The sequence below is a fragment of the Phyllobates terribilis genome, unplaced genomic scaffold (genome assembly GCF_046119375.1).
Source record: "Phyllobates terribilis strain yellow unplaced genomic scaffold, ASM4611937v1 Scaffold_5__5_contigs__length_657084704, whole genome shotgun sequence".
In the NCBI taxonomy this organism is placed as follows: Eukaryota; Metazoa; Chordata; class Amphibia; order Anura; family Dendrobatidae; genus Phyllobates; species Phyllobates terribilis.
Genome location: NW_027362765.1, coordinates 592,805,046 through 592,949,224, shown reverse-complemented (window position 1 = coordinate 592,949,224; position 144,179 = coordinate 592,805,046). Strand labels below are relative to the sequence as shown.

The following is a 144,179-nucleotide window of genomic DNA, read 5'->3' as shown; positions in this document are numbered from 1 at the left end:
CATAGTTGTTGATCAATAATAAAAATAATCCTCTAAAATACAACTTGCCTAATAATTCTGCACACAGTGTATATACTCTACACACAGCTCCTCTGTATAATACCAATGGTGATCACTGTATTATCTCTATACGTACACTATATACAGAGCTCCTATGTACAATGACACAGGTGATCATTATATATTACATGTACACTATACACTACATGCTATTTACAAAGCTTTTATGTATAATGTCACTGGTGATCACTGTGCTGTGGTCATGGTATAGTTGCATTTTGCCCTTATATTGTGATATTATTGATTTAGTCCTAGTATACTGAACTTTGCGCAGTAACAATATTGTAATGATATTTATTGTTTGATAACTATATGATTACTATTTTGAAGTATCCATGATTGCCAAGCATCCAGAAATATCAGGACAGTCCGTAAAAATTGGTCACTTTTTTGCCCTGTCCGTAAAAAAAAATGTAAAATGTCTGTGATTTTTTTGAAGCTGGATAAACTTATACAGATTATTATGACTGTAATTCTCATTATTTTATACTTTACAGTGAATGCAGCAGATGTCTTCATACTCATGACACAGATCACTGATAATGATAATGATTTATTATAGTTTTCAAATGTAACATAGTAGCGTAGGTTGAATAAAGACCTAGGTCCATCAAGTTCAACTTTTCTCCCCCAAGTGTACTCCCTACACTAACACTACACTAACTTACTGGAACTAGGCCTCACAAATGTATTATTATTACCATTTTTATTATTGCTGCACTATTACAATTACAAATGAACCAGTTTATAATTGTTTAATTAGTTTTATTTTTTTGTATTACTCTTATAGTATTTCCAAAATCCCTGTACCTAAATCTGTTGATCCAGAAGAAGGCAAAAACCCCAGGACACATTCAGCTAATTTGCATCACGGGGAAAAATTCCTTCTTGACCCTAAGAAAAGGCGATTAGTACAAGAACCCTGGTTCAAATCATTTTGTCTAATTTAACTGTAACCCACAATGTTACCTGTATCGAGGAAATTAAATCATCCAGCCCTTTTTTGAAAGCTGTTATAGTGTCTGCCATTACTACCTCTTGTGGTAGGACATTTCACAGCCCGACTGCTCTTACTGTAAAGAACCCTTTCCTGTTTAGGTGCCGGAATCGCCTCTCTTCCACTGGCAATGAGTGCCCCCTGGTTCTTAGTATGGTCTTTGGAAGGAATAAGTCATGTGCTAATCCTTTGTACTGAACACACATGTATTTATACATGTAAATGAGATCCCCTATAAGGCGTTGTTTTTCTAAGCTAAACACACTCAACTTTTTCAACCTCTCATCATAGGAGAGGTCTTCCATCCCTTGTAATAATCTAGTTGCCTGCCTTTGAACTGACTCTAACTTCTAAATATCCTTTTTAAAATGTGGAACCCAAAATTGGATCCCATATTCCAGATGTGGCCTCACCAGTGATTTATAAAGGAGTAACAATACGTTGGGATCACAGGATTTTATTTTTCTTTTTATACACCCTAAAATCTTGTTTGCTTTTGCGGCTGCTGCTTGACATTGAGTACTGCTGCTCAGCTTACTTGTAACCAGAATACCCAAGTCCTTCTCCTGTTCTGTAGTCCTGAGTATACTCCCATTTAATGTATATGTAGCAATAGGATTACTCCGTCCTAGGTGCATTACTCTACATTTATTTACAGTAAGCCTCATCTGCCAAGTGTTTGCCCATTCAGTCATCTTATCCAGATCGTTCTGCAATATCGTAATGTCAAGATTAGATTTTAATATCCTACTTAGTTTGGTATCGTCAGCAAAAACTGCCACTTTACTCACAATCCCTTCCACTAGGTCATTAATAAAGAGGTTAAAAAGAATCGGTCCTAGCACAGATCCCTGCGGCATCCCACTGCTGACTATACCCCATTTACAGAATGTACTATTTATGACGACTCTTTGTTTCCTATCATTTAGCCAATTCCTTATCCATTTGCATATAGTTCCCCCAAGTCCTTGCTTCTGTAGCTTCAGTATAAGGCTGCTATGTGGTACAGTATCAAATGCCTTTGCAATGTCCAGATAAATCACATCCGCCGCATTACCAACATCCAGATTTGCACTTACCTCCTCATAGAACCCCAACATGTTGCTTAGACACGACCTGTCTTTCATGAATCCGTGCTGGTTATCAATTATTATATTATTCTCTGTGATATAACTCTGCAGGTCTTCTCTTATGATGCCCTCAAAAACTTTCCCCACCACTGATGTAGAACTTACCGGACGGTAGTTACCTGGATCCACCTTCTCACCTTTCTTAAATATCGGTACCACATTAGCTATCCTCCAATCCTGTGGCACTACCCCTGTTACCAGAGAGTCTAAGAATACGAGATACAGCAGTTTGTCAATTATTGCGCTCAATTCCCTCAGTATCCGTGGATGAATGCCATTTGGTCCAGGGAATTTGTCAATGTTTAATTTGCTCAGACGCAGGCGTACTTCTTTTTGTGTTAAACTAGTTATATCAGGTGGTGAACTTTGATTTTTGCCGTGTTGAAAGATTCCTGAAACTGACTGTTTACTGGTGAACACGGATGAAAAGTGTATGTTTAATATCTTAGCCTTTTCTTTGTCCTCTATAATTATCTTGGTCTTTTAAAGGGGCGATAACATCTGATTTACTCTTTTGGGCATTGATGTATGTATAAAAATTTTTGGGATTTAATTTGCTGTCCCTGGCGATTTGTATCTCTGTAGATAACTTTGCTAGCTTGATTTGTTTTTCACACTTCTTATTTAGGTCTTTATACTCCTGAAATGCTATTTCTGTATTCTCGGCCTTCAAGATTTTGAATGCCCTTTATTTTTGTCTCATTAAACTTTGTACTGTCTTATTTATCCAGAATGGTTTCTTTTTATTCCTGGACATTTTATTACCAGAGGATATAAATTTTCTGCAGGATTTTAGTTGCAGGATTCTAGTAATGTTCAATTAAACATGACCCATTTATGTTCGGTATCCCCAGTTATCATGATATGGCCCCAGTCTACACGATTAAGCTCTTCCCTTAATTTGTTGAAATCAGCTTTCCTAAAGTTCCAGGTTTTTGCATTTCCTTTTTTTCATGTGTCCATAAAAAATATTGTCTGTCTGTGATTTTTAGATAAGCTGTCCAGAAAAAAAATCAAGTTTGCAACCATGGAAGTATCATTTAGAAAATGATATTATTTCTGCATTTTCTGAAAGATTTATATATTTTATATGTAATTTTAACCAAGATTTTGCCCCTTGCCTATCAGACTCGGTATGAAACCTTCTATAAACCTAGGTTTATAGAAATATAGAGCGAACACTCCGTGGCAGTAGGTTCTCTCGGGCACACCAGCTACAACTTTTATTTCTTATTGTTAGGCTGCTCACTTCAGAATTTACTGATTGAACTGAACCAGGATCAAAACAAGAATAAAATGCAAGCCTCAACATTTATGACTCCATCTTTAGAAGACCGTAAAATACCAGAACTACAGTGTAGCAACTGCTAACAAACGTAAACCTAAAGGTTTATCTCATATCTGGCTTGATGACCCAAGACATTGACTGACAGGTGTCTCCCTATGTGTTAGTTAAATGGATCAGAAAGTGGAAAAGCCACCGGGGACCGGCCTCTTGACTAGTCATCTGAGATACATAGGCCCCCACTAGCTTTTCAAAGTATGTTTTTTCAGAAGCACTCCATCTGGTGACAGAAAATAGTCTGTCATTAAAATGAATATAAAACACATTTGTGCGAAGTCTAAGCCAAAAAAGCATTTTTGTATCTGGTCACCAATTTTGTAATACACACTAGTAAAAACGTCCAATGACAGCTGATGCGATCAGATGATGCACAAGAAACCTGTCCTTAATGCCACAGATACAGTATATGACCAGGCCAAAGAATTATTCTTGCACATTTACTTGAGCAAAGACCATTTTGGTGGATATATTACCTAGTAATATTTTCCAATAACTAAATCAATTTAATGGGTGTTGTCTCCCTCTGGTGGACATATCACATAATTACTCATAGAATTGAAGCAAGTCCAATTTTCTTGAGGATTTAAGAACTAATGCTTACTAGTAAAGAATTTCCTAAAAAAAAAATAACCCACACTAAATTAATATTAACACAGAAATACCAATGCTGATGTGAACGGTATAAACTTTTGGACTGTGTTTATAAACATTTTACTGACAATGCGCTTTGAAAATGGATGAACGAAAGCAATTGAAAGACTAGAGATTACTAATATTAGTAACTAAACTTTTTTCATTGATTTAATAAATCAATAGAAGAAGTTAAACTTTGAAATATGTCTTATCAGAGAAATCTGCTTCTTTCTCCACTCGTCAATTGTTTTTTGTACTACGCACTGGTCATTTATTGATAAAAATTGCTAAAGGTCATACTAATACTTGGTCATGCTAAAGCTTGGGCCAGTCATGTCCAAAAGTTGTGTATATACTGACTTCGTGTGCTCATCCGAGCAAGTGCAGGAGCGGCATGCTATTGACAAGCAGTAATATAGTTGTAAATCAGACCACCATAGTGCATACTGCAGGTTTTTTTTTTCCAAGCAAAGCATTGGTCTGGGTGGAAATTGTACAGTATGTACAATATGCTAGTGTGAATGATCCCTAAATCTGTCAACAAATTTGTCTTTATATATAAATATATAAGTGTATGTATAGGGGAGGAGGCAGAACCTGGAAGAAGAAAAAGGCAGAGCACAAAAAGGGGAGAAAAACTGCTAAAAATGCAGGATACTAGTCATATAATGATAAATAGTTATTACTGATGTTCACCCATGACATCTTATTCTGAAAACTCACCTGAAAATGCAGATACACTTTTAGTTTAAAAGGAATCTGTCACCAGATTTTTGCCATCTAACTTGGGAGCTGCATAATGTAGGTGCAGAGACCCTGATTCCAGGCATGTGTCACTTACTGGGATGCTTGCTGTAGTTTTTTTTAAATCCTTGTTTTATCAGTAGGAGATTATCACTAGAGGACTAGTAAACCTGCTGCCATGTGGTCCTCCATATTCTTGAGCACTAGTATTGTATAACCCCACCCCCACCACTGATTGGCAGCTTTCTGTGTACACTGTGCATAGACAGAAAACTGATACTCAATGATGGGGGAGAAGTTACACAGAGCTCAGTATTCAGAGAGCTTGTAGATCTGCAGCACAGAAAGCAGGTATTTTATCAAAATTGAAGCAAGCAGCCTGGAAAATGATATATCACTGGAATCAAGATCTCTGCCTCTACATCATGCTGGCACATGACCACTGTAGGCAACCAATGGTCTCAAGTCAACAGTTACGTGTTGTACTTCGGGTCTATGACTCTCACGCAGAGGTGGTTACTCTTATCTATAAGGCAGAGCAGATGGTTCTTCAAAGTAGCTTGTCCGGGTAAAACCTGCCAACTCTCTGGAGTTTTAGCAAGGAGACTCTTGATGATCAGCTGGCCGCCAGTAGATCCCCAGTAGGTAAGAATAACAGCCAGGGTCGCCATCAGAAATTTCTAGGGACAATACTGCCAAATTGCCCCTCACCGCTGATTCCTATCTGGCGGGTTCTCTCACACTGTTTCTTGCATCTTGGAGTAATTGGCAGATGCTTTGCTGGGTTTCATTTTTACATTATTTACTGTGTGCTATAAATTAGGTAAAATTTTGTGCAGGTTCATACAATGAAATTTAAAGTTAAAGCCATAACTAATTAAGTGCCCCCCTATCCCCAATCTCCGTCAATTAGGGCTCTTTTAAAAATCACATTTTTTGGTAAGGCTATGTGCACACGTTGCGGTTTTGTTGCATTTTTTTTCACAGGCAAAACCTGCTCTCTTGGCAGTAACGAAGCTCCTTACAAAAAAAAGGTTTTGCTGCATTTTTTGCTGTGTTTTTCAGGATCCCAAAGTTCAGCTTTCCAACACAGAAGCATGAGCACAGGTCTCCAATGCAAGACATATGTTCATGAAAAAATGCACATTACAAATGTAACAGTGGGGATGTGAATTAGTCAGGAATAATTCACCTAAGACATTGGCCGTAGGCCTCAGACATCCCAGGAAGGACCACTGAAGTTTCTCATGGCCGTTCTCATGATGCCCACACCGTCCATAATCTCTTGTAATTTCCAGCCCTCTGGCCTTGAACTTCTGCTATCTACACTTTCATCTAATCTCCTCATCTAACACTAATCAGGAAGTGTCCCCCTTTTTATCTATCCCTGCCCCTCCCATAATGGGGCTGTCTCCACTTCACTCTTCCCAATCCTATCTATATCTACCGCTTTATCCTATTTCTATATCTATGTCCTAATTTCTTATTCTTTTACTTTCCCTATACTTAATAGATTAACACACTATGAGATCCACATCTCTTAAGTGTTTATAACATTTTATAAAATTGTTCACATTATCATTCATGAACTGTTCACATTAGTGCCCGTAATATTCTATGCACTTAACATACAAACTTAACAGAGTTTGAGCCAAGTGTTAGCATAATCGGCCCGATTCTCTCGCACGAGAGAGTATATGCCAGTGTGAGTGAACATTTAAAGTCAACATGCTTTTTCACCTGTCTTATTTTTTTTTGGGTGGAAAAAAAAAACCTGAGACATAATCTACTTTGATCCGTGTTGCCAATAACCACACTTATTACATGCAGATTTTGATGCGCATTTTATCTATGCAATGCAAAGAGTTAAATCCACAGTAAAAATCATCACAAGGAATTGACGCAAAGTGGAATTTCCACATTGCACTGGTTGGAAACGCTGTATGCGATGGAAATCTAGCGCTTGTGATTGTGAGTCCATGCGCAGTTCACTATAAGACTAACCTATACTTGGTGAGAATCACAGTGGGCTATTATCTACTTGATGTAAAAATTGTGTCAATTATTTCGTCCATATTCATTAATTAAGGCCTAACCTTCAGTAGGCAAGACCCCTGAGAAAACAGGGAGGGGTTTCTTTCGTCCCAGACCTAAGGCCTCATTCAAACATAACATTTTCACATGTGCATCCTATCCATGTTTTTCACAGGTAGAACACATATCCATTATATTCTACGGGTTTGTTCACATCTCTGTGGTTTTCTTGCGCGCGGACCGTGCGTCTGCATAGAAAAATACTTACAAAAATATTTCAATTTTTTTATCTGAGTCCCAAATCAAAATCCTCCATACAAGTCTATTGCCATTGTAAGTCTCTATATACTGACCTAGTATTTTATTATTATTATACTGGTCGCTCTGCTGCATTATTTGGTCAGTAGGGGATTATGGGCCCATTCTATTACATGGCACCTTTGTGCAGTACATATATGTTATATTTGTGTGTTATTCTGTTTCTGATATGTGTTAATACATTTTGGAAAGATATTTTGGAGAAAGCATTTGTTACTGATCCCCTATTTTTCTTGTTCAGTGCATGTCGTTCTGTTTTGAGGAGTGGAGTTAACTTTCAGCACTTACATTGATGACTGCGCTCTTTGCGGCAATATAAGAGATTTCTGTCATTCTTCTTATTGTCCCCTTTTTATAGTGATTTTACTTTTTGCAGGGTTACAGTTTGGTCTACATCGGATTTGGACTGCGTTGGACCAGCATGGGATCCATGTCTTTAAGAAAATGGTCAAAGATGTATGGTGCCAGGAATGTTTTTTTTAAAATAAAGTATTTTTATTTTTTAACACTTTATTACAGCATTGGTAATGTATCTGACAGACGACGTTCCGCTACTGTCACTGGGACTTGGAATCAAGTTTTTTGTCGCCCAAGGGCTGTTCCTCTCCTGTTGACGGGGCGTTGCTGTTAGCCAGTTGTCATTCAGCATGATGTCGGAAATCACGCCATTCAGACAGTGAATTAATAGTGATGGCGATGTCATTTTTTAAGCCAAAAAAAAACACCGCTGATTGTCACTATGCCTCAGAGAGAATAATTTAACCCCGTATATACTGCATATATATACAACGCTGCGATCGCGCGGGTTCGTGATGAGCGCCACTGCGATTGAGTGCGGGTGTCAGCTCTATGTGAGAGCCGAAACCTCGCAGCAACACCCACGATCAGTGCTAGCACTGATCGCGGGCGTTTAACCCCTGTGATGCTACTGTCAATAGTGAGAGCGACATCACAGGGCATCTCAGAGGGAGTGAACTCCCTCTGTGCTTCCATCAGCACAATGTGATGCGATCGCGTTGTGCTGATGTCTCCATGATGACCCCTGATCCCAAGATGGCCACGGGGTCCTTCAGGGTCCTGCAGGAAGGTGGCCTCTCAGCGCCTGCTCAGAGAGCTGAGATGCCTCCTTCCTGCCTGTCAGATGCTGATCATCAGATGCATTGCAGAATATTAGATCAGCGATCAGGGCAGGAAAAGTTGATGTTCCATAGTGGGACAATGTGAAACGGTAAATACAAATTATAAAAATATAAAAAAAAAATAAAAAATCACTAAATAAAGAACAAAAAAAGAAAAAATATTAATCCAATAAATACTGTGTAAAAAAAAAATAATAATAAAAAAAAGTACACATATTTGGTATCATTGCGTCCGGAATGACCCGACCTATAAAACTGTCCAACTAGTTAACCCCTTCAGTGAACAGCAAAGGGCAAAAACAATGTTTTATCATAATAACGCCCAGGGGTGGATTAAGAGTAGCAAGGGCCCCGGGCAGTTTAGAAGGCGCGGGTCCCCCGCCCACACAGACACATACCTGATGTATCACATGTCACATGATCCCCTGTGATAGATCATGTGATAGTTCACGTGAAATTAATTTGGCACAATATTAATTATATTTTTTTTTAGGCTGTGTGCTCACTATGCGTTTTTTAAGCGTTTCCGCAGCGGCAATTCTGCTGCAGAAACGCTTAAAAAACGCTTGGTAGAAGGTCTGCAATGTTCCTCAATGATAATCCGCATGTGCTGTGCACATGCTGTGGAAATTTCCGCTGCGGATTATCATTGCGGAAAAATCCGCAGCATTACCAATTATTTTGCGGAAGCGCGGCGTTTTCGCCGCCATTGACTTGCATTAGAACGCATGGAATCCGCATCCCTGCATCTGTAGATGTGGAATCCATGCGTTTCAATGTGCGGATGGTACCCGGGTGTGGAGCACAGGAGACTCTCCTCCGGACCCGGGTACCATAGATCCTGTAAAAAAAGAATAAAATAAAAAATAAATATATACTTACCTTCTGATGGCCCCCGGTGTCTTTATTCGATGCGTCCTGGCTTGCCGGCAGCTCGCGATGGTCTGAAAAGGACCTGCCGTGACGTCATTTAGTCATGTGACGGGTCACGCGACCGCTGACGTCGGCAGGCCATCAGAAGGTAAGTATATATTTTTTATTTTTTACCATTCTTTTACGGTCACACTAAATAAATCCATGCTGGTAGCATGGATTTATATAGTGTAACCAAGTTGGCAAGCACTTTCCAAGTGATGCTAAAATCGCTTGTCAACCCACATGTGGAAATGCAAGTGAAGAACGCTTCACATCCGCATGTCCCTGGCAGGAAAACGCATGTACAATCTGCATGTAAAATCCGCATGCGTTTTTTCTGCCAGGGAGATGCAGAAACACTCAAAAAAAATCCAGAACATTTCTGTATCGTGGGCACATAGCCTTACATTAATTGTATGACTCAATATTGAGCACACGTAGCCATCTATACACAGCGGGAGGCCACACGTAGTCATCTATACACAACGGGAGGCCGCACGTAGCCATCTATACACAGCGGGAGGCCGCATGGCGCCATCTATACACAGCAGGAGGCCGCACGGCGCCATCTATACACAGCGGGAGGCTGCACGGTGCCCCCCCCAGAGACAGCAGGAGGCCGCATGGCGCCATCTATACTCAGTAGGAGGCCGCACGTAGCCATCTATACACAGCAGGAGGCCGCACGGCGCCATCTATACACAGCGGGAGGCCGCACAGTGCCCCACCTCGAGACAGCAGGAGGCCGCACGGCGCCATCTATACTCAGCAGGAGGCCGCACGTAGCCATCTATACACAGCAGGAGGCCGCACGGCACCATCTATACACAGCGGGAGGCCGCACGGCACCATCTATACACAGCAGGAGGCCGCACGTAGCCATCTATACACAGCAGGAGGCTGCACGGCACCATCTATACACATCAGGAGGCCGCACGTAGCCATCTATACACAGCAGGAGGCCGCACGGCGCCATCTATACACATCAGGAGGCCGCACGTAGCCATCTATACACAGCAGGAGGCCGCATGGCGCCATCTATACACAGCAGGAGGCCACACGGCGCCATCTATACACAGCAGGAGGCCGCACGTAGCCATCTATACACAGCAGGGGGCCACACGGCACCATCTATACACAGCAGGAGGCCGCACGGCGCCATCTATACACAGCAGGGGCCGCACGGCGCCATCTATACACAGCAGGAGGCCACACAGCGCCATCTATACACAGCAGGAGGCCACACAGCGCCATCTATACACAGCAGGGGGCCGCACGGCACCATCTATACACAGCAGGGGGCCGCACGGCACCATCTATACACAGCAGGAGGCCGCATGGCGCCATCTATGCACAGCAGGGGGCCGCATGGCGCCATTTATACACAGCAGAGGGCCGCACAGCGCCATCTATACACAGCAGGGGGCCGCACGCAGTCACGCATGCAGTCACGCACACACACAAACATATACAGACATATACATACACACATAAACACATTTGAAACACAAAAATACATATAAACAGACATCACACGATGATATCTGCCTGCACACACACACACACACACACACACACACAGACTCACCATCCCCCGGCTCCATTCCTCCTGCCTGCTCTGACTTCTCCGTTGCAGCAGTGCAGGCCGGGCACGCACTGCGTGACATCACAGCTAGGAGACACGGCCGCGCACAGGGCCGTGTCTCCTAGCAGTGACGTGGCCGGGCCAGCACAGGGAAGTTAACTGCTGCAGTGCTGGCCCGGCCGATGAAGAAGTAGCGGCCGTGTGCCGCTGCTGGGGGAGCGGTCCCGGGCCTCCCCTCCCGCCACTGCTACCGGTATTTGCCGCGGCGGCCCGCACATATAATGAGGGCAATCCGGCATGAGACACCCCGCCCGGAGCCGCGGGACCCCGGCAAGCTCGGGGCCCCGGGCAGTAGCCCGGATTGCCCTCATTATAATCCGCCTATGATAATGCCAAACAAAAAGTGGATTAAAACACGATCAAAAAAATGAATGTAAATAAAAATGGTACCACTGAAAACATCATCTTGTCCCGCAAAAAACAAGCCGCCATACAGCTCCGTGAGCGGAAAAATAAAAAGTTACAGCTCTCATAATAAAGCAATGCAAAAATAATTATTTTTTCTATAATATAGTTTTTATTGTGTAAAAGCGCCAAAGCATAAAAAAACTATATAAATGTGGTATCGCTGTAATCGTACTGACCCGAAGAATAGGATAAAGCTGCCTTATCAATTTTACCACACGCGGAACAGCATAAAAAAATACTAAAAAAACAATTCCTCAATTGCTGGTTTTTGTTCATTCTGCCTCCCATAAAACAAAACAGAAAGCGATCAAAAAATGTCACATGACCGAAAATGGTACTAATAAAAACATCAACTTGTCTCAGAAAAATCAAGCCATCACATGTCTCTGTCAGCAGAAATATGGAAAAGTTATAGCTCTCAAAATATGGCAATGCAAAAACTTGTTTTTGCAATAAAAATCGGCTTTTAGTGTGTGACAGCTGCAAATCATAAAAACCTGACATAAATCTGGTAACGCTGTAGTTGCACTGACCCAAAGAAGAAAGTAGGCTAATCACTTATACCGCACGAGGAATGGTGTAAAAAATAAATAAAACTAATTCTTCACCTTCTGTTGATTTGTTCATTCTGCCTTCCAAAGATAGCAGTAAGGATCAGCTCACATTTATCCTGCGCTCTGCGCAGAGAGCTTATACTGGGGTTTCCATGTAAATCTCTGAGATACGTTATTCAGAAGGAAACCCCGGTGGAAGATTCCCTATAATGAGGCAGATGGAGGTACTGTGGACGCCATCTGGTCTATGATCGGCCGGTGTCCGTCTTTTTATTAGGTGTGCATAAAAGTGCCATCGGCCACAGTTTTGTGCTCTTCTGAAAAGAAGGATGACATCGAACAGAGTAATTCTGCTGCCTCGTTATAGTGAATGGATCCCTCAGGGGTTTCATCTGAATCACGTCACTTTGGAGATTTAGATGGAAACCCTGATATAAGTGCTCAGCGTAGAGCACAGGATAAATGTAATAAATACTATGATATACTGTATGTATATATAAATAGTAAATAAATGATAAATGTAATTCCAAATGTTATGTAAAATGTTCCCAATAAAAGCTTCAATTCAATTCACAAAAAAAGCAAGTCCCCACTCAGGTCCGTCATCTCTTAATGAAAATATAGTGGGCTTCCATGTTACTGGTAGCCCAAAGACTCTGGAAAAAAATTAAAAGGCTCCTCGCCCTCCAAATGTCCCCCTCCCTTCTGAGCTCCACAGTGTGCCTAAACTGCAGTTAGCATTCACATGTTTAGCATTCCTATAGTGATTAGAGCTCGCCTAATTTATGGGTGCATGTCTCTAGAAGCACGAGCTGGGCATAAAGTACTGGTCACTACAATGTACTGGTCACTACAACGTTTTTGTCACTACAACGGCAGTTTGCAATATTCACTTTGCAACATCCACTGCTGCTTGTTTATGGAAAACACCCATGGAGTCAAAATTGTCACTACACCTATAGATAAATTCATAAAGGGGTATAATTTCCAAAATGGGGTCACTTGGGGGGATTTTGCTCTTCTACAACGTAGGGGCTCTGTATATGGAGTCCACAAACTATTCTAGGAAAATCTGTGCTCCAGGAAGCAAAAAGCGCTACATCCCTCCCAAGTCTTGCCATATGGCTAAGTAGTACTGCACAGGCACATATGGGGTATTTCTACATTCAGCAGAAATTGTTGGACAAATTTTGGTGCCATTTTTACCCATTTCCCAGTGTGAAAATGTGAAAATGTAAAATCTGGGGCTAAAACAAAATTTTGGTGGTAAAAATTAAATTATTTTTTCTTTACTGCCCAATGGTATAAAATGTTTTGACACACCTGTGGTGTCAATATGATCCCCTAGATGAATTCACTGAGAGATGTAGTCTGTAAAATGGGGTCATTTATGGGGGTTTTGGCTGATCTGGCACCTCAAGGGCTCTTCCAATGTGGCATGGCACCCTCAAACCAGTACAGCAAAATCTGAACTCCAATATGGCACTTCTTCTCTTCTGAGCTTTGCACTATGCCTCAAAAGTAGTTTTCGACCACATATGGGATATCTGCCTACTCAAGAGAAATTGTGCACCAAGTTTTGGGGTCCATTTTCTCCTTTACCCTTGTGAAAATGCAAAATGTGGGGCTAAAAAATATTCCTGAGGGAAAAATGTGATTTTTTTATTTACACGGCTCAAGGTTATAAATAGTGTTGAGCCACCCCCGTAGTGTTCGGGTTCGGTTCGGTTCGTCGAACACCGGGATGTTCGAGGAACTGTTCGTCGAACTGTTCGTCGAACACCTTAGAACACCGTCGAACACCGTTAAAACCAATGGCAGGCAAACAAAAACACATAGGAACACATAGAAAACACCTTCAAAGGTGTCCAAAAGCTGACAAACTGCTCAGAAGACGCTTTCTTTAAAAAAGCCGGCCGGCAATTCAGCAGCGGCATACACCGGTACCCGACAATTTAGACATGAAGGAATAGAGCATCACACATAGATTAGATAGATAGAAACATGTCAGTCACATATATATGAAGTACAGTGACAGTGTTGCTTACTGTACTTGTCATTTAGTGTAAAGGATTTATTAAAAAATATAATAGTGTTTTCGTGCACCGTCTCTTTAAAAAAGCCGGCCGGCAATTCAGCAGCGGTACCCGACAATTTATAACAGAAAGAATAGAGCTTCACACATAGATTAGATAGATAGAAACATGTCAGTCACATATATATGAAGTACAGTGACAGTGTTGCTTACTGTACTTGTCATTTACTGCAAAGGATTTATTAAAAAAAATAATAGTGTTTTCATGCACCGTCTCTTTAAGAAAGCCGGCCGGCAATTCAGCAGCGGTACCCGACAATTTATAACAGACAGAATAGAGCTCCACACATAGATTAGATAGATAGAAACATGTCAGTCACATATATATGAAGTACAGTGACAGTGTTGCTTACTGTACTTGTCATTTACTGCAAAGGATTTATTAAAAAAAATAATAGTGTTTTCATGCACCGTCTCTTTAAGAAAGCCGGCCGGCAATTCAGCATCTGTACCCGACAATTTATAACAGACAGAATAGAGCTTCACACATAGATTAGATAGATAGAAACATGTCAGTCACATATACATGAAGTACAGTGACAGTGTTGCTTACTGTAATTGTCATTTAGTGTAAAGGATTTATCAAAAAAAATAATAGTGTTTTCATGCACCGTCTCTTTAAGAAAGCCGGCCGGCAATTCAGCATCTGTACCCGACAATTTATAACAGACAGAATAGAGCTTCACACATAGATTAGATAGATAGAAACATGTCAGTCACATATATAATAAGTACAGTGATAGTGTTGGTTACTGTACTTGTCATTTAGTATTAAAATAAAGGATTTATTATTAAAAAAAATTGGCGTGGGATTCCCCGTAATTTTAGTCTCTAGCGGAGGTTAAGCAGACGGCTGGGGCAGATGTTTGAAGCCTGGGAAGGGGGTAATACCCACGGAGCTTCCCAGGCTACTAATATCAGCCCCCAGCTGAATACCTAGCCTTTACTAGCTATTAAAATGGAGGACCCCCCCCAAAAAAATGACGTGGGGTCCCCCCTAATTTAATAGCTAGCAAAGGCTAGGCAGACAGCTGGGGGCTGATATTAATAGCCCAGGAAGGGAGCCATGAATATTGGCCCCCTCCCAGGCTAGAAACACCAGCCGTCAGCCGCCCCAGAAATGGCGCATCCATAGGATGCGCCAATTCTGGCACTTAGCCTCGCTCTTCCACGCTGCCCTGGTGCGGTGGCAGGGGATAATAGGGTTGGGGTTGATGTCAGCTTATAATGCCAGCTGACATCAAGCCCAGGTTAGTAATAGAGAGGTGTCTATAAGACACCCCCATTACTAACCCCATAGTCAAAGTTAAAAAAAAAACACAAACACCCAGAATAAAGTCCTTTAATTGAAATAAAGACACAATTCTTTATTGTTCTAAATTAAACCATACTTACCATCACGCCCATTCCAGCTGAAGCCAACGATCTCCTGCAATAAAAGAAAAATAATAAAGCAACCTCATCCTTACCTTTCCATGGTTCCCAGGACAGCTCCAGCTCTGCTACATCGAGATGACAGGCTGGACCGCAGCAGAACGCTGCCATCCAGCCTGTCATCCCGCGGACACTGAGAAGCGCAGGCATGCTTGCGCTCCTCAGTGTCTGACTGTGACGGCATCCAGATGAGCCGACAATGAACTCGGCTCACCTCATGTACGTCACTGACAGCGTGGGAAAATTCTCCTGCACTCAGCGCTTCAGCGTGAGAATTTTCCCACGCTGTCAGTGACGTGCATGAGGTGCGCCGAGTTCATTGGACATGACCTCGGCTCATCTGGATGCCGTCACAGCCAGACACTGAGTAGCGCAAGCAAGCCTGCGCTTCTCAGTGTCTGCGGGATGACAGGCTGGATGGCAGCGTTCTGCTGCGGTCCAGCCTGTCATCTCGATGTAGCAGAGCTGAAGCTGTCGTGGGAGCCATGGAAAGGTAAGGATGAGGTTGCTTTATTATTTTTCTTTTATTGCAGGAGATCGTTGGCTTCAGCTGGAATGGGCGTGATGGTAAGTATGGTTTAATTTAGAACAATAAAGAATTGTGTGTTTATTTCAATTAAAGGACTTTTTTCTGGGTGTTGTGTTTTTTTTAAATACTTTACTAGAAATTCATGGTGGTCATGTCTAATATTGGCGTGACCCCATGAATTTCGGGCTTAGGGCCAGCTGATAATGCCAAGCTGGCCTTAACCCCTTTATTACCCAGTGAGCCACCGCACCAGGGCCCTGGATGAGTTGGGTACAGCGCCAGAAGATGGCGCTTCTATGAACGCGCCATTTTCCGGGGCGGCTGCGGACTGCAATTTGCAGCGGGTGGGGACCAGAAAGCTTGGGCCTCCCTGCGCTGCAGATTCCAGCCCCCAGCTGCCTAGTTGTACCTGGCTGGACACAAAAATAGGGAGTAGCTCCACGCATTTTTTTTTTAGATTCATGAAATTCATGGAATAATTAAGAAAAAAAGGGCTTCCCTATATTGTTGTGTCCGGCTAGGTACAAATAGGCAGCTGGTGGTTGGGAGCAGCCCGTTCCTGCCTGCTGTACCTGACTGGACACAAATATAGGGCGAAGCCCCACATCAATTTTTTTTTCATTATTTCATGAATTTCCTGAAATAATTTAAAAAAAATTGACGTGGGGCTTCGCCCTATATTTGTGTCCAGTCAGGTACAGCAGGCAGGAACAGACTGCCCCCAACCACCAGCTGCCTATTTGTACCTGGCCAGACACAACAATATAGGGAAGCCCTTTTTTAAAAAAATTATTTCATGAAATAATTAAAAAAAAATTGACGTGGGGCTTCGCACTATATTTGTGTCCACACTAGCAAAAAAGAAGCAAGACAAAAATATATCTCATACCCTACCATAATTATATATAAATGTAAAGCAAAATTGCATAATAAATATAGGGTACTTAGTGAACTATTTTTGATCAAAAAAAGTATACAAGCCGTCCCACCAGCGGCAAGGTGACCCTAAATTGGGACGGTACCTATACTGCCTATATTAAAAACCTTACTGTATATCAAAGTTGAAGTAATGCATATAAAAGGGTAGACAAATAGGACCGGGTCCCAACTCCAGACCACCTAGGCCCGTGGTAAGCTACATATATACCAATCAGCTCAACAAAGGGCATGCCACACCCTTAAATTGCACAGAATGCAAACAAGTCAAAAAACCAGACAATGTGAACTGAGGTCTAAGATGGCAGACATACAAGAAACAGAGGCATGTTCACACTAGCAAAAAAGAAGCAAGACAAAAATATATCTCATACCCTACCATAATTATATATAAATGTAAAGCAAAATTGCATAATAAATATAGGGTACTTAGTGAACTATTTTTGATCAAAAAAAGTATACAAGCCGTCCCACCAGCGGCAAGGTGACCCTAAATTGGGACGGTACCTATACTGCCTATATTAAAAACCTTCCTGTATATCAAAGTTGAAGTAATGCATATAAAAGGGTAGACAAATAGGACCGGGTCCCAACTCCAGACCACCTAGGCCCGTGGTAAGCTACATATATACCAATCAGCTCAACAAAGGGCATGCCACACCCTTAAATTGCACAGAATGCAAACAAGTCAAAAAACCAGACAATGTGAACTGAGGTCTAAGATGGCAGACATACAAGAAACAGAGGCATGTTCACACTAGCAAAAAAGAAGCAAGACAAAAATATATCTCATACCCTACCATAATTATATATAAATGTAAAGCCAAATTGCATAATAAATATAGGGTACTTAGTGAACTATTTTTGATCAAAAAAAGTATACAAGCCGTCCCACCAGCGGCAAGGTGACCCTAAATTGGGACGGTACCTATACTGCCTATATTAAAAACCTTACTGTATATCAAAGTTGAAGTAATGCATATAAAAGGGTAGACAAATAAGACCGGGTCCCAACTCCAGACCACCTAGGCCCGTGGTAAGCTACATATATACCAATCAGCTCAACAAAGGGCATGCCACACCCTTAAATTGCACAGAATGCAAACAAGTCAAAAAACCAGACAATGTGAACTGAGGTCTAAGATGGCAGACATACAAGAAACAGAGGCATGTTCACACTAGCAAAAAAGAAGCAAGACAAAAATATATCTCATACCCTACCATAATTATATATAAATGTAAAGCAAAATTGCATAATAAATATAGGGTACTTAGTGAACTATTTTTGATCAAAAAAAGTATACAAGCCGTCCCACCAGCGGCAAGGTGACCCTAAATTGGGACGGTACCTATACTGCCTATATTAAAAACCTTCCTGTATATCAAAGTTGAAGTAATGCATATAAAAGGGTAGACAAATAGGACCGGGTCCCAACTCCAGACCACCTAGGCCCGTGGTAAGCTACATATATACCAATCAGCTCAACAAAGGGCATGCCACACCCTTAAATTGCACAGAATGCAAACAAGTCAAAAAACCAGACAATGTGAACTGAGGTCTAAGATGGCAGACATACAAGAAACAGAGGCATGTTCACACTAGCAAAAAAGAAGCAAGACAAAAATATATCTCATACCCTACCATAATTATATATAAATGTAAAGCAAAATTGCATAATAAATATAGGGTACTTAGTGAACTATTTTTGATCAAAAAAAGTATACAAGCCGTCCCACCAGCGGCAAGGTGACCCTAAATTGGGACGGTACCTATACTGCCTATATTAAAAACCTTACTGTATATCAAAGTTGAAGTAATGCATATAAAAGGGTAGACAAATAGGACCGGGTCCCAACTCCAGACCACCTAGGCCCGTGGTAAGCTACATATATACCAATCAGCTCAACAAAGGGCATGCCACACCCTTAAATTGCACAGAATGCAAACAAGTCAAAAAACCAGACAATGTGAACTGAGGTCTAAGATGGCAGACATACAAGAAACAGAGGCATGTTCACACTAGCAAAAAAGAAGCAAGACAAAAATATATCTCATACCCTACCATAATTATATATAAATGTAAAGCCAAATTGCATAATAAATATAGGGTACTTAGTGAACTATTTTTGATCAAAAAAAGTATACAAGCCGTCCCACCAGCGGCAAGGTGACCCTAAATTGGGACGGTACTTCAACTTTGATATACAGTAAGGTTTTTAATATAGGCAGTATAGGTACCGTCCCAATTTAGGGTCACCTTGCCGCTGGTGGGACGGCTTGTATACTTTTTTTGATCAAAAATAGTTCACTAAGTACCCTATATTTATTATGCAATTTTGCTTTACATTTATATATAATTATGGTAGGGTATGAGATATATTTTTGTCTTGCTTCTTTTTTGCTAGTGTGAACATGCCTCTGTTTCTTGTATGTCTGCCATCTTAGACCTCAGTTCACATCGTCTGGTTTTTTGACTTGTTTGCATTCTGTGCAATTTAAGGGTGTGGCATGCCCTTTGTTGAGCTGATTGGTATATATGTAGCTTACCACGGGCCTAGGTGGTCTGGAGTTGGGACCCGGTCCTATTTGTCTACCCTTTTATATGCATTACTTCAACTTTGATATACAGTAAGGTTTTTAATATAGGCAGTATAGGTACCGTCCCAATTTAGGGTCACCTTGCCGCTGGTGGGACGGCTTGTATACTTTTTTTGATCAAAAATAGTTCACTAAGTACCCTATATTTATTATGCAATTTGGCTTTACATTTATATATAATTATGGTAGGGTATGAGATATATTTTTGTCTTGCTTCTTTTTTGCTAGTGTGAACATGCCTCTGTTTCTTGTATGTCTGCCATCTTAGACCTCAGTTCACATTGTCTGGTTTTTTGACTTGTTTGCATTCTGTGCAATTTAAGGGTGTGGCATGCCCTTTGTTGAGCTGATTGGTATATATGTAGCTTACCACGGGCCTAGGTGGTCTGGAGTTGGGACCCGGTCCTATTTGTCTACCCTTTTATATGCATTACTTCAACTTTGATATACAGTAAGGTTTTTAATATAGGCAGTATAGGTACCGTCCCAATTTAGGGTCACCTTGCCGCTGGTGGGACGGCTTGTATACTTTTTTTGATCAAAAATAGTTCACTAAGTACCCTATATTTATTATGCCATTTTGCTTTACATTTATATATAATTATGGTAGGGTATGAGATATATTTTTGTCTTGCTTCTTTTTTGCTAGTGTGAACATGCCTCTGTTTCTTGTATGTCTGCCATCTTAGACCTCAGTTCACATTGTCTGGTTTTTTGACTTGTTTGCATTCTGTGCAATTTAAGGGTGTGGCATGCCCTTTGTTGAGCTGATTGGTATATATGTAGCTTACCACGGGCCTAGGTGGTCTGGAGTTGGGACCCGGTCCTATTTGTCTACCCTTTTATATGCATTACTTCAACTTTGATATACAGTAAGGTTTTTAATATAGGCAGTATAGGTACCGTCCCAATTTAGGGTCACCTTGCCGCTGGTGGGACGGCTTGTATACTTTTTTTGATCAAAAATAGTTCACTAAGTACCCTATATTTATTATGCAATTTTGCTTTACATTTATATATAATTATGGTAGGGTATGAGATATATTTTTGTCTTGCTTCTTTTTTGCTAGTGTGAACATGCTTCTGTTTCTTGTATGTCTGCCATCTTAGACCTCAGTTCACATCGTCTGGTTTTTTGACTTGTTTGCATTCTGTGCAATTTAAGGGTGTGGCATGCCCTTTGTTGAGCTGATTGGTATATATGTAGCTTACCACGGGCCTAGGTGGTCTGGAGTTGGGACCCGGTCCTATTTGTCTACCCTTTTATATGCATTACTTCAACTTTGATATACAGTAAGGTTTTTAATATAGGCAGTATAGGTACCGTCCCAATTTAGGGTCACCTTGCCGCTGGTGGGACGGCTTGTATACTTTTTTTGATCAAAAATAGTTCACTAAGTACCCTATATTTATTATGCAATTTTGCTTTACATTTATATATAATTATGGTAGGGTATGAGATATATTTTTGTCTTGCTTCTTTTTTGCTAGTGTGAACATGCCTCTGTTTCTTGTATGTCTGCCATCTTAGACCTCAGTTCACATTGTCTGGTTTTTTGACTTGTTTGCATTCTGTGCAATTTAAGGGTGTGGCATGCCCTTTGTTGAGCTGATTGGTATATATGTAGCTTACCACGGGCCTAGGTGGTCTGGAGTTGGGACCCGGTCCTATTTGTCTACCCTTTTATATGCATTACTTCAACTTTGATATACAGTAAGGTTTTTAATATAGGCAGTATAGGTACCGTCCCAATTTAGGGTCACCTTGCCGCTGGTGGGACGGCTTGTATACTTTTTTTGATCAAAAATAGTTCACTAAGTACCCTATATTTATTATGCAATTTTGCTTTACATTTATATATAATTATGGTAGGGTATGAGATATATTTTTGTCTTGCTTCTTTTTTGCTAGTGTGAACATGCCTCTGTTTCTTGTATGTCTGCCATCTTAGACCTCAGTTCACATTGTCTGGTTTTTTGACTTGTTTGCATTCTGTGCAATTTAAGGGTGTGGCATGCCCTTTGTTGAGCTGATTGGTATATATGTAGCTTACCACGGGCCTAGGTGGTCTGGAGTTGGGACCCGGTCCTATTTGTCTACCCTTTTATATGCATTACTTCAACTTTGATATACAGTAAGGTTTTTAATATAGGCAGTATAGGTACCGTCCCAATTTAGGGTCACCTTGCCGCTGGTGGGACGGCTTGTATACTTTTTTTGATCAAAAATAGTTCACTAAGTACCCTATATTTATTATGCAATTTTGCTTTACATTTATATATAATTATGGTAGGGTATGAGATATATTTTTGTCTTGCTTCTTTTTTGCTAGTGTGAACATGCCTCTGTTTCTTGTATGTCTGCCATCTTAGACCTCAGTTCACATTGTCTGGTTTTTTGACTTGTTTGCATTCTGTGCAATTTAAGGGTGTGGCATGCCCTTTGTTGAGCTGATTGGTATATATGTAGCTTACCACGGGCCTAGGTGGTCTGGAGTTGGGACCCGGTCCTATTTGTCTACCCTTTTATATGCATTACTTCAACTTTGATATACAGTAAGGTTTTTAATATAGGCAGTATAGGTACCGTCCCAATTTAGGGTCACCTTGCCGCTGGTGGGACGGCTTGTATACTTTTTTTGATCAAAAATAGTTCACTAAGTACCCTATATTTATTATGCAATTTTGCTTTACATTTATATATAATTATGGTAGGGTATGAGATATATTTTTGTCTTGCTTCTTTTTTGCTAGTGTGAACATGCCTCTGTTTCTTGTATGTCTGCCATCTTAGACCTCAGTTCACATTGTCTGGTTTTTTGACTTGTTTGCATTCTGTGCAATTTAAGGGTGTGGCATGCCCTTTGTTGAGCTGATTGGTATATATGTAGCTTACCACGGGCCTAGGTGGTCTGGAGTTGGGACCCGGTCCTATTTGTCTACCCTTTTATATGCATTACTTCAACTTTGATATACAGTAAGGTTTTTAATATAGGCAGTATAGGTACCGTCCCAATTTAGGGTCACCTTGCCGCTGGTGGGACGGCTTGTATACTTTTTTTGATCAAAAATAGTTCACTAAGTACCCTATATTTATTATGCAATTTTGCTTTACATTTATATATAATTATGGTAGGGTATGAGATATATTTTTGTCTTGCTTCTTTTTTGCTAGTGTGAACATGCCTCTGTTTCTTGTATGTCTGCCATCTTAGACCTCAGTTCACATTGTCTGGTTTTTTGACTTGTTTGCATTCTGTGCAATTTAAGGGTGTGGCATGCCCTTTGTTGAGCTGATTGGTATATATGTAGCTTACCACGGGCCTAGGTGGTCTGGAGTTGGGACCCGGTCCTATTTGTCTACCCTTTTATATGCATTACTTCAACTTTGATATACAGGAAGGTTTTTAATATAGGCAGTATAGGTACCGTCCCAATTTAGGGTCACCTTGCCGCTGGTGGGACGGCTTGTATACTTTTTTTGATCAAAAATAGTTCACTAAGTACCCTATATTTATTATGCAATTTTGCTTTACATTTATATATAATTATGGTAGGGTATGAGATATATTTTTGTCTTGCTTCTTTTTTGCTAGTGTGAACATGCCTCTGTTTCTTGTATGTCTGCCATCTTAGACCTCAGTTCACATTGTCTGGTTTTTTGACTTGTTTGCATTCTGTGCAATTTAAGGGTGTGGCATGCCCTTTGTTGAGCTGATTGGTATATATGTAGCTTACCATGGGCCTAGGTGGTCTGGAGTTGGGACCCGGTCCTATTTGTCTACCCTTTTATATGCATTACTTCAACTTTGATATACAGTAAGGTTTTTAATATAGGCAGTATAGGTACCGTCCCAATTTAGGGTCACCTTGCCGCTGGTGGGACGGCTTGTATACTTTTTTTGATCAAAAATAGCTCACTAAGTACCCTATATTTATTATGCAATTTTGCTTTACATTTATATATAATTATGGTAGGGTATGAGATATATTTTTGTCTTGCTTCTTTTTTGCTAGTGTGAACATGCCTCTGTTTCTTGTATGTCTGCCATCTTAGACCTCAGTTCACATTGTCTGGTTTTTTGACTTGTTTGCATTCTGTGCAATTTAAGGGTGTGGCATGCCCTTTGTTGAGCTGATTGGTATATATGTAGCTTACCACGGGCCTAGGTGGTCTGGAGTTGGGACCCGGTCCTATTTGTCTACCCTTTTATATGCATTACTTCAACTTTGATATACAGTAAGGTTTTTAATATAGGCAGTATAGGTACCGTCCCAATTTAGGGTCACCTTGCCGCTGGTGGGACGGCTTGTATACTTTTTTTGATCAAAAATAGTTCACTAAGTACCCTATATTTATTATGCAATTTTGCTTTACATTTATATATAATTATGGTAGGGTATGAGATATATTTTTGTCTTGCTTCTTTTTTGCTAGTGTGAACATGCCTCTGTTTCTTGTATGTCTGCCATCTTAGACCTCAGTTCACATTGTCTGGTTTTTTGACTTGTTTGCATTCTGTGCAATTTAAGGGTGTGGCATGCCCTTTGTTGAGCTGATTGGTATATATGTAGCTTACCACGGGCCTAGGTGGTCTGGAGTTGGGACCCGGTCCTATTTGTCTACCCTTTTATATGCATTACTTCAACTTTGATATACAGTAAGGTTTTTAATATAGGCAGTATAGGTACCGTCCCAATTTAGGGTCACCTTGCCGCTGGTGGGACGGCTTGTATACTTTTTTTGATCAAAAATAGTTCACTAAGTACCCTATATTTATTATGCAATTTTGCTTTACATTTATATATAATTATGGTAGGGTATGAGATATATTTTTGTCTTGCTTCTTTTTTGCTAGTGTGAACATGCCTCTGTTTCTTGTATGTCTGCCATCTTAGACCTCAGTTCACATTGTCTGGTTTTTTGACTTGTTTGCATTCTGTGCAATTTAAGGGTGTGGCATGCCCTTTGTTGAGCTGATTGGTATATATGTAGCTTACCACGGGCCTAGGTGGTCTGGAGTTGGGACCCGGTCCTATTTGTCTACCCTTTTATATGCATTACTTCAACTTTGATATACAGTAAGGTTTTTAATATAGGCAGTATAGGTACCGTCCCAATTTAGGGTCACCTTGCCGCTGGTGGGACGGCTTGTATACTTTTTTTGATCAAAAATAGTTCACTAAGTACCCTATATTTATTATGCAATTTTGCTTTACATTTATATATAATTATGGTAGGGTATGAGATATATTTTTGTCTTGCTTCTTTTTTGCTAGTGTGAACATGCCTCTGTTTCTTGTATGTCTGCCATCTTAGACCTCAGTTCACATTGTCTGGTTTTTTGACTTGTTTGCATTCTGTGCAATTTAAGGGTGTGGCATGCCCTTTGTTGAGCTGATTGGTATATATGTAGCTTACCACGGGCCTAGGTGGTCTGGAGTTGGGACCCGGTCCTATTTGTCTACCCTTTTATATGCATTACTTCAACTTTGATATACAGGAAGGTTTTTAATATAGGCAGTATAGGTACCGTCCCAATTTAGGGTCACCTTGCCGCTGGTGGGACGGCTTGTATACTTTTTTTGATCAAAAATAGTTCACTAAGTACCCTATATTTATTATGCAATTTTGCTTTACATTTATATATAATTATGGTAGGGTATGAGATATATTTTTGTCTTGCTTCTTTTTTGCTAGTGTGAACATGCCTCTGTTTCTTGTATGTCTGCCATCTTAGACCTCAGTTCACATTGTCTGTTTTTTTCCTATATTTGTGTCCAGCCAGGTACAGCAGGCAGGGACGGGCTGCCCCCAACCACCAGCTGCCTATTTGTACCTGGTTGGACACAACAATATAGGGAAGCCCTTTTTTTCTTTATTATTCCATGAATTTCATGAAATAATTTTAAAAAAAAATGCGTGGGGCTTCGCCCTATTTTTGTACCCAGCCAGGTACAACTAGGCAGCTGGGAGCTGGAATCCGCAGCGCAGGGAGGCCCAAGCTTTCTGGGCCCCACCCGCTGCAAATTGCAGTCCGCAGCCGCCCCAGAAAATGGCGCGTTCATAGAAGCGCCATCTTCTGGCGCTGTACCCAACTCATCCAGGACCCTGGTGCGGTGGCTCACTGGGTAATAAAGGGGTTAAGGCCAGCTTGGCATTATCAGCTGGCCCTAAGCCCGAAATTCATGGGGTCACGCCAATATTAGACATGACCACCATGAATTTCTAGTAAAGTATTTAAAAAAACACAAACACCCAGAATAAAGTCCTTTAATTGAAATAAACACACAATTCTTTATTGTTCTAAATTAAACCATACTTACCATCACGCCCATTCCAGCTGAAGCCAATGTCTTCTGCAATAAAAGTAAAATAATAAACCAACATCATCCTTACCTTTCCATGGTTCCCAGGACAGCTTCAGCTCTGCTACATCGAGATGACAGGCTGGACCGCAGCAGAAAGCTGCCATCCAGCCTGTCATCCCGCGGACACTGAGAAGCGCAGGCTTGCTTGCGCTCTGCAGTGTCTGGCTGTGACGGCATAAAGATGAGACAAGTTCATGTCCAATGAACTCGGCTCACCTCATGCACGTCACTGACAGCGTGGGAGAATTCTCCTGCACTCAGCACTTCAGCGTGAGAATTCTCCCACGCTGTCAGTGACGTACATGAGGTCAGCTGAGTTCATTGGACATGAATGAGCTCACCTCATGCACGTCACTGACAGCGTGGGAAAATTCTCACGCTGAAGCGCTGAGTGCAGGAGAATTTTCCCACGCTGTCAGTGACGTGCATGAGGTGAGCTCATTCATGTCCAATGAACTCAGCTGACCTCATGTACGTCACTGACAGCGTTGGAGAATTCTCACGCTGAAGTGCTGAGTGCAGGAGAATTCTCCCACGCTGTCAGTGACGTGCATGAGGTGCGCCGAGTTCATTGGACATGACCTCGGCTCATCTGGATGCCGTCACAGCCAGACACTGCAGAGCGCAAGAATGCCTGCGCTTCTCAGTGTCTGCGGGATGACAGGCTGGATGGCGGCGTTCTGCTGCGGTCCAGCCTGTTATCTCGATGTAGCAGAGCTGAAGCTGTCGTGGGAACCATGGAAAGGTAAGGATGAGGTTGCTTTATTATTTTTCTTTTATTGCAGGAGATCGTTGGCTTCAGCTGGAATGGGCGTGATGGTAAGTATGGTTTAATTTAGAACAATAAAGGAATGTGTCTTTATTTCAATTAAAGGACTTTATTCTGGGTGTTTGTGTTTTCTTTTAACTTTGACTATGGGGTTAGTAATGGGGGTGTCTTATAGACGCCTCTCCATTACTAACCTGGGCTTGATGTCAGCTGGCATTATAAGCTGACATCAACCCCAACCCTATTACCCCACTGCCACCGCTACAGGGCAGTGGGAAGAGCGAGGCTAAGTGCCAGAATTGGCGCATTCTAAGGATGCGCCATTTCTGGGGCGGCTGACGGCTGGTGTTTCTAGCCTGGGAGGGGGCCAATATTCATGGCACCCTTCCTGGGCTATTAATATCAGCCCCCAGCTGTCTGCCTAGCCTTTGCTAGCTATTAAAATAGGGGGGACCCCACGTCATTTTTTTGGGGGGTCCCCCATTTTAGTAGCTAGTAAAGGCTAGGTATTCAGCTGGGGGCTGATATTAGTAGCCTGGGAAGCTCCGTGGGTATTACCCCCTTCCCAAGCTTCAAACATCTGCCCCAGCAGTCTGCTTAACCTCCGCTAGAGACTAAAATTAAGGGGAACCCCACGCCAATTTTTTTTTAAATAAATCCTTTATTTTAACACTAAATGACAAGTACAGTAATCAACACTGTCACTGTACTTCATATATATGTGACTGACATGTTTCTATCTATCTAATCTATGTGTGATTCTCTATTCCTTCTATTCTAAATTGTCGGGTACAGTTGCTGAATTGCCGGCCGGCTTTTTTAAAGAGACGGTGCATGAAAACACTATTATTTTTTTTTAATAAATCCTTTACACTAAATGACAAGTACAGTAAGCAACACTGTCACTGTACTTTATATATATGTGACTGACCTGTTTCTATCTATCTAATCTATGTGTGATTCTCTATTCCTTCTATTCTAAATTGTCGGGTACAGATGCTGAATTGCCGGCCGGCTTTTTTAAAGAGACAGTGCATGAAAACACTATTATTTTTTTTAATAAATCCTTTATACTAAATGACAAGTACAGTAAGCAACACTGTCACTGTACTTCATATATATGTGACTGACATGTTTCTATCTATCTAATCTATGTGTGAAGCTCTATTCTGTCTGTTATAAATTGTCGGGTACCGCTGCTGAATTGCCGGCCGGCTTTTTTAAAGAGACGGTGCATGAAAACACTATTATTTTTTTTGATAAATCCTTTACACTAAATGACAAGTACAGTAAGCAACACTGTCACTGTACTTCATATATATGTGACTGACATGTTTATATCTATCTAATCTATGTGTGAAGCTCTATTCTTTCTGTTCTAAATTGTCGGGTACCGGTGTATGCCGCTGATGAATTGCCGGCTTTTCATGTTTCACTGTGAGCACTGTTCCCATCGATTTGGGCAATCACTGTAATGCCACAACCACCATGGCTGTGGCATTACAGTGAGTGGCAGACAATCCCTGCATGATTGGTGCTCTAAATAGCGCCAGACATGCAGGACACGCTTTTGGTGCACGAACAGTTATCGAACATAACCTCGAACAGCCGAATTTTTTGGAAATCATTCGGGTTCGTCGAACAACTCGAACACCGCCCAAAACAGCTCGAATTTGAGATTGGCGAACAGTTCTAGTCGAACACCGCTCATCTCTAGTTATAAACTTCTGTGAAACACTTGGGGATTCAAGGTGCTCACCACATATCTATATAAGTTCCCTGAGGGGTCTAATTTCCAAAATGGTGTCACTTGTGGACGGTTTCCACTGTTTAGGCACATCAGAGGCTCTCCAAATGCGACATGGCGTCTGCTAATTATTCCAGCAAATTTTGTATTCAAAAAGTTACATGGCACTACTTCATTTCCATTCCCTGCCATGTGCCAAAACAGTAGTTTTCCTCCACATATTTGGCATCTGCGTACTCGGAAGAAACTGCACAACAAATTCCATAGTGAAATTTGTCCTGTTACCCTTGTGAAAATGCAAAATATAGCCCTAAAAAACATTTGTGTGGGAAAAATTTGATTTTTTTTATTTTCATGGCTCAAAGTTATAAACTTCTGTGAAGCATCTGGGAGTTCAAGGTGCTCACTACACATCTATACAAGTTCCCTGAGTGGTCTAATTTCCAGAATGGTGTCACTTGAGTAGGGTTTCCACTGATTAGGGACATCAGCGACTCTACAAACGCGACATGGTGTCTGCTAATTATGCCAGCAAATTTTACATTCAAAAAGTCAAATGGCGCTCGTTTCCTTCCGAGCCCTGCCATGCGCCCAAACAGTGGTTTTCCCCCCATATTGGGTATCCGTGTACTCAGGAGAAATTGACAAAAAAATTTGGGGTCCACTTTCTCCTGTCACCCTTGTGAAAGTAAAAAAATTGGGTCTAAAGTAAAATTTTTGTGAAAAAAACTTAAATGTTTATTGTTTCCTTCCACATTCCATTAATTCCTGTGAAGCACCTAAAGGGTTAATAAACTTCTTGAATGTGGTTTTGAGCACCTTGAGGGGTGCAGCTTTTAGAATGGCGTCACTTTTGGGTATTTTCTGTCATATAGACTCCTCAAATTCAATGTAGCCCAAATAGTGATAAGAAAAATGAAAGAAATCTCTGATATTTAGTTTCACATGCTTTATCTTAATGTAGCGAGTGCTGTCCTCCTTTTTGTTGCGGATATTAACCTTTCTTATTCTATAGTGAATAGATAGTGGGCCCCAATAATGATGTTCTCTTGTGGGCCCTGTGTTCTCCAGTCCCAAACTGGCCTTAACACTCAACTCATCCTATCCATGCTTTCACTGGCAGACACAGAAAGAAGATGGCCCTGTGCAAGAACAATAAGTGAGCTCTTTACAGTCCAAATCTTGGCTCCAGGAGGCAAAAATCGCTTCGTCCCTCCCAAGTCTCGCTGTATGGCTAAGTAGTACTGCACAGCCACATATGGGATATTTCTACATTCAGCAGAAATTGTCAGACTAAAGCAAAATTTTGGTGGTAAAAATTGAGCCCTTTCCAGTCCAATAGCTCATCATAATGCACAATTCCACCTGCTTTAGAGGTTGTAGTGACCCCCTTACCTCTTGGACCCCTGTGCAGCTACACAGGTTGCACCAATGATATGTCCACCAAGGATATGTCCACTGCATCCCTTCATAGTCATCTTTCAAATATTGTTGTCCGTGGGCACCTGCTTACTGTGCTTGTTACTCCAACCTTATAAGAAGCATCAGGAGAGCCATTGTATAGGCTTTCAACTCTTCCCTTTACACAGACAAGTTATGCAAGAAACATCAGAAAAAAACAAAGTCTATTTTATTGTATATCACAGATTTCCAACATGAATTACAAAAATCACATTTGCTTCTATAAGCCATGTTAGCTAATATCTCCTAACATTAGCAGCATTTGTCTTCCATTTAGGAACTATTATGTTACAGTCCAGGGATGTGATCTTGAGTTGTTCTGCGATTGATTTTAGAAGAAGCATTTTTTGAGCTACCACGATTGTCTGGCTGCCATTTCCACAATTATTCATAGTGCTTCTCATTACTGTTGCTGCGATATTTAGGGTGTTAATGGACCAAAAAAGTCTCCTAGAGTTTGATCCCAAAGACCAGAGCTAGATTATAGCAAGGGCTAAAAAGTTAATTTTTCAGGATCCGCCATACCCTGATCCATGAACATGCAAATTCAACACACTAAACCTTGTTTTCCGCCACAGGAGGGCTGCCCTGATACACATGTTCCTGTCATTGAGTGTTTTTTGCATCAGCAGAATCCGCTAAGGAACACAACTAATATCTGCGTCATGTATAATTTACTTAATGAGAGAATTCAGATTACAAAATATTGCTTTCTTGTGTAAAACAAATAGCGTATGCTGTCTATGTGACGACTCACTATTAGGGTCTTTGAACTCTGGTACCTGTCCTTTCATTTGTATTTGCAAATTAATCATTATAAGATTTTGCAAAACAGGTTACACAATGTTCTGGGAGTCTTCAGCTGTCTCCTTTGACCTTGGAGCAAATGTTCATTAACAAACATTTGATAACTAAGTTTTAAAAACAATTTCAGTGTTGTACCTTACAGTACACATCTATGGAGCCTCACATTACCACTGTAGATTTATGATGTTTTTTTCTATCGGCCTCTATACGAATCAGGCAGCAAAAAAAGGATCAATTTCCATCAGAATAATTGCGAAATCTTTTAAGACCTGGCACTATTTCATTTTATTCACTTTGATTTTTTCCTGCTGTTCTTTCAAGAGCCATAACTTTATTTTACTTTTCCACCCATATAGCCGTATGTGACTTGTTTTTTTTGCAGGACGAGTTGTAGTTTTAAATGACACTATTCATTTTACAATGTAAGGTACAAAAAAAACAGTAAAAAAATTCCAAGTGGGGTTTCCTTTTTGACAGCTTTCATTGATCTATAAGGTGAACAGGCAAAACGATTCTCCAGGTCAGTAAGATAACGGCAATACTAAACTTATCAGGTTCCTTAAAATGTTAGTGGCCAAAAAGAAAAATGTTGAACTTTGTTAAAAAAAAATTGGGTCACCATATACTGAAACCTGTAACTTATTGATTTTACTGTAGATGGAGCTGCATGCAGGCTTGTATTTTGCGCACTGAGCTTTTTTTGACTTATACCGTTTTGGGATTCATTTAATGTCTTCAACGCTTTTTATTGCATTTTTAATGAAAATGCAATGACCAACAAATGGCAATCCTGCATTTATGGTATGGTGTAAAGAATTTGAAATTTTCATAGATTGGACTTTTACGGACACAACATTGATAACAAATATGTATGGGTGTTTTTTTACTTTTATTCGTATTCTTATTCTTTTAATACTTTTTACAATATTTTTTTTTCAATTTTTCCTTTATTTTTTGAAGCTGGGATAATTTTTTGCTCATACTATATGCTGCAGTATTATTGTGATACATATGTTTTCCTATGTAGCCACAGAGGGACTAAAGTGACAGCCATGGGGGCCTTCAGCAGGCCCCATGGTCCCTGCAACAGCATCATGAGGGGCCTATTTGAGACAGTGTGTGAGTTCAGTAGTGAGCAGAATATCTAAGTACCAGTGATTTAAATGGTTAAACAGCTTTGACCTGAGGTAGCTCTGTTTGCTGCTGTTAGAAGCAGATGCTGGCTGTGAAACACTGCCGGCCTGCCTCTGCTCAGTATGAAGTAGGCACAGCTCCTGAGCCCGCTCTAACTATCCAACAGAGGACTCAGGTTGTTAAGATGTCAAAGAGTTATTTTCACCTGAAAGCATTTAGAATATCTCTGCTAGTATGCTACTGTATATAGCTGTTGGTAGTCCACAAGTCTTTAAAATGTAATATGCTTCTATCTGGTCTCCCTGCCACTGTCTTCCGTGGGCTGCTACCACATTAGAGATTGGCTCCTCACACAATGTAAGACATAATGGCCATTGAAAAATCATTTTTTAAAGTTAAGTATCCTACAAGCATTATTATTATCAAATTTAAAGGAGTTAAATGCGTTTTCTAATTGCTGCTAATGTTCTACAAAAATTGGGTTGGATTGACATAAGTCAGTTTTAAAGAAGACCCGGTGGCTCACTTGACATGTCTGTTTTGGTAAATAAATAGATTTCTAGTAAAATATCAATCCAGGAAAATCTGGAGTATATTTTATTATAATAAATAATAATAATATTTCTATTTATATAGCACCAGCATATTCCGTAGCACTTTACAATTATGACTTTAATTTGCGGCAATACTCTGTTGTTCCTTCTAAAAAAATAATGAATAAATTGACAACTGTGTGTTATCGATGTGAGGGGTGCCTCAACACACTGTCCAATCAGTTCTTACAGTCCATGACAATGTAAGGACATACTCCATTGACGAGGGGAATGGTAACAACCAGCACTCTTTTGTGGAAAAAAAAATAGATGTATAAGTAAAAACACTTTTATTAGTAGAACGACTAAGAATACTTATTACTTATTGTGTTCAAAAGGCGTCAGCTTTGTTCTCTTCTACATGTGCTAAATTTTTTTAATTTATTTTTTCTAAAGGTATTTTTACTTATACATCTATTATTTTCCACTAAAGAGTGTTGGATGTTCTCTTCTTTTTCCTGCAAATCCCCAGATGCCGCACAGTATCAGGGCACCTATGCCTTGATGAGCTGGCTTTTCTCCTACTTTTTCAATGGTAACAACCAGTTATGAATTTATTCAACTATTTCTAGGATGAATAACAGAGGAACAGCACAACATAGTGTTCTAAGAAATAATGCTGCAAATTTTTATCTTATGGACAGTACAAGTATTTACTAAAATGAAATGTCAGTATAGTTGGAAATAACTCTTTAAAGGGAATTTGTCAATAGGATCAAGCCTCCTAAACCATCTATATGGACACAAAGGTGATAGGAAGATGAATAAAACTATTCATTGATATCTGCAATCTAATGTTTTATTCCAGAGAAATCAACATGTTTCTTATATATAAATGAGCTGTTCAGGACTATGGGTTGGACTGATATCTGATATTAAAGGTTTTGCCTCTTGAGAAAAACCATGATAAAAAAAAGTGCGGCACCTGATAGTGAGTGCCTGACACAGAGGTTCAAAGAGCAGCAAAAGAGGGACTCCTTGATATTTTATGGGCTGGGATTTTAGAAGTAAAGGGCTAAAATTTCAGTTTATGACTTAGTTACCTTAGAGAATATTTCAGAAGCAGTAAAGTGGTCTTTTAAGACAGAAGTTTACATTGATTAACCAACTATAATGTCTAATGGTCATAGGAATTCCAAGACATAGAGGTTTGTATAAGCATAACTACAATCAAAATTCACTATAATGATGTGCATTGGAACCAATAGAGGAAAGAGAAAATTAGTCAAAGTCAAGAGATGCGTGAATGTATATAAAATATATTCAACCTTGGTAACACAGTCTCACCACGCCAAAGGACCACCCCAGAGTGTACATTATAATATTTAAAGGTCAGTGTGTTTTGTCATGTCCAGTGCTGCTCTGGTCCTTTTTTGCATCATGTTACTGCAGTTCTAAATGGCTGTCTCACACAGCGAACAACCATTGTCTTAAAGACTTATATTGATAAAGTGACCTTCGGTTCATATAGAAGACGTTGTGAGAGTTGGGTGGGCATAACTGTGGTCACATGATGCAGGAGAGGACTGGAGCAGCGCTGGAAACGGCAGAAGACAGCAAAGTATAAGTATTTTAAAGCACACACTGTACACGAATTACTGATAGCTAAAGGATGGGGAAATAATAGAAAAAACATTAGAATTGTCATTTAAAAGTAGTTTCCTACTATATTAGATTGTATATGGACTAAGCTCATTAATTCTATATTTTACAGTTTGTTACAGATTGTTAAAGAAATATAAGAGGGTGCCCTTTTTATGAGCTTCTAGTTAGTAAGGGACCCATAAATTGCTCTTTTACAGGTGTCCATTGCTATCGGTGTCATCCTTTATGTACATTATTCTTTACAATACACTTCCTATAACAGTAGTAAAGCGAGCAGTGCACCTGTGGATTCATTATATTACCAGGATAGATTTTCATCCCCTAGAAGTAAACTACAGTATGAAGTATTGAATGAAAGCAAGCAAAGATCCTCAAAATCATATAAAAATGAATTAATACAGAATGTATACAGAATTTTTTTTGATTTTTAAAAATATTTGATTAATGTGGACAAATTGATGATAACAATACCTACAGTATGTATAAACTGAAAAAATGTCTTTAAGATGGTGCATTGAGTCTTAAGAAAGGTATGAAAGCCTCATTATTGACATCAGAAATATGAATGTTAGGTCATGTAGTGGAGTTGATAAAACAGCGTTAAGTTATCATTACCATGAAAAAATCTACAAACAGAGAGCAGAAACCCTAGTTATCCAACACAACACAGTACGAAATAACATGTAGAATATCTGCTTGAGTTTGGATAATACTTTTTACTTCCAGAAGATCCATCCATTGCTGTTGCTTCGTATGGTATTTTCCTTGATGTCATCATAAATGTTAATTAATAGTAAATTTGGAATTCCTGAAGGAGAATGTTCTATGTTGCTCTATTTTCTACTCGATATTGTCAGTTCTTCTATCTCTCATTAAAAGATCAATTCCTTTGGAACTTCCCAAGAAAATCCATCTCTACCAAAATGCCCATAGCATGCAGTGTTCTGGTATAAAGGCTTCTTCAAATCAAGGTCCCTGTAGAAAGACAAATAATCTATATTTCAAAAGATTGTTAAATCTGCATATATTATTTTCTGTCATGTTGTGTATATATGTTTACACTCCTTAACATTGACATTGCAGCACCATAAGGCTAAGTGCCCACGATGCAGAAATGCTCCGGATTTTTCCTGAGCGCTTCTGCATCTCCCTGGCAGAAAAAACGCATGCGGATTGTACATGCGGATTGTACATGCGTTTTCCTGCCAGGGACAAGCGTAATTTAAGAGTTTTGATCATGTGATTTCGCATGCGAGTTGTCAAGCGCTTTCCAAGCGATTTTAGCATCACGTGGAAAGTGCTTGACAACTTGGTCACACTATATAAATCCATGCAACCGGCATGGATTTTATATAGTGTGACCAAGTTAGTTAAAAAAAAGAATAAAAATGGTAAAACATGAAAAAAAAAACATTATACTCACCTTCTGATGGCCCCCGGTCTCCTTATCCGATGCATCCGGTCTTCCCGATGTCTCGCGGTTGTCTAAAAGGACCTGCCATGACGTCATTTAGTCAAGTGATGAGTCACGGGACTGGGGACCATCAGAAGGTAAGTATAATGTATATTTTTTATTTTACAGGTACTATGGTACCCGGGTCTGGAGGAGAGTCTCCTCTTCTACAAACCTGGGTACCATCTGCACATTGAATCGCTTAATATCCGCATGTGCACATGTAGTCATGCAGATATTAAGCGATTCAATGCAAGTCAATGGCGGCGAAAACGCCGCGATTACGCAAAATAATTGGTAGTGCTGTGGATTTTTCCGCAATGATAATCCGCAGCGGAAATTTCCGCAGCATGTGCACAGCACATGCGGATTATCATTGGGGAACATTGCAGACCTTCTACCAAGCGTTTTTTAAGCATTTCTGCAGTGGAATTGCCACTGCGGAAACGCTTAAAAAATGCATAGTGGGCACACAGCCTAAATTAAAAGTTGTGGAATTAAGAAAGTCATAGGATGGATAAATACTTTAATGATATGCAAAATATTAAGTAATGGAAACAAAATTTCAAGACATCTCGATATATTCAGTTTTCTATCTAAGCACCTCGTAGAGAAATACCCATTGGCTGCTATCACTGAGGTTATTATGGTTGTCTGAGGAATATTCAGCCACACTGAATGCAGTTGAGCAAAAGCTGCTGCTGGCAGCTCCCTTTGCAATTGCCAATCAATGATCTTCCAGATGTGCTCGCCAGGTGTCAAGTTCGGAGATGATGCAGGTCATGGTAGCACATTTAAGCCACGCTGGCTGCTCACAGTAGCACGAGCAACATGCAACCTGCTGTTGTTGTGTTGAAAAATGGCTCCTGGGACACCTTTCAGAAATGACCATTCCAATGGTTCCAAGATCAAATCAGTGAAATGCCAAGCTGTTAATATACCTGAAATGAAGACTAGCAAAGTCCAGCTACTGTATATTATATCACCCCACACCATAATCCTGGGAGTAGTTCCATCGTTAGGCCTCTTCATGATGTTACTCACATGGTCTTGTCAGTTTCGAAGATGGCACACAGTAATCTGTTCTGCACTGCAGTTGAAATTGGACATCACATATTAAGCAGAGTCTTCAGAAGACGGTTACATGACATTGGGCTACGAGTCAGAAGTCCATCTTCAGGTGTTCCATTCGCTTCAAGGCACCGATCTCAAAGGTTATCATGGTGCAGAGCAATATAGCAATAGAGGCTGGAATGGGGGTCTATCCTCTTCAGTGATGAGTCCCACTTTTGTTTTAGATGCAATGAGAGCTGGAAATTGATTAGCAAACCTTGTAGGAGCTATTTTTTATGACAAAACCAGACCATATGTTGTTTGTGCTACTGTGTGCATTGATTGTGGCCTAAACATGCTAACATAGCCTGCAGCATCTCTGGACTTGTCTTCCATCTAGCACATCTGAGACATTATTAGTTGGCAATTGCAAAGGGAGCAGCCAGCAGCTGGTTTTCCCAAGTGTATTCAGCAATTCATCAAAGGCAAAACATTCCTGAGAAAATCATTAATAACCTCATTGATAGCTGCCAAAGTGTGTAAGTGCAGGGATTTATGCATGTGGTATTTATAACCAATACTGAATAAATTGGGATGTTTTACAATTTTTATTTACTTTTTTCATCTTTTGCGCATCATTAACATGTCTATCGAATCTGTGATTTTCAAAATTCCAAAACAAATATACACATACATCTCAGCACCTGTGCATTTGACCCCATGCCATCCAACCTCATCCCAAACCTCATCACAGTCTTCATCTCATCCCTAACCCATCTCTTTAACCTATCAATAACTGGTGTCTTCCCCTCATGCTTTAAATATGCCTCAATCATACCCATCATCAAAAAGCCCTCCCTTGACACATCCTCTGCATCTAGCTATTGCCCCATATCACTTCTCCCTTATGCCTCAAAACTACTGGAATAGCATGTCCATCTTGAACTGTCCTTCAATCTCTCCTCCTGCTCCCTCTTCGACCAGTTACAATCTGGCTTCAACCAAAACTGCTTTAACTAAAGTCACCAATGACCTACTAACCGTCAAAATCAAGCAACACTGCTCTGTCCTCCTGTCCTTGGACCTGTCCTCTGCCTTCTACACAGTGGACCATTCCCTCTTACTACAGATTCTCTCACAGACTTGACCCTATCTTGGATCTCTTCATACCTAACAGACCAGACATTCAGCATCTCCCACTCACACACCACCTCCTCCTCTCCCCCTATCTCTCAGGGTCTCTCAGGGTCCCCCAAGGTTCAGTTCTAGGGCCCCTGCTCTTCTCCATCTACACCTTCGGTCTGGATCAGCTCATAGAGTCCCACAGATTTCAATACTATCTCTATGCTGATGATACACGGATCTCTCTGGACTTAATGTCACCTCCATACTAACCAGAATTCCACAATGTCTGTCAGCTATTTCATCCTTATCGGCTCAATTCCTAAAACTTAACATGGACAAAATAGAATTCATCATCTTTCCCCCATCTCACTCAACTCTCCCAACATACCTATCCATCAAAGTCAATTGCTTCTCACTCTCCTCAGTCCCGCAAGTTCGCTGTCTCGGGGTAATCATTGATTCTGCTCTCTCCTTCAAACCACATATCCAAGTCCTTGCCACTTCCTGCCAACTAAAAAATATTTCCCGGATCCATACATTCCTTAACTAAGAATCGGCAAAAACACTAGTGCATGCCCTTATCACCTTTCGCCTTGACTACTGCAACCTCCTGCTCTGTGGCCTCCCTACTAACACTCTTGCACCACTCAAATTTATCCTAAACTTTGCTGCCCGAATAATCCATCTGTCCCCACGCTATTCCCTGACCTCTCGTCTCTGCCAATCCCTTCACTTGTTCCCCATTGCCCAAAGACTCCAGTTCAAAACCCTAACAATGACATACAAAGCCATCCGCAACCTGCCTCCTCCATACATCTGTGAACTAGTCTCTCGGCACATACCTACACATAACCTCCGAACCTCATAAGATCTTTTTCTCTACTCCCCTCTTATCTCCTCTTCCCACAATCGCATACCAAATTTCTCCCATGCATCCCACATACTCTGGAACTCTCTACCCCAACATATCAGACTCTTGACTACCATGGGAACATTCAAAAGGAACCTGAAGATCTACCTCTTCCAAAAAGTCAAAAATTTTCAGGAATACTCACTCCACTATCCCGCTGCACAACCAGATCTACCCCCACCTGCTGGTTCTTCACCCATCCCGTGTAGACTGTGAGCCCTTGTGGGCAAGATCCTTTCTCCTCCTGTACCAGTCAGTGACTTGTACTGTTCATGATTATTGTACTTGTTTTCATTATGTATTTTCACATGTATAGAGCCATGGAATAAATGACGCTATAATAATAACATACAGCGGGTGGAATAAGTTTTGAACGTGTCACAAATTTTCCAAGTAAATAAATTTCTAAAGGTGCTATTCAGTCAGTAAAAACCCATTCAGTCCACAGAGGCAAAGAAATTAAGCCAAGGCAGCATGGTAGCTCAGTAGTTAGCATTGCAGCCTTGCAGTGTTGGAGTCCTGGGTTCAAATCCCACCAAGGACAACATCTGCAAGGAGTTTGTATGTTCACTCCATGCTTGTGTGGGCTTCCTCCATGTTCTTTGGTTTCCTCCCAAAGACATACTAATAGGGAATTTAGATTGTAAGCCCAAATGGGACAGGGATTTTCACATTTGTAAAGGGCTGTAGAATTAATGGTGCTTTAAGAGTGAATAAAATAAATAGATGTCCATAAATTAAGTTATGTGTAATAATGAGAAATGACACCGTGAAAAAAGTATTGAACACACTTACTGAAATTGAATTAATACATTGTACAAAAGCCTTTGTTGCTTATGACAGATTCAAGATGCCTCCTGTATGGAAAAACTAGTCGCATGCATTGCTTAGTTGTGATTTTGGCCCATTCTTCCACACAAACACTTTTCATATCCTGAAGGTTCTATGGGATCCTTCTATGGATGCTGAGCTTTAGTTTCTTCCATAAATTTTCTATTGGATTTAGGTCAGGTGATTGGTTGGGCCATTCTAACAGCTTTAATTTCTTTCTCTGAAACCAATTGAGAGGTTCCTTGGCTGTGTGTTTGGGATCATTGTCTTGCTGAACTGTTCACACATGTTTCATCTTCATCACCCCGATTTCATTCACATTGGTCCATTCACCCTTCCTTCAATTATATGAAGTTTGCCAGTGCCGTATGTTGAAAAACAGCCCCATACCATGATGCTCCTATCTCTATACTTTACTCTTGGTATGGTGTTTTTGGGGTGATATGCACTGCCTTTTCGCCTGGAAACATCATGTATATTATGACATCTAAAGAGTTAAATTTTGGTCTCATATGACCAGAATACATATTACCAGTATTTCACAGGCTTGCCTACATGTTGTTGAGCAAATTTTAAATGCACTTGAACATGCGTTTTGTTCAGCAATGGAGCCTTGCGTGGTGAGCGTGCATATAGGCCATGGAGGTTGAGTAAATTACTTATTGTTTTCCCAGAAACAATTGTACCTGCTGATTATAGGTCTTTCTGTAATTCTCCACAGGTGGTCCTTGACTCTCGTACAACTCTTCTGATAATTCTCTTCACTTCTCTGTCTGAAATCTTGTGTGGAGCACCTGGTCGTGGCTGGTATGTGGTGAAATGATGTTCTTTCCATTTTTCAGGATTATGGCCCCGACAGTGCTCACTGGAATCTTCAGTTTAGAAAGTGTACTGTAACCAATGCCATCAGTATGTTTTGCAACAATAGGGTTGCAAAGGTCTTGAGACAGCTCACTGGTTTTACCCATCATGAGAGGTTTCTTGTGTGGCACCTTGGTAATGAGAAATTTTTTATAGGCCATCAGTTGAACCAGCTGATATTATTTTTCACTAAGCGGCAGGATTACTTTCTAATTATTGATACATTTCAGCTGGTGTCATGACTTTCCATGGCTTTTTTCACCTCTCGTGCTTCATGTGTTCAATACTTTTTTCCTGTGTCATTTCTCATTATTGCGCATAACTTAATTTATGGACATCTAAGGTTTGATTTTGTTGCCTGTGTGGATTGCATGGGTTGTTACCAACATCTGGTGAGAATTTCATGCCAACAGCACCTTTAGAAATATATTTACTTAGAAAACTAGTGAAGTGTTCAATACATACTTGTATTTCACCTGCTGTATATGTGTGTATATATGAAGGTGAGCAGTGCATCAGGGAAATGTGAGTAGGTGAGTAGTTTTTTATTATTTTTTCAGTCAATACTTGTGGGACTTCATAATGTGTATATGGAGCTGTTGAGTCATCATACTGAGTATAGAAGAGCTGTGGGGGTCATCATATCGTATATAGCCGTGTCATAATGCCATGCATAAGGAGCTGTGGAGCCATCATATTGTGTATAAGGGAGCTTTAGGAGCCATCATACTGTGCATATTGTGGAAATCATGCTGTTTATAAGGGAGCTGTAAGGGCATCATGCTGTGTATAGGGGAGCTCTAAGAGAATTATACTGTGTATAGGGAAGCTGTGGGGACATCAGGCTATATATAGGTGTAGAGGCCTTCATACTGTATATAGGGGATCTGTGGTGGGCATTATACTGTGCATAGGGGAGCTGTGAAGGCATCGTACTCTTACTCTTATTCTTCAGAGGGGGCTGTAGGATCTTTATACTGTGTATGGGGAGATGTGGGGGCATCATACTATGTATAGGGGGCCACCATAATTTGTACAGGGGGCCTTCATACTGTGTATGGGGATCTATGGAACCATCATACAAGGTATAGATTAGCTGTGAGATCATCATACTAATATAGAGTGGCCATCATACTTTGCATATGTAGCTGAGAAGGCATCATACCATATATATATATGAGAGCTATGAGGCCATTATATTGTGTATAGGGAGCTGTTGGGGCCATCATACCGTGTATAGGGAGCTGTTGGTGCCATCGTACTCTTTATAGTGAGTTATTGGGCTATAATATTGGAGAGCTGTAAGGCATCATACTCTATATAGAGGAAATGCGGGGACATCATAATGTGCATAGAAAAGCTGTAAGGTCATCATGATGTGTATAAGAGAGCTTTGAAAGCTTCATACTGTGAATAGGGAGCTGTTGGAGCATTATAATGCACATAGCAATGCTGTGAGGGTATAATACTGTATGTGGGGGGAGGATTTTGGGGTGCATCATAGTCTATGGCAGGGGTCCTCAAACTTTTTAAACAGGGGGCCAGTTCACGGTCCCTCAGACCATTGGAGGGCCAGAATATAGTTTTTAAAAAAAACTATGAACAAATTCCTATGCACACTGCACATATCTTATTTTGAAGTAAAAAAAACAATACAGGAACAAATACAATATTTAAAATGAGGAACAAGTAAAGTTAAATCAACCGGTATTTCAATAGGTAGGTAACTGTACCCAATAGGCAGCATATGTCCTCAATAGGCAGGTAAATGTACCGAATAGGCAGCATAGGTCCCCAATAGGCAGGTAAATATCCCCAATAGGCAGGTAAATGTCCCCAATAGGCAGCATAGGTCCCCAATAGGCAGGTAAATGTTCCCAACAGGCAGGCTGTTTCCCCCTTATAATGCCATATGCAGGATGTTCCCCCCTTATAATGCCCCATGCTGGATGCCACCCCCCATATAATGCCCCATGCAGGATGTCCCTTTCTCACACCATATAGTGCCCCATGCAAGATATCACTCCCCTGTCTTTATAATGCCCCATGCAGGATGTCCCTTTCCCCCCCATATAATGCCCCATGCAGGATGTCACCCCCCATATCATGCCCCATGCAGGATGTCACCCCTCATATAATGCCCCATGCAGGATATCACTCCCCTGTCTTTATAATGCCCCATGCAGCATGTCACCCCTCCATATAATGCCCCATGCAGCATGTCACCCCCCCATATAATGCCCCATGCAGCATGTCACTCCCCCATATAATGCCCCATGCAGCATGTCACTCCCCCATATAATGCCCCATGCAGCATGTCACCCCCCCATATAATGCCCCATGCAGCATGTCACCCCCCATATCATGCCCCATGCAGGATGTCACCCCCCCATATAATGCCCCATGCAGGATGTCACCCCCCATATAATGCCCCATGCAGGATATCACTCCCCTGTCTTTATAATTCCCCATGCAGCATGTCACCCCCATATAATGCCCCATGCAGCATGTCACCCCCCATATAATGCCCCATGCAGCATGTCACCCCCCCCATATAATGCCCCATGCAGCATGTCACTCCCCCATATAATGCCCCATGCAGCATGTCACCCCACATATAATGCCCCATGCAGCATGTCACCCCCTCATATAATGCCCCATGCAGCATGTCACCCCCCCATATAATGCCCCATGCAGCATGTCACTCCCCCATATAATGCCCCATGCAGCATGTCACCCCCTCATATAATGCCCCATGCAGCATGTCACCCCCCCATATAATGCCCCATGCAGCATGTCACCCCCCCATATAATGCCCCATGCAGCATGTCACCCCCCAATATAATGCCCCATGCAGCATGTCACCCCCCCATATCATGCCCCATGCAGGATGTCACCCCCCCATATAATGACCTATGCCTCCATACATAAAAAAAAATCCAATACTCACCTCACTTCTCACTTGCTGGCGCTGCCGCTGCTCTACTCTGGTCTGGACTCCAGCGTCGCGGCGGCGTTGTCCCGCTCTGCGCTGCCTGTGACGGCACTCGGGGGGGCGCGGTGTAAAGACGTCACCACGCCCTCTGACCTGAGACGTCACAGGAAGCGCAGAGCAGGAAGACAGCGGATCTGCGGAGGCACGGGGAGAGGTAAGTATCCGCCTGCCGGGGCCCTGAGCAAGCGGGGGGAAGGACGGACGCTGACACCGCTCTCCTCTCCTCCGCCCATAGCCCGGCGGGCCAGATAAAAGTCCTCCGCGGGCCGCATGTGGCCCGCGGGCCGTAGTTTGAGGACCCCTGGTCTATGGGGACCATGAAAGGTGTATGGTAGAAGGAGAGAATGCTAAGGGGCTTCAATATGGGAACAATTGCTGTCGTCGTGCAGCAACACATTACTTTCCTTACCTATAAAAGGTGGGAAATATGCACTTCTGTGACTGCCTGTGTGCACAATGACTGCACGACTCCATTAAATTTGGTGGGTGGCAGGGCCAGTTAGAACTTTTGTTATTGGGCCCTATAGTTTCTATGTATGTTTCTGGATTGAACTCACACTAAGCTAACAGTTATCAAGTGGATTTTTGATAATTTGTTTTAACCAGAACTCCCCCTTTAGGAGTCAGAGGCCTCTACAGCTCCTAGGCTATACTAATGACGTAGATAATTATTTTTAAATGGATTACATACCAAAAATATCATGGCATACTCCATCACAAAATGTATGTATAGTTCAATAGAGGAGAATATCTTTGTATATACAAAAGAGAACCATATAGCCTTCATACTCTTGACTGGTAGCCATGACAGGTAAGTATCAAGAACCAGTTCTATACAACAGTAAGTTAATACACTGAATAAGAAACATTCATAATTTATTAGATATGCCTCATTCATTTTACCTGACTATAACTCCAGGTCTCAGGTCAAAGTTTTTATTGACAATGTCCAACAGCTCCTTTTCAGTTTTTTCCGAGGTCCCATAAGTGAACAGTGAAACTGATAATGGCTGGGCCACACCGATGGCATATGACACCTAGTAAATCCATATAAAAATGAACTTTACAGGTAGTTCTTTAAGTAAACTAACACACAAATAAAAAAAAGAAAATTAAACATACCTGGACCAAGACACGATGGCAGAGCTTAGAATGCACCAAAGATTTAGCAACCCAGCGGGCAGCATAGGCGGCAGAACGATCTACTTTTGTGTAGTCTTTTCCTGAAAAAGCTCCACCACCATGGGCACCCCATCCTCCATATGTATCTACAATAATCTTTCGGCCTGTGACGCCAGCATCACCCTGTAATATATAAAAAATATTTTGTTATAAAGATTAATAAGATAGACAAAATGTTGATAAAATAAGAAAAAAATCTAATATGTGCAATAAACAAATGTATATGTTCCAGACATATTCAGAAAGTAGGTAATGAAGTCACCTGAGGACCACCAATAACAAAACGCCCACTTGGCTGTAAATGGTAAATAGTATTCTCATCCAGATACTTGTCAGGAACGACAGCCTTTATAACTTTATTCTTTAAGGCTTCCTGCATGTCACTTAAAGAGATGGTCTCATCATGCTGCACTGATATTACAATAGTATGAACTCGGACAGGAATAACAGCACCATTCTTCTGAATGTATTTCACTGTAACCTAAATTAGATAGAAAAAAAGAGATTAGTCGGACTGAGCAAAAGTAGCACAGTTATACATAATAAATTCACATTTACAAACATTATGCAGTGGGGAAAAACAATTATACAATGTAGATAATATTTCTTAATACACTTTTTCTAATAAAAAGTATAGTTCTCTTTTATTTGTGATATTTCTTTTGTAATTATAGGCACTCTTATGTTTTGCTATAATTCTGACAGTCGTATTTAATCAACAGTAATTCTATTGTAGAGCGGGGACGGTAGCCACGGGCAAGCCACTAATCTTCTGTCACGCCCCGGCGAGCTACATGAAAGAGTGGGTCCTGGCTGGATGTTTGAGTTGGTGCTGTGAGGGCTGTGAGGGCCTTGCACCCATGCAGGTCGCCTGTAGACAGTGGTGTTGGCTGGCAAGGACCATAGGATCCACAGCTGACTAAAGGAGACAGTCATTCAAACTTAAAGTCTTTACTGAACAATAACTTGGAAAGGGATATATACAAGGGATAGCGGGTTCAAAGTCTTTTGGACGTTTCTCTTTCTTTATGGAGCATCTTGTCACACAACATCCTTCCACTATAGAGGCTAGGGAGGCACACTTGTTTCTCCCTACTTCACCGCTTAGGGCTCGGGCCAGGTACCATGTAGCCGGCCTAGCCTTCCGACATCATGAGGTCGGTGGCCAGACCCTCCATGGGGGGCAGGTGGACAGACCCGGAGAGGACAATGAATTGATGGGGCTCATGGAGTCAGGGGATAGCTCAGAATGAAAGTGTGGTCGAACAGAAGAGGAGTTGTGCTAAGGAAGAAGGAAATCTACATTGCTGTGCCCTATCCCACTTTTATCCACCTGATGAGCTTTTACTGTTTAGTAAAATTTTGACTGCTACAAAGAACCCAGTGTTCCATGCATTGTGTGCGGCGACTCCTGAGGACGGAAGCCTGTAGACAGCGGAGACCTGCGGCCTGCAAGTGAGTATGATATACCCTGCACCCTATAGCACACTAGGACTGGGACATTGTCTGTAATGTGAAAGAGCGGAGCTGGACATCGATTTGGTCACTTTACATTTGGCGTAGTTGGCAGGATCGATCAATGCATCAAGAAAACTTGACAGATGTGAGGAAAGATCCAGCAAAATCAAAGATGGCACTGAACACTGATGACAAGATGGTGGTGAGTGGTGTGGCAAGACAGGCCCACCAATTGTGGACGTCATCAAAGAGAAATCACGCGAAAACCTGTTCAGCCTAGGAAGCCTAGCAAGCCATGCCTGTTACAGCAAGTCAATGAAGAATGGGCAGACACTGACAGAAAATGGTCAGGAAAGCCAGAAGCACCAACCAAAGAAGGGCAGAGTCCTGGAGAGGTACATCATGAGGAGACCAGACTGCCACCATTGATGGTGAGAAAGAAGAGAAGAGCCAGGTGCTATGGAGAGATTCTATAATGCTTCCCTTCATGGTGGGCCCGAACCGGCAGAGTGACAGCAAAAGATGAGGGAGCAGGAGCTGGAGATGCGACTGGGAGGACTGCAGCTGCTGATGTGTCTGGAAGAGCCTGTTCAGACACTCCAGCACTCAGAAGCGGACCTTAAGGCAGAAGTTTCCTGGCCGATCCCCGAACCCGAGCCTGGTCTCCTGAAGGAAACGGTTGTGACAGCATGGCTGAAGCCATACGGCCGAGCAGCATGACTGAAGGCCATGGTGGCGGCGATGGTCATAATTACACCTCGACCCCTTACCTAGGCCATGATCCCAAAGGCAGGTCCCACTCCACTGCCATGGATGTACGTGAAGGAAACCCCAGCCCCAGACCCCAAGAAGGCCGATGGGTGTCACGGGTGATCCAAGGGAAGAGGGAGCGGGAAAATGGATATAGTCCCAATTGCTGCTCCCCTGAGGCGGCAAAGTTGGCCACAGACTAAGATAAGGGGTCATGTGGCATTATGATTCCATGAAGGGCTACAGATTCATTCAAGAGGTGGTCACAGGAAACAAAGTCTACATGAACACCAGGTTTTTGCCGCATGGAACCTTCATGCTATGGCTGGGGGACCATTTTAGCTTTACCAAGGAGGATGTGCTACGGGGGTGCTATGCGGTTGTGGTGACAGTAATTCCTCCAGAAGAGGGAGATCTCCGGGGAATACGGCTGGAGAAGGTGAGCCCCTAGACGGCCACTCAACTACAAACAGAATAGACCCAAAACCGAGCTCCAAAGCCTCATAGTCCTGCACTTTCCAGCATCAATGGATGGACCCGAAAGGCCAGTGGGGAGTCGGTATCCAGCAGCATGTCCTCCACCACCAGTACTAGTAGTCCGGCATTGACTGAGGCTGCCATTGCCCTGGCCACTGTTATCGTTTCTCAGGGCCCTCACTCGACCATCTATATTGGGCAAGCCAGAGTGAGAAATACCCTGCTGTGAGACGGCCGTGAGAAATGCGGCCTAAATGCTTAGTTAAGCCCGTTGCACTTGAAAAGCGCCACCAAAAGGAACTGTTCCGCATTCCAGAGGGCAGGAGGCCCTAAAGTGTGCCAAGACTCCCCGGATGTTGGCCAGGACGGCGGAAGAGTTTTGTGTTTTCCCCCTCCTTGTTTGTTTTACACACATTGCGTACCCTGCTGCAGGGTTGCAGAACTGTGAACCACTAAGAGTCTCATACCCTTTTTGTCTCATGGACTGAGTAACTTCAAAGGACTGTTAAACATAAAAAAACTGCTATTGAGAAACGCCTTACCGTGGCTACCAGGTGCACAAGAATTGTAATCCGGTTTCCACTCTTTACACTCCACTGAAACTGCTATCACTAAACTCTCTAATGATCTACTAACAGCTAGATCTAATGGTCACTACTCCCTGCTGATTCTCCTGGATCTCTTTGCAGCATTCGACACTGTGGATCACCAGCTCCTCCTCACCATGGATTGTTCTATCCTGGTTCTCCTCCTACCTACGATATCTGACCGCTCCTTCACTGCATCTTTTGCTGGCTCCTCTTCTTCCCCTTTTCACCTTACTGTCGGGGTTCCTCAAGGATCAGTTCTAGGCCCCCTCCTCTTCTCCTTATAAACCACCCCTATTGTACAAACAATCAGTAGATTTGGTTTTCAGTACCATCTCTATGCTGATGACACCCAATTATACACATCGTCTCCTGACCTCACCCCTGAATTATTATAAAACACCAGTTATTGTCTTTACACTGTCTCTAACATTATATCCTCCCTCTATCTGAAACAGAACCCGATAAAAACTGAATTTCTTGCGTTTCCTCCCTCCACTAACCTACCTATGCCCAATATTGCTATCACCGTGTGTGGCTCCATCATTACTCCCCAGCAACAAGCCCACTATCTTGGGCTCATATTTGATTCAGATCTTTCCATCTCTCCAAACATCCAATCACTCACACGCTCATGTCATCTACACCTCAAAAACATTTATAGAATTCGACCTTTTCTTACCTTTGACTCTGCAAAAACACTTACTGCTGCTCTGATTTATTCTCGTCTGGAATACTGGAACTCTCTTCTAATCTCCCTATTACTAAACTCTCCCCTCTCCAATCTGTCCTAACTGCAGCAGCCAGGATCATATTCCTCGCCAACCGCTACACCGATGCCTCCGCCCTGTGCCAGACGTTGCACTGGTTACTAGTGATAAGCGAGCACTAAAATGCTCAGGTACTCGTTGTTTGAGTCGAGCAAGTTGGAATGCTCGAGTGCTCGGCCCTAGTAATGAGCCCAATGTAAGTCTATGGGAAACTTGAGCATTTTTCAGGCGGCTCCCCCCGGAGGTCTGCAGAGGGCCTAAAAATTGCCCAAATCGATGGGAAGAGTGCTCAAATGACATGGGAACAGCATGGGGAAGACCCCTGGAAGCATTTCTGACTCCCACGTCACTGCTCTCAACAACGTTGTCAGAGGTATTCCGCCACTTTTGCGGACTTACAATAAAACATGCAAAAACGAAACCAAAATGGATTTTCCTGGGAAATATGTTAAAGAGCATCATTTCCAGGGTAATGACTTGTATATAAGGCAAAATAAATAGCCAAAAACAAAAATGCTCCTCCACACCTTGGGCTATGTTCACACATAGCGTTTTTGATGCATTTTTGTACTTTTGCATTGCTTTCAATCAAGACAAATGCATTCACTGGGAAATGTCATTTTAACAATTAACAACATTTATCTGGCCATGTGGTGTGTGACACATCAGACACATGCATACAGTGCTGAAAAGACATGGGAACGACATGGGGAAGACCCCTGGAAGCATCTCTGACTGCCAGGTCACTGCCTAAAAGTGTGCCCATCACAAGTGATCCTTGGTGCATGCGAAGATGCCTCCCACCATGCACCTGTCATTGCAGACTTGCAACAATCGCCGTCCACGTTCTTGTCCCAGTGCAGTGTTTAGTTATTCCTACCCCATTCCTTGGAATGCAAGCGCAAGTATGCAGACAGCCACCCACCCACCCACCGGCTGCAATACTATACTGCCAAATTTTTGACAGCTGCTTGCACTTGAAATGGGGCCTATTAGGTTCGTGGAGGCGGAAGCTGTCCACAACCTCATGCGGGCGGTGGCCGGGTGTCCATACTCAGTCCCCAGCCGCAACTATTTCGATGTCGTCTCCGCCTTCCACAAGCACGGGTCCAACAACATTACCCATGCCCTCCCCAGTGCACTTAGGTTGGAAGTACCGCCTAACCACAAACACGTGGACAGGTGAATGTTGCCATGGATGGTACGGAGCCAGTCCACATTAAAAATGCAGCCATGGAGTGTCCGGGAACATTCCCACACACTTTTCTTAGCCAGGACTGCTTCTCGGCAGGGTTGGACAGTCCCACCAAAGAATCCTAGGGTAGGCCCTGGCTTCTCCATCAGGAGAGTTCATGATAGCGCAAACTTTTCAGCAGCTATGGGGCTCTTGAGCGGGGGAGAAAGGTGAGCTCTCAGAATCAAATCCTCTGGTGGGCCCAATGTTTTTCAGTTTGAAACTGCTTCTCAGTGGGAGTTGTATTTCACCAAAGCCATATTCTTTAGCTCGGTGAAAGGACTGGCATAGAGGGAAACCGTATCTACTCCAGCTGTCATTTCTCCGTCACCACCAGGTTCCTCCCATTGTCACACACGACCATGCCTGGCTGTATGTTCAGCGGTGAGAGCCACAGATCAGGCTGCTGTGTTACAGCTTTCAAAAACTCTGCAACGGTGGGCGGTTTGTCATCTAAGCATTAAGCATGTTATCTTCAGTACAGCCTGTTGCCGCTTGGCCAAGGCAGTTCTGCAATGCTTTCAGCTTGTGACTGATGTGGTCATTTCGGAGATGGAGGCCGAACAGGAGGAGGAGGTGCAGGAGCTGAACAATATGATTACATTGAGGTTACATTGGCGAGTCTGGTTTTTATACTAAGCAAAGATCCTACTGTGTTTTTATATTTTTTTTATTTTTTTTACGTTATTTTTTAAGACTAATGCATTCACCGGGAAATGTCATTTTAACATTTTACAACCTTATTTGGCCATGTGGTGTGTGACACATCATCAGACACATTCTGTTTCATTTATAATGAAGGGACTCTGAAAGTCACAAAGCCTATTTTTATAGGGTCATCAGGCGGCCTTACTATTCTTAAAAGACCAGCAATCGGCCCTCGCTATTGTTAGAGACCCATCAGCCGGCTATGCTTTGTTGTTCCCATTATTAATGAGTGGGTTTCCTAAACTGCTATTGCGTATGCAGTGACTGCAAGGGCTGCCAAAAATTTGGACGCAACCCAATACCCCTTTGAAGAGACATAGAGGAGGGTCTCAGTAAAAAAAATGTTCCCATTATAAAGGAGCGGGTCTCCTATAGTGTTAATGCCCATGCTGTGATTGAGAGGGCTGCCAAAATTTGGGAAAAACCCCACTAACAATTTAAAGACACATAGATTTGGGCGACAGTAACGAGTACGACATGTTCCCATTAGAAAGGAGAGGGTCTGCTATACAGTAATAGGGTATGCAGTGAGTCCAACGGCTGCCAAAATTTAGGAAAAAACCCACTAACAATTTAAAGACAAATAGAGCAAGGCCACAGTAACGACATATTCCCATTAGAAAGGAGAGGGTCTCCCATACTGTTTGCCTATGCAGTGACTGCAATGGCTGTCAAAAATTTGGAGGAACTTCAATGCCCCTTGCAAGAGACGTAGAGGTCAGAGAGCCTCCTATAAACAATGTTCCCATTATTAGGAAGTGGGTCTCTCATAGTGTTTGCCTATGCAGTGAAGCAACAGCTGCCAAAAATTTGGAAGAACTCCAATGCCCCTTGTAAGAGATGTAGATATGTTGATATGGTACATATGGTGGTGATATGGTGGTGGAGGATGAGGATGTGGAGAAGGAGGAGGACAAGAGCAAATAGACAAAATCAGGAAGCATATACCCATGTCTGGGTGTGAAGACAGAGGTGCAAGGGAATAGAGTTAGACTTCTCAAATTTGAGTTTATGTTACGCTGCTATCATTCAGTGGTGTTGAGAAGTCTGGCCCAATCCAGCCCTTGTTCATTTTTATAAGAGTCAGCCTGTCAGCATTTTCAGTTGACAGGCGGATGCGCCTATCGGTTATAATTCCACCGGTGGCACTAAAAACACGCTCTGACAAAAAGCTAGCGGCAGGGCAGGCCAGGACCTCCAAGGCATAGAGAGCCAGTTGATGCCACGTGTCCAGCTTGGATACCCAATAATTATAAGGCACAGAGGAATCACGGAGGACGTTGGTACGGTCGGCAAGGTACTCCCTCACCATCTTCCGAAACTTTGCACTCCTTGTGAGAGTACCCCCCGCGTAAGGACCTGTGCAATGGAAGGGTCTGAGAAAACAGTCCCAGAACTTTGACAGTGTTCCCCTGCCTCTGCTGGATTGCATTTGTGGCTCTCTCGCCTGTACTCCCTGGTTGTCCAACGAACTGTGACCTCTGCCGCCAGCGTTTTCAGATGGGAATTTTTTCACTAATTCCGCAACAAGGGCCTTCTCTTACTGCCCCATTTTATTAGGCCTAACCTGCAAAGGAATAAGAGACATAAAGTTCTCCCTGTAGTGTGGGTCTAGAAGCGTCACCAACCAGTAATGACTGTCACCCAAAATTTGGACAATGCAAGGGTCACGGGAAAGGCAGCGTAACATAAACTCAGCCATGTGTGCCAGACTGCAAAGAGGCAAGACTACCGTGTACTCACCAAGAGGACGACTGACCATGCTCTCCTCCTCTTCCTCCTCCTCCCTGTCCTCAGGCCATCCACGCTGAACAGACGGTATGACAGTTGTGCAGGTAGTACCGTCTATAGAGCTGGAAACTAGCTCCTGTTCTTCCTCCTCCTCTTCCTCATTGTCACCCAATCCACTTTGGGATGAGATGAGGCTGGGCTGTGTGTAATCACCCTGTATAGTTCCTTGCTCCATCTCATCGTGGTCCGCCTGCAATGCATCCTCTTTAATTGAGAGCAGAGAGCATTTCAGAAGACAGAGAAGCTGGATGGTGACGCTAATTATGGCGTCATCACCGCTCACCATCTTGGTGGAGTCCTCAAAGTTTTGAAGGATGGTACATGTGTCAGACATCCATGTCCACTCCTGATGTTTTATGTGTGGAGTCTGAACTGAATACCGATGGCCTTGTTGTTGCTGGTAGTCAACAACTGCCCTCCTCTGCTGACCAATCCTTCTGCAATGTAGAGTTCCAACCTGTGGGGACATCGCAAATCAGCCGGTGAGCTGGAAGCATTGTGCGGTTTGTCACCTAAGCATATTAGCTTCAGCACAGCCTGTTGCGTGGCTGAGGCAGTGCTGCAGTGCTTCCAGCTTGTGACTGATGTGGTCATTTCGGAGATGGAAGCTGAATTGGAGAAGGAGGAGGGGGATGAGGTGCAGGAGCTGTAGAATGTGGGGGCAACCGTGATTGACCCAGGGCCTGCAATCCTCCGCGTCGGGAGGACGTGTTCCGTCCCAAGGTCCGACTGGGTCCCGGCTTCCACTATGTTAACCCAGTGTACCGTCAGCAAGATGTACCGTCCCTGCCCACAAGCAGTTGTCCACATATCCGTGGTTAGGTGGACTTTCCCAGTAACTGCACTGTTGAGGGCACGGCTAGTGTTGTGGGACACATGCTTGTGTAATGCAGGGATGGCACACTGGGAGAAATAGTGGTGGATGGGGACCAAGTACCGAGGGGCAGCCGCCACCATCAGGTTGCGGAAAGCTTCCAACTCCACAAGCCTAAAAGAAAACATTTCGAGCACAGGCCATCGCGAAATGTGTGAATTTAGTAGTGTGGCCTGTGGGGTGTTAGCTCTAGCTGCTTATTTGCGCTTGCGTTCCAAGGACTGGGGTAGGGACAACTGAACGCTGCACTGGGACAAGAACATGGACGTGCTTGCTGATGGTGCTAGTTGAGAGTGTTCATCGACAGGTGCAGGGTGGGAGGCATCTTGGCATGCATCATGGACAGGGGATTGGCGTGCACGCACAACAGTGGAACAAGCAGTGGTGTCACCCACAGACACTGTTGCTGGACCCTGGGGTTCAGCCCACTTAGTCGGTTGCTTTGCTCCCATGTGCCTGATCATTCTGGTGGTGGTCAGGCTGCTAGTTTTGCTACCCCTGCTGATGCTGGCCTGGCAGATGGTACAAATGGCCTTTTTGGGGTTATCGGCAGAGTCTTTAAAAACAACCAGACTCGGGAAGATTACAGTTTTAGTGGCAACTTCCATTGTGTTGGCGTTACGAGGAATGCTTTCCCGCCTTGTGTCTGCAGTCACCACACTGCTTCTTCCTGACTATCGTAGTGCTACGCCTCCCTCCCCCTGTGTGCTGCTGTCCTCACTCTGTCTGTCCCCCTGCCAGGTTGGCATATCATCCAGCACCTTGTATTCCACTTCTGCACCCTGGTCCTCCTCCTTACTTTCTGGCAATTGTGTCTCATCATTGTCCACCTCTTGTGACAGTTTCCCACCATCGCCTTCATGTGACCGTGGCTGCTCAAATGTTTGGGCATCGCAACATGCGATCTCCCCTTGCCCCACTTCAAGTGGACCGCGCGAGAGGCCCGAATCTATAAATGGAAAAGTGAACAGCTCTTCGGAGTGTCCAAGTGTGGGCTCAGTTGTCTCCGGGCACTCGGCATGGTGGGAGAAGGAGGATCAGGGTGAGGAATATGCAGTCCAGACTCACGGCTACTGAAACTTGACCATGTGGAAGACAGCGTGGTGGTGGTGGTCGTGGCTAAGTGACTAGAAGCATTATCTGCTGTCCATCCAATAGCTTTTTCACACTGCTCTGTGTTATAGTGGTGTTCTGCGGTGTATACTTACACTAACTAATAAACAACCAAATCTCTCCCTAGCTCAGCAGCATTTCTCCCTACACTGCCTGTTTCCGGGGTAGACTGTGACGAGCATGGCGGCACCAGGACTTATATAGACCTGATGACGCTGTGTGGCCAGCCAATCACTGTAATGCCGCAACCAACATGGCTACAGCATTACAGTATGTGGCAGGCAATCCCTGCATGTTCATTGGCTCTCTAAAGACCACCAAACATGCAGGGAGGGGACCCGAGCTCCCGCCTGAGCAACCAGGAAATACTCGCAGAGCGCCGAGCATCTCGAGCAGTGAGATGTTCGGGCGAGTACCGAGCAGTGGCGAGCACGCTCGTTCATCATTAGTGAAAAGTCAACATGGTATCTGGACAAGATGGAGAAGAAAAGAGAATGACTTCAATCAGAGAAGATGTTGTCTACATGTAAATGTTTATTTGTAATGCTGACTTGCTGTATTAATGTTCTGATGGTAGTTCTCGTGATGTATTCCTGCACAAATGGTGGTTATTTTGGTGTATTCCTGTACTGATAATGCTTCTATTGATGCCTTCAAGGGATGAGCGAACCCAAACGGGAAAGTTCTGGGTCTGTCCGGTATCAAACCCCAAACACAGACTTTTTACTGTACATCCGGTTTCCTGTTCATATTCGCCAGTCTAATAAACCATGTTGAAAGGCTGCAGCGCAGCCAATCAACATGCTTTTAGACTGTGGGCACTTCCAGAGCTATCACAGCCGTGCCAAATACTGGCATGACTGTGATTGGCTGGAACAGCACATGACCCAGCCTGTATAAAGGCCGGATCATGAATGCTGCCTCCATTCTGCTCTTATTAGTGTAGGGGTAGGGCGCAGCTGGAGTGAGAGACAGATTCTGACTGCACTTTGCAAAAAAAAATGCTGTGTGTACTCTGCAACCCATATCTGTGGTAGTACTATGCTAGTACTATGCTAAAAGCCACTGTGTATACACTGCAACCACATCTGTGAGAGTACTGTGCTAAAATCAGCTTTGTGTACTCTGCACCCCCCACATGTGGGAGTACTGTTCCTTTAAGTCGCTGTGTGTACTTTTCACCCCGCCTCCCCGCATGTGGGAATACTGTTCCATTAAGAAGTTGTGTGTTTTCTAGTAGTCTGAGAAATAAATAATTGGCATCAACCATTTAGTTGCCATTTCTAGACAAAATAAATAATTTTTCAGGACCGCTGTGTGTTTTCTAGTAGTGTTGAAAATAAATAATTGGCATCAGCCATCTCATTGCCATTAGTAAGCCAAAGAAATAATTTTTCAGGACTGCTGTGTGTTTTTTAGTAGTCTGAGAAAAAAATAATTTACAACAGCCATCTAGTTGCCATTTCTAGGCCAAAAAAATATTTTTCATGACCGCTGTGTGTTTTCTATTAGTGTCGCAAATAAATAATTGGCATCAGCCATATCGTAGGCCAAAGAAATTATCTTTCTGTACCACTGTGACTTTTCTAGTACTGTGGCAAATAAATCTCTGCAGCAGCCGGCTCATTGCCATTTGTAGGCCAAACAAATAATTTTACTGTACTGCTGTGTCTATACGAGTAGTATTTCTAAAAAGTTTTCATACTCTGCAGCCGTGTTTTTGGAAGTAGTGTGTCTAAAATAAATTTCTACTCTGCAGCTGCTTCTATCTCATTTGTGGGCCGAAAAAAATCTTTTATTCTACTGCTGTGTCTATACGGGTAGTGTTTCTAAAAAAAATTCTACTCTGCAGCTGTCTTTTTGTGAGTGGCGTGTAAAAAAAATTCTAATATGCAGCCTTCTCTTTCCCACTTTTGGGCTAAAGCCTTTGTTTTTAGTTTACTAAAAAGCCTCCGGGAGTAGTGTGCCAAAAAGTCTCTCTTTGTACTGTTCCAAAATAGGGACAGTATCAGATGGTGGTGCTGGATTTTGCAACGTGCTGAGTAAGGTTTTCCATATTTCTGCAATGCATCCCTTATGAGGTGGTGGCAGAGCCCTAGCTGCATTGGTGACTTCACCCTCCTCTGCCTTTTGCTTCCTCTGAGCCCCGCCATCAGTTGTGTGTCTACCGGCATGCGCTTGTATTCCCACATTTTCAGATCTTGTAGCGGGGATCCAGAAGGGTGGCCACCATCAGCACTTCTAACAATCCAGGCAACTTGGCGGTAGGCAAGGCACAGGAGCATGTATTGCCTCATGTGTACCAGGCTGCCTAGAGACAAAGACAAGCTGTTCTCAGTGGGATGTGTATTGTTTGGGTCCTCTGTATCGTCTGTATCTCTCCAGCCATGCTCCAATGATGCCTGTGAGCTGCCTTCAGTGCCACCCTGCTGTGAATGCAGTTGTTCCTCATCCACCTCATCCTCCAAAACTGTCCCCAGACTAAGTATTTGTGTACCTGGCCGCTGTTGGTACAGGAACCCATGCTGCAAAACATGTGTGGATGCCTGGCCTGATAATAGTGTGAATGTTCCCTGTTCCTCCTACTCTTCCTCCTGTGCCACCACCTCATTCATCATCGACTGAAGTTTTTTTTTTCTAGCAGGCATGGAAGTGGAATAGTAATCCTGATAATGGTGTCATCAGTGCTGGCCATGTTCGTGGAGTACTCGAAACAGCGCAACACGGGCCACACATTACACATGGAGGCCCACTCGTTAATCGTGAAGTGGTGCTGTTCCACAGAGTGACTCACCGGAGAGTGCTGCAGCTCAAACTCCAGTATCACCTGCTGTTGCTCGCACAGTCTCTCCAGCATGTGCAAAGTGGAGTTCCACCTTGTGAATACATTGCATATGAGCGGAAAGGCAGAAGTGAAGCTACAGCACAGACAGGCGAGCAGCAGCAAGGTGAGAACGCTGAAACCGTGCACAGATGGCCCGCACTTTCAGCAGCACGTCGGACATATCTGTATAATTTTTAAGAAAGCTCTGCACCATCAAATTCTGCACCTGCACCAGGCAAGGGATGTGTGTCATATTGGCTAGGCCCAGAGCTGCTACGAGTTTTCACCCATTAGCGCACATCACCAGGCTGGGCATGAGGTGTATTGGCACCAACCACACATCTGTCTGTTATTTGATCCCCATCCACAGCTCCTGCGTGGTGTGAGATTTTTCCCACAAACATATTTTCAAAATATCCTGTTGTATTTTCCCCCTGGCTGTGCTGAAGTTGGTCATGCAGGTGTTATGTTGTACAGATGAGGAGGTGGATGAGGAGGCGGTGGAGGAAGAGGAGGCAACATGGACAGAGAAACATGCAGCAATCTTCAGTGGTGGTAGGACATGCACAAAGCGCTTTCCACCTCAAGCCCAGCCACCACTACATTTACCTAGTGGGCAGTTAGGGAGATATTACCTCCCTTATCAAACAGCTTGATGACGTATCTGATTTATCCTCTGCAAGACTATCTTAGAGCACAAGACTTGCAGTGATTGGACAGTACCCATTTCAATTCCTCCAATTTATATGTAATAGAAATAGCAGTCACCCAATGGTACTCATGAAACTTATGAATCATTTCTACTTGTTTTAAGTACAATGGATTGATATGTACAAATCTTTTTCTGAACCAGGTGATAATACCCAACAAATGTGTAGGTGCAAAGTTGCTCACCATAGCAATACCAGATAACTGTTGATAAAAAGCTCCACTATCGCCTGCTGCGGTTCAAACAATCTCTCCAGCATATGCAAGGTGGAGTTCCACCTTGTGGGTACGTCACATATGAGGTGGGGAGCAGGAAGGCAGAAATGACACTGCACCCCAGACAGGTGAGCAGCAGCAGGGTGAGAACACCAAAATCGCGCACACACTGCATGCACTTCTTGACCGGTTGACAAGATGGTGGAGGAAGTGGAGTATAAGGAGGAGGCAACATGGACAGAGAAAAGGCTAGGGGCCGGCCACGGTGCCACTAGCAGCCAACTTAATGGCAAGGGGCCGGCCTTGGCGTTTTTGCACCCTGCTCCCTCTTTTGCTGTGCATCTGGGCCAGCGTGACCAACAACTCTTCCTCCCAACTGCCCACTTCACTCAGTTGGCCTTAACTCCATGTAAGGTGTAGGACCTCATCATCCCCATTGCATCATCATACCTCTCCAGCCTGTGGGTAACTCTGCTGCCACACTAATGTACTTCTGTCCTCACTACTCCTCTGCTTCTCCCCTCTGCTAATCCCTTCATTGGCTCCCAATTCCACAATATGTCCACTTTAAGCTACTACTACTGACCTACAAAGCTGTCTATAATCTGTCTCCCCCATATATCTCTGAACTAATCTCCCGATATCTCCCACCACGTAATCTCTGGTTCTCCCAAGACCTCCTTCTCTCCTCCACAGTCATACACACTTCTCCCGAGTATTCTCCATTCTGTAGAATTCTGTGGCCCAACACATCCGATTATACCCTACATTCGGAACTTTCAAGCGGAACCTGAAATCCCATGTCTTCAGAACAGTTTACAGCCTGCAATGGCCTCGCTGCCACCTCACCAACACCAGAGCTGCAGCAACCCCGAACCTACTGTCTCCTTCCCCATTATCCTGTAGAATGTAAGGCCGCAAGGTTAGGGTCCTCATCCCTCTGTACCTGTCTATCACTATTAGCTTGTTCATTGTAATTTCTATTTGTGTTTTGTATGTAACCCCTCCTCATGTACAGCAACATGGAATCAACAGTGCTCTAAAAACAAATAATAATCCCCCGCATGATGTTCCACCCAGTCTTCTGCTGGTGTACACTCAGCAGAAAGCTGCAGCAGTTGGCACCTGTGTTTCATCACCAGCATCATCAAAGCTGTGTTGCGGTGGTCCACTGACCACTTGCACTACCCCTCCCACATACTCATCCTCTAACAGAACAAGTGGTTTGGTATTCTGAGGATGCAGATACCGTCAGATTCCTGACATGAGGTCGGGGGATGACTAAGGAGCCCCATAGCAGCTGTGAGGTCTGCCACTAGGGACACCCCTGAAGGAGTGATCAGGGCCCAACAGAGGATTCTCCAGTCCTCTTGTGGGCCAGTCCGATGCCTCGTAGAAATCTGAGGAAATTAATATATCTTTTTATCGCTGATCTAATCATGCATCACATATCTTGAGCAATGAACATAGATAAGGAGTAACACATCTGTAGGTGTTTAAGAAAATTCTGGATTTTTATCCCAGTCTTTTACCAAACATAGCAAGGGAATAGTGGGCATCCGTGACTAAGGAGTGTTTGGCAATCCATGACATGAAAATCTAGCATAAATAATGGAAAGACATTTATGATTACCACACACGATAAGGTCCAACTACAAATCCTGAAGACACCTTAAAATTATTGAGCTCTTATTGAGAGACCCATGATGAGGTCAAACCACTCACAATCAGATAATATTAAATTTTACTGAATAAGTCTAATAAGTGATGACCATCAAAATAAAGTAAAGTATTGAAAAGAAAATGGAGTGTTAGATAAGCTATATGTGAAGAAGGTGTATCCCTGGAGACCAATATTATGAATTACTTTTGGTTTGTGATACTCTAATGTTGGATAACAGAAATTTTATTCTTGCTACTTAAAGGATTATTCTCAAGTTGTCTCTTGAGCAGCTGACAATTCTGCAGTCTCCTTTCTTCCTGGTTTCTGGCAGGGCGGGCAATCCTTCTTGCGTGACAGTTCTGGTGAGTTGTAGAGCTGTAGTATTAGTAGAATTATAAAGCTAAGCAAAAGTTCTGCTGTAACACATTCAGCAATCAGTGTTTTGTTCTGAGTCTACACTTTTCTGTTATCAATGTATTTACATAAAGAGAAAATGGGAAATTTGAGCAAGCACAAAGTTCACTGAGAGCTGTGAATAGAAGACCGGCTCTGAAATACAGCTAAGAGTAGTTTGTCAGGAGCTGAGGATCAGGGGAGTGAGCAGCTAACTGTTGTATGGTCAGTGGGCTGGGGGCTGGAGAGAGGTGGCTAGGATATTAGGAGTTAACCCCCCACAGGGAATGTAACTACTGCACACTCTTGACCAGGGTCAAGAATGACAGAAGATAGAAAAAGTACGTCAACGTTAAACTTGCTTATTTTTATGCTGTCTAAATAAAGAAATTTATTAAAAAACAATACCACTTTAATACCAATTAAAGGGGAGTAGAAAATAAATTCCCCTTTTTACCTACCTGTGTTTTGGAATCTGGCCTGAGCCAGGGAAGATCACCACTGCGCCGTAATTCTGCTAATTTTGCATTTAGTTTGTGTGCAAGCACAATAGTCAATGGCATACCCTCTTCTGTTTCATCAGTGGCATAGCCAAACATCAATCCCTATAAAAAGAAATAGAAAAGCAAAATTGATTAATTCAAATATTTACCAGTAAAAAATAATAATTTATTCACTGCTAAGTAATTTTCAGGCTACAGAGCCACTTTTGATATTGCTCACTTGACAAAAAAAATTGAAAAACTTAAGGACAGAACGATTTAATGACATTCTACTGAATTATAAATGGACGGTATGAAGATCTGTATAATGATTATTTTCTACCTAGGTCTGTAACTGTGACAAGGCAAAATTCTTTACGTATAGAGCAGGGATGTCAAACTCAAATACACAGAGGGCCAAAATTAAAAACTATGATATTGTCGTGTGCCAACCTTGATATTTATTAAAAAAAAAGTCTAAGAAACTAGTAAATAAATGGCTGGATCAATAATTCACATAAATGGACACCATCAATAAAGTCATATAAAAAGAGGGAAAGGGAGAGAAGATAAATGTATGCGAATAAAGTATAACTTTCATTAATAAACTTGTTAAAAATTATTTTTAACAAGTTTATTAATAATAATTATATTGTATTCACATACCTTTATTCTCTCCCTTTCCCCCTTTATATTTTAAAAAATGTCTAAAATTGAGGACGTTTTTCCTTATCATCAAATATAACGATGAACCTTTTCACATGGAAACAAACTTAAAGAGGTTGTCCCACAAAGAAAGTACATTTTAATTAATAGATCTTAGAATAAAATAAACACATAATCAGAAATGGGGCATACTGGAATAATATAATGTGTTATGTAAGAGCAGTAAAGAATATGGCCCAATAGGCTAATTTAAATTAAAAAAGGATAAAAATATTGAATAATACAGATAATAATATATGATGCCAACAAAAGTGCTCGCCAAATACAGTAAGGTACGCCCACAGTGAATTCCTTCACACGCACGGTATGATGACCCAACTGTACCCTTCCCTTTAATCCCCCTGGCAAAGAATGGTGACCCCATCACAGTACGATTCCCCAACTGTAATCCCCACTCAGCACTCCATGCAGTATAATGGCCACAAAAAGTGTTCAGTTACAGTACAATGGGCCCCATATAGTCCTCCATACATTATAATGGACCCCACATCGTCCTCCATACAGTATAATGGGCCCCATATAGTCCTCCATACAGTATAATGGCCCCACATAGTCCTCCATACAGTGAAAGGGGGCCCCACATTGTGTTCCATACAGTATAATGACCCCACATAGTTCCTCCTTACACTATAATAGCCCCATAGTCCTCCATATCATATAATGGGCCCTGCATTGCCTTCCATACAGTACAATGGCCCCACATAGTCTTCAATATAGTAAAATGGGCCCTGCATTGCATTTCATACAGTATAATGGCCCTACATAGCCCTCCATACAGTATAATGGGCCCTATATTGCCTTCCATAAAGTGTAATGGCCCCACATAGTCCTCCATACAGAATAATGGGTCCCACATAGTCCTCCATACAGTACAATGGCCCAACATAGTGCTCCATACAGTATAATGGACCCCACATCGTCCTCCATACAGTATAATGGGCCCCATATAGTCCTCCATACAGTATAATGGGCCCCACATAGTCCTCCATACAGTATAATGGCCCCACATTGTCCTCTATACAGTGAAAGGGGGCCCCACATAGTGTTCCACACAGTATAATGACCCCACATAGTTCCTTCATACACTATAATAGCCCCATAGTTCTCCATATCATATAATGGGCCCTGCATAGTGCTCAATACAGTATAATGACTCGACATAGTCCTCCATGCAAAATAAAGGCCCCACATTGTCCTCCATACAGTATAATGGCCCTATATAGTCCTCCATACAGTATAATGGGCCCTGTATTGCCTTCCATACAGTATAATGGCCTCACATAGTCCTCTGTACGGTCTAATGGGCCCACATAGTCCTCCATACAGTTAAATGGGCTCTTATTTGCCTTTCATACAGTACAATGACCCCACATACTGCACCATACAGTATAATAGCCCCACATAGTCCTCCATATAGTGTAATGGCCCCACATTAAAACAAATAAATATATATTCACCTCTCCCCATTTCCCCGCTGCTTCAGTCTCGGCAGTGAGCGCTATAAACCTCTGCACTGCTCAGCACAGTGGGTGTGTTGTAGTGATGTCATCGCGCCCGCTGCATTAAGACTAGAGATGAGCAAATGTTTCAATCTTTGGTTCTGATTACTATCGTCGAATTTGCAATATTAGCCGATTTACTCGTCGAATATTCGCCGGATATTGGCGAACGTCATAGGATTCAATGGGGGGCAAAAACAAACGCATACACAACACCTTCAAACGGGCCCAAAAGCTGCCAAAACACATCAAATTAGGGGTAGAAACCAGGAAAGTGCAATCAATTGACCCAGAGTACAAGTGCTATAATTATTATTATTATTATTACAGTGATATTTATTCCGTGGCGCTTTACATGTGAAAAGGGGTCACCGACTGGTACAAGAGGATAGAGGACCCTGCCTGCGAGGGTGCACAAACAATCTACAATTGTAGAGGAGGACAATTTTATATTACAGGAGGATCTATGTAAACTAGAAGCTTGGGCTGATAAATGGCAAATGAGCTTTAATGGGGATACTTGTAAGGTAATACACTTGGGCAGAGGAAATAAAATGTATAATTATATGCTTAATTGTAAATCACTGGGTAAAACTGTAACTGCAAAAGACCTGGGTGTATTAGTGGACGACAAGCTCACGTTTAGTGGCCAGTGTCAGGCAGCCGCTGCAAAGGCAAATAAAATAATAGGATGCATTAAAAGAGGCATAGATGTTCATGAGGAGAACCTAATTTTACCGCTATACAAGTCATTAGTGCGACCACATTTAGAATACTGTGTACAGTTCTGGTCTCCGGTGTATAAGAAAGACATAGCTGAACTAGAGCAGGTGCAGAGAAGAGTGACCAAGGTTATTAGAGGACTGGGGGGGTCTGCAATACCAAGACAGGTTATTACACTTGGGGTTATTTACTGTGGAAAAAAGAAGGCTTAGGGGTGATCTTATTACTATGTACAAGTATATGAGGGGACAGTATAAAGACCCGTCTACTGATCTTTTTACTCTGAGGCCAGAGACGGGGACAAGGGGGCATCTTCTACGTCTGGAGGAAAGAAGGTTTAATCATAATCACAGACTAGGATTCTTTACTGTAAGAGTAGTGAGACTATGGAACTCTCTGACGCATGATGTTGTAATGAGTGATTCACTATTAAAATTTAAGAAGGGCATGGATGCCTTTCTTGAAAAGTATAATATTACAGGTTATATATACTAGATTCCTTGATAGGGCGTTGATCCAGGGAACTAGTCTGATTGTCATATGGAGTCGGGAAGGAATTTTTTTCCCCAGTGTGGAGCTTAGTGTTTGCCACATGGGTTTTTTTGCCTTCCTCTGGATCAACATGTTAGGCTATGGGTTGAACTAGATGGACTTAGTCTTCCTTCAACCTTAAAAACTATGTTACTATGTTACAAGGGATGGATGAGGATACAGTAGGTCAGGGTACAGCTAATCATGCAGCAGAATGCTGGAGCGAGGGTTACCACAGATTGTACACTTGTCAGAAGAAGTGGGTCTTCAGCTTCCTTTTCAAGGTTTCCATGGTAGGCGAGAGTCTGATATGTTGGGGTACAGAGTTACACAGTAGGGGAGATGCACAGGACAAATCTTGTATGTGATTGTGGCAAGAAAAGATAAGAGGGAAGTAGAGAAGGAGAGAAAGAGATCTTGGAAAGATGGGAGGTTGCGTGAGGTTAACTAGTACAGGGAGACTAGGTCACACATGTATGGAGGAGACAGGTTTTCGATGGCTTGGTATGCCAAAGTTAGGCTTTTCGACTGGAGTCTTTGGGTAACAGGGAGAAAGTACAGGGATTGACAGAGGGGAGAAGCCTGGAATAGCGGGGTGACAGGTGGATAAATCGGACAGCACAGTTTAGGATAGATTGGAGGGGTGCGAGAGTGGTAGAAGGGAGGCCACAGAGCAGGAGCTTGTAGTAGTCTAGGTGGGAGATGATGAGGGCGTGCACTGATGTTTTTCTAGATTCAAGGGTGAGGAATGTGCGGATCCCCGAGATATTTTGGAGTTGGAGTCAGCAACAAGTGGAAAGGGCTTGGATCTGACGTTTGAATGACAGATCAGAGTCAAGTTTGCGGGACCGGGGAGAATGGGCAGCCATTCACTTTGATAGATAGGTCAGTTGGGGGGGGTGGAAGAGATGGTGGAAAGATGATGTATTTGGTTTTATCCATGTTAAGCTTTACAAATCTAGCAGAGAAGAAAGATGAAACAGAGGACACACATTGTGGGATTCTGGTTAGTAAGGAGGTGATATCAGATCCAGAGAGGTAGATCTGTGTGTCATCAGCATAGAGGTGATACTGAAAGCTGTGAGACTATGAGCTGTCCAAGGCTGAAGGTGTAGATGGAGAAGAGCAGGGGTCCTAAAACTGAACCTTGGGGGACACCGACACATAGGGGGCAAGATGAGGAGTTGGTGTGTGAGTGGGAGACACTGAATGTCCTGTCGGTTAGATATGAAAATATCCAAGATAGGGCCCACTCTGTGATGCTGAGAGTTGAGAGTCTGTAGTAAGAGGGAATGGTCTACTGTGTCGAAGGCAGATGACAGGTCTAGGAGGAGGACAGAGTAGTGTTGCTTGGATTTTGCAGTTAGTAGGATGTTGTTGACTTTAGTCAGGGCAGTTTCAGAGGAATGGTGCGGTCGGAAGCCAGATTGTAAGCAGTCAAAGAAGAAACAGGATGAGGGGTGTGGGGACAGTTCAAAATGAATATGTTGATCCAGTAGTTTGGAGGCATAGGGGAGAAGTGAGATGGGGCGATAGCTAGACATAGGATGGGTCAAGGAAGGGCTTTTTGAGGATGGGTGTGATCGAGGTATGTTTGAATCATGAGGGGAAGATACCAGTTGTTAGTGACAGGTTGAAGAGGAGGGTTAGGCTTGGGATGAAGACTGTGATATGGTTTGGAATGAGGTAGGACGGTATTGGGTCAAGTTTACAGGTGGTGAGATGTGATTTGGAGAGTAAAGATGATCTTGCATGATGGCGGAGAAGCTGATTTTGGATGAGGAGAGTTGAGTAGTTATCAGGAGGGGCTGTGGGGACTTTAAGCAAAAGCTTTGCCCTACGTTGTCAATCTTCTGCTTGAAGAATGAGGCTGTCTTCAGCTGAGATGGGAGGAGAGGGAGGGGGAGCTGGTGGACAGAGGAGAGACTTGAAAGTAATGAATAGTTGTTTAGGGTTGTAAGACACGTATGATATGAGAGGTGAGAAGTAGGTTTGTTTTGCTGCAGTGAGCAATTTTGCAGTATTTTCAAAACTTCTGTTAATGGACTCCACTCCCTTTCTTTGGCAGCCGCACAGCGGTACGCCTAGTTGATGAGGGCCAGGAAGAACATGTACTCCAGTAGATGACAAGCACTGCATCAAGTGGCCTCTGCTCCTCTTCTCCACCTTAACATCATTCACAGTACAGTCCTCAGAGGTGGCACCCCAATTACCATTGTTTTCACCCGCGTCACAACTTTCCAACCACCCAACTGGCTTAGGGGAAGCACAGATGGGTGAGTCTGCAGAGCTGTTCACACATTCTATTCTGTGGCATCAGAGGTCTGATCCAAAGCTTCACAGACTCAAGAGGGGGAAACCATATGTAGCTATGTCCAAAATTTGGGGGGTTGGAGAACTAAACTACTAAACAGCTAAGGTTGGAGAATGAAACAAATACACACCAGAACATGGAGAACTAAACTAATATAAAACAGGGGTTGGAGAACTAAACTAATAAGACAACAGGGGTTGGAAAACTAACCTACTAAACAGCTAGGGTTGGAGAACTAAACTACTACACACCAGGGGATGGAGAACTAAACCACTAGACACCAAGGTGTCACTAGACAACAAGTGTTGGAATCTCCAAGGCTTGCGGGACAAACCTCTGTATCTAACACTTCCTCCAGTGCTTCTGCCTCCTCCACCTCCTCTAGGGCCTCCACCTGCGCCCTCAACCCCTGCCTTAATGAGACACACGTTTCAACAGTCCAGAGAGAATCCCCCCCCACCTCAGTACTGCGCAGCCAGGGATCACCGCAATCAGGCGGTGTTAACATTTATATGCCATGGAGATCACAGTCATACAGCTGAAGAGATGTTGGCAGCTCTCCAGGCCGAGTTTGAGCAATGGCTGTCTCCACTGAACCTGAAACAAGGGAAGACCATGTGTGATAATGGTGAAAACCTGGTGGCGGTCCTACCCTGGGTCAACCTCACATGGCTCGCATCCTCAACCTGATGGTACAGCAATTTCTCCGCCACTATCCCAGCCTGGATGCGCTGCTGAAGAAACCACGGTCTCTGTGTGCTCACTTAAAACTATAAAAATTACCAGGATCTTTAGTATAAAAAACAAACTCACCAATGTTACCTCTTAATCCTTGCAAGCTTCAACACAACGTTCACACGGTAGACAGAAGCGGTGGTCGGTCCCCTAGACAACGAGCAAACTCCTTAATGATGGTAGAGGCCACCATCTCCTTAGCTTGCTGCTACTTTTCTGTGGGAAAGAGTTTGTCTCCAACCAGTCAGGAATATCCAGTGAATGGCACTCCACAGTTTGGTATTAGCACCCAGTACCAGAAGCAAAGCCATCCAAAATATCCATACCTCAGGAATTTTATTTGGTAGACTGGCTGCCCAAACATTAGTTTCTCACAAAGGAGCTGAAGACACTGAGTGCAAGTTTCTCTAGCATGACCTGTTTGTTGTTGTTAGATATCAGAGGGAGAACACAATTGGGCTTTGCCAAGGTGCCATATTGCATCTTAAGTCTTATAGACCCTGCACATGCGACCTTACATTCTACAGGATGGTGAAGAAGGAGACAGTAGGTTGTGGAGTTGCATTAGCTCCGGTGGTGCTGAGGTGGCAGTGAGTTAATGGCAGACTGTAGGCTGTCTTGAAGAGATGGGTTTTCAGGTTCTGTCTGAATGATCCGAATGTGGTGGCTAATCGGACGTGTTGAGGCACAGAATTCTAGAGGATGGGGAATATTTGGTAGAAATCTTGGAGGCGATTGGGTGAGGAACAAATAAGTGTGGAGGAGAAAAGGAGGTCTTGGGAGGACCGGAGATTACATAAGGGAATATATCGGGAGATTAGTTCAGAGATGTAAGGAGAATAAAGGTTATAGATGTCTTAGTAGGTCAGTGTTAGTAATTTGAACTGGATATGCTGGGCAATTGGGAGCCAGTGGAAGAATTTTATAGATTGCAATCTTATAGATTGCTAGAGCCAGTCCACAGTAAAAAAAAAAAAAAACAGCCATAGAGTGTCCAGGAACCTTCACACAGACTTTTCTTAGCCATGGCTGCTTCTCGGCAGGGTTGGACGGGCCCACCAGGGAACTGGAGACTCCTCCGGTGGGCCCTAGCTTCTATTTAAGGAGAGTTCATAGTGCAAACCTTGCAGCTGTTATGGGGTTCTTGAGCGGGGGAGAAAGGTGGTCCCTCAGAATCAAATCCTCTGGTGGGCCAAACGTTCTTTAGTCTTACACTGCAGCTTGGTGACAGTTGTATTTCACCCCAGCCGTATTCTTTTGCTTGGTGGAAGGACTGGCACAGAGGTAAACAATATCTACTCCGGGTGTCATTTCTCCTAGGAAAGTCCTCTAATGCAGCTTGTTCCTTAAGCAATGACAGCCCGTCCATCATCAGCTCACACTTCTCGGTGGTGCTTCAGCACACAAAGATTTTTCTTTGCGCCTTGAATTTCATGACAACAGAGTTGGGCAATGGCCTGATCTGCAATGTGTTTTGAGAAATAACTTGCATAAGCAAAGCCACGGTTTAGGCCACTCAAGGTGATCATTAAGTAAAACTCATACAGCTTTCCAACAGACTGAATAAGAGGTGTCAAGACTTCCATGACAGCCAAGACTTCCCTGTCCTCACTAAGAGGACGACTGTACATGTTCCCCTCCTCCTCATTATCACCCAATCTGCGTTGAGATGAGATGAGGCTGAGCTGTGTAGTATCACCCTGCATAGTTCCTTGCTCCACCTGCAATGCCTCCTCTTTAATTGTGAGCACCGAGCGTTTCAGTAGACAGAGAAGCGAGATGGTGACGCTAATTATGGCGTCATCGCCGCGCACCATTTTGGTGGATTCCTCAAAGTTTTGGAGGACGGCACTGATGTCAGACATCCATGTCCACTCAGCAGATCTTATATAGTAAAAAAGAAGAGAGAATAAGTAGGTGTGTAATGTATCAAAGAATTTTTTTCTAGATCTTAACCCAATAGTGAGCCTATGAAACAATGTTTGTGGACCAACGAAGTAAACATTGAATAGAAAACAAGAGAAACACACTTCTCAATAAAGTCCAATTAATCAATGAAAAAATAGTATTTTATTTAATTCTCATAGAAAAGGGGATGGATAACAAACACAGGGATAAATAAAAACATTGCTATAGAGGGGCACCAGAGAGGAGTGTGATATATAATGATTGAAAGAATACAAAATAAAGAGACACAAAATACAAAGTAGAGACATAAAATGTGAAATATCCATCAATGTGAGCTGATATATAGTTAATGGAAGATTAATTAAATGTATTATTTGCTAAAGGTCACTGCTCCCTGCTGATTCTCCTGGATCTCTCTGCAGCATTTGACACTGTGGATCACCAGCTCCTCCTCACTATGCTCCGCTCTATAGGCCTCAAGGAAACCGTTCTCTCCTGGTTCTCCTCCTACCTCTCTGACCGCTCCTTCACTGTATCTTTTGCCAGCTCCTCTTCCTCTCCTCGTCCCCTTACTAACGGAGTTCCGCAGGGCTCAGTCCTAGGCCCCCTCCTCTTCTCTCTATACACTGCCCCTATTGGACAAACAATCAGCAGATTTGGGTTCCAGTATCATCTCTATGCTGACGACACCCAATTATACAATTCTTCCCCTGACATCACCCCTACCGTAATACAAAATACCAAGGATTGTTTGTCTGCTGTGTCTAGCATCATGTCCTCCCTCTATCTCTCCAAAACTGAACTTCTTGTGTTTCCCCCCTCTACTAACCTAACTCTACCTAACATCAAAATTACCTTGGAGGGGTCAAACATAACTCCCAAGCAGCACGCCCGCTGCCTTGCAGTCATATTCGACACTAACCTTTCCTTAACTCCCTATATCCGATCACTTACTCGCTCTTGTCACCTGCATCTTAAAAACATCTCCAGAATCTGATCTTTTCTCACTTTGGAAACTGCTAAAACTCTTACTGTCACTCTTATTCAATCTCGTCTGGACTACTGCAACTCTCTTCTGATCGGTCTCCCTCTTACCAAAATTTCCCCTCTCCAATCTGTCCTGAATGCGGCAGCCAGGGTCGTATTTCTGTCCAGCCGCTTCACCGATGCCTCCACCTTGTGCCAGTCATTACACTGGTTACCCATTCGCTACAGGGTCCAATATAAACTCATTGCTCTCACCCACAAAGCTCTCCACAGTTCTGCACCACCTTATATCTCCTCTCTCATCTCAGTCTATCGTCCTACACGTGCCCTCCGTTCCACAAATGACCTAAGACTAACATTCCCCATAATCCGAACCTCGCACCTCCGTCTCCAAGACTTCTCTCGTGCTGCACTAGTTCTCTGGAATGCTCTACCCCAGACGATCCGATTGATGCCTAGCCCCGATGTCTTCAAGCGCGCTTTAAAAACCCATCTCTTTAAACAAGCCTACCTTCTCAAATACCCTGTAAACTAACTTTCCCCTGTTCCCTCCTAAATACTATTCAGAATCTGCCCCCTACTGTTCATCTGTTTCTACACCCTCCATGCACACGATAACTGCACTCGGTAATTGAGTATTGCACTTGAACATGCAGGCTGATGACCGGATCATACAGCTTTATATGATAATCCGACTTATTATTATTGCCTGACCTGAAATAACAAGCACTTTCCATCTATTGTGTCCCCCCATTTCCTTGTAGAATGTAAGCTTGCGAGCAGGGACCTCACTCCTGATGTAACTGTTAAACTGTCTCACCTTGTATTGAATTTATTGTTTGTACATGTCCCCGCTTAATTGTAAAGTGCTGCGGAATATGTTGGCGCTATATAAATAAAAATTATTATTATTATTATAAAGTGCAAGTGCCTAGGAGCATATCAGAATAGCACTATAGCACTAAAGTGTATACCAAAAAAACTCCAAAGAGAGATATTTATAAACAGACAAATCACTATTCCATGCTTAGGGACAGGTAATCATATCACAAAGTGACAAATATCTGGGAGAGCCCAAACTTAAGAAAAACCAGCAAAAAAGGGCAGCAGTGTTTACCTGCCCCGATCTTCAAAGCCAAATGCACTACCAGGGTGCAGCAGACCCACATAAAGAAGGAGGATACACAGATGCAAAATACTGATGAGACAATCACTCACAACCTACCATTTCATGGAGGGGGTGACTGCTTAGTATTAGAATTGCACAAAGATAGGCTTGTATAGGGTGCTGTTCACACTAGGGTAGTGCACAGTATCCGGCTTACAGCCTATTAGTTACGCCCATACTATTCGACTAGGCGGGCTGCCCGGTACTATCCAAGTGCACCCCCTGGGAACAGACACGCTAGTTTACAATGCCCGCACTGATGGACCTGGGTGCATTCTTCTTAGTGTGGTTTTTGCTGTGAGTGTTTAGAGTAGGATTCGTAAGCATGAGGACCCTTGACGCGGGTTACGAGCTTTCGTATTTTGGTCAAAATATCAACTAATACCTCATATATTATATATATGTAATTTTGCTCACTTTTATTCCAGGGTGCACCCAGGCCCATCAGTGCGGGCATTGTAAACTAGGGTGTCTGTTCCCAGTACATATAAGGGTGTGGCCACCTTTTGTCTGAGCTGAAAGGTTCATTCTGCCTCTCAGGTCTATGCTTCTACTAGGGGTTCAGTCTCTCTGCCCTTATCCATATGAATGTCACTTGACAAATGGTAAGGTTTTAATATTAGAGTTAGGACTGTCCCATAAGGGTTACCGTGACGTGGTGGGATGGCTTTTACATTATTTTGATCAAAATTATGTTAACTAAATACCCTTTATTATTTATTATTATTTTTGCATTGTGCGATTTATCCATTTACTTCCAGTTATTTGGGTATTTTGCTTGCCTTTGGTTTTTCTCTGTCTAGTGGCCTTATGTGAACATGCATTTACATTTTACATGCACATCAATTTACATTTCAGTTCAGACTCCCAGGTTTTTTCTTTGTAATTTAGTGTGCTTTAGTACATATAAGGGTGTGGCCGCCCTTTGTCTGAGCTGAAAGGTTCATTCTGCCTCTCAGGTCTATGCTTCTACTAGAGGTTCAGTCTTTCTGCCCTTATCCATATGAATGTCACTTGACAAATGGTAAGGTTTTAATATTAGAGTTAGGACTGTCCCATAAGGGTTACCGTGACGTGGTGGGATGGCTTTTACATTATTTTGATCAAAATTATGTTAACTAAATACCTTTTATTATTTATTATTATTTTTGCATTGTGCGATTTATCCATTTACTTCCAGTTATTTGGGTATTTTGCTTGTCTTTGGTTTTTCATTGTAAACTAGGGTGTCTGTTCCCAGGGGGTGCACTTGGATAGTACCAGTCGAATAGTATGAGCGTAACTAATAGGCTGTAAGCCGGATACTGTGCACTACCCTAGTGTGAACAGCACCCTATACAAGCCTATCTTTGTGCAATTCTAATACTAAGCAGTCACCCCTCCATGAAATGGTAGGTTGTGAGTGATTGTCTCATCAGTATTTTGCACCTGTGTATCCGCCATCTTTATGTGGGTCTGCTGCATCCTGGTAGTGCATTTGGCTTTGAAGATCTGGGCAGGTAAACACTGCTGCCCTTTTTTGCTGGTTTTTCTTGAATTTTGGGGGGAATTTTAATTCTTCTTAGTGTGGTTTTTGCTGTGAGTGTTGAGAGCCCAAACTGGCAGCCAAAACACTGATGTATGTAACAAATACTCACGTCCACTATGGATACTGACACACTCCTCAATGGCGCACATCCCGACAAGCGATTACCTGTCCCTAAGGATGGAATAACAATTTGTCTATTTATAAATATCTCTCTTTGGCGCTTTTTTGGTATACACTTTTCTTGTATCCATCTACCACTATTCTATGTGATTTAGCCATTGGCATTAACTTACAGATGAGACCACATAGGTCATAGTGCTATTCTGATACTCCCCTTAGCACTTGCACTTTAGCAAATAATACATTTAATTAATTTTCCATTTGCTATATAGCAGCTCACTTTGATGGATATTTCACATTTTATGTCTCTACTTTGTATTTTGTGTCTTTATTTTGTATTCTTTCAATCATTATATATCACACTCCTCTCTGGTTCCCCTTTATCGCAATGTTTTTATTTATCCCTGTGTTTGTTATTCATCCCCTTTTCTATGAGAATTAAATAAAATACTATAATTTCATTGATTAATTGGACTTTATTGCAAAGTGTGTTTCAACAGCTCTTATGTGCGGAGGCTGACCTGAATTCCAATGAGCGTATTGAAACTGGTACTCAACAACTGCACTCTGCTGCTCACAAATCCTTCCCAACATCTGCAACATTGATTTCTAATGTGTGGTGACATCGCACAACTGTCGGTGAGCTTGAAGCTGCAAACATTGCTGAAGCACTGCCAGGGTGGTGGAAGCTGTAGCTGACTTTCTGAAATGGGCACACACGCGTTGTACTTTCACAAGTAGCTGTGGCAGATCTGGGAGGTTTTGAGAAACCACTGAACCACTAAGTTAAGCACATTTAGTGCTCTCTCATTACTAATGTGTACCCCTGTATGGAGAACAATATCAGCATCAAAGAATTAAAAGATTAAATATAGCCTGCTTTACATCCCACGGTACTAAGAAAACCAATTTTGATTATATATGGTTATTCCCTGTGACAACAATATCTGCACCAAAGAATTAATTTCACTAGAGTAGAACTAGTATAATGGTGACCTACAACACCCAGCATATGGAGACTCAACCAGGAGTATTCACATTTCAAAAAATTAGGGTCTAAAAACACTATTTCCGTGGCTGACAAATTGGAGATGGTGGAGTTAAGTCTCTTAGCTTTGTCATGTGTAGGAGGAAGCAATCCTTTACGTGACCACAACTATGGGACCGAGGGCTGGCTGTATTGCTGAGAGAGGGCGGAGTACGGTGAACCGGACAAACTGCTGGACCGTGAGTGAGGTGCAGGAGGAGATGTTACAGTGGATTGAGAAACATGTGGTGTGCTCAGTGAAAAAAACACAGCAGGCATGTCCGCTTCCGTTACAGCTGACGGGCTCTCACTGGAGCAGGCATACAACCAATGGTTCTGCGGTTGGAGACCTGCATGACAATACTTGGCATGGTAACAGAGAAGGAGGAAGAAGCGGCAGATGTATTTGATGGGGTGGCTCATGGTTTTTTATTGAAAACCAAATTTTGAGTTTATCATGTTTGTGTACCCCTGTGTGGAGAACAATATCTGCACCAAAAATTTATTTCACTAGAGTATAACTATTATAATGGAGACCAAAACCTCTTCCACTACAGCCAACCCTGCAGATGGAGACCCAACCAGAAGTGTTCACATTAAAAAAATTAGGGCTTGACACCACCGAAGTGCCATCAATTTCAGTAGATTAGAAGTAGTAGAATGGGGATAGACACCTCTTCTACTACAGCCAACCCAGTAGATGGAGACCCAATCGGGATTCTCCACATTTACAAAAATTAGTGGCAGACACCAGAGAAGTGGCATCAATTTCACTACAGTAGAAATAGGAGAATTAGGAATGACACCTCTTATACTACAGCCAACACAGCAGATGGAGACTCATTCAGGAGAGCACCATCCTCTCCAGTCATTCACCATGTGGCAGACTTGTACTCTGTTGTGCTGGAGCACAAGCTGGTCTAAAAAATGTGTGAAATTACTCACAGAAATTGCTTCTGCCACTTACACTACTACTGCTGCTAATATTTTGGCGTTGATGAATTGACGTGCCGGAGGTTGGAAGTGTAGAGCTGCGATGCACTCTGAATGCCTCACTGTTGTCTTGGGGAAAACCTATCTTAAGGTTGTGTAAGAGCAAGTTTTGATTCTCCAGCATTTAGTGTGGATGAGGCCTGTATAACAAACGAGATATTCTCCAAACTATTTCAAACTGAGATATCCCTTGCTGTATAACGTTAGGAACAGAATAAAGTATTTTTTTACAGTGGATGAGGCCTGTATAACATAGAATATATGCTCCGAGATAATTCAAACGCAGATCTAGCCTGCTGTATCATATTAGTAACAGCAAAAATTTGATTTTTTTACTCTGCATAAGCTCTGCATACAGCTGAATCTCACCGCCACAAAAGGACTAGTTGTCTTATGGCAGACTCTATTACGTTTGTCACAGAAAAAAATATTTTTTAGATTCTGGCTAGCAACAGAAAAAAAATATTTTTTACTCTGAAAACAGCTTAAGTTCAACGCCACTAAAGTACTAGGTGGCTTATATCAGAGTGTATTACTTTTGCGACAAAAAAAAAATTTTTTGGACTCTGCCTAGCAACAGAATTTTTTTTTTTTACTGTGCATACAGCTGAATTTCACTCCCCAAAAAATAACAAGGTGGGCTACTATAGCTTGTGCTATCATATTAGCAAATTAAAAAAAAGATTTTTGTGCTCTGTACTTAGGAGCTCTGCATACAGCTGAATTTCAACCCCGCAAAATGAAAAAATGGGCTACTAGGGCTTACTTGCTTGCTGTTTCACATTAGCAAGTGAAAAAATAGATTGAAGGAATACTCGTGCATAGAGCACAATACAAGCAGTGCACAACACAGTTCTATGATATGGGCTCTGCTGTTTTTGTCTGAATCTCAGTAATAGCACAAGAAAAAAAATCTGCTGCAAGGTCAATTTCACATGCACACAGGAGACTAGTTATCTAAACTATCTGAATTCCAAACAACCGCCTATCTATCTAGCTAAAATCTCTCATAACACAGGAGCAGGGTGCAGCAACAGCGTCTGTGACCAGTGACATGCATAAAATGGCGCTCAGTGAACATCGCCGCTCTTTATATAGAGAGGACATGTGATTTCAGCAGCCAATGGCAGAAGCCCTTGTGTCTGGACAGTGTAGATGCTTCCTGCGCTCTGATTGGCTAGATGTGATTTGTACACTTAAAGTTACTGAAAAAAAAAAGATTACAAGCACGCCACTCCTCTGAGCTCTTCTGAGACCTCCCCAGCCCCTTCCCCCATCAAGCACGCTCATCATACACAGGCAGTATACTAGCAAAACTATTAAAAACACTGTAGTTGCACCGCAATAATTTTCCTGCACTCCTTCGCCGAATGTTACCCATTTTTGCCGATTTTAAGTAAAAATGCTTGCGTTTCCAATCACAAATCCAAAAGTGCCATATTCGTGTCGAATTTAACATTTAAGATCGGATTTCGAACATATTCGCTCATCACTAATTGAGACGTCAAACGCAGAGGGAGAATGATGGCGGAGGGAACGTCAACTGATTGCTCCTTCTTTCATCACTGCTTTCTACTGTATCAGCATACAGCATTGTGGACCAAATACGCTCATGTTGTGCGCCAGAATTTGACATATGTGGTCTAGAGGAAAGAAAATTGTCAGGTATTTTTTACTGCAAGAGCATTGAAACTATGTAACTTTCTACCCCAGCATGTTTTTAATATTACTTTTCTGAAGGAGGCACAGAACTATAGGTCAATCTTGATTTTTTACCTTATCAATGATATAACTATCTGAGCATTTCAGGACTAATACCTTTTGTATTTTTGCATTAATACAAAAATATTTTGGGATAGGTGCATGTTTTTTTTTGCTTGTTTGTTTATTTTTTACATTTTTAAACATTTATTTTAGGGGACAATCTACCATGTATTTTTTTCTGTTTTTCAATGTTGTGACATGTAAGGGGGTGGGGAGTCGAAGATGAGATTCATCAAAATTCTACGGCACTTGTGATCAAATGTCACCATCTACTGAGCAAGCTGAGTAAGGTAGAACCGAAAGATGGAGGAAGCAATTCTGGGGGGACGAATTTGAAGAGCGCACTGGGTCAGGTGGTAGCCGTGGCACAGTTATCAAATATAAAAGGGCGGAGCAGCAAGGCGAGAAGGCAATTGGCACCAACCAGTGAGAGTGTAACGATGTGTGAACGGTGGAACTCAGAGGCAGAGCGACCGAGGAGTGGCTGGGGACGGAGAACAGCGGGACATCGTGGGTCAAGCATTGAAGTCCAGACTACGCTGGTCAAGACCCAAAGCCCAGGCTGCGCCGTTTAAGACCCGAAAGCCAGATTACGCCGGTCAAGACCCAGTATATAGATGCCGCAGGTCAAGCACCGAAAGTCGAACTCTGAACATCGTACAGAGCCTGACGTCTGCCATGGTGACCAGGAGACACTAGTGAACCAAGTCGTTACTTTCAGCGTAGACGCACGTTACAGGGTGTGGGCCAGTGCCATGCAATGGAAGGGACCAGGCCGGTCAGGGTGAGGAGCACACAGAGTATTAAGTGACTTATGGCTTAGCGGGAAAGACTGGTGACCCCCGTTAATGCCTGCTTGAAGGATTATTATAGTGATGGGCCTATAGTTGCAAGTGCTGCCCATGAAAATTAGAGCAGAAGGACATTAAAGATAGATAGACAGAATAGACAATAAGATATTTAAACTGTTGAATTTTGTTATCGCCATTACTGCTAATATTGAGTGATTTGATACCCTATCAAGGTGTCTTTAAAGAGGACCTTTCACTTGATTATATTTTTATTTAAACTGAGGATCTCCAAGCAATTGGAGAAAGTACATAGTTCCCATTAAAAATCTAGGTAAAGTTCATTTGTAAAGGGGTTTTCTGGGCTTCAGCTTCACTCTGTGACTGTAGACTAGTAAATGCTGACAGTGTGTATTATGCACACTGTCAGCATAACTCTCTATTGAGAGGGTGGTCACTTGAAAACAAGTAAATAATTTTCATACTTGCAGTCATATGCTGACTAGTTCTGATCCGTTTCTCTAAATGTTCTGTTGAGTGAATCGAAGAAAATTCCTCTCTATTGATTCATCTCTATTGCCACATCGAAAGAGCAAGCACATTGAAAGAAGGTAATCTAGTTGTCATGTGCCTTCCAGCATACAAATTACAAACTGGTGCTCATGTAAGTGTCCTTTGGATGTGGCAAAAGACAGAAATACTGACAGTGTGAATAATGCACACTTAAGCATTCTGCAGAGTAACTGCAGAAATTTAGCGTGCGCCCAGATAATCGCTATGAATACCTCAAAACTTTGATGCACATTTACAGTACATCAAGATGCCGGAATGGTTTTTATATAAAAAAGAATCTTTCTATTACATAGAATTGACACTCTTGTAGCAGACTTACCTGATCCCCAGCTCCAACATCTTCCTCTTTTCGGTCTAAATGAACACCTTGTGCAATATCAGGAGATTGTTGTTCTAGAGCTACAAGAACATTACAGGTTTTGTAGTCGAAACCTGCATCAAGAACAGAAATATACAATGAGGATCCAATTAGATATGGTTAGTAATACTCAATTTAAGCTAAATATACTTTGAGAGGTGAACGCACCTTTTTCGGAATCATCATAACCAATGTACTTGATAGTATCACGAACCACCTTCTGGTAATCCACAACCGCTCGGGATGTTATTTCTCCACAAAGAAGAACCATGCCAGTTTTACAAACTGTTTCTGGAAGATAAGCGCTTCTCTTTAATGAAACCATTCATTGTCGTATGTTATACCTTTCATTGTCGTTGGTATAACAAGACCATTGAAACAGTTGGCATCATTCATACATTTAGCACAATAGGAGCCAGTGCTCAGAAAGTCTCACTCCATCCACCTGTCATTTTAGACGCAAAAGCTTTCCGTCATGTCATGTGCGTGTACGGTGCAGCTTGGCATAGGGGCTATGAAGGCATTGGTAGATCATCTGCATCTGGTGAGACATCCACTTTCAGAAGACAACTGGCAGAGCAATGAGCTAATGGCATAGGGGCATGCTGCTGGCATCCTCCACAAATAGTTGACTTTGCTAGAAAAAACTACAGGTAGCCAGGCATTTCTCCTGTAGTAGCAGCTGAATGACTGCCATGTGGTATTGCATGGAAGCCATTCAGATGAACGGCCATCAAGATCATATAAGGACAGCTTGAGTCTGCCAGAATGGGAGTCACTTTTAGAGCTGTTGAACTCTCGGATCTAGTTCACCGAGGTGGGACTTGGGGCATTTGTCATTACAATAGGCAAGATGGTTGCCATTCAAAGCAAGTTGATATTGAGCTAAACTAGGTACAGCACTGGTTCAGACAAAGCTTTAGGTTCCTGTTTGGGGAGGTCTCTATAAAATGTCCTAGTACTTAGATTACACGAAACATAAATTTTCAAACATAATGTGTAAAACAAATCATTCCATGTGTAATATTGCTATTTCATATTTTTTTCCTATTTGCTTGAATTTGTTCCATCCCTTCCAAATATTCAAGAATAAATCTGTACTAAAAGGTCCCTGCAGCCAATCACTGCAAAGAGTTCATAACTGACCTGTTATCACACAGCTAAGATTGTGAATCTGTGTCCTTACCACATGCAACCTTGGCATCTGGATCTTGTTGTAAATGGGCATCGAGAACAGCATCACTTATCTGATCACAGATCTTGTCTGCAAGAAGAGAATGTTATAGTGAGCCTTTAAATAATTTGATTTCTAATCGAACATGCTATCCTTGCTCCTTGTGGGGCAGACCCCTTTGATTACACTGTTTTGATATCTTAGACAGACATATAATACAAAAAGACTCACATATGAGTGTCATACTCCTATAGACTTAAAAGTGTTATACCAAGCTTGGAAGTTATCATCTATCTGATCACTGGCCGTCCAACCACTGAAACCCCACAGAACCCGTCAAGGTTGAGCATGCAATCCTGTGCTCCATTTATTATCGATCAGACCACTGGAAATAGCCGAGTTGCTTTGACGGGTCTGCCTCGGCTTGGCTGGACTTCATCACCTTCTTCTAGGGCCGCTGCCCTTCGCTCTGCTTCATGTTGGGTTTTATATGATCCATGACATGATATGTCTAGGTCTATTTGAGGCCCACTAGGACGCACACCCGTGTCTTGGTATTAAAACTCATAGTTCTGTGTTCTGTTTGTTTGCTATTCTCCTCTATCAGCTCCAGGTCTACATGTGCCTTCTAACCCTGCATACCTGCTGCCTTTGTTGCTTCGAACTTGCCTGCATCCTCTCTGCACCTGTCCTACTGTGATCTCCAGGTTTCCAAGTCCTGGCTCCATGCGTGCCTTCCTGCCTGCTACACCAACGCCTGGGGTCTGTGTGCCCACCTGGACCTGAGGCTTAGAGGATCCACCTCACATGGTGAGCCTAAGGCCACGACCCCATATCAGTATATGGTCAGTATTCGGTCTGTATTTTTTCTCAGGAGTGAAAGCCAAAACCAGGTGAGGAACAATCAAAGAAAAGGCATAAGAGAAACAAGTCACCAATTCTGCATTTATCATTCACTCCTGGTTTTGGCTCCCACTCCTGAGAAAAAATACTGACCGAATACTGACCAAATACTGATAGTGGGGCCGTGGCATAATAGCTGTACTCGGCAGGTCTCTCACACTTCTATTAAGAATGAATAATGTTTAGGTGTGCATGCTTGACATCGGCTACATTCTATTTTTTGTGCACTCCTTCACTAATAATGGGGGAGTCTGTTCCAAAATCCAGATCAAAGTAGTGCAAGTGTAAAAACGTTCATGAGAATTATTGTATTGATTTGCATTGGTCCATTTGCTGTCTGTATAGTACCTATTGTGCTAACGGACAGAACACGGATGTTTAATACATTAGTCTGAACGAGCCCTAGTGAATATGTCTTTATCTCCTATCATAACAGGAGAGATTAGTGCTGCAAAAAGTTGATTCAGGTGTCTTCTTTCCCTAGAGTACTAGAAACTATTGCCAGCTTCTAACACATGGAAAGTTTCTATGAAAGAGATGGAGAACTAGATCTATTTTTAAACCCATCTCATTTTACAAAACCTCCGGTGTCAACTACTCATCACACAGTTCATACTATACGCTAAAACACTCTTGTGCTGGAGCTTGTGCTCCAGTAAACAGAAGAATCAAGTGACGGCACGTTTTTCTATTTAAATATATCTGAGAATATGGCCACACAATCCATTTTTTTTCAGCAAACTTGCACATTTTTTTTACCCCTTAAACAAACAAAAAAAACAAAACTATACTGTCCGTCTTTCATAACTGACCTGGGAAATCACATTGGCAGGTAGTTTGTACCGCACAATGTACACCATAGAAAGAACAACAAAAAATATGGAATCAGAAATGAATAACATTTATTTCTCCATTTCACACCACTCCAATTTTCTTTCTTGTTTTCCAGTACATTATATGGTAAAATGAATGGTGTCATTCAAAATTTCAACTTGTTTCGCATAGAACAAACCCTCATATGTCTATGACAATAATGGAAAAATAGAAAAGTTAAGATTCTTGGATGATGTGGGGTGGTAACAGAAGTGCAAAAATGAGAAATTGCCCCGTTGTGAAGGGGTTAATGTCAAAGTGAAACAAATCTCTAAAAAAGTAGCACAGCTACTGGAGGGACCTGGGACTATATTGATGTCTATCCATAGATTAGTAATACCATCACTCACTGCAAGGTGATACAATCTGACCGAAATGTCATGTTTTTGGGTTGCCTAACAATAAACAGTACAGCTATACCTTGCAATCTAAAAAAGAATGTCAAGTACTTTCCACTATGGTGTAAGGGGTAGGATCCTACTGGAGTGCCTTTTTCCCTTTTCTACTTGCCTGAGGGCAATATGAGGAGTAAAAAGTGTCTTTGTTGTAAACTTTGCAGATGAGTCCTGGTTGGAGAAGTCGTCATGTCAGTCTGGGCCAGATGGAAAAGATTTGAAAAGTGAATGACTCCATTAGAAAGAGTGTAAGCTATTAGTGAGCATCTGTAACTGTACTGTAATCACTTGTATAGTTTGCACGTCTGGTATTTACCACTGTGGGGTCATGTATGTGTAACACAGGTGCCGGAATGCAATGCACAGAGACCACTAGGCGACAACAGTCAGGGGTTGATATATAGTGGTGGCCAAAAGTATTAGCACCAATCCTGTCAGATAATACTCAGTTTCTTCCTGAAAATGGTTGCAATCGCAAATTTCTTTGGTATTATTATCTTCATTTAATTTGCTTGCAAGGAAAAAATACAAAAGAGAATGAAGCAAAAATCAAATCATTGATCATTTCACACAAAACTCCAAAAATGGGCCAGACAAAAGTATTGGCACCCTCAGCCTAATACTTGGTTGCACAACCTTTAGCCAAAATAACTGCGAACAACCGCTTCCAGTAACCATCAATGAGTTTCTTACAATGCTCTGCTGGACTTGTAGACCATTCTTCTTTTTCAAACTGCTCCAGGTCCCTGATATTTGAAGGATGCCTTCTCCAAACTGCCATTTTGAGATCTCTCCACTGGTGTTCTATGGGATTCACGTCTGGACTCATTGCTGGCCACCTTAGAAGTCTCTCAAACCATTTTATAGTGCTTTTGGAAGTGTGTTTTGGGTCATTGTCCTGCTGGAAGACCCATGACCTCTGAGGGAGACCCAGCTTTCTCACACTGGGCCCTACATTATGCTGCAAAATTTGTTGGTAGTCTTCAGACTTCATAATGCCATGCACACGGTCAAGCATTCCAGTGCCAGAGGCAGCAAAGCAACCCCAAAACATCAGGGAACCTCCGCCATGTTTGACTGTAGGGACAGTAGGCATTGTAGGCAGTAGGACTGTAGGCATTATTTGAATGCCTCTTTTTTTTTCCTGTACACTCTATGTTGATGCTTTTTCCCAAAAAGCTCTACTTTTGTCTCATCTGACCAGAGAACATTCTTCCAAAACATTTTAGGCTTTCTCAGGTAAGTTTTGGCAAACTCCAGCCTGGCTTTTTTATGTCTCGGGGTAAGAAGTGGGGTCTTCCTGGGTATCCTACCATACAGTCCCTTTTCATTCAGACGCCGACGGATAGTACGGGTTGACACTGTTGTACCCTCGGACTGCAGGGCAGCTTGAACTTGTTTGGCTATTAGTCGAGGTTCTTTATCCACCATCCGCACAATCTTGCGTTGAAATCTCTCGTCAATTTTTCTTTTCCTTCCACATCTAGGGAGGTTAGGCACAGTGCCATGGGCTTTAAACTTCTTGATGACACTGCGCAAGGAAGACACAGGAGCATTCAGGTCTTTGGAGATGGACTTGTAGCCTTGAGATTGCTCATGCTTCCTCACAATTTGGTTTCTCAAATCCTCAGACAGTTCTTTGGTCTTCTTTCTTTTCTCCATGCTCAATGGGGTACACACAAGGACACAGGACAGAGGTTGAGTCAACTTTAATCCATGTTAACTGGCTGCAAGTGTGATTTAGTTATTGCCAACACCTGTTCGGTGCCACAGGTAAGTTACAGGTGCTGTTAATTAGACGAATTAGAGAAGCATCACATGATTTTTCAAACAGTGCCAATACTTTTGCCCACCCCCTTTTTTAGGTTTGGTGTGGAATTATATCCAATTTGGCTTTAGGACAATTCTTTTTGTGTTTTTTCATTGAAGACAAATTAAATGAAGATAATAATACCAAAGAATTTGTGATTGCACTCATTTTCAGGAAGAAACTGAGTATTATCTGACAGAATTGCAGGGGTGCCAATACTTTTGGCCACCACTGTAACCACTTTATATGTATAACAATTATTTTAAAGGAGTTAGTAAACAATGGAATTAACAATAACTTGGAAAAACTATAAGAGGTATTTTCAGTAATGAACAGTAAAGTTCTTTACAACAATGTGATGCACCCAGTCGTGGGAGCCACCACGTGAGTTCTTTTTCTATGTATTTGACCCTAGCGGGGGTCACTGGTTCTTCCCGCTAGGATGCAAGTCTCTTCTGGATAAAGTCAATCAGATCCCGTTTAGCCTCCCACACACCAACCGGACCCCCTCCCAACCTGAAGTCCTAATCCCAACTGTCCCCGGTACCGTAGGTGGAAGTTGGAAGTGACGGCCATGCTCACTTGCGCGGTTCCTCCGCTACTGATGGCGCGCCTCTCCTGTCACAGTCTTCTCCCAGCTCTTCTCAGCTTGACCGTCGATGATAGTTTTTCAGGCTTAGGGTAAGGGGATTCAGACCTCATCTCTTGACAAGCGACGTCGGGTTCCTGATTCTGACTAACTTGTGCTTATCAGGCAGTGTCCGGCTGAGGCTGTTGCGCTGGGCTCTGTGGTACCACTAGAGCACGTCTGCTCCACTCTGCAGCCTGGCGCCACATCTCCCTGTGGCTTGGTGCGCTGGACTTTTATATCCAGGAAATCCTTCCTGGAGGTCACCTGATCAGGTCCTGCATCTGAATTTTCTCCCCCTTCAACTCTCCTAGCACAAGTTGGTTCCACTTGATTTCACCTGGCCAGCAGATGGTAATCTCTCCTCACCACTGACACATCCTGCAAGAGTTCTCCTGACGGTTCATTGCCTTCTGCTACATATGTACTGTAGGTGTTTGTATAGTCTTTTTATTCAGTATGGTTGTCAGCTCATGTTCTGCCTATACTCAGTATGATTAGGGTGTGCATTGTAGCTGTGAACATGTGCTACCTGGGTGGGGGGCACACTCAGATGTGTTCTGCCACTGCCCCCTTTACTGAACCCCTGACTATGACTCTGCTAGAAAGTGATGTACATTGATTTAACCTATTAAACACAAAATAACTGGGCGTATATTAACCCAATTTATAACTAAATTATCTCTTTTATCAGAAATATAGAAAAGTGGTAAAATGCATACTGGCTGCTAATAGTACAAATACTGAATAATGATTTAGGCAGGATTACGTCAACATGCTGTTTAATTTTTTTCAGATAAAAAAAATCCCCACGGTTCCATATACTACATACTGTACACTAGGTCTGGACTTGCTTGATGGCATTTAGAAGGACAAATATGAGAGCATTTCCTTCTATTAAGTGACAAGAAACACAGGGGAAAGTGCTTACTTCTGTGAATTTCACAAACTGTATGGCCTTCACTCTCCATGCTAATTCCTACACTTTATATTTGCTTTTTGATGCAGATTTCAGATAGTTTACATTTTTTGACAAGAAGCCAACATGCAAGACCTTTATGTGCAGTAGTAGAAGGCAATGCAAGCCAAAAAATATACATTCCAGGGCACAGAGTCCATTCAGGTTATCATACACAGCGCATAACGTCTTACAACATACTACAATTACCTGTGAGCATCAGGGCCAGTAATATAACCTTCATTTACTGTACAAGCTCCAGTCATTATTGCAGATAGAACTTGTTAGAAATGAAATAAACTAATGCCACTGCATTCTTCTAGTTCTGTGTCTGCATTTGTTTTCATCAATGAAGCCCTTTATAAATTGTTCAAAGAAATCAGTTTTTATTTCTATGAATCCACAAGCAGCCAAATGTACAGTTAGTTCTTTGGATTGTTAGCAAAGCAGATGGTTTGTACAGATACATGATAGGACCATTTAAGGTGTTGTCAGCGGCTACATATTATTTATGAAAGGGCATTTTAAAAATAAATAAATTACTCTCATCCTCGGCGATTTCCTGCAGCTCCCTTTCTGACTGTTCCCCGCTGCTCTTAGCTTCCTGGCCTCGGCACACTGTAAATGGCTGGGACGGGGCAACGTTGCAGCCAGTGATTGGCTGAATGAGTTTTTTTCTGCCATTTTTTGTGTGTCACAATGGAACCAGAAAGTAAAGCATAGCGGAGAACAGTTACAGCAAACCTGTCCCTTTGGACAGCATGGTATAGAGAAGGGCAATCTGAGTAGAATTTTGTTGGAACACATTCAGTATAACTTATATTTTATTTGTTGACATCCTGGTTACTGTATGTATACGAGTCCAATGGGCGGTCCTACTAGTGACTGACAGCTGTCTGCATGCATGTTATACAGGGAAGACTGTCAATCACTGAGTAGGACGGTCGGACCACCTACTCAACTCATATACACGCAAACACCAGGGATTTCAATGAATAAAATACAAGTGTTAATGAAACTTTTCCCACACACTTGTATATCAATCTGAGCAGCTCCTCTTGCTCTATATCATCCTGTCTGCAGATCAGATACCATTTTCAACATGACAGGTTCACTTTAGAGAAAAAGAAAGGGCGTTCCGGGGAATAGGTAAGGATAAGTATAATTTATTTTATCTTTATTTTTTTAAACCACTCTGAGCCATTTAAAAAAAATGATATCTACTTGACAACCGCTGTAGTCACTGGAGGAAGGAGAGCCATTGTTTACATCCATGGAGTTTTTGACAAGTAGACCTAGCTCTAGGCTTTAGCTAAGGCTCTGTTCACATGTCCATTTATTTTTTTCCATCTGTCTCTTCCATTTAGAACAAACAAATAAAGCAAATAAATAGAATTTTCATCGTGTGCATTTCTGTGTCAAAGGGAAGAAGGACCCCACTTGCTTATATGGGGTCCTCTGCTTTCCATTTGTTGTTTATTTTCAAAATGTTAAAAAAAACTTCTGCATAAAGGATTTTTTTTTCCATTATAAAGATAAACTACAAATGGAAAGCAAATGACCCTATATAAATCAATGGGGCCCCTCTGCTTGCATTTGACACAGGAAAGAAAGGCCAGGGAGCCTCATATGGCATACAGGCCACATGACAAGACAGAAGGGGGGAGTGAAGGGGTTAAAGGATTTGAAAAGTTGATCAGGGATACGTGTGGGGGGTTTTGATTGGAGAGGAGGAGATGGGGGCAGAAGTAAGAGGAGATATAATGAAGTGAGGGGGTCAGTTACCTCCTCTTGCTTCCTGGAACGCAGCTGGACACATCCTGGACACAGACTGGGTAGCCATATCTGACCTTGCGTCCTTATTGGAGCTGGTGCGGACTGCTACAGTGATTCATGGGGCAGATCTGGTGCAGGAAAAGCTTAGGTTGGTCTATGCCCCCACATCTGGAGAAGAAACCAGCCAGCTTGTGCCCGCAGTGCAGGCTCGCCGGTCCCGGCCGCAGGAGCGCTGCTCGCCAGCAGGTGAGATACAGAGTAGGAGATGCTCCAGGGGTACCTCTGGGGCCAGGGGAGCAGTGCGGGTCTGCAGTTCCTTCTCCAGTCCCCAGGAGGAACCCTCGCCAGATCTGCGGCCTACCGGAAGTGGCCGTGCCCGCGGCACAGACTACTTCCGGTTTGCGGCCTGCCAGGCCCCGGACCAGTATGGCGGTGACCCCCAGTGACGTGCCAGCTGGGGGTTATACCCAGTGGGGAGACAGTCCCGTGGAGCCCCCCTGCGGTCAACAGGGGGGCTGCGATCATCATCAGGTGGACGGCTTGTTGGGGAGCAGAGGACATCAGCGATGGCCCCGGTGACATTCAGGGGCCGAACCTGGCATTTGAGGGAGTGGGGGGAGCCTTCCTGCAGGGAAGATTGCAGCCTGCTGTGTAACAGCGCAGCAGGGCTATAGATGGCACAGGCGCTGCAGCAGGTGATCATAACAGTGGATGTGTGGCGCCCCTGAGGGTTCGGTCGCCACAGAGGTATTGCATCTCAGCCAGAGGTGTGGTATCTCACTCTCAGGTAATGAAGGAGTACAGCTCAGGACCCTAACACCTGCATCCAACACACCACTCCAGGCCAGCAGGAGGGGCAAGATGCCTCCCACGTAATTGCGGAGTCCCTTCCCTGGCTGGAGTGGGGGGGGGGAACTAGTAAAGGGGAACCATGTAGTGAGTGTGGGTGGAGGACGTAGTTAAAGGGAGCACATAGAAGAAAGATATAAAATGGGAAACCATCTTGGAGAGTGGAGTTCAGTCAGAGGAGGAAAGTGACAGGAGCAGAGGCTCTGTACGAGCTCTGCTCCAGAGGTGGGCCTGGACAGTGAGGCCCAAGTCTAAGAGGAGAAGGAGAGAAGAGAGGAGAGGGAGCGGAGAGGCTCCAGGAAGGGAAGAAGGGACCCTAGGGGTACGGGCTGTGCAGAAGGCCACCCGTATGCCCGCATCTACTGGGAGGTGGAGAGTAGTGTTGAGCCACCCCCGTAGTGTTCGAGTTCGGTTCGGTTCGTCGAACACCCGTGTGTTCGCCGAACTGTTCGTCGAACTGTTCGTCGAACACCTTCGAACACCGTTAAAACCAATGGCAGGCAAACAAAAACACATAGAAACACATAGAAAACACCTTCAAAGGTGTCCAAAAGCTGACAAACTGCTCAGAAGACATAACTAACACATGGAAAAGTGACAAGTACATATAGTCATGCGAAAATAAAAGAGGTGGAGGAGTAAAAGGAGGGGGAGACACAGATATAGGCATGTCATGCCCTTCTAAAATCCAAAAAGTGAGAAGCTGACACGGCCAGTCCGCTCCTGCCCGTGCCACCTCCGTGTCGCCGGGTTTGTGCCAGAGCCGCGGTGAACCCTGACGGCCAGCCCCCCTCTCCCAATACTGGTGCCTGTCCGCTGGTGGGTCGAGCGAGCCCCCCTGTGGTGGAGGCAGCTCTAAGCTTTTTAATTAAAATTGTCTCTCTAATTTGAATGAATACACTTTAAATCCATTTACAAGGATCTATTGGAGGGCAAGTCTCATGCCAGCAGCCGCGGTAATTCCAGCTCCAGTAGCGTCCACTAAAGCTGCTGCAGTTAAAAAGCTTTTATAAGGATCGAGCTCGGCTGTCCACCGCAAGGCATCCTACTGCCAGTCCCAGCCCCTATGCCTTGGGGTGCCTCCTGATGCTCTTCACTAAGTATCCCATGGTCCCGAAGCATTTCCTTTGAAAAAATTAAGTGTCTAAACTACAGGTGGTGCAGCTTGCTTAACAGCCGGGATAATCCGCTTACTAGCAGACACTGCTACTAGGCACAAAGTATTTCCTGGGCTAGATGCAGTTAAAAATTTGTAATTAGATACTCTCGTTGGATGCTGAGAAAGCATTCCATAGAGTCTCCTGGCACGCCATATATGATTCTCTTAAAAAGCTTGGGGTAGGGGTCTAGGGGACCCTTTTATAGCCAAAATCACGGCCCTGTATCGCAATACGTCACCTAGGCTGAAGATAAATGGAACTGTAGCACCCTGAGGGCTCGGTTGCTAAAGACGTATTGCACCTCACCCAGAGGTGTGATATCTCACTCTCAGGTAAGGATGGAGTGTGGATCAGGACCCGACACCTGCATGCATTACACCACATTGCCGTGGGACAGGGCGACCAATATGCCCCTGAGATGGGCACGACAGTCCCTGTCCCTGGCTGGAGTGGGGGGAGGGAACACTGAGGAAGGGGAACCCTGTAGTGCAGGAGCAGGGAGGAAGCAGTTCCTGGGTGCATTGAGAAGGGAGTATAAAAGGTGGGCACCATCTTAGTTCAGTGCAGAGAAGTCTGAGCAGAAGTGGCAGGGAGCAGGGGCTCTGCATGAGCTCTGCTCCGGAGGCGGGCCTAGTAACAGAGGCCCAGGCCTGGAAGAGGGAGAAGGAAGGAAGAGGAGCGGAGAAGGCTCCAGGAACGAGGAATGAAGGGATCCCAGGGGTGCGGACGGGCGAGTCGCCACCGCACGCCCGAATCCACCTGCGTGGAGGGGTCAGGCCAAAGGGGGAGACCGGTCCCCGAACTAGTGGAGGCAGGAAACGACCCTCAGCTAGAAACCGGAGGCTCTGACATTTTATGTGGCGCAGCCCCTCGCTACACCCGCTAGGAAGGCACCACATAGGGTCAGGGAAACTGGCGCCAAGTTTACCAAGAGGAGGCCCGAGGCAGCCGGACAGAAGTGTTGGTAAGAAAGGCCAGACAAAGGACACACAAAGGGGGTCCTGTGAAGTGCTCCAAAGTTATCTGGGAGTTGTCTGAGCCCCTCACCTGGTGAGCACAGTACGACGTGGGCAGCCGTTACCTGCAGACGTGGTCTGGATAATAAGAACTGTGAGTAAAGGCCCTGAACTGCATCACTGACTCCGTGTCGTTACTGCTGCTGCCCTGCACCATCACCCCCATCCTCCGCATACACTGCCCTGAGGCTATACTCCTCCCGTGGGGAGTTATGCTACGCTCTGCTGCACCCACAACACCAGCCTCAGTGGTCTGCCCTGTAGCGGCGGTTCACTCTGACCGCAATCCACGGGTGGCGTAGTCGGACATTTAAACATGAAAACCACATAAATAGTTCCGCCACTGGTTTGACCGCCCTGAGCCACGGAACTGGGTCGCCGCCGCGAAGACTACAACCACCAGCATCCACCAAAAAGGGTCCGGCTCCGGGTGTCCCAAGGCCCAGGGGGTGCGTCAGAACATTTTCATCACCTTTCACAATCACCAATGGGACAAGGCAGTGATGTCCTCTGTCCCCTCTCTTATACATCCTAGTGACGGAGCACCTGCTCTCATCAATTCGCCATAACCCCAATATTAGGTGGATTGAGGTGGGAGGCACCGAGTACAAGTGCTCTCTATTTGCTGATGATGTCCTAGTATATATCACTCAATCACATATATCCATCCATGCTGTTATGGCTGAAATAGATCACTTTGTTACATGGTCAAATTTTAAAATCAATGCAGCGAAGTCTGAGGCCCTCGATGTCTCCCTCCCCAAATCCATATAGGATTCCATCCAGTCCAACTTTCCCTTTGCCTGGCCCTCACAGGGTATCAAATACTTAGGAATTCCTATTCATAGAGACCTCTCCCATCTATGTTATCTTAATTTTGGGCCCTTTATTGAACAACTCCATACAGACCACGGTTGGCAAGTTAGAACTGTAAGATTCACTACGTGAACCACTGGTGTTTTGTGGAAAAGCACATGTACACTGCGTTCCAAATTATTATACAAAAAGTGTTTAGGAGTGATAAGGGAAGAATTTGTTTGTTTGTCAGTTAAACTCATTGATGGTGATGTGTGTCAGGGCTCTTTATATCACTGTAAGCAATTGCAGACACCTGTGCTAATTAGTTTGGCAGGTGTGTCCAATGAAAGGCAAGACTACTTAAGAAGGCTCTCTCACATTATTAAGCAGCCTACATTTTCTGCCAAAATGGGAAAGAAAAAGGATGTGTCGGCTGCTGAGAAGCAACAAATTGTGGAGTGTTTAGGTCAAGGCATGACTACAATCAACATTGTGCGATGATCAGGATGAAGTGTCTTGGCAATCAAGAAGTATGTAGCTGATTCACAGTACACACGTGTGCATGCTGATAAGGGCAAATTGAGGACTCTTTCCTACAGGCAATTACGTCAGATTGAAAGAGCAGCGGCAAAAAAGCCTTGTCATAGCAGCAGACAAGTTTTTGAAGCTGCTTGTGCCTCCAACGTCCCCCGAACAACAAGATGCAGGGTCCTTCAGAGGTTTGCAGCTGTGCATGCGCCATCCTGTCGACCTCCTCTATCCACTTCACACAAGCAGAAACGGCTCCAGTGGGCCAAACATTACATGAAGACTGATTTCAAAACTGTTTTGTTCACGGATGAGTGCCGTGCAGCGCTCGATGGTCCAGATGGATGGAGTGGAGGATGGCTGGTTGATGGACACCCCACGCAAACACGGCTACAGCGCCAACAAGGAGGAGGTGGAGTAATGTTTTGGGCTGGAATCATGGGGAGAGAGATTGTCGGCCCCTTTAGGATCCCTGAAGGCGCTAAAGATGAACTCCATAATGTATGTGGATTTTCTCAAACAGCACTTCCTGCCATGGTTCAAGAAGAAGAACCGTGTATTTCACAGCAAGATCATTTTTCTGCATGATAATGCACCATCTCATGCTGCACATAAAACATCTGCATCTCTGGCTGATATGGGCATAAAAGGGGACAAACTTATGGTGTGACCCCCATACTCCCCTGACCTCTACCCCATTCAGAACCTTTGGAGCATCATTAAAAGGAGTGTCTATGATGGCGGGAGGCAGTTCACATCTAAGCAACAGCTCTGGGAGGGTATTCTGTCCTCATGCAAAACAATTGAAGCAGAAACCATCCAAAACCTGACAAATTCAATGGACGAGAGAGTCCAGAAGCTCCTTTCGAACAAGGGGTCCTATGTGAAAATGTAACATCACCTAGAATAAAGTTTTGAGTTGAAAACTGTTTGATTTCAGTTTCTAACAACCTGCTAATGCTTATAATTTCAAAAATGACCATTTTTTGGTCTTTATTAAAATGAAAAGGTTGATCGAAAAGTTTGGGGGATCTAAGAGTGTGGCAACCCAGTAGTCATGATTACTTCGAATTCTGACAATATGAGGGTCATGCTGCAGGTAGTGCAGCAAGAAGGCACTTATGTGCCTTGCGCATCTCGGAGCCCCAAAATTATTTTCCGGGCTAGATGCAGCTAAAAATTATTTTTAATTTTAAATCTGGTGAAGCTTTAGTATAGATGGCCTAATAGGATCAGTGCTGCACACTGCTACAAAGCCCAAATTATTTTCCAGTCAAGATACAGATAAACATGATTAGTAATTTGAAAGCTTAAAACGGTTGGTAGGGTGATTTTAACCAATCATCAAGCTTTTACTCTCCCCAGGATGACACAGGGGTAGAAAAGTCGTTTCGGATCCATGATTTGTTCATCTTTATGAACGTGAGTCTGTCTACATTATCAGTGGAGAGCCGCGTGCGCTTATCTGTCAGCACACCACCAGCAGCGCTGAACAAACGTTCAGACAGAACGCTGGCTGCGGGGCATGACAAGATCTCCAAGGCGTAAGTGGCTAGCTCCGGCCATTTATCCAGATTGGAAGCCCAAAAAGAGCAAGGGTCCAGTGACACAGTCGTGGCTTCAATGTTTACTTGGAGATACTCCTGTACCATCGTCTCTAGGCGTTGACTATGTGTCAGACTTCTTGTCTCCTGTGGCCTTGCAAAGGATGGGCTAAAAAAGTGGTGAAATGATTCCGCAAAATTGATGTTACCAGCAGATACTGTGGTTCTGTTACGGTTTGAGTGCTGAACACTTGACGGTCCCACGGTTGGCAAGTTGGAACTGTGAGATTCACTACGTGCACCACTGGTATTTTGTGGAAAAGCACATGTAAGATTCTGCAACAGTCTCTGCTGATACTCCTGCATGCGTGCATCCCTTTCTATGGCAGGAATAATTTCTGCAAATTTACTTTTGTACCGGGGATCTAACAGTGTGGCAACCCAGTAGTCAGGATTATTTCTAATTCTCACAATTCGAGGGTCATGTTGCAGGTAGTGCAGCAAGAAGGCACTCATGTGTGTTGCGCATCCAGGAGCACCAAGTCCCTGTTGTGTTGGTGGCGAGGTAACAATCATGCTTCCTTCCTCTGTCCTCTCCCCCCAACCTCGCACAACAGAAATGTGATCAAGGTCTCCCTCATCTGATGAGTCTTCCATCAGTTCGTCCTCCACTTCTTCCTGGGCTCCTGCACCTTCCTCACTAGTTTGGCTGCTACCATGCGCCCTGGTAAAACCATCTCCCCCACCCTCACATGCCTGCCGCCTTGGTGCTGCCGACCGTCTGGACCTTGCAGATGTTAGCCCTTCCGCATACAACTCCTCCTCCTCTACTTCCTCCACCTCCTCTTGTGCCACCACCTGACTCCGAATTCTGTTTAACATGTGCTCCAGCATGTAAATCACCGGAATAGTCATGCTGATAATGGCATCGTCAGCACTAAACATCTTCGTCGCCATTTCAAAACTGTGCAGAAGGGTGCATAGGTCCCTGATCTGAGACCACTCCTCCAGCGTGATTTGCCCCACCTCTGAATCTCGTTGGCCCAGGCTATACGTCAGAACGTATTGCACCAGGGCTTGTCGGTGCTGCCACAGTCGCTGCAACATGTGCAGAGTTGAATTCCACCGGGTAGGCACATCGCATTTTAGCCGGTGAAGTGGCAGGCCCAACGACTTCTGTAGAGATGTAAGTCGCTGAGCTGCGGGATGCGAACGGCGGAAGTGAGCACACAGCGACCGTGCCCTCTGCAGAAGGCCATCTAGTCTGGGATAGTGGGCTAAAAATTGCTGGACAACCAGGTTCAACACGTGAGCCATACAAGGCACGTGTGTGACATTGCCCCGGCGAAGGGCCGCACCCAGGTTTGCAGCATTGTCGCACACGGCCTTCCCTGGTTTCAGGTCCAGTGGAGACAACCATTCATGAAATTGGTTCTCCAGAGCTGACCACAACTCCTCAGCTGTGTGACTCACATTTCCCAGACATTTCAATGTAAAAACCGCCTGATGACGTTGAGCCCTACTGCCAGCATAGTAAGGAGGTGTGCAGGATCCCTTCTGCGCAGTTAGAAAGCTTGTGGCATGACCAGACAGGCTTTGGGTGCAGGTGGAAGACCGAGAGGAGGTTGAGGAGGCAGAAGCAGTGGTGGAACTTTGACATAAAGAGGATTGACGCACAACTCGTGGGGACGGCAAGACTTGGACAGCAGCCCCTTGTCCTGCTGTCACCATAGTTACCCAGTGCCCAGTCAGCGACATGTAACGCCCCTGTCCATGCCTACTCGTCCAAGTGTCTGTGGTGAAATGCACCCTGTCACACACAGAGTTTCTCAAAGAAGCGGTGATGTTGTGTGCGACATGCTGGTGGAGCGCAGGCACACCTTTCTTTGAGAAGTAGTGCCGACTGGGCATCTGGTACTGGGGCACTGCGACGGACATAAGGTCTCGAAAATCCTCTGTGTCCACCAGGCGGAAAGGCAGCATTTCTGTAGCCAAGAGCTTGCAGATGGTGAAATTCAACCTCTTAGCTTTCTCATGGCTAGGAGGAAATGGTCTTTTACTTGTCCACATCTGAGGGACCGAGGGCTGGCTATTGTGCTTAGACGGGGTTGATAAGGGTGTCCCCGGCAAACTGCCGGTCTGTGAGGAAGATGCAGGCGGACATGTTAGGTTGCCTTGATCCAAAGGTGGTGCTATCGATGTCGGACAGCGCTCAAGACCAGCTGGTGTTACTACCTCCAAAGAAAATGATGACCTGCCAATCACGCTGGCTGTTGCGGGTAAAGAGGTGGCAGGTCTGCGCCCCAAAACAGGTGTGACTGGTGTCCCCCCAGTCACAGAGGATGAAGAGGCCGCGGATGCACAAGATATGGCAGACGGTGGTTGGCCCGGCCGGCTAGACCGCATTGTAGCACACTGAGCTTCCCACTGCAACTTATGCTTCATGTCCATGTGCCGGTTCATGCATGAAGTACTCAAACTATGTATTTTTTGGCCTCTACTTAGCTTTTGCTGACAAATGTTACAGATAACACGAGTTGGGTCATCTTTATCGATCTGAAAAAATGCCCAGGCTATGCAAGGCTTAGCACCCATGCGACCTGAAGAGCCACCACGACTTGTGGTGAGAGGCAGAGTTGTGTTTGAGGATGCAGTTGTTGACGTGCTTCCAGTACTACGTCTCTGTCCAGGAAGGCGCAACCTGACCTCGTCGTCACTAGCATCTTCCTCCACCTCCTCTGCTGACCTCATCTCTTGGCTGACTGTGGGTTGACAGTAAGTGGGATCTCCGACCTCATCATCATCACCCTGTGCGTTATCACACCCGTCGTCCTCAGAGCCAACCTGTTCCTGCCCTGACAAAAAACTAAAGTTGTCGCTCCAATCAGGTATTTGAGTCTTATCATCGTCTTCCTCATTGTCTCCACCAACAGGAGTTACAGTTTGGGAATGAGGGTCTACATTATGGTCAGAACCTTCTGCGTCTGGTCCTGGATCCGACTCATAAAGATTCTGGGCATCAGTGCAGATCATTTCCTCGTCTGGATTCACAGAAGCGCTGGAGTCGACCTCTGATTCCCAGGCTATAGTATGAGTAAACAGCTCTGCAGACTCAACCATCTGTTCTACCTCATACTCAGACGGGCAGCTGGAGATTTGGGAGCTGTGAGGAAGCAAGTGCGATTTGGGTGACACCTTTGAGGACTGGAGTATTTGTGATGTTGAAGTTGATGTGGAGGAGAGCCCACGTAAAGGAGCACTTGATATCCGTTGAAGCACCTGCTGTTTTTGTGCCTCATCTGGAATTTGTAGCGATTGGCGTGGCCGTAAGAAAGGGATCTTATCACATTGTCCGCTAAAAGAAGTAGACATTTTAGTTTGGCTAGAAGATGGTCTTTCTTCTGCACCTACCCCACGGACACAACCTTTTTTCCCCTTCCCAACATGCCTATTCCCCTTTCCACCAGCAGCAGGCCTTTTTCCACTCATTTTGGTGGTTAACTAATTCACAACTCTGGAGTTGTTTGCACAAAAAAGCAATGGATGGTAACCGAGCAGAGCTGAGTGGCCAAACTGTGGTATTAGGCCAAAACTATTGGCTGGGTTAGATGCAGAAAAAAATTATTTTTAATTTGCAACCTGATGGAGGTCAGTATAGATGGACTAATAGACCAAGTCCCACACACCGCTAGAAGCCCAAATATTTTTTCAGAGCTAGATGCAGAAAATTTTTTTATTCAATTTGCAACCTGATGGAGGTCAGTATAGATGGACTAATAGACCAAGTCCCACACACTGCTAGAAGCCCAAATATTTTTTCAGAGCTAGATGCAGAAAAAAATTATTTTTAATTTGCAACCTGATGGAGGTCAGTATAGATGGACTAATAGACCAAGTCCCACACACTGCTAGAAGCCCAAATATTTTTTCAGAGCTAGATGCAGAAAAAAATTATTTTTAATTTGCAACCTGATGGAGGTCAGTATAGATGGACTAATAGAACAAGTCCCACACGCTGCTAGAAGCCCAAATATTTTTTCAGAGATAAATGAAGAAAAAAATTATTTTTAATTTGCAACCTGATGGAGGTCAGTATAGATGGACTAATAGAACAAGTCCCACACGCTGCTAGAAGCCCAAATATTTTTTCAGAGATAAATGAAGAAAAAAATTATTTTTAATTTGCAACCTGATGGAGGTCAGTATAGATGGACTAATAGACCAAGTCCCACACACTGCTAGAAGCCCAAATATTTTTTCAGAGCTATATGCAGAAAAAAAATATTTTTAATTTGCAACCTGATGGAGGTCAGTATAGATGGACTAATAGACCAAGTCCCACACACTGCTAGAAGCCCAAATATTTTTTCAGAGCTAGATGCAGAAAAAAATTATTTTTAATTTGCAACCTGATGGAGGTCAGTATAGATGGACTAATAGACCAAGTCCCACACGCTGCTAGAAGCCCAAATATTTTTTCAGAGATAAATGAAGAAAAAAATTATTTTTAATTTGCAACCTGATGGAGGTCAGTATAGATGGACTAATAGACCAAGTCCCACACACTGCTAGAAGCCCAAATATATTTTCAGAGCTAGATGCAGAAAAAAATTATTTTTAATTTGCAACCTGATGGAGGTCAGTATAGATGGACTAATAGACCAAGTCCCACACACCGCTAGAAGCCCAAATATTTTTTCAGAGCTAGATGCAGAAAAAAATTATATTCAATTTGCAACCTGCTGGAGGTCAGTATAGAAGGACTAATAGAACAAGTCCCACACACTGCTAGAAGCCCAAATATTTTTTCAGAGCTAAATGAAGAAAAAAAATATTTTTAATTTGCAACCTGATGGAGGTCAGTATAGATGGACTAATAGACCAAGTCCCACACACTGCTAGAAGCCCAAATATTTTTTCAGAGCTAGATGCAGAAAAAAATTATATTCAGTTTGCAACCTGATGGAGGTCAGTATAGATGGACTAATAGAATGATGCTATGCCCAAAAGATTTTACTTCACTAGGTGCAGTAAAAAAATTGGTATTCTATACACAGGTGGTATATCTTGCAACACAGATAGGCTACTCCACTGACTAACACACTCTGCAATAGGCCAAAAAGGATTAGCTTTGCTAGATTCAGCCAAATGCTGTGAAAAAAACTTGCACAGCACTGGCACAGACCTGCCTGGCAAAAACTGATAGGAACTCATGTAACCTAGTCCTGAAAAGGACTCCAATTACAATTAGTCTTTACTCCCACAATCTATCTATTTAAGAGCACAGACCTGCCTGATAAAAGTCGTAGGAAATGCTGTAACCTAGTCCTTAAAAGGACTGCAATCACAACTATTCCCTACTCCCAAGCTATCTGTATATTTGTGCGAAAATTGGCTTGAAATTAACAAGGTATAGCGCACACAGCAACAGCGGTGCCGTCTAACACGCAGCTGCAGCAGTGAGAAAATGGTGGCGACGGGGAAAATGGCTTGGTCTTATAGGGCAAGGACATGTGACATACACTGCCAATCACACATGCCCTTGCTTGTGTGAAAAAAAGCACTTCGCTCCGTGTGTGCGCTGCTGATAGGCTGACAGATTGCACCTCCCCACTGTAAATGCGGGAAAGAGAAAAAAAAATGGAGATCTTCATTATTCCTGCAGAGATCCATCCCCTGCCCCTCCCCCCACCCCGCTGTACACTCAAACTGCGTATTAACATTAATTTTCATCATTACTGAGAAAAAATCCAGTTATGATTTTGGTGCACGAACAGTTATCGAACATAACCTCGAACAGCCGAATTTTTCTCAAATTGTTCGTGTTCGCCGACCGGCTCGAACACCGCCCAAAACAGCTCGAATTTGAGATTGGCGAACAGTTCGAGTAGAACAACGCTCATCTCTAGTGGAGAGGTCAGGCTGCATACAGGGTACAGGATCCCTCAACTAGCAAAAGATTGTACATCTTAACTAGAAACCGGAGGCTGCAGTATTTCATGTCCTGTAGCCAAAATTACATATCAGTCTCACCAGGAAGGTAGCTATATAGGACCCAGGGGACGAAACAGACGTCGCCCGCCAATGCCTGCAGATACTGGACTGGGACACTTGGTATGAGGTTCAGGGAGATAGCCAAAGAGAAGACACAGAAGGGGGTCCTGCTAAGTACTCCGGAGATATCTGAGGGTGGACTGAGCCCCTCACTGAGTAAACGCAGCACAACGGTTGCAGTTATACTGAGCTCTGTAACTTGGACTGCAATAACCGTGAGTAAAGACCCTGGGACTGCACTTCCTTGTCTCTGTGTTTCTTGCTGCGCCATCACTCCCTGCACTGCAACGCCCAGCACAACCTACAACAACATCTACACAGCCCTGGAGCTAGCTCTTCCTGTGGAGAGCCACATCATCCCTGCTGCAGTAACATCAGCTTCAGAGGACTGCTCCGCAGCGGCCCCCCCCCTCCCCTTTTAGCTGCATTCCACAGGTGGCGTAGTCGGACTCTTTAACAAAAACCTATACATATAATTTCCCTTGGATTGACCGCCCTGGGTCACGGACCGGGTCACTGCCACTGTGACTACAACCCCCAGCATCTACCGGCCCGGCACCGGGTACCCCACGGCCCAGGGGGCGCGTCAACTTTGGATTAGTCGGCAGGATATGTAACCCACCCGTTATCATCGGGTATTGTGTGCCTAAAAGACTGTGTTTCCTACTGAATGTGGTGCCCGCCCCTGAAGAACGGGCGCCATTATGTGCGAGCCAAACAACAACCAAAGATCACCTCCCATCGTGGGCCGGGTCCCAGAATGGCGCCAAAAGCGCGGCCCACCCATTGCAACTGTGGCCATAACCCTGGACCTGTCCATCAGTCTGGAAAAGACGCCCCCAGGTGTGACAGACAGCAGGCAGACATGGAACCGCCCCATAAAAGGGAGAGGGAAGAATAAAACTGGAAGATGGGGTGTGATCTGGATCCTTCCAGACGGTCCATACCAGGCAGGGAAGATGGAGACAGGTGAAGCCGGAATCCCTGCTAGCGGCCTGCCGTCACAGGAGGCACCCCTCACCCTGGAGGAGTTAGTTGCCAGGCTGTCCCGGGAGGATTCCGAGTTCCTCTGCACCGGGATGGAAGACCTGAGCCGGAGGATGGAGAGGGCCCAGCAAGACGCTATCATCGGCTGGAAGAAAGAAGTGGTGGAAAGGTTGGCGAGCCGGCAGCAAGCATCGCTGCCAAGCATGGGCAGCGCCCCAGCGGTGGCGGATCCGGACCAGCACCAGGAGGCAGAGTGCAGCGCAAGAGCAGCCATGAGAGCAGGTAAAGGGAGTCTCCCTGTCCCGGGCGCTAGAGCCGCTGAACTGCTCCTGGGCCCTCTGGCGGAGCCACCAATCCCGGGCGCTACTGATACCGGCCCACTCCTGACACCCCAGCAAGGCCCCCTGCCCCCGGCCGCGGCAAGCGAGGACCCATTCTGGACCCTCCTCCTAGGACACCTGTCCCTGGGCGCTACTGACACCGGCCCTCTCCTAACACGCCAGCAAGGCCCTCTGCCCCGGGGCGTAGAAGATGAAGATCCATTCCAGATCCTCCTCCCCAGACATCGGTCCCCGGGCGCACGCGCCCTAGACGTCCTTCAGGCCCCGGAACCGTTGCCTCCGGGCACCAGCGACACCGGCCCGCTCCTGGGCCCCTTGCAGGAACCGCCTCCTCCCACACTCGAGTGGGTGTGCAGACGCCGTCCATGAGATTGGTCCGTGGAGATGGAGGACCAGCGGCCCCCACTCCTGCCAGCTACCCAGCCCCCTGCCGACTCCCGTGGTGAGGAAGAGGAGTATTAGTGGGACAATCTCGGGGAAGATCTCATGGGGTTTTCCCAAGAAAACAAGGCAGCGGCGGCCCGCAGAAAAGAGCACTGCAGGAGGGAGCTGGCGCAGCTCGAGAGGGAGCGACACATCCGGCGGGTACGTTGGGAGAAGCTGGAGGCCCGCAACATGGAGGAGAAGGCCCAGGCCCACAGAACCAGCAGAGCAGCATCCGGTCCCCATGCGGAAGGGGTCATTGTAAAATTTAACCTGGAAGGAGGTTGGGGTTTCATCCGGAACCCGAATTCCGATACTGACCTCTTCGTTAACCGGAGGGACGTGGAGTTCCACCTAAAAGAAGGTCACCCGGACCGGGATCTGTATCCGGGTGATTATGTCACATATACCAGACACCGAGGTGAACGGGACTGGTATGCCCTGAATGTCCACCAGGTGGGGAAAGGTAGCAGCTCCTCACCCTATAGTGCTGAGACTGCACTTCCTTGTCTCTGTGTTTCTTGCTGCGCCATCACTCCCTGCACTACAACGCCCAGCACAACCTACAACAACATCTACACAGCCCTGGAGCTAGCTCTTCCTGTGGAGAGCCACACCATCCCTGCTGCAGTAACATCAGCTTCAGAGGACTGCTCCACAGCGGCGGCCCCCCCCCTCCTTTTAGCCGCATTCCACAGGTGGCGTAGTCGGACTCTTTAACAAAAACCTATACAAATAATTTCCCTTGGATTGACCGCCCTGGGTCACGTACACTGTGACTACAACCCCGAGAATCTACCGGCCCGGCACCGGGTACCCCACAGCCCAGGGGGCGCGTCAGATGTCTGGGAGATGACTTGCCCTCCTGCAGTCGGCAGGGTGGGTCTGTGTCTGCTGATGGCCCCAACATGACTGAGGAGGCTCAGGGGTCCCGGGTTGTTGTGGGGGATTGCGGGGGCAGGCTGTCCCGCAGGGCCCTTATGAAACCATTGGACAGGGGCAGGAAGCTGCTGGTGGAGGATCGGGATCATAGGGATTTATCCATGGAGACGGAGCGGCGTCATCGGACAGCCCCTTCTGCGGCCTTATCAAGGCCTGACGATGTGGAAAGCAGGGAGTACAGCGGAGAAGAGGGAGAGATTTCACCGGGACCATCTGATCACAAGCAAGTTTCACCTGGAGTTGTCGCGGCTGGTCAGAGAATTTCTCCGAGGCAGCCTGGTGAGGAGATTTCGCTTGTTAATAATTTACCTGATGTGGGTCGTGCTCGGGGCGTGTTGGGTGTTGGTAATTCTGGGGTTATTGCAGAGAATATTCAAGGGGCAATTAGTGGGGGGCACAACTTATGGGGTCAGTTGTTAGGCATGTTGCAGGTCCTGGCATCTTAGCGAGGAGGAGCAAGTGAGATCTCCGGCAGGGGCATGGGTAGCTCCTGGGGGTTTGGGCCATGAAATGAGGATGAGAAAGAGAAGCGTAGGTACAGGTTACTCCCGCGTGCATTTGCAAATTGAATTGGCTACTGGCTTTTGCAATTTTAGCAAGTTTTAATGGGAAGAAGGAGTCTGAGCATTGCTCAGCTCTTTTTGGCTATATGGATGCAATATGTGAAGCGCCTAGGGTTTATGGGGGCTTGGCGTGGCTCAGATATGATGAGCAGTTTAGACAAAAGAAGGCCATAAGGAATGGCATGCGGTGGGACTACAAGGATATTTTCTTGTGGATGCGTTTGATGACAACCCCCACATTTCAGTACTTTCGGGGTTGTTCTGGAGGTTTTGGGTCAGCCAGTGGATCTTCGGCGTCCCAAAAGAAAGGTTTTTGTAGTCAGTTCAACGAGGGGCAGTGCAAGTTTGGGGGAACATGCAAATTTAAGCACGAGTGTTCTGGGTGCGGGGGTAGTCACGGGCTCAGTAAATGCTTTAAATGAACAAAAGGAAAGGCAGGTGAGGGTCCTGGAAAGAGGGAGGACTCCGGTGAAGGTCAGGGCAATGCTTCCATTTTTAAATAGATACCCGGATACGGAGGCGGCTAAGTTAATTGAGTTGGGTTTTTCTGAAGGTTTCTAGATCCCGTTTGAATTTTCGGCCGGGAAACTTGAAATGGGCAAAGGAGCACCCTGAAGTAGTGTTGGAGAAGCTGAATAACAAAGTGGCTTTGGGGCGCATGGCGGGCCCGTTTCGGGATGCGCCATGGCCGGAGTTGATAATTTCTCCATTGGGTGTTGTTCCCAAGCGGGAGCCTAATAAGTTTCGGCTTATCCATCACTTATCTTATCCAGCGGGGGACTCGGTGAATGATGACATCCCAGAAGAGTTTTCGTCAATGTCTTACGTTTTGTTTGATAAGGCATTGGATTTGGTAAGGGCAGCAGGTTTGGTAAAAACTTGTCCTTATTGGAATTATTCCCAATTGTATTGGCCCTTGAGCTTTGGGGGTCCGGGTTTATTGGAAAGAAGGTGTGTTTTTATTGTGATAACCTGATTGTGGTTCATGCAATAAATTTGTTGTCAGCAAAATCTCCACCTGTGGTAGCCTACCTGCGTCATTTGGTGTTGCGGTGCTTGGAAAGGAATGTGTGCATAGTAGCGAGGCATGTTTTGGGGTATCCAATGAAGTGGCTGACTCTCTGTCTCGTTTTCAGTACGACAGGTTCCATCATTTGGTACTATGGGCAGATGAAGTGGGAGCGGAATGTCCCAATGTGCTGTGGAACCCGCTGAAGGTGTAGTTTTTGAGTTAATCAGGAACTCTGTGACGGTGTCTACGTGGAATTGGTATCAGAAAGTATGGCTAGAATTGAATTCTTTTAGCTCGTGTGCGGAGGCAAATTCTTCTGATAAGGATAGGTTGTTTTTAGTGCTATCCTTTTTGGGGCAAGATTTTGTTGCTGGTAGATCAGTGTCATCAGTGTCACAGAGATTGGCTGCTCCGGCATTTTTGTTTCAGCTGCAGGGTGTGAGGGATGTTACAAAGGAATTTTTGGTGACTCAGGCCATGAAAGGTTTTCAAAAAGGCTGGGCTAGTCGGGATAGAAGGAGGCCGCTCTCCTTTGAGCAGTTGAACAAGTTGCTGGGTTGTGTGAACTCTGTCATTCTCATTTTTTTTCAGCGGCTTTTGTGTTGGCCTTTTTTGGAGCATTTCGCATTAGCTAACTAGTTAGTCCTTCACGATTGGTTGAAGGGGATTTAAACTTGGGTGATGTTCGTGTGTTGGATGACAGGGTGGAATGTGTGTTAAGGCATTCTAAGACGGACCAATATGGCAGAGGTAGGTTGGTGGGGTTGTATGCGATTCCTGGTCATGAGGCCTGCATTATTGCTGTAGTAAAGTGTTTTGTGGAATTTCGGGGTGGTGTGCCGAGTGCATTCATAAGACACATTGACGGTTCTTCCATGTCACGGTACCAGTTTGTGGCAGTTGGGTGAAAGGCCTGAGGAATGCAGGTCTCATTCCTTCCGCATTGGGGTGGCGACAGAGGCTTCTCGGTGGGGCTTGGGTGACAATGTAGTTTGGCATATTAGTCTTTGGGAATCAGCACGTTTTTGCTCATATCTCCGCCATCACCTTGTGGTTGTATAAGGTTGAGTTGGTCTGGAGCCGTTTCATTTGTATTGTGGTATTATTGCGGTGATTGTTTTTGTCTTGTTATAGGTACATGTTTAATTTGGATCCTTGGTCATTCATATGTATTCTGGGGTGCGTTACGAGCCGATGTTTGCACAGATGGTCGGCAGCTCGGGCAGGCTAGGTCCACAGAGCTGATCAAGTGGCCGGATATTCGTGGTATGACCTGAGGGAGGGTTTTGTCGGAAGTGGCATATTATTGTAGGGTGGATCAACCGCCGAATGTGTTATGTTCTGCTACCAGAGCTAAGGAAAGAGAGGAGATCTGTCCCTACGATAGAACTCAGCTGAATCCCTACGATGTAACAGGGAACCTGATCCTGCGATCAGACCTGCTAAAGTCCTAAGCTAGTCTGTACGGAGACCTATAGATGTGGGGAAGGAATCCCTACAAGTACTAAGGACTGGGAGGAATATAGGACACCTCCTAACAGAAATAGTAGCAGACAGACGAACAAACAAAATATATAGAACATAGAGGTCCGTAGACCAAGCAAACTAACAGAGTTAGATACAGAGCACAGGCTAGCTAGAAAGTAGTTATACAATGAAGTCCAGCAAAGCCAGAAGGGCGGAGCAGGATTAAATAGGCCAACAAGGTCATGTGACCAGCAAAGGAAAAAAAACCTAAGAGCAAGGTTCTAACAGTACCCCCCCTTCTAAGAGGATCCTCCGGATCCCCTAGGACCAGGCTTATCAGGAAATCTCCTGTGAAACGCTCTGATAAGTCTGGACGCGGAAACATCATCCGACCTCACCCAAGAGTTATCCTCGGGTCCGAAACCTTTCCAGGCCACAAGATACTGCAAACTACCTCTATACCGTCTAGAGTTAAGGATGCGAGAAATTTCATATTCCCCGTCCTCCACCACCGGAGGAACAGAGGCAGAGGCGTCACAATCCGATACAACAGCTTTTTTCAACAGAGAGACATGAAATACCGGATTAATTCTCCAGGAGGTAGGAACCTCCAACCTAACAGCAGATTGGTTGACAACCTGAAGCACCTTAAAGGGCCCTACAAACTTGGGACCCAATTTCTTAGAAGGAATCCTCAACCGCAGATTCCTAGAGGACAACCAAACCATGTCACCAACAGCGAACAAAACCTCCTGTCGTTTCCTATCAAAGTAGTCTTTAGATTTTCTGTTGGCCTCCTGAAGATTACCACGCACATCCGTCCAAACTCTCTCCAAATCACCGGAAAAATTCTCCTCCTCAGGCACGGCAGATCCCAACTTGGAGAACGACCCAAACGACGGATGTCTCCCAGAACAACAAAAAAAAGGCGAACAACCAGCAGAAGAAGATGTATGATTGTTCAGAGCAAATTCAGCAAGTGGCAGAAACTCAGACCACCCCTCTTGATTGTCTGCCACAAAACAACGCAAGAACTGCTCAACATCCTGGTTTTTCCTTTCTGTCTGGCCATTAGATTCAGGATGATATCCAGACGAGAATGACAAATGAACTCCCAACCTGTCACAAAAGGCACGCCAAAAACGAGCCACGAACTGAGGGCCCCTATCAGAAACAATGTCAGTAGGAACGCCATGAAGTCTGACAATTTCCTTGACAAAGGCCTTAGCGAGAGTTTTAGCGCAGGGCAGTTTGATGAAGGGAACCAAGTGACACATCTTGCTAAAACGGTCCACGACCACCCAGATGACAGTAAAACCCTCAGAGGGGGGAAGGTCAGTTATAAAGTCCATAGCCAAATGTGTCCAAGGAGCACTGGGAACCTCCAAAGGACAAAGCAACCCCGCAGCAGGAGTATGTGAGGACTTAGATCTAGCACATATAGTACATTGACGCACCCACTTAATGACTTCCTTCTGCCATCCAGGCCACCAAAAACTGCGACCCACCAGTCTCTTGGTCTCAGAGATTCCGGGATGACCTGCCAACCGAGATTCATGACACTCAACAAACAAATCTCTCCTAAAGGTCCCAGGCACAAACAACCTCCCATGAGGAGTGTTAGATGGGGCATTCTCCTGTGCTTTAAGAATCTCATCTTCCAAAACGGAGTCCAAAGCAGCTATCACAACACCTTCTTGTAAAATGTTCTCCTCTTTCTCAGCACCGACTATGGGAGAAAAACTGCGAGACAAGGCATCCGCCTTAACATTCTTAGTACCAGGGATGTAAGTAACGGAGAAATTAAACCGCGAGAAAAACAGTGCCCACCTAGCCTGACGGGCATTCAGGCGCTTGGCAGCATCAAGATATATCAGATTTTTATGATCCGTAAGAACCTGAACGGGAAATTCCGCACCTTCCAAGAAATGGCGCCAGTGTTCAAATGCGAGTTTAATAGCCAATAATTCCCGATTACCAATATCGTAATTCAGTTCAGTCTCCGAAAATATTTTTGAAAAAAAGGCACAAGGATGTAATCCATCCCCGTTATCCTGAGACAATACTGCGCCAACCCCCACAGAGGAAGCATCAACCTCAACCAAAAACGGCTTAGTCACATCAGGCTGCATAAGGATGGGAGCAGAGGTGAACCTCTCCTTGAGATACACAAAAGCTTCAATGGCCTCAGAAGACCACTGAACCGCATCAGCACCTTTCCTGGTGAGATCGGTCAGAGGTTTGACAATACTAGAAAAATTTTTTATGAATTTTCTGTAATAATTGGCGAAACCTAAAAACCTCTGTATCGATTTCAAACCAATAGGCCTAGGCCATTCCTGTACAGCTTGAACTTTAACCGGGTCCATCTCAAAACCTTCGCTGGAGATAATGTAACCCAAAAAACTAATTCTCTGTACAGCGAACTCACATTTCTCCAGCTTAGCAAAAAGCGAATTGTCCATTAATAACTGTAATACCTCACGTACGCTCCGCCAATGAGACTCCAGATCCGGCGAATAAATCAAAATGTCATCCAAATACACAACCACATTTTTGCCGATCAAAGGTCTAAGGATGTCATTAATAAGATTCTGAAAAAATGCAGGAGCATTAGTAAGACCAAAAGGCATAACCAGATTCTCAAAATGACCCACAGGAGTGTTAAAAGCAGTCTTCCATTCGTCACCCTCCTTCATGCGCAACAGATTGTATGCCCCCTTAAGGTCAATTTTAGAGAACCACTTGGCCCCCATTAACTGGTTAAACAGATCAGGAATCAATGGCAGTGGGTAAGGATTGCGTACAGTAATTTTGTTAATCTCACGAAAATCCAGACAAGGACGTAAACCGCCGTCCTTTTTTTTTACAAAAAAAAATCCAACCGCCACAGGAGACTTAGAGGGCCTAATGTGACCGGCGGCCAAACTTGTCTGTATGTATTCCTCCAAAGCCTTCCTCTCAGGAATAGTAAGGTTAAATAAACGACTTTTAGGAAGAGTCGCTCCAGGGACAAATTCAATAGAACAATCATAGTCTCTATGGGGAGGCAAAACCTGCGATTCCTTCTCAGAAAAAACTCTCCAAAAATCCTGAATAGGAACAGGCAATTCTCCCCTATCCAAAGCTGCAATACGCCCGTTACAACACTTGTCATAACATTTATGGCTCCAGGATTTAATTTCACTGGTAGACCAATCCAGTACAGGATTGTGAAATTTTAACCAGGGCAATCCCAATATTACTGGAGAAGGCAAGTTATTCAAAACTACCAAATCCAATTTCTCATGGTGAACACCATTAATAGTGAGAGGAAATTCACAGACCTTGAGAGTAATATTCTTCAAAGGGGAACCATCCACAGAAACCACAGCAATGGGGGATGATAAAGGTTCGGGTTTTAAATTGAGTCTTTCCAAGAATCCCCCATCAATAACATTCAGAGTAGACCCACAATCAACAAACACCCGAAATTCCATTAATTTTTCCTGAGCAATCGTGGAAGCAGCTAAAAATACACCCTTGGAATTTAAACAGGCAATACGGGCATGACTGACCATTTTTTTTTCTTTCTTCATACGAAGCTCACAGTCTTTAATCAAATGACCAGATTTTCCGCAATAGAAACACAAGCCTTCAGAAAATCTACGATCTTTTTCTTGAGAGCGAGGTGCCACCGATCCAATCTCCATCGGTTCACCACTGTTAGTACACACATTCTCATAACCAGAAACTGACATAGCAGAGGATTTGCTCTCATTAACCCTTGCACGCAGTCTCCTATCCACCCGTATAGCTAATTGCATAGCCTGTTGCAAATCTTCAGGTGTAGGATAAGCAATTAGCAGGTCTTTAACCCTTTCATTGAGCCCAGCAAGAAATAGACTTTTCAGAGCAGAATCGTTCCACCCTGTTTGAGTAGACCAATGACGGAAATGAGTACAATATTTTTCCACATTACCTGATCCCTGTTTCAAACGTCTCAACTCAGTCTCAGCTGATGCGACACGGTCAGGATCATCATATAATAGTCCCAAAGCAGAAAAAAAACTATCCACTGATCTGAAGCATGTATCACTAGGTTGCAAAGAAAAGGCCCACTCCTGAGGCTCTTTGCGCAAAAGTGACATTATGAACCCTATGCGCTGGGATTCATCCCCAGAGGACTTGGGTCTCAAACAAAAATACAATAAGCAAGCATTTTTAAATGAAAAAAATTCTCGGTGTTCACCAAAAAATAAATCCGGCAAACATACCTTAGGCTCCAAGAAATGTGCTCCAGGACAGTTACTCACGTGCTGACGGAGCTCGGCCACTTCCAGAGAGAGTCCCTGCAGGTGTTTAGCCAAATCCTGAACCGACACCATGATGGAACAGAAAAATCTTTCCTTAGAGAATTTGCGGGCTGGACTTACTGTTATGTTCTGCTACCAGAGCTAAGGAAAGAGAGGAGATCTGTCCCTACGATAGAACTCAGCTGAATCCCTATGATGTAACAGGGAACCTGATCCTGCGATCAGACCTGCTAAAGTCCTAAGCTAGTCTGTACGGAGACCTATAGATGTGGGGAAGGAATCCCTACAAGTACTAAGGACTGGGAGGAATATAGGACACCTCCTAACAGAAATAGTAGCAGACAGACGAACAAACAAAATATATAGAACATAGAGGTCCGTAGACCAAGCAAACTAACAGAGTTAGATACAGAGCACAGGCTAGCTAGAAAGTAGTTATACAATGAAGTCCAGCAAAGCCAGAAGGGCGGAGCAGGATTAAATAGGCCAACAAGGTCATGTGACCAGCAAAGGAAAAAAAACCTAAGAGCAAGGTTCTAACAAATGTACTCATTTTGCATGTTGGAGGAAATGATCTTGGTGTCAGATCATCTTGGGAGTTAATCAGAGACATTAAATTTGGTGGAGCGTATTAACAAGACCAAGATTTCCACTGGTATTATGTCCATTCCTTGTGTTCTTTAGCCCAAACTAGTCTCTTCTGCTTGTTGCCTGTCCTTAGCAGCGGTTTCCTAGCAGCTATTTTACCATGAAGGCCTGCTGCACAAAGTCTCCTCTTAACAGTTGTTGTAGAGATGTGTCGGCTGCTAGAACTCTGTGTGGCATTGACCTGGTCTCTAATCTGAGCTGCTGTTAATCTGCGATTTCTGAGGCTGGTGACTCGGATAAACTTATCCTCAGAAGCAGAGGTGACTCTTGGTCTTCCTTTCCTGAGGCGGTCCTCATGTGAGCCAGTTTCTTTGTAGCGCTTGATGGTTTTTGCAACTGCACTTGTGGACACTTTCAAAGTTTTCCCAATTTTTCGGACTAACTGACCTTCATTTCTTAAAGTAATGATGGCCACTCGTTTTTCTTTACTTAGCTGCTTTTTTTCATGCCATAATACAATTTCTAACAGTCTATTCAGTAGGACTATCAGCTGTGTATCCACCAGACTTCTGCACAACACAACTGATGGTCCCAACCGCATTTATAAGGCAAGAAATCCCACCCATTTCCTGTGACTACCTTTTGAAGCTCATTAAGAGAATGCCAAGAGTGTGCAAAGCAGTCATCAAAGCAAAAGGTGGCTACTTTGAAGAATCTAGAATATAAGACATATTTTCAGTTGTTTCACACATTTTTGTTAAGTATATAATTCCACATGTGTTAATTCATAGTTTTGATGCCTTCAGTGTGAATGTACAATTTTCAAAGTCTTGAAAATACAGAAAAATCTTTAAATGAGAAGGTGTGTCCAAACCTTTGGTCTGTACTCTATAATGTACTGATAATTAGTGTTGAGCCACCCCCGTAGTGTTCGGGTTCGGTTCGGTTCGTCGAACACCGGGATGTTCGAGGAACTGTTCGTCGAACTGTTCGTCGAACACCTTAGAACACCGTCGAACACCGTTAAAACCAATGGCAGGCAAACAAAAACACATAGAAACACATAGAAAACACCTGCAAAGGTGTCCAAAAGCTGACAAACTGCTCAGAAGACACTCTCTTTAAAAAAGCTGGCCGGCAAATTCAGCAGCGGCATACACCGGTACCCGACAATTTAGACAAGAAGGAATAGAGCATCACACATAGATTAGATAGATAGAAACATGTCAGTCACATATATATGAAGTACAGTGATAGTGTTGGTTACTGTACTTGTCATTTAGTATTAAAATAAAGGATTTATTATTAAAAAAATTGGCGTGGGGTTCCCCTTAATTTTAGGCTCTAGCGGAGGTTAAGCAGACGGCTGGGGCAGATGTTTGAAGCCTGGGAAGGGGGTAATACCCACGGAGCTTCCCAGGCTACTAATATCAGCCTCCAGCTGAATACATAGCCTTTACTAGCTATTAAAATGGGGGACCCCCCAAAAAAAATGACGTGGGGTCCCCCCTAATTTAATAGCTAGCAAAGGCTAGGCAGACAGCTGGGGGCTGATATTAATAGCCCAGGAAGGGAGCCATGAATATTGGCCCCCTCCCAGGCTAGAAACACCAGCCGTCAGCCGCCCCAGAAATGGCGCATTCATAGGATGCGCCAATTCTGGCACTTAGCCTCGCTCTTCCACGCTGCCCTGGTGCGGTGGCAGGGGGTAATAGGGTTGGGGTTGATGTCAGCTTATAATGCCAGCTGACATCAAGCCCAGGTTAGTAATGGAGAGGCGTCTATAAGACACCCCCATTACTAACCCCATAGTCAAAGTTAAAAAAAACACAAACACCCAGAATAAAGTCCTTTAATTGAAATAAAGACACAATCCTTTATTGTTCTAAATTAAACCATACTTACCATCACGCCCATTCCAGCTGAAGCCAACGATCTCCTGCAATAAAAGAAAAATAATAAAGCAACCTCATCCTTACCTTTCCATGGTTCCCACGACAGCTTCAGCTCTGCTACATCGAGATAACAGGCTGGACCGCAGCAGAACGCTGCCATCCAGCCTGTCATCCCGCAGACACTGAGAAGCGCAGGCTTGCTTGCGCTGCTCAGCGTCTCTCTGTGACGACATCCAGATGAGCCGAGTTCATGTCCAATGAACTCGGCTCACCTCATGCACGTCACTGACAGCGTGGGAAAATTCTCACGCTGAAGCGCTGATTGCAGGAGAATTTTCCCACGCTGTCAGTGACGTGCAGGAGGTGAGCTGAGTTCATTGGACATGAGCTCACCTCATGCACATCACTGACAGCGTGGGAGTATTCTCCTGCACTCAGCACTTCAGCGTGAGAATTTTCCCACGCTGTCAGTGACGTGCATGAGGTGAGCCGAGTTCATTGGACATGACCTCGGCTCATCTGGATGCCGTCACAGCGAGACAGTGAGGAGCGCAAGCATGCCTGCGCTTCTCAGTGTCTGCGGGATGACAGACTGGATGGCAGCGTTCTGCTGCGGTCCAGCCAGTCATCTCGATGTAGCAGAGCTGAAGCTGTCGTGGGAACCATGGAAAGGTAAGGATGAGGTTGCTTTATTATTTTTCTTTTATTGCAGGAGATCGTTGGCTTCAGCTGGAATGGGTGTGATGGTAAGTATGGTTTAATTTAGAACAATAAAGAATTGTGTCTTTATTTCAATTAAAGGACTTTATTCTGGGTGTTGTGTTTTTTTTAAATACTTTACTAGAAATTCATGGCGGTCATGTCTAATACTGGCGTGACCCCATGAATTTTGGGCTTGGGGCCAGCTGATAATACCAAGCTGGCCCTAACCCCTTTATTACCCAGTGAGCCACCGCACCAGGGCCCTGGATGAGTTGGGTACAGCGCCAGAAGATGGCGCTTCTATGAACGCGCCATTTTCCGGGGTGGCTGCGGACTGCAATTTGTAGCGGGGGGGGGCCCAGAAAGCTTGGGCCTCCCTGCGCTGCAGATTCCAGCCCCCAGCTGCCTAGTTGTACCTGGCTGGACACAAAAATAGGGCGAAGCCCCACGTACTTTTTTTTTAATTATTTCATGAAATTCATGAAATAATTAAGAAAAAAAGGGCTTCCCTATATTGTTGTGTCCGGCCAGGTGCAAATAGGCAGCTGGTGGATGGGGGCAGCCCGTTCCTGCCTGCTGTACCTGGCTGGACACAAATATAGTGCGAAGCCCCACTTCAATTTTTTTTAATTATTTCATGAAATTCATGAAATAATTAAGAAAAAAAGGGCTTCCCTATATTGTTGTGTCCGGCCAGGTACAAATAGGCAGCTGGTGGATGGGGGCAGCCCGTTCCTGCCTGCTGTACCTGGCTGGACACAAATATAGTGCGAAGCCCCACTTCAATTTTTTTAAATTATTTCAGGAAATTCATGAAATAATTTAAAAAAAATTGACGTGGGGCTTCGCACTATATTTGTGTCCAGCCAGGTACAGCAGGCAGGAACGGGCTGCCCCCATCCACCAGCTGCCTATTTGTACCTGGCCGGACACAACAATATAGGGAAGCCCTTTTTTCTTAATTATTTCATGAAATAATTTAAAAAAAATTGACGTGGGGCTTCGCACTATATTTGTGTCCAGTCAGGTACAGCAGGCAGGAACGGGCTGCCCCCAACCACCAGCTGCCTATTTGTACCTGGCCGGACACAACAATATAGGGAAGCCCTTTTTTTCTTAATTATTTCATGAAATAATTTAAAGAAAATTGACGTGGGGCTTCGCCCTGTTTTTGTGTCCAGCCAGGTACAACTAGGCAGCTGGGGGCTGGAATCCGCAGCGCAGGGAGGCCCAAGCTTTCTGGGCCACCCCCGCTGCAAATTGCAGTCCGCAGCCACCCCGGAAAATGGCGCGTTCATAGAAGCGCCATCTTCTGGCGCTGTACCCAACTCATCCAGGGCCCTGATGCGGTGGCTCACTGGGTAATTAAGGGGTTAGGGCCAGCTTGGCATTATCAGCTGGCCCTAAGCCCGAAATTCATGGGGTCACGCCAATATTAGACATGACCACCATGAATTTCTAGTAAAGTATTTAAAAAAAACACAACACCCAGAAAAAAGTCCTTTAATTGAAATAAACACACAATTCTTTATTGTTCTAAATTAAACCATACTTACCATCACGCCCATTCCAGCTGAAGCCAACGATCTCCTGAAATAAAAGAAAAATAATAAAGCAACATCATCCTTACCTTTCCATGGTTCCCATGACAGCTTCAGCTCTGCTACATCGAGATGACAGGCTGGACCGCAGCAGAACGCTGCCATCCTGCCTGTCATCCCGCAGACACTGAGAAGCGCAGGCTTGCTTGCGCTCCACAGTGTCTCTCTGTGAGGGCATCCAGATGAGCCGAGTTAATGTCCAATGAACTCGGCTCACCTCATGCACGTCACTGACAGCGTGGGAAAATTCTCCTGCACTCACCGCTTCAGCGTGGGAGAATTCTCACACTGAAGCGCTGAGTGCAGGAGAATTCTCCCACGCTGTCAGTGACGTGCAGGAGGTGAGCTGAGTTCATTGGACATGAGCTCACCTTATGCACGTCACTGACAGCGTGGGAAAATTCTCCTGCACTCAGCGCTTCAGCGGGAGAATTCTCACGCTGAAGCGCTGAGTGCAGGAGAATTCTCCCACGCTGTCAGTGACGTGCAGGAGGTGAGCTGAGTTCATTGGACATGAGCTCACCTTATGCACGTCACTGACAGCGTGGGAGAATTCTCCTGCACTCACCGCTTCAGCGTGAGAATTTTCCCACGCTGTCAGTGACGTGCATGAGGTGAGCCGAGTTCATTGGACATGAACTCGGCTCATCTGGATGTCGTCACAGAGAGACGCTGAGCAGCGCAAGTAAGCCTGCGCTTCTCAGTGTCTCCGGGATGAGAGGCTGGATGGCAGCGTTCTGCTGCGGTCCAGCCTGTCATCTCGATGTAGCAGAGCTGAAGCTGTCGTGGGAACCATGGAAAGGTAAGGATGATGTTGCTTTATTATTTTTCTTTTATTGCAGGAGATCGTTGGCTTCAGCTGGAATGGGCGTGACGGTAAGTATGGTTTAATTTAGAACAATAAAGGATTGTGTCTTTATTTCAATTAAAGGACTTTATTCTGGGTGTTTGTGTTTTTTTTAACTTTGACTATGGGGTTAGTAATGGGGGTGTCTTATAGACGCCTCTCCATTACTAACCTGGGCTTGATGTCAGCTGGCATTATAAGCTGACATCAACCCCAACCCTATTACCCCCTGCCACCGCACCAGGGCAGCGTGGAAGAGCGAGGCTAAGTGCCAGAATTGGCGCATCCTATGAATGCGCCATTTCTGGGGCGGCTGACGGCTGGTGTTTCTAGCCTGGGAGGGGGCCAATATTCATGGCTCCCTTCCTGGGCTATTAATATCAGCCCCCAGCTGTCTGCCTAGCCTTTGCTAGCTATTAAATTAGGGGGGACCCCACGTCATTTTTTTTGGGGGGTCCCCCATTTTAATAGCTAGTAAAGGCTATGTATTCAGCTGGGGGCTGATATTAGTAGCCTGGGAAGCTCCGTGGGTATTACCCCCTTCCCAGGCTTCAAACATCTGCCCCAGCCGTCTGCTTAACCTCCGCTAGAGCCTAAAATTAAGGGGAACCCCACGCCATTTTTTTTAATAATAAATCCTTTATTTTAATACTAAATGACAAGTACAGTAACCAACACTATCACTGTACTTCATATATATGTGACTGACATGTTTCTATCTATCTAATCTATGTGTGAAGCTCTATTCTGTCTGTTATAAATTGTCGGGTACCGCTGCTGAATTGCCGGCCGGCTTTTTTAAAGAGACGGTGCATGAAAACACTATTATTTTTTTTGATAAATCCTTTACGCTAAATGACAAGTACAGTAATCAACACTGTCACTGTACTTCATATATATGTGACTGACATGTTTATATCTATCTAATCTATGTGTGAAGCTCTATTCTTTCGGTTCTAAATTGTCGGGTACCGGTGTATGCCGCTGCTGAATTGCCGGCTTTTCATGTTTCACTGTTGACACTGTTCCCATCGATTTGGGCAATCACTGTAATGCCACAACCACCATGGCTGTGGCATTACAGTGAGTGACAGACAATCCCTGCATGATTGGTGCTCTAAATAGCGCCAGACATGCAGGACAAGCTTTTGGTGCACGAACAGTTATCGAACATAACCTCGAACAGCCGAATTTTTTGCAAATCGTTCGGGTTCGTCGAACAACTCGAACACCGCCCAAAACAGCTCGAATTTGAGATTGGCGAACAGTTCTAGTCGAACACCGCTCATCTCTACTGATAATACAGGAAGTGTACTCAGTTATGCTCTGCACTGTATATATAATGTACTGATAATACGGGGGTGTACTCACTTATGCCAAGCGCTCTGTATATATATATATATATATATATATATATATATATATATATATATACACTGTATAATGTACTGATAATACAGGGGAATACTCACTTTTGTGAAATGCTGTATATATATATAATGTAATGATAACACGGGGGTGTACTCGCTTATGCTGAGTGCTTTATATATATATGATGTACTGATAATACAGGGGGTGTACTCACTTAGGCTGAGCACTGTATACATATAATGTACTGAGAACAAGGTGGGTGTACTCACTTATACCAATAATACAGGGGGTGTATTAACTTGCGCTGAAAGCTGTATTTATTTATATATATATATATATATATATATATATATATAATGTACTCATAATACTGGGGTGTACTGATTTATGCTGAGCGTTGTATATATATATAATGTACTGATAATACAGGGGTGTACTCACGCTGAGTGCTGTATACATAAAATGTACTGATAATACAGGGGAGTATTCACTTATGCTGAGTGCTATATATATAATGTACTGATAATACAGGGGGTATACTCATTTATGCTGAGTGATGTATATATTATGTATTGATAATACAGGTGGTGTACTCACTTAGGCTGAGCGCTGTATACATATAATGTACTGAGAACACGGGGGTGTACTCACTTATACCAATAATACAGGGGGTGTATTAACTTGCGCTGAGAGCTGTATTTATTTATATATATATACAAGGGGTGTACTCACGTTGAGTACTGTGTATATAATGTACCAATAATAAAGGGGTGTACTCACTGAAGCTGAGTGCTGTATATATAAAATACTGATAATACGTGGGTGTACTCACTTATGCTGGGTGCTGGTATATATAATGTACTGATAATATGAGGGTGTACTCACTTATGCAGAGCGCTGTATATATATAGTAGTGATAATATTGGGTGTACTCACATGCTGAGTGCTGTATATATATATATAATGTACTGATAATACAGGGGCTGTACTCACTTATGTTGAGCGCTGTATGTATAACATACTGATAATACAGGGGTGTACTCACTTATGCTGAGCGCTGTATATATATATATATATATATATATATATAATGTACTGATAACACGGGAGTGTACTCACTTGTGCTGAGTGCTTTATATACAGTATATACTGGTTATATAGGGCAGAGGTCCCCAACCGCCGGTCCGCGGACCAGGACCGGGCCGTTGGGGTTTTTCAGCCGGTCCGCGGGGAGAGGGGGCCCCTCCAGCCTCCAGCAGGGCCGCCATCAGGGCATGACTGCCCTGACTCCAGTATGGGGCCCGGCCGGTAGGAGCCCCCTCGGAGCCCCCCTCTTGTGCGTCTCTCTCCTCATGGGGCCCCCGGCCGCATGCTAAGCGCCGGGTCCGGGACATCTTAGCGCTGCGCTGCTGCGGCAGCACCTTCATGATTCCCCTGTCTTCCGGTCATGTGACGGCGCCGTCACATGGCCGGAAGTCAGGAGAACCTGGTGTCAGCGATTTGGACGAGCGCCAGGATTCCGCAGGGATCGCATGGGGGTAAGTATAACAAGTTTTATTTTTTTTTAAATACAATTAACTAGGAGTGGGGGGAATGGGAGATGCACATGGGGGGAGGGGAGAGATGAGAGATGCACATGGGGGAGGGGAGAGATGAGAGATCCACATGGGGGGGAGGGGAGAGATGAGAGATGCACATGGGGGAGGGGAGAGATGAGAGATCCACATGGGGGGGAGGGGAGAGATGAGAGATGCACATGGGGGAGGGGAGAGATGAGAGATCCACATGGGGGGGAGGGGAGAGATGAGAGATGCACATGGGAGGGAGGGGAGAGATGAGAGATGCACATGGGGGGAGGGGAGAGATGAGAGATGCACATGGGAGGGAGGGGAGAGATGAGAGATGCACGGGGGGGTGAGAGATGCACGGGGGGGTGAGAGATGCACGGGGGGGATGAGAGATGCACGGGGGGTGGATGAGAGATGCACGGGGGGGTGAGAGATGCACGGGGGGGATGAGAGATGCACGGGGGGGGTGAGAGATGCACGGGGGGGTGAGAGATGCACGGGGGTGGATGAGAGATGCACGGGGGGTGGATGAGAGATGCACGGGGGGGTGAGAGATGCACGGGGGGGTGAGAGATACACGGGGGGGATGAGAGATGCACGGAGGGGATGAGAGATGCACGGAGGGGATGAGAGATGCACGGGGGGTGGATGAGAGATGCACGGAGGGGGATGAGAGATGCACGGAGGGGGATGAGAGATGCACGGGGGTGAGCTGCACATGGGGGGGTGAGAGATGCACATGGTGGGGTTATGTTTACATAACTTTGTTGCCTTATGAAGGGCGGGGGGGGCCCCCAAAAATTTCTTGCACAGGGGCCCACTACAGTCTGTGTCCGCCCCTGGGATGAAGTAAATGCAGCTGAACAGCAGCTGTCAGGACAGCTGCCCTGTCCTGCTGCAGGGCGTGATGGGGCCTTAGTGATGCGGCTCCTGGCACAGCACATTATGTGGGGCTCCTGGCATAGCTCCTGGCGGGGACCTGGTCTACACTATATGATAAGTATGCACTAAACTCCAAATCCCTCCATTACCCCGCCCCCATATGTCCAAAGCCCCGGCCACCCCACCCCCTCCTTGCTGGGCCATGGAAAAATGATCTTGCTTCAAGCCGGTCCCTGGTGCAAAAAAGGTTGGGGACCACTGATATAGGGGATGTACTCACTTATGCTGAGTGCTGTATACATAATGTATTGATAATATGGGGGTGTACTCACTTATGGTGAGCGCTGTATATATAATATACTGATAAAACGGGGGTATACTCACTTTTGCTGACCACTATATATATAATTTACTGATAATACAGGGGGTGTACTCACTTATGCTGACCACTATATATATAATGTACTGATAATACAGGGGGTGTACTCACTTATGCTGACCACTATATATATAATGTACTGATAATACAGGGGGTGTACTCACTTATGCTGACCACTATATATATAATGTACTGATAATACAGGGGTGTAGTCACTTATGCTGAGCGCTGAATGTATAATGTACTGAGAATATGGGGGTGTACTCACTTATGCTGAGCGCTGTATTTATAATGTACTGATAATACAGGGGTGTACTCACTTATGCTGACCACTATATATATAATGTACTGATAATACAGGGGGTGTACTCACTTATGCTGACCACTATATATATAATGTACTGATAATACAGGGGGATGTACTCACTTATGCTGAGCGCTGTATATATAATGTACTGATAATACAGGGGGTGTACTCACTTATGCCGAGTGCTATATATATATATAATGTACTGATAATATGGGGGTGTACTCACTTATGCTGAGTGCTGTATATATAATGTATTGATAATACGGGGGGTGTACTCACTTATGCTTAGCGCTTTATTTATATAATGTATTGATAATACGGGGGGGTGTACTCACTTATGCTTAGCGCTTTATATATATAATGTATTGATAATTCGGGGGTGTACTCACTTGTGCTGAGCACTGCATTTATATAATGTACTGATAAAACGGGGGTGTAATCACTTATACTGAGCACTGCATATATAATGTACTGATAATACAGGGGGTGTACTCACTTTTGCTGACCACTATACAGTGCTGGCCAAAAGTATTGGCACCCCTGCAATTCTGTCAGATAATACTCAGTCTCTTCCTGAAAATGATTGCAATCACAAATTCTTTGGTATTATTATCTTCATTTAATTTGCTTGCAAGGAAAAAACACAAAAGAGAATGAAGCAAAAATCAAATCATTGATCATTTCACACAAAACTCCAAAAAAGGGCCGGACAAAAGTATTGGCACACTCAGCCTAATACTTGGTTGCACAACCTGTAGCCAAAATAACTGCGAACAACCGCTTCCGGTAACCATCAATGAGTTTCTTACAATGCTCTGCTGGAATTGTAGACCATTCTTCTTTGGCAAACAGCTCCAGGTCCCTGATATTTGAAGGGTGCCTTCTCCAAACTGCCATTTTGAGATCTCTCCACAGGTGTTCTATGGGATTTAGGTCTGGACTCATTGCTGGCCACCTTAGAAGTCTCCAGTGCTTTCTCTCAAACCATTTTATAGTGCTTTTGGAAGTGTGTTTTGGGTCATTGTCCTGCTGGAAGACCCATGACCTCTGAGGGAGACCCAGCTTTCTCACACTGGGCCCTACATTATGCTGCAAAATTTGTTGCTAGTCTTCAGACTTCATAATGCCATGCACACGGTCAAGCAGTCAAGTGCCAGAGGCAGCAAAGCAACCCCAAAACATCAGGGAACCTCCGCCATGTTTGACTGTAGGGACCGTGTTCTTTTCTTTGAATGCCTCTTTTTTTTTCCTATACACTCTATGTTGATGCTTTTTCCCAAAAAGCTCTACTTTTGTCTCATCTGACCAGAGAACATTCTTCCAAAACGTTTTAGGCTTTCTCAGGTAAGTTTTGGCAAACTCCAGCCTGGCTTTTTTATGTCTCGGGGTAAGAAGTGGGGTCTTCCTGGGTATCCTACCATCCAGTCTCTTTTCATTCAGACGCCGACGGATAGTACGGGTTGACACTGTTGTACCCTCGGACTGCAGGGCAGCTTGAACTTGTTTGGATGTTAGTCGAGGTTCTTTATCCACCATCCGCACAATCTTGCGTTGAAATCTCTTGTCAATTTTTCATTTCCGTCCACATCTAGGGAGGTTAGCCACAGTGCCATGGGCTTTAAACTTCTTGATGACACTGTGCACGGAAGACACAGGAACATTCAGGTCTTTGGAGATGGACTTGTAGCCTTGAGATTGCTCATGCTTCCTTACAATTTGGTTTCTCAAGTCCTCAGACAGTTCTTTGGTCTTCTTTCTTTTCTCCATGCTCAATGTGGTACACACAAGGACACAGGACAGAGGTTGAGTCAACTTTAATCCATGTTAACTGGCTGCAAGTGTGATTTAGTTATTGCCAACACCTGTTAGGTGCCACAGGTAAGTTACAGGTGCTGTTAATTACACAAATTAGAGAAGCATCACATGATTTTTCAAAGGGTGCCAATACTTTTGTCCACCCCCTTTTTTAGGTTTGGTGTGGAATTATATCCAATTTGGCTTTAGAACAATTCTTTTTGTATTTTTTTCATTGAAGACAAATTAAATGAAGGGAATAATACCAAAGAATTTGTGATTGCAATCATTTTCAGGAAGAAACTGAGTATTATCTGACAGAATTGCAGGGGTGCCAATACTTTTGGCCAGCACTGTATATATAATGTACTGATAATACAGGGGGTGTACTCACTTATGCCGAGCGCTGTATGTATTATATGCTGACCACTATATATAAAATGTACTGATAATACAGGGGGTGTACTACGGGGTGTACTCACGCTGTGCACTGTATATATAATGTACTGATAATATGGGGGTGTACTCACGAATTTGTCTCTTTCTTTCTCTCTCTCTCTCCCCCTGGACATAATGTCATTATTGCTCCACACCGAGCATGCTCAGTCTATAGAGGCTTCGGACAGACGGACACATCCCCGGTTATATTATAGATGTTCTGCGGCACCATTGTTGTGGCTGCCCCAGATTGTGTGTATTGTTTAATAAAAGGCTGCTGTGGCTGTTTAACCCATGTCGCATGCAGTCGTGTGTTTCTTTAAAGGGATGTTAAGATAAAGGGTGGGTAAGATCTGGACGACCAGAAATCCCTTCTTGAATTGTCATGTACAAGATGCAAATTAATTTTATCTGTTCTATTTATCTGTTCTAAATAAAACAAATAGAAAAAAATAAACGAACATGTGAACAGAGCCTAAAGAATGTTCTAATTTAAAACAAGCACTAAAGAAGCATTTGACAAGGTGTTATCATTGTCATTATCCTTTTTGAACTAAGTTGAGCATAAATTATAAGGGTAAAACTTTAACCCCTTGCCATAATAGGGCAAACAGTTACATGCTATTGCTACTCTCTGACTTTGATGCGGGCTCACAAGCAGATGACAGCTGTGATATTCAGCTATCATCTACCTGTAACAGTTGCGGGTGAAGCACCATTCATGACTATTAACCTGTTAAATGCCACTGTCAATCTCAGACAGTGGGATTTAAAGCGCACTTGCAGGGGGAGCATCATTCTATGCACCCATCGGCACCCCTGTGATGCAATTGTGGGGTGCTGATGGGTTACTATGATGCGATATGATGAGAAATAAGGGCTTCTGCAATTGGCTGCAGAATTCACATGTCCTCTCCATATGAAAAGCGGGCATGTTCCCTCAGCGCCATTATATCCGTGTCAGTGCTGGAGACAGACGCAGCTCAGTGTTCTCCTGTGTAATGAGACATATTAGCTAGATAGATGGGCGCTTGTGTGGTAGTCAGATAGTGTAGATAATTCCTGGCCTGTGTACCTCTGCAACCGCTGGTGCAGCACATTTTTGGTGTTCTTGTGCAAGTACTGAGATTCTGACAGAAACAGAGGGCCCATGCCATACAATAGTGCTGTGCACCGCTGGTATAGAGCTCCATGTCTCACTATACCTTGAATCTTTTTGTTGCCCTTGCTAATGTGATCAAGCAAGCGCAGTGCACCTTTTCATTTAGTGGGGTGGAAATTGTGCTCTGCACAGTCTGCAGAGCTTCTTATTGCAGAGCACAAAATCTGTTTTTTTTTTCTGCTGCTTTTGTGATATTGAACGCTGTGTGCACTAAAGTTTTTTTAGTGTCAGATACTATTTTAGTGGAGTTGAACTTCAGATGGTTTCAGAGTAAAAAAATACATTTTTTCTCTTACTAGGCCCAGTCCAAAAAATATTTTTTCCTGTGCCAAAAGTCATACAGTGCTATAAGCCAGCTACTACGTCAGTGGCGGTCAAAGTCAGCTTGTATGCACAGTCAAATCTCTATACATTTTTGGCTGGCAGGCAGAGTCCATCAAAGGTTTCTTACTGTGGCAAAGTTGATACAGTCTACTAAAAGGCAGATCCTATTTTTAGTGGCATTGAACTTGTCCTGGTTTCACAGTAAAAAAAAAAACTTCTCTTACTAGGCCCAGTCCAAAAAATATTTTTTTCCTGTGCCAAAAGTCATACAGTGCTATAAGCCATCTACTACGTCATTGGGGGTCAAAGTCAGCTGGACGCAGAGCTTATGCAGAGTAGCCCAAAAATATTTTTTTCTCTGAGTAAAGTGATGCAACTGGCTAGATCTGAGTTTGAAATATTTTGGAGAATATATTCTATGTCATACTGGCCTCATCCACATTCAAAAAAAAATTTCTTCTGTTCATAAAGTAATGCAGCAGGGGACAGCTCAGTTTGAAATTGTTTGGAGAATATCTCGTAGGTTTTATCGGCCTCATGCACACTAACAAATTTCTCTTGTCTGTTAGTAACGTTATACGGCAGGCCATATCTTACCTTGTCATTTAGTGTGGCTGAAATTCAGGTGTTTGCCGAGCTATTGCACAGGAAAAAAACATATTTTTCTTTACTTAATTGCGCGCTCCTACCACTGTATGTGACCAACATGAGTGGGAAAAAGAGAGGGCGTGGTGGAAGGGGGAATAGGCTTGGTGTTCAAGGTGTACGTGGGGTACGTGGTAATATTAGTGAAAGCACTAGTGAACCAGCACAAAGAGGTCCTATCCAAAGACAACTGACAACTTATGTTAGTGGACGGCCTACTGCACTCACTTCCTTTGGCAGCCGCACAGCGATACGCCTTGTTGATAAGGCCCAGAAAGAGCAGGTGCTCCAATGGATGGCAAGCTTTGCTTCACACGCAGTACAGTCCACAGAGGTGGCACCCCAATTACCCATGCTTCCCCCCGCATCACAACTGGCCAACTGCCCAACTGACTGTAGCGAACCACATATGGGCGAGTCTGTAGAACTCTTCACCCATTCTACACCATAGGCATCAGAAGTGTACTCCAAACAGTCACAGAGCCAAGGGGAGGAAAGAATCTGCACCGATGCCCAAAATTTTTTAAGCTTGGATTCGGGGGAGTGGGGGGGGGGGCAGCAAGGGTTGCCTAGCATGGGTCTTTTTTGTCACTGTAAAGGATGAGCCAACTCACGTTATCTGCAAACTTTGCGATAAAAAACTCAGTAGAGGGAAAAACTGCAATAATTTGTCTACTACATGCATGAACGTTCACATGCTCAAGCAACATTCTTTATGCTGGGAATCTTACCGCGCTGAAATGCGGACCAGCGGACCTCAACAACCATCAGCTGCCCCATCAAACGCATCCGCTGCTTCTTTCTCCTCCTCTGTTACCATGCCAAGTATTGTAACGCAGGTCTCCCATCGCAGAAAATCTGGTTCTTTACCCACTCCAGTCAGGCTGAGTGACAGCCCGTCAGCTGTAATGGAAGTGGACATGCCTGCTGTGTTTGTTTCACCGAGCACACCGCATGTTTCTCAATCCACTGTAACATCTGCACCTCACTCACGCGCCAACATTTTTTCCGGGTTCACCATACTCCGCCCTCTCTCAGCATCTTAGCCAGCCCTCGGTCCTGCAGTTGTGGTCACGTAAAAGATTGTTTCATGCTACGCATGACAAAGCTAAGAGGTTGAACTCCACCATCTCCAATCTGTTGGCCACGGAAATGCTGCCTTTCCGCCTGGTAGATACAGACGGTTTCCAAAAACTGATGGCCGTCGCAGTCCCCCAGTACCAGTTGCCCAGTCGCCATTACTTCTCTAAGAAAGCTGTGCCTGCGCTACACCAGTATGTCGCAGACAACATCACGCATTCCTTGTCTAAATCCATGTGTGCTAGGGTGCATTTCACCACAGACACCTGGACAAGTAAGCATGGCCAAGGGCCATGGTTACATCTCGCTGACTGGGCACTGGGTGACTCTGGTGGCTGTGGAGGCAGGCGGTTAAGTGGCTGCTCCACAAATCTTGGAATCCCCAAGGCTTGCAGAAGAAACCTCTGTATTTCCCACTTCCTCCGCTGCTTATGCATCCTCCACCTCCTCTGGGGCCTCCACCTGCGCAGTCAACCTCTGCCTTAACGAGACACGAGTTCTAAGGGTGTGGAGTGAATACACACCAACTCCGTACTGCGCAGTCAGGGCTCACTGTAATCAGGCAGTCTTCAAATTAATATGCCTTGGAGATCGCAGTCATACAGGTGATGAGTTGTAGGCAGCTCTCCAGGCTCAGTTTGAGCAATGGCTGTCTCCGTTGAACCTTACGCCAGGGAAGGCCATGTGCGATAACGGTGCGAACCTGTTAGTGGCCCTAGGCCAAGGAAAGCGTGTCTTGCATGGCTCACATCCTCAACCTGGTGGTACAGCAATTTCTCCACCACTATCCTGGCCTGGATGAGCTGCTTCACAATATATGGAAGCTGTGTGCTCACTTCCGCCGTTTGCACCCCTCAAGTCATCGACTTGCATTGATACAGAGGTCTTTGTCCGTGTCAGTTAACAGGTTGATCTGCGATGTGCCGACACGGTGGAATTCCACTCTGCACATGTTGCAGCGACTGTGCCAGCAGCAATGAGCTCTGACGCAGTATGACATGACGTATAGCTTGGGGCAACGCAGTACGGACTTGGGGCATATCACGTTTGCGGAGTGGGAACAGATTAAGGACCTCTGCACCCTTCTGCATGGTTTTGAAATGGATACTAAACTGATTAGCGCTGACGATGCCATCATCAGCATCACTATTCCGGTCATGTACATGCTGGAGCAAACTTTGAATAACCTGTGGCAGGAAGTGGTGGCCCCAGAAGAAGAGGAGGATGCTGAAGGGATACCAATGTCTCAAATTTCCAGACTGTCGTCACACAGGCGGATGTCAAGTGACGGTGGATTACAGCGATCAAGGGGGTTTGGTGATACCAGGCAAACTGTTAGTGAAGGTGCAAGAGCCGAGGAACTAATGGAGGAGGAATCGGTGATGGGCGAGCAGCAGTCAGAGGATGAAGAGGATAATCATCCCCTCTCTTTTTGAACGTGGTTGGCAGCAGGGGATGGAGGAAACAAGCATCAGTGTTATGCAGCCCACAATACAGCCTGGCTTTGGACCTCCTGGAAAAGCCCGACATATGAGTGCCTTCTTGATGCACTTTCTGCAACATGATCCCCGTATAGCTAGGATTCAAAATAATGCTGACTACTGGGTTGCCACTCTGTTAGATCCACATTATAAGAGTCAATTTTGCCAGATGCTTCCCGCCCTGGAAAGGGACCCGCTCATGTTGGAGTATCGAAACAAGCTTTTAAGAAACATTAATAGATGTTTTCCCCAAGATAACAGTGAGGCACACAATGTGCATCGCAGCTGTAGTCTCTCAACCTCCGGCACGTCAGTTCGTCAACGCCAGAACATTAGCAGCAGCAGCAGAGTAAGTGGCAGAAGCAATTTCTGGGAAACCTTTCACACAGAGTACAAGTCTGACACTTGGTGAACGACTGGAGAGGATGGTGGAGGAGTATCTAGATCTTAATATGAATACCATCAAGGAGGATTTTGACATTTTTGTTTTCAAAAATGGATGAATGGCCTGAGCTCGCCTCTCACGCCTTGGTGGTTTTATCATGCCCGGCAGCCAGCGTTCTCTCTAAACGTGTCTTCAGCGCTGCTGGTAGTGTCTTGATGGATAAGTGCACCCGGCTGTCCCCTGAAAGTGTAGACTCCCTAACTTTCATCAAGATGAACAAGTCATGGATCTCCAAGGACTTTTGCACCCCAATTGCAGACTGTACAGAGTAGGCGATGTTGTCGTTTTGAGTGTGCTGCATTGATCTTTTGAAATTGCAGTCTGTGATATGGCTTCAGTGCCTGCTCTTGCTGCTGCTGCTACAGGTTTTAGGCCCTAATTTTGGGTAATGTGGAGAATTCTGACTGTGTCTCTATGTAACATACCTGGCGGCGTCCTTGCATGGTGGTCCATCTCCCACTGTGCAAGAGGGCGCACTTGATCTCCTGTCCAGAATGTCTCTCTGGCTTCCCTCCATGCTGTCTGTTTGTGTCTGTTTCTGCTGCTTAAGGGCGGCGCCCGATCACTTCCTGCCTTTTGTACCTGCTGTGGGTCACACCCCTTGTGCGTCCTCAGCCTATTGCTGTCTGTCACTTGGTATATAGCTCAGCAGCTCCCTTCTATCCCTGCCTGAGCATAGTGTTTCCTTCAGTGTGTGCTTGCACTCTGAAGGTGCCAGGTCCCGTTCTTTGTTTCCTTGTCTGCCTTTCCTGGAGGCTGTATTTCCAGGCCTGTCTGAACTTAGTCCTGTATGTCTCCTGCTTTACGGTATCAGCTCCCGTGTCTGAACTGTGTCCTGTATGTCTCCTGCTTTGCGGTATCAGCTCCCGTGTCTGAACTGAGTCCTGTATGTCTCCTGCCTTGCGGTATCAGCTCCCGTGTCTGAACTGAGTCCTTTCTGTGTTCTCTTGTCTGTCCTGTCTGAACACGCTCCTAGCCTGTTCCTCCTGCCTTCTAGGGGCCGATTACCTAGACCCGTTCCTGTATCTTGTCTGACCTGTCTGAACACGCTCCTAGCCTGTTCCTCCTGCCTTCTAGGGGCCGTTTACCTAGACCCGTTCCTGTATCTTGTCTGACCTGTCTGAACTCGCTCCTAGCCTGTTCCTCTCGCCTTCTAGTGGCCGATTTCCTAGACCCGCTCCTGTGTCTGGTCTGTCCTGTCTGAACACGCTCCTTGCCTGTTCGTTCCGCCTCTCTGGGGGCCGTATTCCCAGACCCGCTCCTGTATCCCTCTGCAGTGTCGGTCTCCTCCGTACACTCAGTTCCAGTCTGAACTCTCTCCTGTCCTTTACCTGTTTTGCCTCTATGTCCGTTCCCTTCCTTTTTCTGCAGAGTCTGAACTCGTACCTAACTCCTGCTTGTTGTCTCTGCAAGTACTGTGTGAGTATCTGGCTCTGTCTTTCCCTTCCTGTCTGTTCCGTGTGAACAGAGCCCTGTCCTCCCTGCTCTGCCTTGTCTGCACTCTAGCTGTGCTTGCCTGTAACCCTCTGCCTGTATTGTTCCTGAGTCCCGGTGTGTACTGGGTCCTATCCCGCCTGTGTTCCTACCTGCTAGTGCCTCCCTGTCTGCACTCTAGCTGTGCTTGCCTTTACCCCCCTGCCTGCATACCCGCCTGCCTGCATACCAGTCGTGCCTGCCTATACCCTCCAGTCTGTGTGCCAGCCTACCAGCCTGTTCCTGTATTCCCCTGTGTGGGTCAACAGCCGTGTCCGGGGTCTGTCCTGGAGTAGCACCTGGTCCCTCTGCTCGGTTCCTCCTTGGTGCACTGGCGTCGTATGCCGTCGTGCGACCCTGGTCGGATCGGGTGAATACTTAGTCACGCCCCTCCAGGCATTCACTCTCCGGCACGGTCCAGTGGAATCACTACCAATCACACGCACACGCCGCTTAGCCCGGGCGTGTGCATAACAGCATGCTCAGGCCATGGTTCCCGTTGAGCCCCACGGCCTTCGCTCTTTGAGAAGTTTTTCCAGCGAATACATGCATTAAAATAAAATAAATAAATTTTTTTCCCCCTTTAGCTGAGTTCCAGGCGAGTTACGCACCCGTCCAGATGGATCTATCAGCCCTCGTTCCTGCGGATCCGCCACGTTACTATGGGGATCCAAGACAGTGTCGTGCATTTGTGGAGCAATGCATGCTACACTTTAAGGCCTACCCTCTCTATTTTCCTTCCGATTGGGCTAAAGTGGCCTTTATGATTGACTACCTAGCGGGTGATGCCTTGAAATGGGTCACCCCCCTATGGGAAGCATGGGATCCTGTCATCCTTGACCTGCAGGCCTTCCTGGTGGCCTTTCGTATGGTCTTCGAGGACCCTAACTCTGAAGCCCCTGCTGAAGCTTCACTTCCCAATATCCCGGAGCAGCCCCGACGGGTAATGTGTGTGGGTAGCGCAATAGTCCTCCAGCCCAATGAGACTACTGCCCACCCAGAATCCTCACAGGGTGACTACGCTTTCCGGAATACTTCTCTCAACCTCAAGAGGCAGCCCAGACGTGCTAGACTTAGAGGCAAGCCGTCACGCCAGGGTCTGTCCTCCCTGAGACCTCCTGACCCCAACCTTGAAGTCCCTACTGAAGCTTCATCTCCCTGTATCCCGGAGAAACCCCAATGGGTAATGTGCGTGGGTAGTGCACCAGTTCTCCTGGCCGAAGAGACTTCTGCCCATCCAGACTCCACACAGGAGAACTTCCTGCACCCGGCATCAGATGCTTCTTTCTCTTTAACCGGTGTGCATGTCCAAGGATGCTCCAAAGCTGTGGTTACCTCAGAGTCTGTGCACCTCTACTACCTGGCGGAGGATCTCCTGTTGCCTCCTGAACCCTCCGGGATACCACTCGATGACAAATGGAGAGAGACTTCTCTACACCCGGTACTCAATACTTTGTCCGCTTCGTCCTGTGAGCCTGACAATGGGTACCCCAAAGTGGTAGTTACCTCCGAGTCTCTACACCCCTCCGACCAGGCGGAGGATCTCCAGTTGTCTCCTGAACCCTTCGGGGTGCTACCTGGTAGCGAAAGGACAGAGACTTTCCTATACTCTGTACCTGATACCTCGCTCGCTTCGTCCAGTGAGTCCAACTTAGTGTACTCCGAAGCAGAGGTTACTCCTGAGTCTCTACACCCCTCCGACCAGGCGGAGGACCTCCAGTTGTGTTCAGAATCCTTCGGGGTGCCACCTGGTGGTGAATGGACAGAGACTTTCCTATATCCTGGATCTGATACCTCGCTTGCTTCGTCCAGTGAGTCCGACCTAGTGTACTCTGAAGCAGAGGTTACCCGTGAGTCTCTACACCCCTCTGACCAGGCGGAGGACCGCCAGCTGTCTCCAGAACCCTTCGGGGTGCCACCTGGTGGTGAATGGACAGAGACTTTCCTATACTCGGTACCCGATACCTCGCCTGCTTCCTCCAGTGAGTCCGACCTAGTGTACTCTGAAGCAGAGGTTACCCGTGAGTCTCTACACCCCTCTGACCAGGCGGAGGACCGCCAGCTGTCTCCAGAACCCTTCGGGGTGCCACCTGGTGGTGAATGGACAGAGACTTTCCTATACTCGGTACCCGATACCTCGCCTGCTTCCTCCAGTGAGTCCGACCTAGTGTACTCTGAAGCAGTTGTTTTCTCTGAGCCTCTGCACTCTTCTGACCCGGCGGAGGACCTCCAGTTGTTTCCTGAATCCTCCGGGATACCACCAGATAACAAAGAGACAGTGACTTTTCCTCATTATGTACGTGATAACCCGTCTATTTCTTCCTGTGAGCTTGACAAGATGTACCTCGAAGCAGAGATTACCCTTAAGTCTCTGTCCCCCTCCAACCCAGTGAACGACTGGCCCTCGAATTCCCTGCGGAAGATTCTGGCAGGCCTGAAGAAGAGGGGGCGTAAGGGGGGAGGTACTGTAACATACCTGGCGGCGTCCTTGCATGGTGGTCCATCTCCCACTGTGCAAGAGGGCGCACTTGATCTCCTGTCCAGAATGTCTCTCTGGCTTCCCTCCATGCTGTCTGTTTGTGTCTGTTTCTGCTGCTTAAGGGCGGCGCCCGATCACTTCCTGCCTTTTGTACCTGCTGTGGGTCACACCCCTTGTGCGTCCTCAGCCTATTGCTGTCTGTCACTTGGTATATAGCTCAGCAGCTCCCTTCTATCCCTGCCTGAGCATAGTGTTTCCTTCAGTGTGTGCTTGCACTCTGAAGGTGTCAGGTCCCGTTCTTTGTTTCCTTGTCTGCCTTTCCTGGAGGCTGTATTTCCAGGCCTGTCTGAACTTAGTCCTGTATGTCTCCTGCTTTACGGTATCAGCTCCCGTGTCTGAACTGTGTCCTGTATGTCTCCTGCTTTGCGGTATCAGCTCCCGTGTCTGAACTGAGTCCTGTATGTCTCCTGCCTTGCGTTATCAGCTCCCGTGTCTGAACTGAGTCCTTTCTGTGTTCTCTTGTCTGTCCTGTCTGAACACGCTCCTAGCCTGTTCCTCCTGCCTTCTAGGGGCCGATTACCTAGACCCGTTCCTGTATCTTGTCTGACCTGTCTGAACACGCTCCTAGCCTGTTCCTCCTGCCTTCTAGGGGCCGTTTACCTAGACCCGTTCCTGTATCTTGTCTGACCTGTCTGAACTCGCTCCTAGCCTGTTCCTCTCGCCTTCTAGTGGCCGATTTCCTAGACCCGCTCCTGTGTCTGGTCTGTCCTGTCTGAACACGCTCCTTGCCTGTTCGTTCCGCCTCTCTGGGGGCCGTATTCCCAGACCCGCTCCTGTATCCCTCTGCAGTGTCGGTCTCCTCCGTACACTCAGTTCCAGTCTGAACTCTCTCCTGTCCTTTACCTGTTTTGCCTCTATGTCCGTTCCCTTCCTTTTTCTGCAGAGTCTGAACTCGTACCTAACTCCTGCTTGTTGTCTCTGCAAGTACTGTGTGAGTATCTGGCTCTGTCTTTCCCTTCCTGTCTGTTCCGTGTGAACAGAGCCCTGTCCTCCCTGCTCTGCCTTGTCTGCACTCTAGCTGTGCTTGCCTGTAACCCTCTGCCTGTATTGTTCCTGAGTCCCGGTGTGTACTGGGTCCTATCCCGCCTGTGTTCCTACCTGCTAGTGCCTCCCTGTCTGCACTCTAGCTGTGCTTGCCTTTACCCCCCTGCCTGCATACCCGCCTGCCTGCATACCAGTCGTGCCTGCCTATACCCTCCAGTCTGTGTGCCAGCCTACCAGCCTGTTCCTGTATTCCCCTGTGTGGGTCAACAGCCGTGTCCGGGGTCTGTCCTGGAGTAGCACCTGGTCCCTCTGCTCGGTTCCTCCTTGGTGCACTGGCGTCGTATGCCGTCGTGCGACCCTGGTCGGATCGGGTGAATACTTAGTCACGCCCCTCCAGGCATTCACTCTCCGGCACGGTCCAGTGGAATCACTACCAATCACACGCACACGCCGCTTAGCCCGGGCGTGTGCATAACACTCTATCCTTTGGTTTGGCTGTAGTGGGACAGGATTGGGTCTGTTTGTAGTCTGATGACATTGATGCCACTTTGGTGGTGTTAGGCCAATATTTAGGGCAATGTGAACACTCCTGGTTAGTTCTTCATCTCCTGGGTTGGCTGTACTGAAAGAGGTGTAGGTCTTATTTACACTGTTTCTACTGAAGTGAAATTGATTAGACATTGCTAGTGTCTAATTTTTTGAAATGTGGAGAATCATGATTGGGTCTCCATCTATTGGACTGGCTGTAGAGGAACTGGTTTTGGCCTCCTTTGCAATACTTATACTCTTGAGAAAAAGATGCCACTTCGGTGGTGATAGGCCCTCATTTAGGGCAATGTGAACACTCCTGGTTAGGCACCCATCTCCTGGGTTGGCTGTACTGGAAGAGTTGTGAGTCTTATTTACACTATTTTGACTGTAGTGAAATTGATTAGACCTTAATAGTGTCTGCCACTAATTTTTTGAAATGTGGAGAATCATGATTGGGTCTCCATCTATTCGGCTGGCTGTAGAGGAACTGGTTTTGGCCTCCTTTGCAATACTTATACTCTAGTGAAATTGATGCCACTTCAGTGGTGTTAGGCCCTCATTTAGGGCAATGTGAACACTCCTGGTTAGGTCTCCATCTCCTGCGTTGGCTGTACTGGAGGAGGTGTAGGTCTTATTTACACTATTTCTACAGCAGTAAAATTGATGGCACTTTGTTGATGTCTTCCACTAATTTTTTTTAAATGTGGGGAATCCTGATTGGATCTCCATCTATTGAATTGGCAGTAGTGGAACCTTCCTGTTCTGCAGTCTAACTTGTGTAAGGTTGCGTACCAGTCCCTGCTGCACTCTGATACAGACTCTACCTGCTGCACTCCTCATACAGACTCTGCCTGCTGCACTCCTGATACAGACTCTGCCTACTTCACTCTTGATACAGACTCTGCCTGCTTCACTCCTGATACAGATGTGGCGCCCTTGAGGGTTCAGTCGCCACAGAGGTACTGCACCTCACCCAGAGGTGTGGTGTCTCTCTTCTCTCAGGTAAGGAGGGAGTGCTGCACGGAACCCCAAACACCTGCATCCAAGGAAGCAAAAGTCCAGCCTCCGCCTCTGGCCTGCCGCAGCATCAAGTGACCCCTCTCACCATAGAGGGAGAAGTGAGAAATTGTCCCCGGAGGACGTGGAGTTCCTCCAGAGCGAGGTCCTCGAGAGGGCCAACAGGTGGAGCAAGCCCAGCAAGCAGCGGTCACAAAGTGGAGAAGCGAGCTGCTGGAAAAGTTGGCAGCACGGCAGAAAGCAGCACCGGAAGCCAGCAGCAGCGCCCCAGCCCCGGCGGAGCCCGCGGAGAACCAGGAGGCCGTATGGAGTACAGGAGCAGGTAGGAGAGAATACCCAATCATGGGCACCTGCTCCTGCGCCTCTTCCCCCAGCCCTTGCCTTATGCTGCCGTACCCTGGCTGGAACAGCTGTGCAGCCCGGAACCCCCACCCCCGGGTGCTGAACCAGAGGATCCCCCATCTAGTGCCCTCCCGGAGCCTCCATTCCCGGGCGCCTCCACCTCCGGCACCCGAGTGGGTGTGCTGCGCGCCGGCCTTCGACTGGTCCACCCGGATGGAGGACCAGCAGCCGTACCTGCTACTCCCGACACCAGCGCCCCCGGTTGCCTATACCAGCGGAGTGGAGTTACGCTGGGACTACCGGGGGGGGGGACCTGATGGGGTTCCCGTGGGAGACCCAGGCCGAAGCACTGCAAAGGCAGGAGTTCTGCAGGCTGGAGCTCTGGCAACTAGAGAGGGAGCGACGCGCGCGGGAGGTGTGCAGTGAGCGCCTGGAGGCCCGAGACAAGGCCGCCAAGGCGCAAGTCCGTCAGGCGGAGTCAGCCCACCCCAGCCCCCTCGAGGAAGGCCATCCCGACCGGAACTTGTATCCGAGAGACCGCGTCACATTCACCCGGCACCATGGTGAACGTGGCTGGTACGCCCTGCACGTGTATCGTGTCAGCGAGGACACATCCCTGCAGGAAGTCCCTCGTGACCCGGCTGGGTCAGGGAAGAGTGAAAAGTACCCCAGGCAGGGTCCCCACTATTGATCCAGCAAGTAGGACTGAGCATTGTTTAAATAGTCACCTGGAAGGGTGTAGTAGCTAAAGTTTGAAGCAATGGTTTTCTTAGAGTATAAAAGTTGAAAATAATGTTTTCCTAAAATAGTGTGAGTTTCTATCATTACCCGTCAGGGTATACAGGCTGGGGACTGTGAACAGCCGGACATTGACTTTGTAAATAGTTCTGCACTTCTTAAAGTGCACCCTATTGGTTTTATATTAACGACCATGATCACAGAACAAAAAGCAGTTTGGCGTGGCGGAAGCCGTGGTCCAACTCCAGGATCGCCTATTCCCTGCAGCCACGCCCAGGGCCTACGTTGAGGGTTTGCGGACGGGTCCCTCATGCTGCTACCAGTTGCACTTATTGAAAAGAAAAATGTTATTTAAGAAAGTTTTATGATGTCTTTGAAAAATGTAACCTGTAAGGTTTAAGTAAGATGTGCCTCCCATAAAGGGAAGAAATGTTTTTATAATCTTATATGCGGATGCATCTTAAAATTTTGCATGTCAAATATCCCTGTTTTGCTTTGTTCCAGCCCACGGACGTGCTGTGTTTTACCGGGGGGGGAATGTGGCGCCCCTGAGGGTTCAGTCACCACAGAGGTACTGCACCTCACCCAGAGGTGTGGTGTCTCTCTTCTCTCAGGTAAGGAGGGAGTGCTGCAAGGAACCCCAAACACCTGCATCCAACACTACACTGCTCCAGGCCGGCTGGAGAGGCAACATGCAGAGCGCAGCTGCTGAGCCCTGACCCTGGCTGGAGTGGGGGGAACCCAAAGGTAGGGGGAACCAGTAGTGGGTGTGGGTGGAGGAAGTAGTTAGAGGGAGCACTTTGGTAGGAGTATAAGATAGGGAAGCCATCTTAGGGTGGCAGTTGAGTTAGGGAGCAGTTCAGAAGAACAGCTCGGGACAGTTCAGAAGAACAGTCCGGGAGCAGAGTCTCATTAGGAGATCTGCTCCACAAGTAGGGCCAAGTCAGGAGGCCCAGGAGGGGAGCAGGGAGTAGGCTCCATTCTAAGAGAGGATCCCAGGGGGTACGGCGCGTGCAGGACGGCACCCGTACGCCCCGCATCTGTCAAAAGACAGAGGGATCGCAGCCGCATTTTAGTCCCCTGAGGGTCAAGCAAGTCTGTGTAACTCCGACGGACAGGAGGGACTTCAGAGTACCAGAACAGGACTGAGAGTGGGCAGCGAAGAGCAGGAGGGAGAAAGACCAGTGTGAAGACGGTCAAAATAGGAACAGGAGAAAGCGGGGTTCTGCCTGGTATTCCCAAGTTGCTTGAGGAAGGATTGAACCCCTGCCCAGTGAACGCAGCGTGACGCGGGAGTCCTGCACCTGTACAGTGCTCCTGTGGACTGTATGAAGAATTGTGAGTAAAATCTCAGGTGACTGCACCGTACTGCCTCTGTCCATTCTTTCATCAGCGCCATTGTTCCCTCCCTGCACTACAACGCCCAGCGCAACCACCATTCACCTACACTGCCCTGAGGCCTGCTCCACCTGTGGGGAGCCATCCCATCATAAGCTGCCCTAACATCTGCCTCAGAGGACTGTTGCAGCGCTGGTGATCCTCACCAGACACCACAGGTGGCGTCACGAACTTTCTAAAAATAACCCCTTTTGCACTGACTGCCCTGGGTCACGGACCGGGCCAGCCACCGTGATATTCTCCGCCAACCGGCATCTAGGGGCCCGGCTGCCGAGTACCCCACAGCCCTGGGGGCGCGTCACAGACTCTGCCTGCTGCACTCCTTATACAGACTCTGTCTGCTGCACTCCTGATACAGACTCTGCCTGCTGCACTCCTGATACAGACTCTGCCTGCTGCACTCCTGATACAGACTCTGCCTGCTGCACTCCTGATACAGACTCTGCCTGCTGCACTCCTGATACAGACTCTGCCTGCTGCACTCCTGATACAAACTCTGCCTGCTGCACTCCTGATACAGACTCTGCCTGCTGCACTCCTGATACAGACTCTGCCTGCTGCACTCCTGATACAGACTCTGCCTGCTGCACTCCTGATACAAACTCTGCCTGCTGCACTCCTGATACAGACTCTGCCTGCTGCACTCCTGATACAGACTCTGCCTGCTGTGCCATCTAGTCTGTCCTACTGGGTCCAGCTGCTGTGCGTCCATTGGTCTGTCCTGGAGTGGCACCTGGCGTTCATCGGGAGCCAAGTCTAACCTCACCATCAGAGGCTCTAGTGAACAGTCCGGTGCTCGCTTAGTCACGCCCCTCCAGGCTCTCCGGGGTCCGTGGAACAGTGGTTCCACAAACCACGTCCGTGACAGTGCTCCCCTGCAGGCAGGGTCCTCTCTCCTGTTGTACCAGTCGGTGACCCCTTTTGACATGTAAAGCGCAACTGAATAAATGTCGCTGTCATAGTAATAATAATTATAGTACTTGTACTCTGGGTCAATTGATGGCACTTCCCTGGTGTCTACACCTAATTTGATGTGTTTTGGCAGCTTTTTGTCCCATTTCTAGGTGTTCTCTATGCATTTTTTTGGTCCGCCTATTGACTCCTATGGGATTCGGAAATGATCGACGAATAAATTCAGCGAATATCAATTTGTTCGGCAAACTTTTCATAACCAAACATTGAAATGTTCGCTCATGCCTAGTAATAACAGACAGTAATTTTTGCTGTATACAGCAATATTGTGATATTGGTATATATAGTACACGTGATCAGACAATGAGAGAAAAGTCCGGAGATGCTGCCAGACATGATAGCCCGTTTAGGACATGTAGGCTGCTTACAATAGCATGAGCAACATGCAGCCTTGCATTGTCATGTTGAAAAACAGCTCTTGAGATACTTTGGATAAAGGGCCTCACCACTGTTTCCACCAACAACCATTTTAAGGCTGAGCTATCAGTGTACATAGAATGAAGATTAGTGGAGGTCGGCTTAAGTACATTATGCCACTCCCACATCATAATCTCAGGAGGAAGACCAGTGTGACATTCCCTTGTGAAGGCCTCTTCATGGCATTGCCCACGTGATCTACAGACCAATCTATAGCTAATATTGCATTCAAGACGAAAGCGGGACTTCCATTTCAGCCTCCATTGCCGTCTTGCTATACCACTTGATAGCCTTTGAGAGAGGTGGCGAGAGGTCAATAGAGCAACAGTAGTGCAAACACCTTCTGATGGTTTATGTAGACTCTATTTGACATATTAAGCTTAAGATGTGATTTCAAATTCCACAGAATGGATTACTAAGCGTCATTTTCATATGACTAAACCATGTGGGCAACACTCTGAAGCAGCCGTCACAAGGGAACATCACACCCATCCTGCTCCTGGAATTATGGTGGAGTGGCATAATGAACTGTAGCCAGACCTTTCTAGTCTTCATTCCAGTTACACTAACAGTTTGGCATCAAATTGATTTGGTGGTGGAACCAGTAGTATGACCATTTCTCCAATGTGTCTCATGAGCCATTTTTCGACACAACACCATCAGGCCACATACTTTTTGGGCTACTGTGAGCATCCTGCAAGATGTTAATGTGCTACTACCGCCTGCAACATCTCCTGACATCTCTTCCATCAACCATAACTGGGATGTCATTTTTTGGCAATTGCAAAGGCAGCTGCCAGCAGTGGATCTTGATGATTTGTTTGCCCAAATGCATTAAGTATGGCAGAACATTCCTCAGACAACCAATAATAACCTCATTGATACAGCCAACATGTGTTAGTGCGAAGATTTCTTTACGTTGTGCTCATACTGGATACTGAATAAATCGAGAAGTTTTGAAAATGTTGTTTCTATTTTTTTCATTATTTGCAGATCATTAACATATATATCCTTCTTGTGATTCCCATAATTTCACGAACTTTTCTTCTTGGTGTTTCAATTTGAGTGATGACGAGCAAGAAAAGCTAGATAAAAGTAGTCAAGGTTTCCCTCAACGCTGCTTACTACCTGACCTAATAGACTTATCCTAGAGACTGGGGATAAACTATTTTTTTGCTTTCACCGCCTATATGATTAAGTCATATGGTATATCTTGAAGTAGTACTTGTTAAAGTACTGTATATCATCCATTATATATTATAGTGATAATTCTATTCTGCACACCAAATACTGTACTTTTCATTTCCAGATGACTGTGTGATCAAGCACATGAATAGTCCCCGGCTCTGCTCTCTTTGAATGTATCAGTGTCATGAGTGAATGGCTCCTAGGAATTCAGCATGCCGTTCATGGCAGTTTAAAGAAGACATAATTGGGCATTGAGCCAATGCCTGAAGTGTCATAGTTAATTACGGCTTTGAAAATGCATATGTTGTAAATATGAGTATTTCTGTACACATGAAGTCTTCAATGCACGTTCAGTAATTCACTTGTGTAAATGCATGTATACAGTGGTTAGAAGAGTTGACAGTCAATCAGATTCGGCATCCTCAAATTGCAACCAACCATAATTCATTATTTCAGAGTAACACATTATTATCTTACAGCAGCTAGCACAGATAATATGTTTACCTAAGTCTTCTTTACCCAGTCTAATTGTTATGATAACCATTGTGACAAATTGTTGTATTTTCAAGCTCTAGGTGTTTTTCTCTCAATGATTTTTTTTCTATTATTACATTTTTTTTCGGCATAATTTATTTATTTAGCTGACCTATTTTCCCTTTTACCCCTAAACATAACCTTTTGTACTTACCGGGATGTCCTTCTCCCACAGACTCTGACGTAAACATAAAAGCTCCAATATCTTCCACAAGTTGGTCACCTAAACCATCTACTGGTCCATTCATGGTCAGACTTTAATTTAAGACGTCTGAGGATGATTAAAAAAAAAAATCTGTATACGGAGTACTTGTGTAGACCTGACAGCTGATGGGCTTTTTTTAAACTCAGCAAGGCTGCAAGCTCTTGTTACTGCTAGTAGCTCAGTAACTTGACTGTGTGTATTTAAGACTGAGCCCGCCTATCACGTATCACTGTTCAGCTTAGCTGTCAGTCAGGCAAGGTCTCCTATATGTGGGAAGTAACATTTTTTCAATGAACATATTAAAATAAAAAAAAGAACAAACATTTGCCTGGCAAGAAGTCACAAGGCGTACCTGCTTATTTATATAGAAACTCAATATCAGACATAAATGAGATCACGGAAAGGTTTAATCAAATGAGCTTCATTGATGTTATATATTATATATTTCCACCTACATTACATCTTACGGAATTCCTTCATGATGGTGGGAACATAATTTGTCCTAGAATAATGATTACGAGGTGTACAGGAAGGATATGCAGGTAATATTTTGGAAAATGTGTTCTTATCAAGGCTTAAAGGGAATCTTTTACTTATCATATTTACAACATGCACTATATTTCAATTCTGTTCAAGCTGTTCTTAAAGGGGTATTATCATTTTATTAAATTGTTTTAGTTAGATAGCATAAAAATAATCAAGTTTGCAATCTGCTTTCCTTCGTATATGAGACCTTTTACCTTTTCATAGTGTACAGCTTGCTGCCCAGAAGAATGATCACTAGAGCCTGGCTGAGTATGAGCAGTAGTTACATTCTAGGCTGAGGAGTCAACTCCTAACCTACCAGCTACCTCTCTAGCTGTTCCATTCCCTCCCCCTCCTTTTCAGTTCCTGATCAGTCCTACAATATCACCCGCACCCCTATCCTAGCCCCCACCATCACCAGTTTCCAGATCAGTTCTAATCATAGCTCTCATTTTCGTGTGCTTGTTCAAAGGCTCTGTTACATCTCTATATGAAAATAAAGTTGTTATGGTGAAGTTATGGTTTAGAGCAATCAAAATCTAATATCCATGTACACCTGGCAGCTTGTTATGTAAGTAGATAAAATAAATGAGTGATTAGCTAACAGTTGTTGGAAATGCAAACTGTGACTGTTTCATCCTCAACACCAAAGAGGATGCCACTTCACTCTCACTTCCTTTGGACAAAACTGACATCCGGAAGAATAGCTGCTGCTCTCTCACTTTCTCTTGGTGTCAGTTATCTTCTAAGGAAGTGAGAGTGAAGCAGCCCATTAGCGGCCACTGATTGGCTGCAAAGCTCATGTGACATAACAACGTCATGTAAGACCCTTCACCGACACAGCTTGAACGGCTCCAGAGGTGAATATAGACTGTTTTCACTTTACAGCAGGAAAAACAAGTTAATAAGGGGTTTTCCGAGTAGTGGACAACCCCTTTAAGTACCAACCCGGTGAATCTGGAAATGGAATCCAGCTCTGTTGTACATACTACCAGTCCTGGGCCCGACTGTACCCCACTGGGAACCGCTGATCTCTGATGACTCTGTGGTGTACTGACTACCACTGTAAAAGGTATGATAACCAGCTTTATAAACTGAAATGTGATGTTATAGCTGCAAGGCATTATGGGTAAGCCTGTGTGGACAAGCAAAACACCATTAGCTCTCACTCTGATGCTTCATTAGTGCAGAAAAGGGGGCTTGGAAACTTTTTTTTTAAAATTGCGAATTGGATCTCAAAATGTGGGAATTCACATAGAACTGCAAATATCAGGAAATTCAAACTTAATCCTTCACGCACCGATCCATTCATCTATAATAGCTATCATCTAAAAATGTTTTGCATAATTATAAGATAAGGGTAAGTAAATAGAATGAGATAAATATATGCCACTGTAATAACAAATATGATAAATAGCGGATATCTTCTGAAAGAAAAAGCATGCAATAGCTTAAAAATGTATCAAACAATGACAAATATATTCAACTTGCCAAAACTTGGCATTGGCATGGCAGCACGGTGGCTCAGTGGTTAGCACTTCAGCCTTGCAGCACTGGGGTCCTGGGTTCAAATCCCACCAAGGACAACATCTGCAAGGAGTTTGTATGTTCTCCCTGTGTTTGCGTGGGCTTACTCCAGGTTCTTCGGTTTCATCCCACATTCCAAAGACATACTGATATCGAATGCAGATTGTGAGCCCCAATGGGGACAGTGCCCATAATGTCTGTAAAGCACTGTGGAATTAATGGTGCTTTATAAGCGAATAAAATAAATAAAAAAATGTGCATATGTATTCCCCCCTTTTTTGGTAAGAAGCCCCCAAAAATTTCTGATTTAAGCCATTACCTTTATAAGTCACATGCATAGTGAAAAGAAGTCCACCTGTTTGCAATCTAAGTGTCACATGGTCTGTTAGTATATACACACCTTTTCTGAAAGGCCACAGAAGTTGCAACATCAAGAGGCACCACTAACCAAACAACACCAAGGAGCTCTCCAAACAAGTCAGGGACAAAATTGTAGAGAAGTACAAGTCAGGGTTGGGTTATAAAAAAAAGATCCCAGTTTGTGAAGATCAGCACCATTAAATCCATTATCATCAAGTGGAAAGAACATGATTACTGATGAGTGAGCACTAAAATTCTCGGGTACTTGTTGTTCGAGTTGAGCAAATTGGAATGCTCGAGTGCTCGGTCCGAGTAATGAGCCTATTGTAAGTCTATGGGAAACTCAAGCATTTTTCCGGCGGCTCCCCCTGGCATTCTGCAGAGGGACTAAAAATTGCCCAAATCGATGAGAACAGTGCTCAAATGACATGGGAACAGCATGGGGAAGACCCCTGGAAACATTTCTGACTCCCAGGTCACTGCTGTTAACAACGTTGTCAGAGGTATTACGCCACTTTTACGGACTCACAATAAAACATACAAAAATGAAACCAAAATGGAATTTCCTGGGAAATATGTTAAGGAACATCCTTTCCAGGGTAATGACTAGAGATGAGCGATGTTCGACTCGAACTGTTAGCCAATCTCAAATTCGAGCTGTTTTGGGCGGTGTTCGAGTCGTTCGACGAACTCGAACGATTTGCAAAAAATTTTGGGCTAGTAGCAGTGTCTCGTAGTCAGCAGAGTAGCCCATCTGAAGCAAGCTACACCGCCTTTGTATCTAATAACAATTTTTAACTGCATCTAGCCCAGGCAATACTTTGGGCCTAGTAGCAGTGTCTGCTAGTCAGCGTAGTAACCCAGCTGGGAAGCAAGCTACACCACCTGTGTATCTAATAACAATTTTTTACTGTATCTAACCCAGCCAATCATTTTGGCCTAGTAGCAGTGTCTCGTAGTCAGCGGAGTAGCCCATCTGAAGCAAGCTACACCACCTGTGTATCTAATAACAATTTTTTACTGCATCTAACCCAGGAAATCCTTTTGGTCTAGTAGCAGTGTCTCGTAGTCAGCGGAGTAGCCCATCTGAAGCAAGCTACACCGCCTTTGTATCTAATAACAATTTTTAACTGCATCTATCCCAGGCAATACTTTGGGCCTAGTAGCAGTGTCTGCTAGTCAGCGGAGTAGCCCAGCTGTTAAGCAAGCTACACCGCCTGTAGATCTAATTACAAATTTTTAACTGCATCTAGCCCAGGCAATACTTTGGGCCTAGTAGCAGTGTCTGCTAGTCAGCGGAGTAGCCCAGCTGTTAAGCAAGCTGCACCACCTGTGCTTTGGACACTTAATTTTTTCAAAAGAAATGCTTCGGGCCCCCGGGACACTCAGTCAAGAGCATCGGGGAGGCGCCCCAAGGCAAAGGGGTTGGGACTGGCGGTAGTACGCCCTCCGGCGGACCGCCAAGCTCGATCCTTATAAAAGCTTTTTAACTGCAGCAGCTTTAGTGGATGCTACTGGAGCTGGAACTCTTTTTTTATTTATAAAAGTGCAAAACGCAAATACACAACACAAATACAAACCACAAATACCAACATTATACAAGAAGAACCAAAACCCCAGCAAGACAAGCCCAAATCCAAAATTATACAGAGTCCAACAAAATAACACATGACACTTGACACTAAACATAAGTCACAAAATGTCCTCGTTTTTCCAAATAAGACCCCCCAGCAAGGGAAGACCTTCCATACCTACCAGGCCACGCCCTAAAGCACACAAGACCCCTAACATCCACAACATTCATACCTGCACATTCACACCTAACCCCAAAAAGGAAAACTAAATAACTGGCCCACCGCCCAAAATAAGAGATGGGCCACCTGGCCAAAACTTTAACACTCTGCACACAATTTTTTTTTCCTTTTTTCCCCACCACCATTTTTAAACACCCAAGGTCCCATGAAAATTTGTGGCCTCTTAACACCAACAAGGTCCCACAAACGTTTGTGGCCATATAACATGCAAAAAGGGTCTCTTTTGCCGCAGCCTGCAGGACGTACATTTTCTTTTTTAACAAAACACCTCTCCCCCCTCCCCCCTTGAAACCCCCCCACCCAACCTAAAACTACACCACCACACACGCAATGCACATACATATACATACAATACACATATACATACAATACACAACATAACAAATTTGTTTTAACAATATATTTAGCTATAACATGATAATATAAACTAACCACAAAGAATCAGCCATAAACCAAAAATTAGACCCAAGTTCAGTGCTTGCAAGCCCTATATTCCGATTCCGATACCGCAAAACAAAAACCTACAATGTGAGGGGAGCAGCCCACCACCAGGAAACTGGAGACTACGGAGGCTCTCACCCTAATCTAACACACAACACCCTATCCCTCCCTATTAAAGAAAAGAAAAATCTGTCCCTACCGCCCTACCAATCTTTCCCTACCTGTCCCTACCTGTCCCTACCTGTCCCTCACTGACCCTCACTTCCAACCTAATACTAAACTACCTATCCCTGAAGACTGTCCCTGTCTGTGCCTCCCTGATCCTACACAACTACCTGACCCTACAAATAAATATAAAATATAGAAAGAGACTAACTCACCCTATCACAGACACACGTAACCTAACTCTCCCTATGGCTCATTAAATGAGAACCCCCTTCCACAGAAGGGAGGCCCTCCCTGCACCCAGCCTCTCATACTCCAGCGAGCGCACTTTTGGCAGGTCACCCAGGATGTTCCTAATCACCTCTTCCCGGGGGAGGGCTTTCTGCTGGGTGGACACTAAGCACCGTGCGTTCCACATGTAAAACCTAGTTACTAAGCTAACTAAGAAAACAGTGCCCCGATCTCGTCCACCAAGGGACCTGAATGCCCCATAGGCCCTCTCCGCATAGCAAAGGCCTGCCTGCCTGGGCCAGCCAATGGAAGCACCCACCCTACTGTAGACCTCTGTATTAAAGGGACACCAAAGCAGGAAGTGCTCCATGCTTTCAAGCATGCCGCCACACTCCTCGCGGGGACAATCCCGGTCATCAGAGTTCCTGTACTTCAGGTTGTCCCTCACATACAGTCTCCCATGGGAGCAGCGCCAAGCCAAGTCCCAAAACTTCAAGGGGATCCGCTTAGAGTTCAATAACCCAAGCCCTACCTCCAGATCCCGGCTTGGGCAATCCTTGAGCGCCA

At 44.6% G+C, this 144,179-nt stretch overlaps 1 protein-coding gene across 1 annotated transcript; it reads right to left on the bottom strand.

Moving 5' to 3' along the window:
* Window positions 1–30,193: 30,193 nt before the first annotated feature.
* Window positions 30,194–138,769, bottom strand: MAT1A (methionine adenosyltransferase 1A). The gene is made up of 9 exons (XM_073685984.1): window positions 138,499–138,769; window positions 79,390–79,467; window positions 78,372–78,494; window positions 78,165–78,277; window positions 60,441–60,584; window positions 44,676–44,894; window positions 44,354–44,536; window positions 44,135–44,268; window positions 30,194–34,978 (listed from the first exon to the last, which is right to left on the bottom strand). The coding sequence occupies exons 1-9, from the start codon at window positions 138,590–138,592 to the stop codon at window positions 34,876–34,878; spliced, it is 1,191 nt and encodes a 396-aa protein (XP_073542085.1). The 5' UTR covers window positions 138,593–138,769; the 3' UTR covers window positions 30,194–34,875.
* Window positions 138,770–144,179: the final 5,410 nt, after the last annotated feature.

Excerpts from the sequence above, each read along its gene's own strand:
- MAT1A (XM_073685984.1), bottom strand. The coding sequence starts at position 138,592 with ATGAATGGACCAGTAGATGGTTTAGGTGACCAACTTGTGGAAGATATT. Across the intron at positions 78,495-79,389 it reads AGATGCCAAGGTTGCATGTG|AAACAGTTTGTAAAACTGGC; the intron begins GTAAGGACACAG and ends CTTATCTTCCAG. Across the intron at positions 78,278-78,371 it reads TTATGATGATTCCGAAAAAG|GTTTCGACTACAAAACCTGT; the intron begins GTGCGTTCACCT and ends TTCTTGATGCAG.